General features: G+C 40.3%; 1 protein-coding gene across 2 annotated transcripts; it reads right to left on the reverse strand.

Moving 5' to 3' along the window:
- Positions 1-20,178: 20,178 nt before the first annotated feature.
- CEP120 (centrosomal protein 120) lies at positions 20,179-97,372 on the reverse strand. Of its 2 annotated transcripts, XM_077817376.1 has the most exons (20): positions 96,979-97,372; positions 93,266-93,422; positions 91,117-91,231; positions 88,416-88,557; positions 82,021-82,169; positions 77,657-77,854; positions 75,705-75,932; positions 75,236-75,449; positions 69,654-69,831; positions 68,231-68,380; positions 67,097-67,279; positions 58,242-58,338; positions 58,004-58,153; positions 55,855-55,944; positions 55,356-55,448; positions 50,554-50,715; positions 41,832-41,954; positions 38,193-38,291; positions 23,335-23,480; positions 20,179-22,673 (listed from the first exon to the last, which is right to left on the reverse strand). In XM_077817376.1, the coding sequence occupies exons 1-20, from the start codon at positions 97,025-97,027 to the stop codon at positions 22,436-22,438; spliced, it is 2,961 nt and encodes a 986-aa protein (XP_077673502.1). In that variant the 5' UTR covers positions 97,028-97,372; the 3' UTR covers positions 20,179-22,435. The 2 variants fall into 2 exon arrangements, with proteins under 2 accessions (XP_077673502.1, XP_077673504.1); XM_077817378.1 differs by lacking the exon at positions 55,855-55,944.
- Positions 97,373-121,896: the final 24,524 nt, after the last annotated feature.

Here is a 121,896-nt window from a genome sequence, read left to right on the forward strand (position 1 = left end):
AAGTTATTGGGCTCAATACAGGGTAACCTGGTGAAATTTAATGGCTTGAGATATACAGGAAGTCATACTATAGATGATCCAATGGTCCCTTCTGGTTTTAAACTCTATGAATCCATGACTGTATTGTTTTAAAATGTTTTCTTTTTCTTTTTGCCTCAGCATCAGCCTTAGCATGAGCTGGTACAGCACAGGTCCTGCAGTGAAATGTAAACAGAAGTAAACTTGCTTCTATGGGAGAATGAGCAGTGAATTTCACTCGGAGCAGGTTTTTATTCAATTTCTCAGCTTTGTTCTGCAACTGATTTAATTTAAACAGATTTCACAGGGCCCCACAGGACCTGTGCAAATCAACAGGCAGTAGTAGATTTATGCTCTTAAACAGCCTTGTTGTGCCCTTGCCCCGGGCAGTTTACACCAGGACTCACAGAGGGGAGACACTGGTTATGGCAGTGCCTCTGTTTTAGGAAAGTTCTGAAAATGGGCTGCTACTGCTGAATGTATGGTTCCTGTTTGCTTCAGAGGAGAATAAAAAAGACGTGCAGTAGATAAACCAGATGATCTCATAACGTTCTTGGTTAAACACTGGTTTAGATAGAATTCCCTCTACTGAAAACCTCATTCATGAAGAGAGGCAACTACACTAGCCTTGTGTGGCTCATAGTAGTTTCTGTTCTGCAGTCATTGCAGATATTTTGTCCATCTAGTCAGAGCTGGAATCACTTCCCTCTCTCATTTTCTGTTTTTGTTATCTACTTCTAGTCATTAAACTCATGTGCTATTTTAAACAGGGGGTGTATGCTCTGTGTTACCTAACCCTCCCCTTCAACATGAACCCTGAGTTTTGTGCTATAACTAGAGCATACGTGGAATGCCAAAGGTGGGGGATGGGACACACAACAGATCTTGTAAGTAGCAAAGCACCCTTCTGAGGCATGGATATAGTAAGAGTCCCAAATACTTGTGACAGAGATTCATAGGTCATATCCAGGATCTTGCTGTAGAGAAAATAAGCTTTCTAACAGGGATCATTCAAATAATTGTTGGGTCTCCTGTAAAGTCATTCAGTTAAGGCCCTTCAGTTGGAATACTCAAGATACAATGGATGTAGGGTTGCCAACTGTCTAATCATACAAACCCAAAAACCTTTGCCCCACGGCCTCCCTAAGGCCCTGCCCCACTCACTCCATCGCCCCTCCCTCCATTGCTCACTCTTCCCCACCCTCACTCACTTTCACCAGGTTGGGGCAGGGAGTTGGGGTGTGGGAGAGGGTGCGGGCTCTGGACTGAGGGCCAAGGGGTTTGGAGTGTGGGAGGGGGCTCTGGGATGAGTCTGGGGCAGTGGGTGGGGGCTATGTGAGGGAGCTTGGGTGCGGGAGGGGGCTCAGGATTGGGACAGGGGACTAGGGTGCAGGAGGGGGTCAGGGGTGCGGGCTCCTGCTGGGTGGTGCTTACCTCGGGTGGCAGCATAGTGGGACTAAGAAAGGCTGCCTGCCTGCCCTGGCCCCGTGCCATTCCCAGAAGAGGCTGGCACATCCTTGCAGCCCCTCTGTGCACAGTCCCTGCCTGCAGGCACTGCCCCCACACCTCCCATTGGCTGCAGTTTCTGGCCCATGGGAGCTGAGGAGTCGGTGCTTGGGGTGGGGACAGTGCGCGGAGACCCCCTCCTTTCCTGGGGCCTCTGGGATGTGCCAGCCGCTTCCAGGAGCAGCACGGGGCCAGGGCAGGCAGGAAGCCTGCCTTAGCCCTGCTGCTCTGCCTGACTTTTAGCAGGCTAAAATCTCCCGGTTTAACTTCAGTAGCCTCCGAGGGATAGAACATGATTTTGAGAGACTCCAAGCAAAACTGGAAGGATTGGCAACCCTAAATGGATGTCCTACCCCAAACTGCTTGGCCACAGCCTGTTTCAGTGGGAGGGGACAATGTGTGTTTATGGAGGGAGTTAAATGAATGGCATGTGTTAGACTGAAGGGGGTATGTCCTGTGACATGCTTCAATCAGAAGCTCTCTGCCAGCATGAAGCTGCTCATACTCCAAGCTATGTAGCACAGGATATGAGCAATAAATATCACATGCTACTAGGTTCTCACCACAACCCAGGCTCCCCGTAGCTGCAGTGCTAGGAGCACCACTGGAATGGGGTTTGCCTTCTAGTGATAGGAGTTGAAGAGCAGGAAACCTAATAATCTCGGAAAAGTTTGGGTCTGCCTATTGAAACATATATTCAAAATCCTACAAGAACACAAAAGATTCTGCATAACTGCAGGATATCCTGCTTATTTATGCAGTTATTCAGAAAAATTATGAAAACAGAGGCAGATACTCAGCTGGTGTAAATTATCAGAGCTTCCCTAGCTGAAGTCAGTGGAGCTATGCCTATTGATATCATCTGAAGATCTGGCCTCAGGAATTTTGAATTCTAAATTACTCTTGAACATCTTGAACACACCTACTACAGATTGGCAGGAAGGAATTAACAGCAAGAGTTATTTCCTATGACTTCGCAAAAAGAAAAGGAGTACTTGTGGCACCTTAGAGACTAGCCAATTTATTTGAGCATGAGCTTTCGTGAGCTACAGCCGAGCTGTAGCTCACGAAAGCTCATGCTCAAATAAATTGGTTAGTCTCTAAGGTGCCACAAGTACTCCTTTTCTTTTTGCGAATACAGACTAACACGGCTGTTCCTATAACTTGCTTTTCTTCTCTATTTTTCAGTCTGCTATTCCTACTCATCACTTTTTAAAACACACATGCATTTCCCATAATTTGAGGTCCTAGGCAACAATTTCTCATGAGGATTAAAACCAGGGGACCTAGCAGAGCTAACTGTAATGTCATACGATTTCTAATTTTTCCTGTTTTAAAATTTAATTTAGTGCTTGTGAAAGGTGCCAGATGGTTAGCCATGAAAACTGAAGTCATCTATTAATTCTCAGAATAGGGTGAGTATAGTAAGAGGCAGTACACGCACATCCCTGCCAGTTGACTTAACAGGCATTAAAGGAACAGTCTCTAGAGGGTGAGAAGTTAGCTTCCATGTATATTCAGTCCCAGGCCACTGTGTTGCAATTGTCAGACTAACAGCCAAACAGAGAGGAGGTTTTGTGATATGGATATATGCCTACTTGGAGCTAGATTTAAAGAATCAACTCATTACATATAAGCCACTGAACACCTGGCATAGGACTCACCACTACCAATCTTGACTGAGTTAAAGACCTGGACTGGTGTGAAAGACACTGAATATTATATTTCATGCCCAATTTTTTTGAGCAATGTAGTCCTCCCATCTGATGTGGTTTTCATTCAGAAATAGATACAAAAAGTATTTACCTCTTCTCACCACTTCTCTGAAATATTACAGAAAGCATGTTCTAGCAGTCCTAGCAGAAGACTGGGAGCCAGGATTGGGAGCTTGGTCATACCTCAGTGCAGCGGGCTGGACTAGATGGCCTTCCAAGTTACTTTCCAGCCCTCACTTTCTACCATTCTAGAATACCAATGTTCCAGTCTTAGTACTGACTGATTCCTTTTGTAGCCTTTAACAAGTCATTTAGCTTATTTACTTCTACTTCTTCGTGATAAAATACTTACTACCTCAGAGGGGTGTGGTGAAAACATAACGAAGATTGAAAGTACTATATAAGTCTAAACAATAGTAGCATACTCTTGAAACCCAAAATTAAGCATACTAGAAATGTTAAATGGCCCCAGAATACCAGCGATCATTCAATGTCATTCAAAGGAGGCTCACTCCAGGAAAATTTTGGTACTGCTAAAGCAGACCACTGGCCTTCTTGTTAGTATACTGTACGTGAACCTAGCAATAAGAATGATCTCTCTCTCTGGCTTTGAGATGTGCAAGTTTTATTAAAAGGAATATACAAAGCAGTCACAACAGTTTGCTCTTTTTTGCCAAACTGTTTCTTGCCAAAGGGGGACCCTGAAAGATCAGAGCAAAATTTCAAGTGAATAATAAACACCAAGTGCCAGACAGCCTACTGAAGCCTAAACCTTTTAACCTGCTGAAGAATTAATGGGACATCCCCCACTAACACTACACATGCTTAAAGCTAAGTATGCACATAACTGCTTTCCTGAATGGGGGGGTGGGTCTTAAAGATGACTGAGGTAGTGAGAAGCGGAAAAAGAACTACTGGACTATACTCTGCAAGTACATCTATTTTCTCCTTGAGCAAAAGACATCTGATATTAAACTGATATTATGCTTGAGCTTAAACAGGCCAATCTGCTGTCCTCTGTTTTGCTTTGAAAACATGGTGTGTATTTACCTGCAACAACCAGTTTTTAATTGATTTTTTTCTAAAGGTATTTCTCTCTCCCCCACCCCCTTCTTTCACTCTGATTAACAATCATATCATGACCTCATCAGGCCCAGACAAGTATTGATGGGTTATAGTATCATGAGGCTAATAAAGAGTGTTATCCAGTATTTTCTCCTGACACATAAAAACTCCCTTATGAAAGATACAGGAGACAGAGTATAACATAAATGCCATTCCAGTAACAGTGGTATTACAGAGTACATATAGCCAGACATTAGTGCATTCATTAATGGACTTAAACAGGGTTAGAAGTGTATGTGTGTGTTTGGGGAAGGGGGGACTAAGGGGAGGTAGAGGAATGGAGTAGTCTCCAACACAGTGAGCTTTCCAAAAGTGCAGCTGTTATGATTGGGGTGAAGTCAGACAGGTCCTGGTGCACTTCAGAGGAAAATAAATCCTCTGTGTGCTCAGTCTGAAACACTAGCTTAGGACCTGATCCAAAACCCTTCCAGTCAGTGGAAAGACTTCCATTGACTTCAATGGGCTAAAAAACTGGCCTATGGAATACTACAAGAATGCTTTGTCTTTTGTGTTCATGTCTTTCTTTCATTATTTACATATTGCTATATTAATATAAAGCCAGTACCCTGGCTATATTCCTGTAGCCCTGGCTGTGTTAGACCTCTGCCTGTTTAAAAATAAATAAAATGTTCACTGGAATAGAGTTCTGTTTCACACCATTTGGGGAGGTAAATGTAAACAGGAGGGATTTTGATTCAACAAATACCTCTACACCTCTTAATAAACCTGAAAACAGTACCCAAAATAATAATAAACAATCAAATATCTTACATTTATGTAACACTTTCAATCACAGAGCATTTTAAAAGTAAAAGCCCAAAATACAATTCATGGATTTTGTCATCTCCCACTCCTCTGGGGTGAAAGGCGGCAAATGGAGCATCCAGCAACAATGAACAGTAGTTTAGGACAGGACAGTTTAGGTAGCCAGAAAAATCAGATCTTAAGCTCAATTTTTTTTACAGCTTTCCATTGGCATAAACCAGGAACAGATGTTTTTGAGCAAGGTTAGATGACATTGTGATAAAAATGCTTGTGTTTGGTCTACACTAGAACTTGCACTATTGATAGCACCAATGCAACTGCACTCGTGCTTGAAAATTGGTACAAATTTGGCTTAAGTTTTCAGAAGTATTTGGTGATTTGGGATGCCTCAATTTAGACACATAAGAGGGGCCTGATATTCAGGAAATGCTAGAAATCAGCCCTCTGTAAAGTATCTAAAGTTTGGCACAGAAAAATGGAGGCACCCATTTCCTAGTGTAGATGGACACTGCATGTTTACACAAATACCACGATTCAGCACCACAGCTAATATTTGCTCAATATCCTAGGGCAGGACTGCAAGTTTGAGGTGCTTTGGCACAAATATGTGGTATTGTATATTGTCTGCCCACTGTATACCTGGTCCAGACCAAAGTTATTAAGCCTTCACTCTAAAAAAGGAATTATGTTCATGATATATTAAAAAACAAACAAAAAAACCTGGATTCCCACATTGATCCAGACATATCAAAACAATATATGTACCCCCACCTGCAGCATGTTCGCATGCGTTACATCCTTCACCACAGCATATGTGTACGTAGCCTATGTTGTCACTCAACACAGTACACATGCACAGATTATTGCTTGTAGGACACACAAAAAGCTAGGGCTGTTTTTCTTAAGCTATTTTACTGCTGCACTTATTAGTTTTTATAAAGAAAAGAGGGAAATTCTGACATCTGTGAGGGAGAAAAAAAATCTTTCTTGAATTAAGTAATTTTAGAGGCTTGATGAGGATGGGGCCAGTCACTTCATGAAAACCCAACAACAAAAGAAAATCCCTCTTTTGTGTGTCATCCCCCACCCCCAACCTTTGGAAATAACTCCACTCCCACCAAGTTGAATATAAACTTTGCTCAGCACACTCAGGGTAATCTTTTCACATCATAAAACGTATAATCCTCCTAAAGTGGTTTCTTAGGGTTTGAGGTATGATGCACTTATCAAATAACTGGAACAAATAAATCAGCTTATTTAGGCTGTGGTGTGAGTGTGTGTGTGACCGTGTGTGTGTGTGGAGGGAGGGAGGAGGCCATGCCATACCAACATTTGTATACATTAGCAACAAAGCTGTCTGTGACAAGCTGTCCTGTACATAACTAAACATTTAGTTGTATATTATAAGTAACTTCTGAAGCGATTAAAATGAGTTAGAGTGTGCTTTTCGTTTATACTGCACTGGACGCAATGTGGGAAACCTCACTAGTATGTAATTATAGGCAGCATGGCAGTGGTGATTACATGTGTATGGGGGATAACTTTTAGCACAGTAACTTCAAGCTGAAATACAAAAAGAGAGGTTACTTACTATTCTCTGCTGCTGTTGCCACTGCATATTCGTGCTGTTGGGAAAAGCAGCCATTGAGTTCCAGAACCTTCTAGCAAAGTTGTGCCTATTGGAGACCACTTCAACACTGCCTAGTAGTGCTGAATGTTCAGTTACTGAAGTTATATGAGGGAGAAGCGGTCCCAGTCACTTCAGTTCTTTCGCCCCGGCTACACAGGAAGACAGGCAAGGTGCAGTGGATGTGGTTTAATTAAGCAGCAACTTTATTCACTTAACATATCTGGGAATACCTGGCAATGAATTGTACAGTGCAGGTCATTGTTCTTTCCTTCATCATTTCCACCCATTTTGGAAGGCTGCCATCAGCCCTCCCCATTCCCAACCTGGTCCCAGCCATGAGTTGGCTGTGACCCCGCTTTCCTCCCTGTGTTGTATGAGCGTTAATGGGGATTGGGGGTTTCCCCGCTGTAGCGAATGGCAGAAGTCCCAATTCCTTTTTTCCAGTTTCCTTAGAGGATTCCTCCCCCAGATCCATTTTCAGATCCTGCTACAGGCTCCCTGATAAACAAGTACCTACACTGGACGCCTTGGCAAGGAGGCACCAGCAATTACGTGGGATGCCTCCTCCACAGCCAGTTTTCACGTACTTTACAGTTCTTTCCCTAACATCAGCCAAAAATGACTGATTAGAGCGCCTTCTGGACTGCAGGGGGTATAAACACCTCATTCTCTCCCCTCCTCCGCCTGCTGTGCACATGGTGGGTCAATGCCCCCATCTGATCCGGTCACTTCCTGTTCTCCTTTATTCTGCTCAGATAAGCCTACCCTCCTTTCCCCTCCCTCATACCCCAAATGCAACAGGGACCTTTAAACGAGCCTCATCCACTTTTTAATGCCAATCAAAGACCCACCACATTCAGCTGAGGTGAGCACTTCTCTTTACAGTCACCAGTAGGTGGAACCACCTTTTCTCTGCATGGAGTCTGTTTTCAACAAGACCAGTCTCTCTCTCTTTTTTTTTTTTTTGGCATGGGTGAAATTTAAAATGAATCTAGTTAATTGTGTTTTTTAAAAAATCATATCTACATATTTTGCACTGACTTGTAAAGATTACTGTAACCCTGTAGTTCTGTTGTGATGGTATGGGGACCCTGAGGAGAGAATGTTTGGTACTTACAGAGAAGGATGCAAAGAACTGATGTTATTCTTTGGTACAAACTTTACTAAAATAAAGTGCTTGGGTGTTTTTGTTTTGAAAGAAAAACTTAAATTTGAAATTTTATTCAGGCAAAAAATGCTAACAGTATCAGTAACAGTCATTATGGCAACTTGGGGGCGCAGGAGTTCAGTCATGTGGATCCTCTTCTAGTATCTGACCCAGCGTTTGTGGTGTTCTACTGCGAGAAAAAGGTTTCAGCCACAATTTGCCTACTTTGAACAAGGACACTGAACAGACAAGTTGAACAATTTTCAAGAATCTGAATCTCTTTTCCCGAAAGATTCATACCATGGAACAAGACAGGATCTCACACAGCTTTGAATCCCACTGTTACTGGCCATGTTTTAGCATTCATTGAAGCCTCCCAGACACTATTGTAAGTGCTCTGATAACCATGTGCCTACACTAACCTTGTCTCCACCAGCAGATGCCACCTCTAAGACTCTATATGTTCTCCATTCCTATTTTAAACTGTGGTTCTTGCCTCTAGTCCCTACTGGGAAATGATTAAAGCCGTGCTGGTCACACAACTGTCATTGTGTTAGTTAAGGGACCGTATCAGTTTTTCCACAGACCATGCCATATCCCAGTACATTACAGTTACTGTATTCTGCAGTCTAACAAGGTATATACCAATACCAGCAATGTGGAGTATTTCTCCATTTTAAAGATGTAAATACAAACAAAAAACAGCCAACATCAAAATGGTTTCAGTTACAAAAATAAAATGAGTTCTATCATCTAGTTTACTGCATGCTCTGTTTTAACAGCTTGGACAAACATTTTAAAGATTGTACCAACACCCATTGTTGTGTAAGAGATTTTGTTATATACATTGGGAGTTCTGTGGATGGAGGCATAGGATTTTTTTTAAAATGTTTGTATGTTACTGGGGGTAAATAATAAAATTTAAATGAATAAACAGTTGCTAGAAAGTAATTTCAGTCTGCCAAGGAAATAATCTACATTTTAATTATCTAAAGTAAATATGTATACACATGCTAGTTCATAACAGCTCTGGAAATATTGAATAATGGATATATATTTTAATTATTGACATAGTAAATATATTTCCTTGAAAATATATGTAGTTGCATAGTCAGAACTATTTATGCATTCATGTAGTTTAGAGCACTAATACTTCTGTTTTAAAGGGACATTGTCAAAATGGTAATACAGGGGAAAATACGATTTACCTGTTGTGTTTTTGAACATGGGTTTACAATATTTCCCTAACCCCACCTGTTTTGTGGCAGTAAAGCAAAACTGAAATCAAGAGACAATTACTGTGGTTGGATTTTAAAAGAATAGGCTAACTTTATGATCATTGAGAACATCTGCAGGTCTGCAAGCAACAATGATGATTCTGCTTATATAAAAGTACCTTATGCTTTAAGTCTTCAGTTGATCAGCTGTGCAGGTCATAAAAGAATTAACTACCACAGGGTCTAAACCAGTTGTCACTGAAGAGACTAGGAGACTTGCCATGGCTTCAGTGAGTCCACATACATACAGCATTCCACAATGGGCTAGGTGTGATAGTAGGACGGGGTTCATGTGCCACTGCCAAACACTTAATTTCAAGGACATAGAAAAGTCCTACATTTCTATATAACAGGACTCCCATCAATTTCATTTTACTGCCAGGATAAAATAAAATGGGGGAAACATTACATGTGAGTGTATGCCCACACGCGTGGAAGAAGAACCCTTGAACTACTCTGGCAACACAGAGCTGAAAGTTTGAAACCAATAGATCAAATTAAAAAAAAATAAAAAGTCAAGTCAACATTGCAGCCCTCTTTTAATACCACCATCACTACCCCACCACCCAAACACGGAGTTTCTGAACAGCATACAAGGCCTAGTGCTGCAATGTACTAAGAACCCTTCCCGGACAACATAGGAGTGAATGTCTCTCTCAGACACTTGCGGGATCTGGACCATCGTGGGCCAGTTTCTGCCATGTCATATTAAATGGTACCTTATTCCTCAAGCAGGCCCACTGTGTTCTGCTTGGGACTATCCATGCAGTAAAGTGCTACTCAGTGTGAGTAGCAGTCACAGAATCCGGTCCTGTGAACAGATGAAAGCTTCACTTGTTGGTTTGCGATAAAAGCTACATTACATTTATTGTAGTAGGTCATATTTTTAGTCTCAAGTGTAAATACATAATTGCTGGCTTCCTAATCTCCCATGAATAACACATTTTTAAAAGTTAATAATTACTGGTGACATTTTCATGATAATCTCTATAGTTTGTAAGTATTGTTACAGATGAGAGTAAACAGCAGCACAATGGAATGAGTTTCCCCCCCTGGAATGCATGTTATCATGAAGTCCTGCCCTGTGTTTTTTTTTTAAATCTTAATTTTTATGGAGAAACTTCATACTTCAGACAATGACAACAAATCAGCTCTTATTCAAGTGTGAAAATTAAGGTATAACTTGATTTCTCTTAGCTGTCCCATTACAAGAAATGTGATATTTTGAAGAGAAACAGGAAAAAAATCTATCAAAGTTTTTGTTATTATTGCACTATTCTCCTGCTTGATCTACCAGCTATAGATACTCCAGGCCTGCTTAAGTGCTTTTCATTTTTCCCATAAGCAAATTCTGGCTGACGACCATATATCTTTTTTCTCTTGTTCACTGCTAGCCTCAGAGCCTCATTACAGCAGAGCACTTTTTGAGACTGAGCTACAGCCCAGATAAATGATTGCATAAAGTTTTAAATAAACATACAACATTTATGTTATGTTGTTGCACTGGGATGATTTATAGTCATTTTCTTCTTCCAGTTCTGAGCTCTGGACATAAAAGACACTGAGCTCTCTGCTGTTTATCCAAGCTAAATCCTCTGTTTGTTCTGCATAAGCGTTCTTGATTCTTTAATATATTGCAGGCTTTAGTTTCAGGTTTATTCCCTTCGGGAATGGTGGAATTAGATACATTAACTGACAAAGATAAGGTACCGACGTTGTAGCTTAATAGCCATTAAAACAGATACTATGATAACAAAAATGGAACTAGAAAAAGCAGTTTAGATTGTGATATTTTAAAACATGTATTATGAGGATGCATGTAAATGTAGGATTTTAAATCTTCCATTAAGAAACCTCCAAAAGCTTGTGTTAAAAAAGGTGACGGAAACAAGAACAAAAGTTAGTATTAGCAAGGAATTCCAGCTCATGAAAGCCTCATTCTTGATATTGCCTTTAACCCCCTCCCCAATGATACTTTTAATCCCCAATGGGAGTAATATCAATTTTAATAAGAAAATTACTACAATATTTGATGTTGGTGCCCCCACCTCTGTGATGCTGCCCCATAAAAAGGAGGAAAAAAATACATAGCAATATTTTCTATCTTGAAGATGTCTAACTGTAATGCCTATCAACTCTGCATTCTACCATTCAGGAGCTCATTTTGAAAGAAATCTTGTATAGTGTTGTTCTACACTTATTCCATACTTCCATCCCTTCATAAGTGGATCTTGTTCCTCTTCTCTGAAAAGCAAACATTTGCAAAGGGCTGCAGCAACTTCTATTGCTAATGAAAATGGAATAAATCTCTAGTTAAACCTCTGATTAAAATAGACATCCCTTATTATAATAGAAAAGAAATCAGTTAAGCTAAGACTTCAGGGACCACTAATGGAGGTTTTCTTTTTAATAATAATAATAAAAAAGTAAGTCAGTATTAACTAGTATATAAGTAACAGTCTGGTGCTTTCACTGCCAAAAATTATCTAACTAAAAGTTTGAATCCAGCAATATAAACAGCAGACCTGCCTGTACTCACAAAAGCTTGTTATTTTGTGGTACACAAGTTACTATGTTGTTCATTCTCTGTAACAGATTGCATTCCTTACAGCATGAAATGTGTTTTTATCTGAAACTTGAGTGGTAAAATAAGCAGCAGCAAAATGAAGATATGGACAGCCATTTATTTTTTAATTCTAGATGTGTTTGTTATGGCTAAGGTACATTATTTCCATTTTTAGCAGAATATTTCCATTAAAACTGGAATTTTGTGAATAATTTATTTGATGACTGGTGGGAATAAAAGACTGCCAAATTATTTTCCAACCACTATTTGTGCATCTATACATGCAAGTTAAAAAATTAAACACTCAAAAAGAATTTTTTGGGAAAACACTTTTCAGATTATTATTATTATTATTTTGGCAACAGATACTCTGATCTAGTCTAATTTTGAGGTAAACACTTAAAAACATGCAGCTTCTATTTGCATTTACCCACCATGTGTTCATTCACACCTTTCATTAGTAACAATTTTACTAACATCAATTTCTGTTTGTAAGAGGAACCTGCCTCTCCCCCAGTGTGTACACTCCAAAAAGAAAAGGAAAAAAAAGCTCCCTTGTGGAGTGCGATCTATCAGTTTTTTATCACCAGTTTAGAATGAATAGACTCTTCACTCTAATCTAAGCTCTACAGCACTAGCCAAGGAGTAAGTGGCAAAACAAAGAGCTGACTGCCACAGGGACTCTGCAGCAGCCCTTAGTCCTGGCCTACACAAAGTGTCTCTCTCTCTCCCCCATCCCCCTACTACCTCCCCCTTAGAGGTCGGATATTTTTCACCATCACAAGAATGCTGGTAACTAGTTGATATATAGGGAGATTTTTAGGTTTTGTGATTCAGCAGCTGATAGTGAGCATTCTCTGCAATAGACAATCAGCCAGAGCTAAGCAACTGCTTTCTCTGCCTCTCGCTCTCTCTCTGTGGTCCAGCATCCCCTCAGAGTGTTTATGCTAAACTCCAGGCCAGTTTAGAGAATTTATAGCTTTATCATTGGAATTAAATTCACTGGTGAGGTATATGTGTGGCTTTGTGAGGGAGACATTTGGCTTCACACGGGCTGAGGGTTATTGTATTAATGCTTCCCTGCAGCCCCTTTAAGTTTCACTTTGAACATTATCTGTCATGTTTCTTAGGATAATAAGGATTCACTTTTATTAGTACTCCAATACTAATAAGTCAGGAAATGATTTTCCTATAAAAGAATTTGCTAAAACTCTCTCAATTACATATTCACTCAACATAAAGGATATGATAATAAACAATACCATGCCTTAAATGTTTTCAAAGCACCATACAAACATTAACTAGTTGATCCTCAACACTCTTGTTGGGATGCATCATCCGCATTTTACAGATTGGGAAACAAAGGCAGAGAGGAACTGCCTAGAGGCCACACAGTAAATCAGTAGCAGAGCCACAACTCGACTCAGAAGACTATAGCAGACCGGGCGCTGTGCTACACATCCATTTCTTTTTCTGTAGGAAAAGAGCAGCCTGCCCAAGGTTCTCCTGAGACGTTATGGTACTGGAAAAACCACATTCAATTTTAGAAATTAAAAATAAAAAAAAATCATGTGAAAGGATTAAAATCCTCTCTTTAAGAGGCTCTTTACACTTAATTAAATTGCTAACCAAGCTAGGAAGTAATAGTTAGTAGATTTTCCTGTATCAAAAGGAACTGTAACCTAGGCAACTTCTATTGACTTGCTCGAGAAAGAGTTCCAGTAGGGGCTAATCGCTCTCTCCTTCATTCATTTTTGTGTATTAATAATGAGATAATAACTCAGCTCTGATGTATTGCTTTTCATCTGCAGGCCTCCAACTGCTTTACAAAAGGAGGTCAGTCATTAGTTCCATTTTACATATGGGAAAACTCAGACACAAGAAGATGAAATGACTTGCTCAAAGTCACTCAGCAGATCCAGTCCTGTGCGCTATCTACTACATTCCCTTAGTAAGTAATCTTAGGAAACATTACCTCACATTGTACGTACCACTGTAATATTAGGAGTATTAGAAGAGGTCAGCTTTGTTAACTGAAGCAATTAAAATGGTCATTCCACATTTTGATTGTTGTATGGATGTCCCTTTTGTTGATTTCTCCTACTAACCCTATCTGTCTGTATTCTGTTATGCTTCACCCATACCTCTGGTAACCTGTGAAAATTAAATAAATTTTTAAAAAGATCAACCTTACAAGAATCTTTACTCTTTTTAAAGGTTTAGAACCCTTTTATTTTTGTGTAGAACTGTACCTGAACCAGATGCTGAAACTTTAGGTTTAGATGCCTGAAATCATTGTCTTGACTAGACTTTCAGACAGCATGAACAACCACTAAAGCTCCTTGGCAATAGAGGTAGCAGTTGAAGATGTAATTCTTTAGACTCACTAAATCCTTGGCATGGTAAACCAGAGACTCCACTGCTAATGGAATATTTTAGCATTGATTTAAATAATTTGAAGGCTGGTTCTAATCTAAAAAGGGACTCTAAAAACTACCCCTTTATTAGATAATTGAGCCAATCTGATCTGGAGTCATTTGAAACAGTGTGTATGGAACCCCACAATGCTATTTTAAAGCTACCATTCTGTACAACCTCAATCTGGCATCTAAAAATAGAGATGTATTCATTCTGGCACATGTATCACTAACTGGGGGAGGGGTGGGGAAAAAAAAAAAAGATTCTGCACTCCAAATTCTCCCATCAGTTACACAAATGCAACCTCATTGACTTCAAATGAGAACCAATGGTGGCCCTGCACTTAAAGAGTTTCATTTTTGCTGATGATGCCTAGTCCAGAATATAACCCAGCCCACTCTACTAGTTATGTTGGTTCAGAACAGCTAAAACAGGAATAAATGGTAACAGGCTACTTATTTCTAAAATCAGCAGATGTGACTCTGAATACAAGTATAATTCTGATCTGCTGAGTAAGAAGGATTTTTTCATTTCTGAGCTATTCTGACATCACCTCCTCTCTGAGGGGACAAAAGCTGTGACTGTGAGCTAATCACCATTACTACGATCCTTTGGATTTAGAAAGGAGCACACCACCAAGAGTAGCTCTTCACCAGCCCTGTCCCCAATCTCTCATCTCCTACCCCTTAAACCTGAAAAGGAGCTTCTGCAGGCTTCTAAGGGGAGAAGAGTGCAGCTTCCATTCCTATCTGTACCAACCTACCCACCTCAGCACATGGTTTGCTACTTTAGTCAGATAATCAGATTCCTTTTTATCCACTCTACATTGCATATACACACACACTTTTAGCCCTACAACGTGGGCTTAATATTGTGGTTGGGGGAGACTCTAAACACTCTCCAAATTCGACTAACTTTAGATAATTTTAGAAATATTATGGGGGACCAACGATTTCTTTTGTATGCAGTCGAAAGATACAATCCTGGAGCCATAAAATTTCACTTGTCCTCAAGGGACTGTGTGTGCGTTTCCCGCCCAAGGATCACAATGTTATTCAATGGCATTCACAGAGCAGGAGGACAAGTGTATATATTTGGATATAGTCTCAGGACTCACATGATGCAAGATGACTTTTCATGATAAGGCGGTACAATGAAATCTACAAGTGGGTCAAAAGCAGATGGAAAAATGGTGGTGGAACTGGTATGAAACAAAGCAAAGTCATTCAGGAAAGAAGGATGGGTAAAAACTCCCCCCTTTAGAGACTGGATGTATAGGGTGACATACATGCAAGCTTTCCTAAGTGGTAGCTTCCCCTCACTTGTAGGGAGGCACAGCTTTGGTACAGATAGATTATGGTGTGTGTGGTAAGCCATCCTGTGCTCTTGCTGACATCCTGTGAATTTGCTTCAGATTATTCTGGGTTACTAACTCACCATTTCTTCAGAGGAAATGTTTGGGTTATGGTTATCCCATAAACATCTCCAGAGAGAGATGAAATAAAAAAATAGATGTTTCAAGCAATATCATAATCAGCTATGCTTCGGAAAACCATAAATAAGAAAAGAAAAGTATGTTAGCTAAGTGAATACATTATAGAAGTTATACAACCTGATTAAAAACAAAGTTCATGTTTATGTCAAGGTATGTTAACCCTTTTCTCCACACAAAGTTTAAAAGGGTTCTCAGAGAAGTAGCCCAAACCCAGCTCTCTACACTCACAGGTGTGTGACTGCTCATAAAAATAAGGGATTAAAAGCATTAATTTAAATCACTGTACATAAAAAATAAAGCTAATAAGCTGTATAAACTTTAAGCTCCTTGGGGGTGAGAACTGTTTTCTTATGTGTATACAGTGCCTAACACAATGGGACACTGCTCTTTGATAGGGGCCTCTAGGTATTACTGTAATATAAATAAATATGATGCCTGTTTCCAGTCACAGCCCTGCCAATACACCTCAGTCCTGATCTGTAACACGTGGTCTGCTCAAGTCCTGGGCTTCTCTTTCACAAACACAGCCAATTGCATTGAACACATTAAAAGGTTCTCTGTGTTGAGTAAACTTCCACTAGAATTTAAGGTGTGACCAACAAGCTCATTTTCCCATTGGTGACCTACAGAATTATGTCCTGAATTAAAATACTAGTGCATCAGCCATCTGTACCACCTAGCATCAAATCAGCAACTTGGTATAAAATACGTGTTAAACTATTTACCAACTAAATGCTTTGCTCAGCTGCAGTGTCATTATGACTTGATGTACTTTATTTAGCGTTTTATGCAATAAAAAACATTCTTAAACATATGACTTTTAGTGATGACACTTCTGTGAAAATAATTTTAACAGTTTCCTCTTACAGTAAAACCAAACTCCAGACTGGTTAGAAACAGGATGGAGCACCCCAGTGTGATCATTTGACTTATCAGATCTTGTTCTTCTAGAATCCTAAAACATGAACCTAACTTAAAGTCTTCATATATGTTCTGAATGTTTATCATGAATTATTTTGTCAGTGCAAATGTGCCTTCATCAATATACCCACACATGCACTAAAACCATCTAATCAAACATTCAGCATACCTCTGTACTACTACACTGGTATATTGTGTGTACAATTGTGAGGCAAAACTTTTCTCCATAACACACAAGATTCTCAAAATGCTGTCAAACTGCAAGTATTTTTCTTAAAAAAAACCCAAAAACAAAAAACCAACCCACCACAAAACTGGCCTACAAATTAGTAGGTGCAACTTTTCCAAGAGCATTATTAATGAGCACTAATTTAGTCTGCTATGATGAAGAATGTTAGATGTGGGAGGATTTTAAATTAAGAATAGAAAACAATTTCTGTACTTGCGAGAATTCAATTCCTCTATCTTAAAGCCTCCATGGGGTTACTGTACATTTATACTTGGAAAGTCAGTAAATTATTTTTCCATAAAATTAGTCTTTCAGAACTGACTTCCCCCCACCCCTTTCTTTCTATCCTGGATGCCAAACTCCTGACTGCTTCTCCACCACAGAGACTTCATATCTGGAGAGCCAACATCTGTAAAAACATTTCTAATGAAAACACTACTAATACAACCCCCCGGAGAAGCAAATGAAATGAGATCTAAGTATACAGCCGCCTTTCTGCAGTTCTGTCTTTAACAATAGCAGAACTAGTGCTTCCTCTTTGAGATTTGACACAGGTCATGATCATTTAAGCACAGTAGTAGCAAAATAAATAATTGAGTAAATATGTATTAACTAGTATAGACATAATTCAGTAGCACTTAACAGATGTGATAGAGAACTTCCATCCTTGATCATTGCGTCATGGGCTTGGGGTATCTCAGTGGATGGAAAGGAGAAGCATCTTAATTCCAGTGAAGAAGGGTAAGGGTGGAATACATGAAACTTTGGTGTCAGACATAAAATTACCATTGTAGAAAAGGTGCAGATCTTGAAAGTGGATTACAAATTGTCAAACAACTTAAACAATTATTGAAATGAAGTACAATTGCCGTAACTCCACACAAAAAGCCATATACAGGAAAATAAACTATGCAACTCTATTTTAAAAATCTAGTTCCAAAGCACAACACTGCTGTTTTCTTTTATATAATTCATCTGGCAAATTTCTTTATCTATTGAATTCCATTGCACTGCAGTTATGAACTTTTTTAAAGCCAAGATTTTTCAGATAAGCATTCTAGTAATTAATAAAGAAACGTGTTCAATTTGTTTGTACAAGTCTCAAAACCTTTATCAAAGTTCCACTGTCAGTTGTGAAGGTATAAAAACGTTACAGGCCTACCCTTCTATCTTTAACCAATAGCGCTATATAGTTATTTCAGGTAACACTTCTAGTAGTGAAGTTGTGTCGTGCCAAGCAAGTCAGCATTGCTGACATATAAATATTCAATAATTAATGCACCTAAGAGAGAAGAGAAAATGGCTATCACATATAAGTAATGCGTTTACAGATGCCCTTATTTTTGGAGGTACCAATGACCCATCTCCAGTTAAACAACTGAATTTGGACAAAAATGGGCCCAGGTCCTGCAACTGATTCCATGCAGGAGTCTGCCCATGCAGAGTCAGTTGCAGGGTCTGGGCCGGTTATCCCGTAGATTAAGGCAAATTTAATTAATCTACAACAGACTACAAAATAAGAACACAACAAACAACTCTCTGAAGATCTATGATTCTTTGTAGCTTTCCCTGAAACTATGGGTCAAGACCCTAGGGTGGGAGTAGAGGGTTGTGAAAGGGTACCTAGGGAGTTGAGACATGTTGGGGGGAAAAAAGTGGGTGGGGGAGAATTACAAATGCAAGAAAGCATTTGCTAAGCGAGAAAAAGATAAACCCCAACTGTGGCACATTACAACCAACTGTAAGCTGGCACCCACACACATATAGGTGCAGCGCAGCAATCAGCACGTCACACAAGCGCTGGGAACACCTTCAGAGTGGCACCTGGGTCCTCAATCTGCCGACACGGCAGCTGAAGCTCCTGCTTCTCAGGTGCTGAGAGCCAGAGGCTTGCTAGGGAACAAAAGTGGGGACTCTCTCAAGGGGGTCAGACATGGATGTAGGGGCTCATGGGAAGGAGGCAGGGGCTCTTGTGTCCACATGGTGTCAGAAGGGCTCCCCCTCCCTTGAGGGAGGGGAGGGGTAATGGGACAGGTGGATGCCTGAGAGGAGGTTAGGAGGGTGAGGGGGGCATGCTCCATGGCCAGTGGCCAGTTTTTCTGCCTCTCAGAGGTGCCAGGCCTATTTATAAATTATTATAAAATTGGGATCATACTATTGCCATTTTTTGGAGGAACTAGATGGTCTAGAAATGTTTTTTCATGCTTTTAAATTTTCAACCCCTGAACCTCTCAGACCCCTGAGGGTCACGTTAACAGAGGTGAGCTCAAACGGGGTTGCAACATGAAGAATGTTGGGAACCACTTAAAGCTATTTCAATCTAAGGACCTAACACTGTAAACACTTGCAGATATGAATCCCATTTACTTCACTGGTGAAATCCTGAGCTATTGAAATTAACAGGATTTTTGCTACTGACTCCGATAGGACCAGGATTTTAACCATGTGCATAAGTAAGTGTTTGCTGGAGCTGGTGCATATGAATTTCTTACGAACCTGACTGTTTCAGTTATTGGATAAACTCAAATAAACCCAAGTATCTTGTGTTTGTGTGTGTATCGGGGGGGGGGGTGCTCTTTCTCCTGCCTCACTGAAACATTTTAGGGGTGAATTAAAGTGAGATTTGGTCTCACTGGATTACTAGTGTGCTGGAACAAGACCAGATCTTGAGTTAATTCAATGCATTTAAAAGTAGCTCTGGAACACAACGCGCACACACACAAATACATAACAAATCTCTAGAAAAATTTATTTGTACCAGATATAATATAAACAGCTATTTTAGCTAGAAAAGCCTTCGGGCAAGTTATGTTTGAAAAAAATTAAATCTACTCTGCATATAAGTAGAGCGCCTAAAATTCCATCCACATCCTTTTCAATCATGATCAAAATACAAATACAATCTATTGTCAATAGGTACGAACAAAAATATACAGAAAAGCTTTTATCTAGAGGGTCACAGAATATATGTTTCCCATTCTTGTAATGCTGTTTTTAAATGTAAATGGACATGAACATCTAGGTAGCATGCCTAGAAACAGGTTTAAAAAAATGAAGTGTCCTTATCTTGTGTATTACTAAAAATGTTTTAGTTGATTAAAATGAAAAATGTTCACGGTAATGAATGCTTAAAAAAAAAAAATCTTGCACCACCGCCACCTTTATTTTTGTTGTAAAAGTAGCCAATGAATTAGAAACAAATGAGTTTTCAAATTAAACTTGCCAGCATTTTCATGGATTGAGTATACAATTATGTGCAAAGCACCTCACACACTAATAGATTTTTTTGTAACAATAAATTGAAGTAAAATGTTTTCCCCAAATATACAATTTGAAAATAAAAATCACCCAGCCCTCTGCAAAATGTGAAGTTGTTTAAATTCAGATTTTATTTGTTAAATAACAAAAACATGAAAATCACAAAATTTAAAATATAATAATTTTAAAGATGAGAATCTTTACATTCACCTAAAGCCAAAGTAAACCACACTTCAGTATTTTAAGATTGCCTTAAAGTTGCCTTTTTTTAGTCTAAGGCCCCCTCTAGTGTTTGAAAAAATTATAATCCTGGCAAAGGAATAAACTTTGAGAAAGATGACTCAAAGAACTCTGAATGGGTCTTCCATTTTAGATAATAAAACATCCCATATTTTACTATATTTGCATATAATCATATCAGTGATACAGAATATGTAGCCATAGTTAAATATCTACAATTCTCCATGGATTTATAATGGTTCCCTAAGCATTCATTATTCCCATTGCCAGTGGAGGTTTTTTTTGCTGTTTTTTTTCTTTTAAACTACCATCTTTAAACCTATTAACATATTACAATAAACATTTTTTTAAACTGACAAGTTTACTACGTATTACTTGTTTTTGTTATGAAATGTATTTATTGATAAATGACCATTCCTCATGAAAAAAATGTTATGTTCACTTTTGCCCCCACAAAGTAAGTATTTTAAAAAGTTTGTTTTCTTCCAAAAAAGTGATCTAAACAAACCGTCCATTAAATAAATTACTGACCTGTGGTAGAATAAAGAAATACTGTCCTCTTTATCAACAATATATCAGAAGTAAACGCAGAACCAATACAAAATCTGTATTCCATGAAAGCAAAGCTCCAAAAGAAGAATATGGCACTTATATGGCCCGGGCACCATAAAAGTCCAGTGATTACTTTAAATAAAAAAAATAAAGTTTTCTGCATTGTCTTCATTCATGTTTGAAGTGAAACTGAACTGTTGGGGTTTGTTTTCAGTACTATGAGATTTGCATCAGTCACTAACATTTTTGCTAACAGGCGGTATATCAAAACCCCAGCATTCATTGATGGGAAAAGAGATTAAGTCTAAACTTTCAGCCCTGCCCATACTACAAATTTTAACTGCTGAAACAGAGCAAAGGGCTTATAATGCAGAATGGCCCTTACTCAACTCTGGCAGTCACAAAAACAAAAAAACCACCACCCTATTCTTCGTGCTCTTCTCTTATGGCAATTAACAAATATAACATTTTATTTTTTTAACTTCTTTATATCTCAATTTCACACAAAAATTTAAAGCTGAAAGCCACAGATGGTTGAAAAAACTTTGTAACCACTGCCATTAGACTTTCATTCAGGAAAACATCTCTGTTTACAAAAGCACTAATTGTAATTGTATTGGCATTAAGCACATACTTACATTTAAGATGTGCTTACATTCCATTGAACCAGTGTTTTCCTGAATAAGGATGGACTTAAGCACATGCCTAAGTGTTTTTCTGAATTAGGACCTTAACCTCCTCATGAGCAACTAATACCTGTAGTCCCTTTGCATGCAAAACTCCCATTGATAGCAAAGAGATTTCCATGCTAAGAATGGTTACAAGATCAGACGTGGAGTTACTTAATTTGTGCAGTTTCAGTTTGGTAAAATATTCCTCTGGTTTTATCTTCAAAAGTGTGTCATCTGCAACTGTTACATGTTTAAAAAAGGTGTTTTGCTAAAAGAATACTCAGCTACAGAATTGATGATTAAATTATTTTAACTGTGGTCACAGAAATAGTTTAAAAATTAAAAAACTAAACATATTTGCAAATGTAACAGGATATGACATTTGTAGAAGTGCAGCACTTGTTTTGCCTAAGAATTTACAAAACTCATATCACTGGGAATTACTGCACTCGCATTTTACTCATACAATTTTATTGAAAAACCTATTTTGAAAGAAATCCATAAAACAAGTTATGAAAAATACTGAAGAGAAGCTTAGAATAGATATTTTTAAAAATGCTATTATAAATAAATCCAGCCAGGGTAATGGGGAGAGGTAGAAGATATTTAAACAGAAAATACAAAAAATATGTAAGTATATTTACATATAAATATATTTGAACATAAAAAATTGTCAAAAAAAACAACACCTAATGCTCTGATCCTGCATAAACATACACACCTGTTTAACTTCACGTCCTGTGAACATTTACATTGACTTCAAAAGGTCTACTAAGTGTGTAAAATATATCATGTGTCTAAGCCTCTTCAGAATCAGGGCCTTAGTTTGTAAAATTAAACATCCTATTATGCTAAAACGTAAGATATCTGACTTAAATTTACAAAAATATTTTCCAAATATACTATTTACTGCTGCTTCTTTTTGCGAGCGCCTCTCTGATTTGGCGATCCAATTCACTTACTATATGGTCTTCATGGTTATACACACCTGTTCTCAACAATGTATCTCTCTCTTCTATCAGGCGAGTCAGATAATCATCCAAGCTTTCATTTAATTGTCTAGTATGAACACTACCCGCTCGCTCAACTGAAATTTCTCTGGAATCTTGTGATTGTTTTTTGTCTTCTTGTTGCTTTAGCCTGACAATAAAAAAAGCACATCATACAAGTAGAGGACACATGGAAATTCTGTCTTGTTAAATACGTTCTAAATGGATTTTTACTGAAATTTCTTACTGAAGTAGTGGAAATCAAGGAATTTTTTTTTTTTTTAAGTAACACAAACTAACCCTTGGCTTGATTAAATTTAAAGGAAGCCTTTTGAATCTAAGAATACCTTAGATCACATGGTACATATTACCATGATTTCATCAAAGTTTTTGCACTGATAATACAGTTTAAAAACCCACATAAGTGACCAAGCTCAGGTTTCAAAATTACTGGAAGCATAATAATAATGGAGGATAACATTAGATATACTTAAAATATAGAGATGTGGGCCAAGAGGAGAGTTGAAAGAATCACCGTTAGTGTAGCTTTTTATGAAGCAGTCCTGCTTAGAGTTGAGAGTAAAAAAGACTTGCTGCAGTATAAGCACAGTCATGACAAAAACTGGTGATAGTGGCCTTTGGCATAGATTTTCTATAATACAAGACTGTTACATTTTATAAATGAGCGATTTTTTACCTCAGGGACACTAAACTGTGTTCTTTTACTGGATTGACAACCAATTAAAATTTGATTCAACTGAACCTTCCCCTATTTTGAGGCAGAGTGAAAAATCCTACAAATGCTATAATACCTGTTCAGTTCATTTCTGATATCCTCCAGCTCTTTTCGCTCTGTTTTCCCCACTTCTTTCTCCTCTGCTGCCAAATAGCGCAGTCTCATGTGCTCCAGCTCTTGCTGCTGCTTTTTAAGGCGGGCCATAGCATTCTCTTGCTCACGCTAAGGGGAAAAAAATAATTTGACATTAAATATTACTGATTAAAAGTGCTAATTGTAACAAAGCTTACAGTGTTTCAGAATCCACAAGTAATAATATAGAAACAGTAACTAAGTAGCACAATGAGTCAATACAAAATATTTAGTGTATATATGAGATTAATTCTGATGTCAGTCATTGATGAAATAAGATTGAGGCAAAAGACTGCCTCAGTGAAGATCACACTAACCATTTGTCCGGAACAGACTGCAACCAAATCGGAGGCCAAAAGTACTAGCTCAAATAGTAGTAGAATATCCAAGGGGTATATTTTAGAGCTGATGTGCACGGGTCTGAAGTTTTTGCTTAAACTGAAAAACACAGACTACAGTCTTGAATACTGCTCAAGTAACTACAATAACGGGGGTTATATAAATACCTAGAAAGATAATTATAAGCACAAAAATTCAATACAGTGAGAAGTAAAATTTGAAAACTCTAAGTAGCTGTATGCGACTCTCTCTCCCTACTAGCTCTGCTATTCATAGCACCACAAAGTTTTGTTTGGCAGAGGTAATTTTATAGTGTGAAAAGATCTACTTTCTAAACTGGTGTCCAGTCTTAGGGCATGTCTACACGAACGTTTAGTTCGCTGCAAGCTGGGATGTGAATCTACCCCGCAACAGCCTGTCATACACTGTCATTATGGACCCTGTTGATGCACAAACAGATAGTGTGCTTTAATCTACTCCCATTTCAAAGCGGGTAGATCAAACCACATGAACGAACTGGACAGTTAAGGTGCTGGAGGCTAGTGTGGGATAGATTCACATGCCAGTTTGCCGCAAATTAAAGGTGCATGCAGACAAGCACTTAGAAAGTCAGGCGTGAAAATCTAAAAATAGACCTAGATTTCTTCTTACATTTATTTAATTTTCAAACCCTGAATAAAAGCCCAGAGGGTCCAAAACAGAACAAAATTTAAACCTATACAGTTTGTAAAAACTTGGTTCAATTCCTAAATGCATTTTTCAAATTCCCATAATGTAAAACATAGTGACTTGCCGAGCATCAAAGATTACATTTTATAGCAGAACCAGGGACAAAACCCAGTTCTTCTTGGTGATATTCAATTGCCTTAACAAGGACTATCCTTTCTTTTCCTGTTGTCTTCTGACTAATGCTCTGCATAACCCTGCTTCATTCACTGCACACAGTCCATTCAGTGCACTGAAAGAGGCAGGGGTCCTGTAGGAAAAAACAGCATATGATCAGGTCATTAAATACTACATGTCATACTGCATGGTCCCCCTTAATTCTGGAATATCTTAACTTGTGCTTGCTTGACTTTGCAACATTTTACGTTTTTTTGCATCCGTTTTACTCTCCACTGTCTGACTTCATTAATAAAATCTATTTGCGCAGTATATGTAATTTACCAGTCCTGGCACCACTAGCAAACAGAAAAGAAGAGAAGAATTAGGAAAGGACAGGAACCTGTAGGAGCCAGCCACTGAAGAGAGTGTCCAACAAGGAAAGAACAGATTTTGTAATGATTAGTAAATGAAGGAAGCAGCTACCGCAAATTTCCTCATGAAAGGGCTATGGCTTTCTTCCCATGAGCCAGCCGCTGACTTACAGGCTAGATGAATGTGAGCTTACTAAAGCAGAAGTAGTTTCCCTATTGACTTGCAGACTGGAGCAAAGAACAGTAAGTCTATTTTACTATATGGGCTTTGGACACAGTGAAAAATCCTGCCCCTACTGAAGTCAATGGGGCATTTATTAAATTCAATGGGGCAAAGACATCAGCCTATGGCCTTTTTTAAAATATCACACTACGAAACAGAGCACACGATCTGTAGAAGGGTACAGTACTTATAAGTCTCAGCATCCACATAATAAAGGCAAACTTCAGTAGAACAGAATAGGCAAAAAGGAGGAAGAGTAACGTCCTAATTAATGTGAAAGGCTCAGTTCAGTTGGGACAAAACTTCCAGAGTTGTTCAAAATCCTACTTTTGTCCAGAAGAACTGTAGGAAAGGTTCTCCTTAATGGTTAACGCTCCAAACTCATTTAATCTGCAGAAAGAGGTAAATGCATAAGAAAAAGTTACTTCAGTGGTAAGAACAAACAATGAGCATATCATCATGGGCTCAAATGGAGACTGGTACAAAGTCAGAAAGACCAGATTAAATTTGCATCTACGTAAGAAGGCAAAAGGCCAGTCTGATCATGCTTGATTGCATAGAAGTTTAGAAATACAGAGAGGAGGATCCAGTGTTTCTCCATATATCCTCAAATTCCTGGTGCTCCCACTTGAACCTGCAAGCAGCTTAGCTTTTGTGAAAAGAAGATATAAAGAGAAAATAAAGTCAGTCTCCAATTAAGGCAGCGTTAAGATTAATACTCAAAGGAGGAAATAAGGCTGCATACAGAGACAGTGTTAAACCTTGGTTGTACAGTTTTGATTGGATTTCAGGAGATTATCCACCATCTGAATAGAATAAATCCAGAAGTTTCAGCCTCTCAGTCTCTAGAGTCAAGGGAAGTTCAAATAGCTGACCAGGTAGTCTTTCAGAAGACCCTCAACAACAGGAAATCTGAAGAGGTTTGATAGACAACTCCTTGAAACAGGTGTCTGGAATGCCCAACCACCTGATTTTCCTGTTGACACTACCTTAACAATGATAAAAGAGGGATAGAAGAACCTCACTTGACCATGGCAGTGAGAAGATTTGAGCTGCTAAACTATCTTTACTCAGTGTCTGGGAACAGGACTATTTTTGAGACTGCAGGGTACAGCCGTGTCTACCTTTGGAGTCTCCTCGAAGGCCAAGATCCTGGAGAGAACCTGTTGGTTTAAATCCTATTCCTTTGGCTTGAGAACTAGCCCAGATGTTGAAAGTTTCTTGTATACAGGAGATGACATTATGATGTTCTTTCAGCCCAGATCAGAATTCTGAACATCTCTGAAGAAGAAAAGAGCTCTAAGGGCCTCTCTCTTCTCTTTCAACCTGTATCGCAATACAAGTTGCCCCGTTGTTCTGTTCCAAAGGATTGTTATGGATTCTGGGGAAGGAGTAAATTTCTATAAGAAATATCCTATGGTCCTCAGGTCCAGCTATCTGATGCTTCAACTAACCTCCTTCTTTACTGCTGCTCCTGTCACATAAAAGGAACTCAGGTGGGTACTCCAGCCCCTCAATCTTGTTTCTCTCAAGATTCAGATTGTGCATGATTCTGGGGGAAACTTCACTTGAAGTAGATTATTGGGAAAAGTCCACCATCTCAGTAAACAAACAAGCTGGAAAGGTGGTATATAGAGTTAAGGTCTCTTCTTGGTAGTCCCCTCACAAGAGCAAAAAGGTCTGAAGGAGTTAGGAGTGAAGCCTGTCCATGCACAATATTATCTGTATTACCACAGAATATCATGAGGCACAGACGGTGAAGAAAGCATCAGATGGCTGTGAATGGAGTGAACAGAAGTATTCTGATTGTGTCCTTCAGTTTATGGAATGTGTCACCGAGGAGAATCACCTGCTTGAGGAGAGAACAAGATCTGGCATTTAGGTGGTCCAGGCTCCTCAAAAGGCAAGTATGAGCTTTTGCTGAGGTTTGGCATAAAGCTACGGTTTTGGAGAATTGAAAGAATCATGCTGGGGCCCTGGGAAGCACCCTGAAAAGAAGAAACATTATACTGAGATTATCTAAATAATGCAATACACTGATATCTTACCATTTAAGGCTGGCGAATACAATGACCAGGAGTTTCAGTGTCTTTGGAACAAAGACAGGATAAAAGGCAAGACAACATGCTAGCAGTATCATTTTGACAGCAAACAAAGAAAACTCAAGTGAGCTAGAAAGTGAAAGTACACATTTTTGATGTTGATGAACCAGAGACATCTTTGGCTGGGTGGAGACAAACTAGGGACAGGCTAGAAACCTCTAGATTCTTTTTTAGTCGAAAGTCTGGAGGTCCTCTTTTATGCTGGAATGCGCTAACAGCCCCCATGTCTAGAAGTTTCTTGATATAGAAAATCATTACTGCCAGTTTATAAGGGCCACAAATGAGGGACAAACAGAACAGCAGTCACAAATGGGGTCTGTGGAGGCCACTGTGAGGGAGACCTTGTGGAGAAATAAGGCCTACATGACACTATCTTTGTCCTGCATTGGTCATTTCATACTGGCAGAGCAGGTTGCATCAGGCCTTCCAGCCTTGCAAGGAGGCTGAAGCAAAGCTTCACTGGAAGTGGAAGCAGGGCTGATATACATAGTGGTGATTGTACAAAGCAATTTTCTCTGATTGGGCAGAGAACTGAGAGAGTGAGCTGCTACAATGTGGCTCTGGAGAGAGTTTAGTTTGAGTGTGCTGAAGTGCCTCCTTCATATAAACTGAGAATTGGTCTCCAAGAATCTTTTCTCCAATGACAGCTGTGGACAGTACTTCCCAGCAATGTCAAGATTAGTAAATTGGGTACAGTATAATTTCTGTGTAACACATTTCTGATCTAAGCAGATAAGCAAATTTTAACTAAACGTATTGCAATACAATCGTTCCGCTCAGTAGAAGACCAAGTCTGGTATATTTACTGCAAAGTCATTCTATATTTCATTACTTTTGTGGTTTTATATTAGATACTTATCATAAAAACCATAAAAAATAAGCATCTTCATACCTTAAGAGGGTCAAACAAAACAATAATGTGAATTACCTGACTAGATATGTGACTGGAAGATGTACTTACGTTTTTAGCATTGTCCTTTTCTCCTTTTTCAACACTACTTTATCACAAATATCTAAGACCAACTTCCCCTAAAAAAATCCATAAAAGTACATGGGAAGTGATCCCATAGACTACAATGACAATTTATGGTGCATAATATAATTATGTAGTTTAAAATGCAAACCCACATTCTAAACTACATAATATTATTTAAAAAAGGGAAGAAGGAGGATTCTGGGAACTACAGGCCAGTCAGCCTCACCTCAGTCCCTGGAAAAATCATGGAGCAGGTCCTCAAAGAATCAATCTTGAAGTACTTGCATGAGAGGAAAGTGATCAGGAACAGCCAGCATGGATTCACCAAGGGAAGGTCATGCCTGACTAATCTAATCGCCTTTTATCATGAGATTACTGGTTCTGTGGATGAAGGGAAAGCAGTGGATGTATTGTTTCTTGACTTTAGCAAAGCTTTTGACACGGTCTCCCACAGTATTCTTGTCAGCAAGTTAAGGAAGTATGGGCTGGATGAATGCACTATAGGGTGGGTAGAAAGCTGGCTAGATTGTCGGGCTCAACGGGTAGTGATCAATGGCTCCATGTCTAGTTGGCAGCCGGTGTCAAGTGGAGTGCCCCAGGGGTCGGTCCTGGGGCCGGTTTTGTTCAATATCTTCATAAATGATCTGGAGGATGGTGTGGATTGCACTCTCAGCAAATTTGCGGACGATACTAAACTGGGAGGAGTGGTAGATACGCTGGAGGGGAGGGATAGGATACAGAAGGACCTAGACAAATTGGAGGATTGGGCCAAAAGAAATCTGATGAGGTTCAATAAGGATAAGTGCAGGGTCCTGCACTTAGGACGGAAGAATCCAATGCACCGCTACAGACTAGGGACCGAATGGCTAGGCAGCAGTTCTGCGGAAAAGGACCTAGGGGTGACAGTGGACGAGAAGCTGGATATGAGTCAGCAGTGTGCCCTTGTTGCCAAGAAGGCCAATGGCATTTTGGGATGTATAAGTAGGGGCATAGCGAGCAGATCGAGGGACGTGATCGTCCCCCTCTATTCGACATTGGTGAGGCCTCATCTGGAGTACTGTGTCCAGTTTTGGGCCCCACACTACAAGAAGGATGTGGATAAATTGGAGAGAGTCCAGCGAAGGGCAACAAAAATGATTAGGGGTCTAGAACACATGACTTATGAGGAGAGGCTGAGGGAGCTGGGATTGTTTAGCCTGCAGAAGAGAAGAATGAGGGGGGATTTGATAGCTGCTTTCAACTACCTGAAAGGGGGTTCCAAAGAGGATGGCTCTAGACTGTTCTCAATGGTAGCAGATGACAGAACGAGGAGTAATGGCTTCAAGTTGCAGTGGGGGAGGTTTAGATTGGATATTAGGAAAAACTTTTTCACTAAGAGGGTGGTGAAACACTGGAATGCGTTGCCTAGGGAGGTGGTGGAATCTCCTTCCTTGGAAGTTTTTAAGGTCAGGCTTGACAAAGCCCTGGCTGGGATGATTTAACTGGGAACTGGTCCTGCTTCGAGCAGGGGGTTGGACTAGATGACCTTCAGGGGTCCCTTCCAACCCTGATATTCTATGATTCTATGATTCTATTTACCCAACATAGCTATTTTTAATCCTTTGCAGTCTGTCATAATCTGTATGCTGAACATTATTATATGGAGATATACCTAACTCATAGAACTGGAAGGGACCTTGAAAGGTCATTGAGTCCAGTCCCCTGCCTTCACAGCAGGACCAAGTACCATCCCTTATTTTTGCCCTAGATCCCTAAATGGCCCCCTCAAGGATTGAACTCACAACCCTGGGTTTAGCAGGCTGGTGCTCAAACCCCTGAGCTATCCCTCCCCCCAAAAAAACATTCATAAACAAACGTGATTTATGTAACATTCTGAACAAACAAAGTAGCTCCCCATATAATCCTTCAATAAAGGAAAAAGATGTCAAAGAACATAGATTATTTGTTTGATATGGATAGGAGAATTAGTATACAGTATGTGAAAATCATACTATGTATGATGCAATTCAAAGCTAAGACTTAGTATTAGATCAGATCAGAGGTCACAAAAATAATGGATCCTTTGTAAAACTCAGATTTTGGGGAGAGAGGGTGAAGGAAAGATTCTTTATCCATATTTGGTAATGAAAATTGCTGACCTTTATCAAAGGCTCTTTCAGATATCAAAACCACTTCTTCCAAATCACACTTTCCAATACCACATTATGCAGCAAGCTCCCTAATCATTGGTGCTAAAAGTAGTCTATTGTGTAGGCTCAATTTTAATGGAGTTTAGTGAAAAACATCTTCTGAAACCGGAAGATATTTAAATGATTCAGCATTCTCACCTTCATTTTCAGTATCTATATTATGTACTATTCACACTTAATTGACAAAACAATATCAAAGTTAAATTTTTGCAGTTTCTATAACGTTAAATATTTTCAGTATAAATCTTCTACATATTAATATGAAATAGGAAAAAAGGTCTCAATTTTACATTGCTGAAATCATGACACTTGAACTGCCGCTGCAAAAATATATACTGCCACTGATACTTTGAGGTAACACACTACTGCAAAGATTAATCCAAATATTAAATATCCTCTACCAGGGCTGCTGAACAATTTATATAGTGGGGGTGCTGAAAGCCATTGTAAACTCTGTATATAATGGAAATCTGAAGCCAGGGGGCTTCCAGCACCCATAGTTCCAGCACCTATGTTCTCGACCAATTTATCTTAATTGGTAAAGCATGGTTAATACATTTAAAAAATGTATTTGATCTGAGCATTTCATTTGTAATACTCCTAACCTGAGGACAAATGGAAGAGTATTTTCAGGTCTGAAACTGCACTCATTGCTTACTGAGCTGTTGCTCACCTCATGTGGCAAGATGTATGCTTTAGACAGATACTTTGCCTGGATGGGTAATTTTTATATTACATAATCAAATTTTGAAGTTTAAAATCTGAAGATTGTTACTGAGCACTGGAGCAGTCTAACTGGTTTCACTAAATGGTTGGAAAAAATGTGAAACATTCCTGAAACATATTTCCTCAGATGAATATCTGCTCCTCAGAGCAGAGAGCTACAGCTGCTGCAGGAACTGCAGAAAAGCCAGAGGAGCAGTAGTGTGGTAGGAGACAAAGGCTGATAGTGCCTCTGAACTGAAGGTACTCCTGGTCAGGTACGCCAGGCCACCAAATATCAACAGTCCCCAGTGCAACAGTGTGATAAGGTAACCTCAAAAAACCCAGATGCCCATGATATCAGCAAACTACTTTTTTATGTTCACTGGTTATCTGGTCCAGCACCGTTCTATCACTCTCTTCACATCGACAGTCTCACTCTCCCTGCCTTTCATGCTGTTCTCTGTCCTTCCCTTCATTTTTCCTTCCACTCCATCAATATTTATTTATTCCTTTTTCATGTTCCTATTCTCAGGTTAAACTCTGCACTCTTGGTATTCCTCCTTTCCCTACCAATGACCCCATATCACCACCAAGAAACCTCCCACCCTCCCAAATATGTATAGTTAACAAGAGATGTGCCAATTGTCTGCGATTATTTACGCCTAGTATATTCTTCCCCCCGCATCCTTCATTTCTTTGTGTGTCTTGAGATTGCAAGCTCTTTGGGGCAGGAATGATATCTTCTTAATATTTGCACAGTACCTTTCACAATGGGGCTCTAAATAATGATTTTGGGCCTTTGGTACTACAGTAATTTAAACATTAATTAAATAATCAGTAATAAAGAAAAATAATCAGATCGTAAAAGACTCCCTTCATGCCGCCAGGTGCTCTAGTTAAGAGGCTCTTCAATCAAAAGAGTACAATCTTTATTTTGCCATAGCTGCCTATAAATCCAAAGGGGAGATGTAAACATACATACACTAGACTAAACAATGGCTAAATAGCAGCCACTATTCACTCTCCCACTCACACATACCATGCAAGTCTGTGGGAAAAAAATTACGATTGAAGCTAAGGAACTCAAGTAAAGTTTTCTGAAAATAACCCAGAGCTGACATGTCAGTAGGAGGGCCTGGATGGTTTCAAGACACAGTTTTTAACCAAGACTTGGACCTCCAACTGTTTTTTTTTTTTTTTAAACAAAGATTTACATCCCATCTTTGGCTAAATTACTTATAAATTAATCAAATTAATTACTCTGAGTGGATAAGCAGGAGGCTGGACAAGATAGAGTCGATGTCAGCCAATAAGGTCTGTGTTGTTTTAAACAAATCCATCAGTTCTGCTTTGAACAAATCCATAGAGTACAAATATGGTAAGAGACTTACATTGTACAATAAAACCTCTTATCACAAAATGTACATAATTCTAATTTAAACATAAACATTGTTTTTGTTAATTTTCCAGATCAGAAAAGGGAGATTATCAGTCTTCAAAACTGACATAACACCGTTGTTAGTTACAGCTCCAATGGTAATATGTTGCATTATTTTTAAAGAGTGATTTCTTGCATCACTCAAACATTTGTTAAATTTTACATCTCGAGCCTGCAAAGTCTTAAGCATGTGTGTAACTCAACACATGAATAGTTCCACTGACCTTAATGGCTCTACTTCCATGAGTAAAATTACACATGCCTAAATCTTTGCAGGATCTGGGTCTTAGTTGGTAAATTTTAAAGGCCAAGATTTTAAAACTTTGAGTTATAGAGAAAAAATGCAAATGTGCACATTTTTGAATTTTTGGTCTTATTTGAGAGTAAAACATTTTGTTAAACAGTATAAATAAAAACTTACAGTACATATCTTCAAGGAAAAAAGGGAATGGGCATGAGGGAGAAAGATCTGGGTGTCCTAGTGATAGAGTCTGTGGATTTTCAGACTTATTTTTTTATAAACTTTACACACCATGATCAAATCCATTAAAATGTATAATTTTGTAGTTTTCACACTTAGAGATGAGCCCATGTCACCAACGTCAGGGTGTGCTTCAGGTCTTTCTCTAGTTATAACTGGTATTATGTTTTATTATCCAAAAATTCCAGATAGAGAGAAATTAACAATTTCTTCCTTTTAATGTTCACACAAAATTTTCAAAGTTACGATTCACAAACTTCATTTTCTACAGAATATAAAGCCATCACAGCACTGCTCTAACATGACTAGTTCCCAAAGAAAAAGAAAATGCTATAATTAAGGAAACATTGACTTTTAAAATTGAAAATCAGAAGAAAAGAACATTTTGCTAAATACTCAGCTAGTTAATTTATGAAATAAAGAAGCATAATCGACTGTACTAGGTCACCTTTGAGTAATGGAAAGCTCTGTTTAAACAGTTCTTTGGCAATGGGCACAAAGCATTAGATCTCATTTCCAAGACTTACCAGCTGGGTTTTGTCATTAACATTTATTAACAATCTAAGATATGGCTTTCAACGTCTAATCCTCACTACACAAATGTTTTGTATAGTCCTCCAGAGGGCTTTGGTGTGACAAATTACTGGCACAGATTACAACCCTGTGGCTATTCACCCAAGGCAACACAAAATTAATATGGTACTAATCCAATTTAAACAAGAAATTGGATGAACTATTGCAATTGCACAAATCATCTGAACTAAAGCTGATGTGGAATTCCTGAAGCAACTAAATTTGCAAATTTATATTCAGGCACAGTACATGGGTTCCTGATCAGTTTTGCTTTTTTAATTTTTAACTGAATTTAAAGTGCCAGATTGACTAAGTACAGCATTAACAATAGTAGCATAAGCCTTACCACATTATTTCCCACAAAAAAGCCTCCATCTAATTTTAAGTGGACTACTTTCAGGGATAAAGTTTTAGGGGAGTATAATTTGGTCTTGCTGTCCACTCATTTAAATGGTTCAGATGTCTAACCAGGGTTTCTGTTGGTCCTGGATTGGAAATATTACTATAAAGTTACCAAACTTATCAGCTAGTGATGGTTTTTGTCACTACCCATCTGGCATGACTTGAACCAGGGAACTAAAGGTGAAATGCATCTAACAGGAATCTAAAAAGCCTTTAAGGGAAAACAAACAAAAAGGCAGGACATTTTGGTGCTTCCTTTGGGAAAATCCAGTTTCTGGTGTGAAAAGATTAGAGAGGCGAATGATCACCCTTTTGTGCATAGGTATTTCAGAAATATTATGGGCCAAGTTCTGACACCTACAATAATTAGATGAAAAGGAACAATCTGAGGATAGCACATAAAACTGAACCTTTGATTTTCTAGCAATCATCAAATATACATGGTGCTAATTTATTTGATTTTTCTGTAAGTTATAAATAAAGAGCATTGAGAATTTGGGTTCTCAAATTCATTGAGTTCATATTTCGGCACTGCTTATCCAAAGGTTTTGATGATGACCCTGCCTTAGGCTCCATATACCTCCTTGATTAGCACACAAACGTCTCCTCTCCTCCCAACAAGACCATGTGATTCTCCCTGAAGCTTCAATTATCCATTAGATTGTGTTTTTTCTTCATGGGGGAAAGGAGAGAGAGAGAAGTAGCAGCATCCTGCTTATCCAGAAACAGGGTTTCCTTTTGAGCACATATCCAGATAGCTCGCTCCTCCTCCCCAGTCCCGTAGACTTTCCTTTCCCATCCACAGACGTAATTTGCTAAGAGCAACTGGTTGGCCTATTCTTCAGCAATGTCTCCGCTAGATCCTGCTAAGTTACCCCTTTATGCACCAAAAATGCACCAGAGAGATCTTTAGTCTTGCAGGAAAGAGTGAATTAGCCCTGCATTCTTGCTTTTCCTCATAACTGGGTTAGAGCTCCTTTCATTCCACTGCAAATCTTACAGAAATACAGTGAAGGCAGTTTTTATGCTGCAACCTGGAGCACACACTTTAAAACCTTGAAATGGAAAAGCAGGGGAACATAATCCAAAGAGTTATTGGGTCCTGCTGAATCAGATTTGGATTCAGGGAGCTGAGGTGCTCACTTACCCGAATGCTTGAGTGAATTAGAAGCGCCTCTCCTTGAAAAGTAGCCCTTCCATAAAGCAAAAAAAAGATGGGAAACAGGGGTGAAGATGGAGTATGAAAACATGAATTCCCTTGTCTTTACCCTCAATCTTTAAATGTGTTAGGCTTTGTTTTGATCTACGGATTGGTAAAATTCTTGCTTTTTCTAGTGCGTTTGACCGTACCGAATGGAAGTGCTTACGGAATCTTAAATTATTGCAAGCACAAATCATACCATATTTATAGAAGGCAGTAGGTAAAGGAAAAAACAATATACTGGCATGTATATGCATTACTGAGTGTAGTGGGGTAGTCACCCTGCTCTTGCTGTGAAGGGGTTAAAACAGCCCTGGGAGAGGGCTGCCCTGGGGAGCCAACTCAAAGCAGCCCTGGAGAGGGCTGTGGCTGGAAAAAGGAGTGAAAGCAGCTGAGGGAATAGCTGACCACAAGTGTGGCCAGCTCAGTCAGGACCCAGCTGGCCCTTATAAAAGGGCTGTAAGCCAGGAGTCTCTCTGTAGCGAGAAGGGTACCTGAGGTAGAGTAGTGCTGGAGAAAGGCAAGAGGAGCTGGGGAGCTCCAGCCTGATAACTCCCCATGCTGAAGGCCTATCAAAAGTATGAGGGCTGTAGAAGGGCAGCCTGGGAATAGGCAGAGGCAGCTGGTCCTAACCCCTTGCCAATGATGAGTGGCTATTACACTGCAGTCTTCCGCAGTGAGCGGGGTCTAGATGATGACTGGCCATAGCCACTGAGGCAAGGTGGGTTTAGAGGGTTGGGGGTTCCCGTGGGACGGGAGACCCAGAGTAAGTGGGTTACTGCTGGGGCAGAACCCTGAGGAAAATGGGCACCGGGGTCCAGGAGCGTCACAGGTCCAGTGGCAGGCAAGACACCGGCCTACAGAGGGCGCTCCAAAGGCTGGAAAGAGCTAATTCCCGAGATGACCAGCAGGAGGCTCCACACTGGTGAGTCATCGCCTCGCTACACTGAGGATGAAGGAACTGCTGCTACATGCTGGCCTCAGAGAGATTTTAAATGCCTCACTGACATACACAAAGAAAAATCCACAAAAACAAACCAACCAAAAATCCTTTATTGGCATCACAGATGGGAAAATTCAGAGACAGGAAAAAATTGTGTAACCTGTAACCTTCAGGGGGTTGGACTAGATGACCTTCTGGGGTCCCTTCCAACCCTGATATTCTATGATTTCCAGATCTCTCTAAGTTTGCTGTATTCCGCAATATTCTACAAATTCTATCATTTTTTAAAAGCTAAGACCCAGATTTTTAAAGGTATATAGGTGTTGCAGTACACTGCACTGAAATACCTAACTGATTTAGGAACATTAATTTCATTTTGTAAAGGCGATTTAGTCATTTAGGAGCCAAAATACTGTTGACAGTGGGATTTTTGGCTCTGAAGTGCCTAAATCCCTTCTGCAAATGAAATTTAGGCTCCTAGATACCTTTAAAAATGGGGGCCTAAGTATACTTTATGACCATATTGCTATCATAGTATAAACTGACGTACTGATGCCTGTTAAATCAGTTTTGCAAAAAACAAAATAAACAAAAACAAACTTGTCTCTTAACCAACAGCAGCAAAGATGGGCACTTACCCGTACCCTTTCCTCAAGAAATCACAGTCAGGATGTAGACTTTGTAAGATTAAAGTTTTTTAAAAAGTATTTAAACATACAAGCAATTTTTACCCTCAGTCACTTTTCTCTTGGAAAACACAGAAAATTAAGACACTAAAACCAGAGACTAACGCAACAGGTTTAATTCAGTTAATACTGCCAAACATGAATCTACAGTGGATCCTCAGACACCCGGGTGCCTCATCCCCACCAGGAACAGATTAAAATGCAAATGTGTTTATTGCTCATGTTCCAGTGCTACAGGATATGCTGTACAGACTTTATACTGACAGTGCTATGCCATCATAACCTGAGACACCTGGAAAATAAGATATTCAACTGAAATAGAATTCTAGCTAAGATATGTTGTAGGTAGCCACTTCCTGTTTAGCAGGAAATCTCCACCCACGATTACAAAAGTCTACTTCCCAACGACATGGTACTTCTGGACACATGATTTATACCTCTACCCTTCCATTTGACATTATAAAGGAATTTGGGGCAAATTCCATAAGAGGTTGGGCAGCAGAGAAGTTTTCTGAGTAATTCTTTTGATTTTGCAGCTAGTGGCGATGGTGCAGGTTCAGAATGAATGCTCTGTTTCTCCCTATTTCTCACTATTGAATGACTTTGCATAGGACATGCTAGATTTTCTTCAAGTAGTCCTGAATGCAACGTTAAGGTTGCACAATTAAAGTTAGGGTGTAAAAGAGAAGAAATGCCAGTTTAGATTCTAACAGCGACTTTAACTCACCTGCATTGTTCATGCACAGCATTTTTGATTCTTGTTTTTCTGGTTCAGTGTTGAATATGGTTAAATGTTAAATATTGAAGTTTCTGGCGTAAAATATAAAACAACAGGATGTGCACCATGGCCAAGATAAACCACTGTAACTTATTTTTTGACTTTTTCTAGCAGATGCTTACTGAGCATCCCCAGAAGTGACCTTTTTTTAAATCACCCCAGTTCCAAGCCAAGCAAAGGCCCTGGTCTATAATGAGAATTATGTCCAAGTTTAAGTTTCAAGCTTTAGCCAGTTGTTCTGTATCCTTGTTATTTTAAAAATAAGTGTAGCCAGAATTTTTTTTAACTTTGGGAAATAGATATTTTTCCATTTTTCCAAACTAAAAAATAGATAGAGATTTTGCCAAAAGTCACTATCAGACAAAGCCCAGTTGCAAAAAATTCCAGCCCAAAGCTGACTGTTTAGGAAAGTTTTGACCATTTTAAATGTATACTGGCAGTTATAATAGAAATCAATAGCAACAATAGAAGGCATGACTAGCCCATAATATTAACAGACTTGATCATAGGAACAAAAAGAAAAAGACTATTACATCCTTATTGTGCATGTGCTCTATCCTATTTACATACCTGTTTTAGTCTTGCAAGTTCTTTCAAAGCCCTGGCCCACTGTTGCTTGTAGTGCAGCTTTGATTTGGTAGCTGATTCCAACTTTCTTTCAAGTTCAACCTGATGGTGATTAAAATCATATCAGCTGAAACACTATACTGGTGGTAACAATCATTGAAAGATTATATATACACAGTGTCCGTTTAAGAAAAGTGCTTATGCAGTATAACATACAACATCATCTAAAGCTGTTATGTAATTTAATGTAAATATTATGGCACATGAACATTTTCTTGTTTAAAATATAGCCTTATTTTTATTGTCTAGCAGTCTATACAAAAAGGAACTAGATTAGTCTTAGCCCCAAGACAGCTAATGTAAACTTTTTTAAAGAGCCTCCAAGCGGTGAAAAACGCATTTGTTGTTCTATAAGCAGCTCTAATTGTTAGCATTCCAGTTTAAGGGGCACTCTAAACTCTTAGGCCCAAGTCCTGCCTTTAGAGGTCTAGGCAGCTCTTACTAAAGCAAATATGTGTCTCAGAGGGCAGAATTTGGACCTTTGATTGGGGGAGAGGGAGAAAATCTACAAAGATGGCCTAGGTTTCATGGTTGTCCTCTATACACAGGCAAATTTGCTCTAGAACGCTGCAAGATATTTTGTTGCTTAACTTACCATTGATAAAGATATAAAACCAACTAAACAAACATTTGAAGATTACATTAGAATGGTAAAACATGGTAAGAGGGAACTACAATTATAGGCAATACTTTCTCAGGCTATATTTAAAATATATGAAGGCAACTAGGCACCAGTGGTCATATATCAAAAATATTTATTTTTACATGCACTAAGCAATCTGTTTTACCTGCATTAAAGCCAGCTTGGCTAATTTTCAGGAATGCACTGTCTCAATGTCTCAAATTAAGAACCAAGTTAATTATTGTGGCCAATACAGAGTTTGGAGTTTTATTAAGTGATAATGGAAAATCTGTCCATGTTTCAATATAAATTCTTCAATTCTCATCTTATCTGACAAGCTGTGATACAAACAGAATGGCTGAGTTTATCATTTCTGAATTGTGGATGATTTCGTAAAATTGTATCATAATTATTGGGTCATGGAAAGCCTACGTATGTGATTCCACCATGGGTTAGCACAGTTGTGTAATCTCTCTGCTAGGCCAGAACCAATCGTGAGTAATGCGCACCCAATCATCTGTTCAACGTAAAACATCTTGGAACAATGGGTTAGCTCTAGCTGAGAGAGATATGTCCTCCTCTTCTCTGAAAAGGGAGATGTTGGTGGTGTTTGAGAGAAATGCAAAGTTGCCTGGAGAACTAAAAGAAGCAGATAAACACCATCAGCAACCCATAAAGGGACTCTGCTGGTGGAACTGGAGAGAAAGCCTTTTTGCACCAGATTAAGATGAGGAAGGCTGGTGCTGGGTCAGCATAGGCAAGGGGAGCGGGGGGCGGGGGCAGGGGAGGAGGCCCTTGCCAGTCTGCTTGCCTGACAGAACACAGATGGATCCCCCAAAGACTCCCAAGAGAATAGTGTGCTAGTGAGGGACACTGTGTTTAAAATTTTTTTATTGTTTTGTATGAGCTGTACTCTCCTGTGCTTTATCTGCTAAGTAAAAAGAGCATAAAGACATAAGATGAGGCAATGGGTGTGTGTGTTGACAGCTTCACAACTACTGCATGCCCTGACAGAGTTAAACTGTAAGCCAGAAGCTTCACATCTGTTGGGGTGGAGTCCCGGGAGGGGTTGTGTTTAAGTACTAGGAAGTCTGGGGCCAGTGCTGAATGCAAAGGGGCTTGGCGCTTGGACAGCAGATTCCAACACTCAGAGGGAGGTGTCAGACAGAAGGTCTGAACCTTGAGAACGTGCATAAGAACCTCAAGATTGCGGCAGTGCTGCACTGTGTTCAGGCTCCAGGAGCTTGAAACACCCCAGGGATCCATAGCAGTAGAGGTCTGGATTCCCCTCAGAGAAGTCCTAGTGGGTGGCCAGGAAGGAGTGCTCTCTACAATCTGTGATGAGACATGGTTCAAATATAAAATAGTTCAATCTTTTTCCTGACTATTCCTATTCTAGGTATGGAATACAACTCAAAACAAAGAAAATGAAAGGTAAATGTGATATGCCACTGCTTTGGAATTATGAATCATCTACATTATCACAGAAGTTTATCATGATATACAGAAGTATTAAAGGTTTCAGAGTAGCAGCCGTGTTAGTCTGTATCCGCAAAAAGAACAGGAGTACTTGTGGCACCTTAGAGACTAACACATTTATTAGAGCACAAGCTTTTGTGGGCTACAGCCCACTTCATTGGATGCATAGAATGGAACATATAGTAAGATATATCTATATACACAAACAGAGAAGGTGGAAGCTTCCATGCAAACTGTAAGAGGCTAATTAATTAAGATGAGCTCTTATCAGCAGAAGAAAAACTTTTGCAGTGATAATCAAGATGGCCCTTAGACAGTTGACAAGAAGATGTGTGGATACTTAACATAAGGAAATAGATTCAATATGTCTAATGACCCAGCCACTCCCAGTCTCTATTCAAACCCAAGTTAATGGTACCTAGTTTGCATATTAATTCAAGCTCAGCAGTTTCTTGTTGGAGTCTGTTTTTAAGCTTTTCTATTGCAAAATTGCCACCTTAAATCTTTTACTGAGTGGCCAGAGAGGTTGAAATGTTCTCCTACCGGTTTTTGAATGTTCTGATTCCTGATGTCAGATTTGTGTCCATTTATTCTTTTGCGTAGAGACTGTCCGGTTTGGCCAATGTACATGCCCCTCTGCCATGAGTTGATAACAGAATATCTGGGGCTGGATGGTTCAGTGGATTAGCAAGGATATGGTCACTGCTTCTTAGAAACCAGCTCAAGTCAGTAGTAAAATAAAGTAGTCACTACATGACCGCTGTTCAGTGACCCATTTAAAATAAGTTGATGGCTTCAGTTAAAATCTCTGTAAACAAGTGTCCAGATGGGAAATGAACACTCTCACTGGTAGTCAAGCAAGAATGCAAAGAACCAAACAAACACAGACTAAACTACCCTCTCACTCCTAGTTCTGGTGCCATTCTATCTAGTGTTGAAACTCAATGAAGGAGTTGAATGGGGTAGTTTTCATTGCTAATACAAATGTGGTTTCTGTTCTGTAAACAAACAAAGGGACTTCTTTCTGGAGCACTCTTTAAAAAGTAGTAGTGGAATGTCCATCTTAACCTTACCTTAAAAAAAGCTAGGAAATTCAAAACCCTCAATTCTTTCTCTCCCCAGGTTTTGCTCTTCAGAGTCCCCCAATTCTAACTACAGTGGTAGCCATTAAAACATAAGCATTTTCCAAGTGGTATATAAGTTTCTAGTTTCCCCTGTACTTAGAAGTGGATGTAAATGTGTTAATTGTTGTCAAATGTTGACTAATAGTCAAAAACTGTCCAAAAAAGTTATATAAAACTATTCCACAAGATCATTTTCATCTACAAATAGGTTCTAAATATTTATTTAGTGGCTGAAGAAATTGTTGGAAGAGAGAAAAAAATGGAGATTAACCCACTTCATCTTGGAAGCAGATTATTCTTTCTTCTTCATCAATAATGAAAACATAGTTATGGAAGATCAGTAAAGTCTAAAGGTACCTTTTCTAAAGTGAGCAGATTTATTTCTGATTGTAACCGGATTTCTGGTTTGCTGCATTGCTGTTCCTTGTACTGCTGGAACTCCTTTTCCAAAATCTTATACTTGTTTTCTGCTTCATAAAACTACATTAAAAAACACCCAGATATAAAATCCATTAGAATACATTAATTTAACAATAAGACACATTCACAGGGGACGGAATGAGTCTCAGAACCTAAATTTGCCTCTGGACCTAACATTTTATTTCAGTCAAGTAACTGATATAAAACAGACACTGAAAGCTTCACATTCATAAATAATGAATTCTTGATTATGGGATATACAGAGAGCATAACAGAAATAATGTTTAAGGAAAGTTTTGGTTACACAGGAAAGAAAGTTCTATTTCCCTCTGATATAAAGACTAACATGTAATATAGCTGTTCACCAAATTTTTCAAGTGAAACTTTGTAATTCTATGGAATTACAACCAACAGTGCAGTTTTATCAAGTTTGTACTCATGGCGGCTTTTTTTAAGTCGAATATATTCGTATTGTCTATATGAAGTTTTTACTATTGACTCAACCTCACCAGTATAGCTTGTCCAGGAATGTCTGGAAGAGGAAATAAATAATATTTTGGTTAGCCAAATAATGATTTAAAAGGCTGAAGCAGCAAGACTTCAGTGACAAATGACTGAAATGTTAGGCACCTTTGCCCTCACAATATACTTGCAGAGTTGCAGGAAGACAGGATTTTTGCTGTCTAGATAAAAATGGATAATTTCAAAGATGCTGTTTTAACCAACGTATGACCATATCATGCTATCAAAAGAACTATGCAAGTCATATCTTTAAGTAACTAGCACTTTCAATATACCGGAGTGGCAATGTTAAAAAAAATGCCTGGCAAAAGAGTTTTAATTACCTACTGGGAATAGGAGTACATAAAGTAATGATATAAGTTATTATAAGTCAGTGAACTAAGAAAATTATTCAATTAGATTACTTCAAAAACACAGTTCACTTCGTTAATGGAAATGAAGCATTTCTAACTGTCAGATTTTGATTCACTTTTAACATGTAAATATAACTCTCTCCATGGGTTCTCTTTTTAGCTTAGCAGTTTAGGACCAAATATTGGGGAAATTATTCATTTTGGTTAAAAGCATAAAATTGTTGCATTAATACATCTATTTATGTGGGTCCACTTGCTCAACACGTTTTGGTATCCAACATTTAAAATTTTGTCTATTGTTTTTTATAGAAATATTATAAGAAGACAGTAGTGCTTCAAAAAAAAAAAAAAAAAAAAAAACCACCACACACCTACGAGGAGACAGCTAGCTTCCAGTCATTTTCATTTACATCATTTGATAACAATTCATCATACTTGTATTGTAAAAGTTCTTTATAGCAAAGCCCACCTCATGCAATCGGAGTTCAACTATAGATTTTTCCCTTCCAGAAATAGGTGTATCCTCCTTTCCCCTCCCTCACCTGTCCTTCATTAGCTCTTCTAGTTTCAGAAAAGCAGCTAATGAATTGAGTCGATGTTAAACCGACTCAATTTCACGAGCAATAATGGCTGTACGTCGCTCTGGTCAGTTGCTGTTTGTGTTGTCTATCAGGGTACGTATGTTCCAAGTTCCAAAGTTGAAGAATTTCTTACATTTTCGACCACTGAGGTGGTTATCCTGCTGGATGTGGCTATCCCACCAGGAAAAACAGAGGCAAGACTATTTTTAGGGTACTTTTTTAACCCCCTCCCCATGTGGGGTGAGCAGAGTGGATCCTAAAAAGGACTGCTCAGTCGTGGGTGCAGCTGCTGAGATGTTCGACCTGCTTCAATCCTCGAGCAAGACGACTGTATCACACCCACCGTCTGTGTGTCGGTCTGTAACTAGGAACTTCTGGATTTCACTGTCCTGTTCCCGTTACCACTCGCCAATCGCCACCAGACTTTTGACTTGTGCAATGTTGTTTTTCCCAAAACCCGGAAAATGCCTGTGTGGAACTTCTTTTAAAGGGGGGAAACTGGTGCACAACAGTCACCACGCTATCCTTGACACACAGAGGACTTGAAACCAGTGGCATGGGCACCATGATGATTGGAGATCCTCTATTTGCTGCAGCCGACATCCACGTTCACAGCCATTCACTGAATCAGAATCATAGAATACCAGCGTTGGAAGGGACCTCAGGAGGTCATCTAGTCCAATCCCCTGCTCAAAGCAGGACCAATCTCCAATTTTTGCCCCCGATCCCTAAATGGCCCCCTCAAGGATTGAACTCACAACCCTGGCTTTAGCAGGCCAAACTACTAAGCTATCTTTCCCCCCTTCGCCCCCGTTGTAACATTACAGAACAGTTTCACCTCCACTGCACAATTATCCTCTGTCTGTTCTACTATTAAGTCTCTGAGGTACCAATTGGCATCAATGGATGGTTTATGACACTCCGATTGAGACACACCAACAATGGATGCAGATAAGAATGTAAAGGAAGATTTTTATTCTCAGTTGGCAACCATTTTATCGGAGACTCCTTCAGAAGACAAGATCATCCTTCTTGGGGATTTCAATGCATGTGTGGGATGAGACTCAGATCTGTGGAAGGGAATAATCGGGAAAGAAGGAGTTGGCAAAAGCAATTCAAATGGAATTCTGCTCCTGACCAAGTGTGCTGAACATGAAATTATTACGAATACTCTCTTCGGTCAAAAAGAAAAGTTCAAAACATCTTGGAGGCACCCACGGTCAAAGCACTGGCATCTCCTCGACTATGTTATAGTTTGTGCCCAAGACCATAGTGACGTACTTCCCACAAGAGAAATGACAAGTGCTGATGACTGTTGGACTGATCATTGCCTTATTCGATCCACAATGAAAATTAAGATCGCTCCCAAATGGACGCTGCAAAAGAAGCAGGTCAGGCACAAGCTGAAGATTCAAGATTTGAAAGACCCTATTCGCGTGACCACTTCCAAGCAGTCTTAGAAGAAAAGCTCCCATCAGAGTTTCCAGAAGAAATTGAGGAACACTGGAGCCAGTTGAAAGCAGTAATAATCAATGCCTATGAGGAAACCATAGGCTACCAAACCAGAAATCATCAGAACTGGTTGATGAGAATGATGCTGAAATTGGGCAGCTCATTAATGAGAAGAGAATGGCATTTCGTGCTTATCAGAATGACAAATTGTAATATAAAGAGAGAAGCCCATGCCAACATGAGGGCAGAAGTCCAACTTAAAATCAGAGAACTCAAGAAGAAATGGTGGACTGAGAAAGCACAAGAACTCCAACATCTCTCACATATCCACAATACATGCGGTTTCTTTTAGTGCCACCAAGACTGTTTATGGGCCTATTTGTCATGGTATGAATCCTCTTTGCTCTAAGGATGGAACCACACTTCTGAAGGACAACAAAGCCATCAATTCTCACTGGAAAGAACATTTTGAAGATCACCTTAACCATAATTCTATGGTTTCAGATGAAATCCTTGAGCAAATCCCTCAACGACCATTGAGGGATGAGCTCCGAGACCCTCCTAATTTGTATGAGGTACACAATGCCAACAAAGCAGATGAACAACAACAAGTCAGCAGGTCTAGATGGGATCCCTGCTGAAATCTTTGAAGACGGTGGACCAGAGCTAATTCAGCAGCTTTACCTGCTTATCCTTAAAATCTGGAGATACCCTGATTGTTACCCTCTTCAAGAAAGGGGATAAAGCGGATTGTGGAAATTATCGTGGTATCTCCCTCCTAGCCATTGCAGGCAAAGTTCTGGCACGGATCCTTGCAACTCGCCTTCTGCCCCGTCAGAAGAAATTTTACCGGAGTCACAGAGTGGTTTCTGACCATGTCGTGGAACTGTAGATATGATCTTCACAGCACGGCAGCTGCAAGAAAAGTGTTGGGAGCAAAACCAACCACTGTACGTGGCTTTTATTGATTTAACTAAAGCCTTTGATTCAGTGAATCGCCATGCCCTCTGGCTTGGACTCTCTAAGATTGGATGTCCTGATGAAGCAATTTTAGGACACTGATGTATTTATAACTTGAAAGTGACGGGAGCAGTACTGGCTCCCAAAGTGAAACTTTCAAAGTACAAAGAGGAGTAAAACAGGGCTGTATCATCATTCCAACCATGTTTGCGGTTTTGATCGCCGTCATTCTTTACCTAGTTGCTGGGAAGTTTACAGCTGGCATTGAAATAATTTACAGAATGGATGGAAAGCTGTTCAGGCTTAGCAGGCTGAAAGCCAAGAGTAAGATCTCCACATCATCTATTGGCGAACTTCAGTATGCTGAGGACAACACAATCTTTGCCCACTCTAAGATCTTCAAACGATCTTGAATGTGTTTTGCCGATGCTTACACGTCTTGATCTCACTTTTAATATCAAGACGACTAACGTGCTCTATCAGCCCTCTCCAAATGAGGTACCAGATGCCCCATCTATCAAAATCGATGGAGTGGCACTGGAGAATGTCGATCATTTCCTCAACCTTGGAAGTCATCTTTCATCCAAGGCAGATATTGATGCAGAAACTCAACATCGCCTGAGCTGTGCCAGTGTAGCTTTTTCTCGTTTACAGCACAGGGTTTTTGAAGATCACGACATTCAAACAGACACCAAGCTGCTTGTTTATCAAACCATTATTCTCCCAACTTGGGTCCAAAACTTGGACAACCTATAGACACCACTTGAAAGTCCTTGAGAGGCACCATCAATGCTGCCTTCGTAAGATTCTGAAGATAAAATGGGAAGACAGGTGCATCAATATTAGTGTCCTGGAAGAGGCAAAGACCCACTATCAAGGCAATGATCATCCGTCAGCAATTCCACTGGACTGGTCACGTTGTCCGAATGCCAGACCATTGCCTCCCAAAACAGGTCCTGTTCTCTCAGCTGAAAGAAGGGTACCATAATGTGGGTGGACAACGGAACAACCTAAAAAAGTGTAATATTGACACTTGCCCAGGATCGCTTAAAATGGAGTTAAGTCCTACATGATGATCCTCTGCATTTTGAACTTGCTTGCTGACAAGCTGAAAAGGACAAAAGGCATAGAAGGAAGGAGAGACTGGCTTCTAGTCATGGTCAACAGCCTCCTGCTGAGTCTGAAAACATCTGCCCTCGCTGCAATAGAACTTACGGTTCTAGGATTGGCCTTATTATCCACCTGAGGACCCATAATTCCCATGGAAGATCATCATACTCAGTAACGAGTGATCGCCCATCATCATAAGAGTAAGACAGCTAACATACCATCTCTGTTTTTATTCCTACTAATTCCTTTGTAAATATGGCATATATACGTTGACCATCCACAAGGCAACTAACTGGCTCGGTTGTGAGGAAATGCCTGTAATGCTAAAAACATTTGCACCAAATGTCTAATTCCTTGCTTGTTTTTGAAGACCTGAGAACCACTTCCAGGAGAACTGTGGACATCTCTTGTAACCAAACTCAGAATAGATGCCTATGCTGTGCAAACAGTCAACGAGACTCTGCCATGTGTTACAAAACAATATACTTAGGTGTCAAACAGGATTCCGTTATTCAGTAGGTCTCAAATAGAACAGTTCAAAGACGACAACCCAAATATCCATTCTTGAAAATGATTGGGCTCACCTTCATCCACAATACACTGCATGACAGTCATTTAAAATGGCATTTTGAAAGAATTCTTCAAGCATGAAAAATCAAGAATTTGAACAACTATCTTAAATGGGCACATGTAGGACGACACAAAGAAAGGCCTTTTAATAGGTCAGAAAAATGAAGCAGCCCACCCTAGTGGATATGAAGATCCTGCATGGGGTTACAGCTGTCCAGATTCAGTTAGCTAGCACTAAACAAAGACACTATGGGCCAGACCTCTCATCTCCTATTCGCTGCAACATTATCATAGAATCACAGAATATCAGGGTTGGAAGGGACCTCAGGAGGTCATCTAGTCCAACCCCCTGCTCAAAGCAGGACCAATCCCCAATTTTTGCCCCCCGATCCCAAATGGCCCCCTCAAGGATTGAACTCACAACCCTGGGTTTAGCAGGCCAATGCTCGTACCACTGAGCTATCCCTCCCCCCAAGCCCCAACTTTTGCCACAAATGGCCCCCTTGAGGATTGAACTCACAACCCTTGATTTAGCAGGTCAATGCTCCAACCACTGAGCTATCCTATTAGGCAAAGAAAAGGCAAAAGCTTTCTTAGTTTTTCATGCTTTAGGTTACATTTATTAGAAGAGCCATAAAAATATCTGGGAAGCACAGAAGGTCTACCCTGAATGTAGCGAAGCATTTCTTGGGGTGTCATTCTTTAATTACTAAAATCAGTGATACTTATCTGAAGGAAACTGAGTAGCATGTTCCTTTATACCAACACTAGGCCACTGGCAGTGTCACTGGGGCAAGACAGCACTTGGTCCTCAAGCAATCAATGTATCCAGGCAAATTTGCACCAGCACAACTTGAAAGCAATGCACTAGGTTGAGCAAATTTGGGGACACACTGCTGTAACAAAACCAGAATTTCAAGATCCAGCAAGTGGGGTGGAAGAGGAATCCAGCTGGTGTAAACGTGCGTGAGTGCCAGCAGGATGCAATAAGCTTGTCCACTGTGAATTTCAGGGGGACTGATAGGTATGATGTATGTGGTATAAGGACAATGGCAGGTGGTCAGCACTATGCTACTCTGCTGAGGAAAAAATACACAGGACATTCAGAGTGGCAACTAATATTTTACTAATTATTGTGTCTTCTGGTTCATCACTGTGGCAGGGCAGGGGTAAAACCCCTTGAATACCCTGCTAAAATGCTGGCTAAGCCCTGCTTTCCGGCAGAGGGGCCAGACGCAGTGGCTCAAAGCAGTCAGCAGGGAGCCCAGCTGCGGGCCCTGATGAGTGCTGGCTCACTGCAATAGGCTGAGCTAAGCAGCAACGGCTAGGCTGAAGACTGGGAGGGCTATAAAAGTCCTGAATAAAACTCAGTTGGGAGGCTAGCCTGGGAGGGGACAGGAGGCTACAGCTCTGCCTCCTCACCACAGAAAGGGAGCCTCACAGGCCAGGAGACCCTGGAACGGATTAGAAAGGGGATAACTGTTGAGGGATAAAGGGGACTACACTGTGGCACTGCAAATAAAAGCACAAGGGTAAAACATCTGAAGGCGGCGTTATTTTGCCAGCCTAAGCACAGGGGAGAGAAGGAGGAAACCTGTGCAGACCCTGTGACACTCATATTTACTAATATTAATGAATTTTAGGGCTAAATTTAAGGATCATCAGATCTTAGCTTTGTACACTAACGGACAGATTCAGATGTGGTATCAGTGGAGTTGAACTTGCTCATATCATGTCTGAATATGGCCCTCAGTGTCCCAAACTATGGCTTGATTTGGCCTCTGATTGTGAACTAATATATTAACTTAGGATATGAACAAGTTAACTTAGGATATGAACAGAGGTGTGGCATGACCAGGTCCCATAACTGTACAAAAGTATTTCATGCTCTGAATATTGCAAAAATAGTTTAAATAGTCTAAATAAAAATAGTTAATATGATTTATGGGAAAATTGAAACGTATGCTCATGAGATATATCCATAATTTAAAATGCTGGCTGAATGCAACAGAATGAGTTTTGAATGTGGGCTTAATTTTTAAATGATCAAATATGAATGCAACAGATGTCATACCTGTAATCAAAAGTCAATGATTTGACTCAACAGCTGGGCTATTTCTAGGTTGTCAACATCTCTTCAACACCACAATGGAAAATTTACATTAAAGCTTGATACAGTGGATACTACTTTTCACATTAATTTCATATGAAAAAAATCTTAAAACCAAGATAATGCTAAATGAAAATTAAAGACATACTGAAAAGGTCAAAATTGTAAAAAATCCAGCTGTTTCTTATACAAAGGATTCCTCTAGCAAGATACAGAGAGATCTCTTCATTAGTTAGTGCTACTGTGGGATTACCAATGCATAAACTCTAATGTTAAGAGATGAAAAACACTAAAGAAAAAAAAACAACATTCAAATGAGCTAAACACACTGAAAAATATTTAAGCAATATTCGGCAGTGTATTTCCAGTGACAATAATTAAGAGAGAGCTGTAAAATGGCTAAACATGAACTGTTAGGAATAATGCTACTAAAATTAAAAAGAAAACATGCTTTATTTTTCTGTTACCAACATCCTTTGGAACAGTCAACAAGTTTGCTACCCTATTCACATGATAGATAATTATGCTGAGTGAAAAGAATAATGTATTCTCAAAATTTTATTTTCCATTTTCAAATATTTAACACTGAAGTAGCATTGCTTTACAATTGGGCTGTAAAATGAAGTGAACAGTCAAGATAGTTAGAGATGTCATTAATAAATTCTAATTGCTTCAGCAAAATTTTGGAAATATACACTACACTTCAGCAGCATCACTCCCAAATACAATACGCCTTCATAATTTCAATTTGGTTTTCAGCCTCAAAAAGCACATAATGCTAAAACACCTAAATGATAAAACAAAGGCCCTGCTCCTGCAATAAGCTTCTTATAGGTGGACCTCTATGCTTGAGTCAAGCTCATTGAATGATTGGGACCAAAGTGTTGACTTCCAAGTTGCCAGAACGTGCTTGTGCCTAAATACACAACTTTTTAATGTTATTGTATATTTATTTCCATTCAACACAGCAGGAAGGAAGGTAATTTAATTTCTTTACTTACATGCTGTTGCAGGCGGACCTTGTCCTCTTCCAGCTGTTTGATCTTTGACCTCTCCAGTTCAACTTGATGTGCACATTCTTCTTTGACTCGCCGCAGAGAATCCTGCAGTTCTTGAAAGTTTCGTTCGTGCTGTGCTTGCAACTCCCTCTTTACTCTTTGGAGCTTAAAATTAAAACATCTTTGAATGCAGTAATAGATAGGTTTATGATCTTTAGTTGGAAGTCTTCATTACAACCGTTAGTACTAGTTTTAATAAATTCTCATTACATTTGGATCCACTCTTTATGGCTCATATCTATGAAGTATTACTTTCACTTCCTTGATTTCTATATTTCCAATATGGACTTTCGTCATCCACCACTTTAAATAATGACTTTCACATTACTACATACTGGCCACAGATCTAACTCTTCTCTAATTCACCTGCCTGTTATGGACCAGAGATATCAACATCTTACTGTCCAAGCATAGTCCACAGATAATGCACTTCCTCAATCCATCATAAGCTGAAGAACTGAGTTTATCCCATCTAACCTATTATGGTGGAGCAATAACAGTGAGATGAGATTTAAGGTGGAATCGAGATGTTTAGTTCAACAGGTCTCAATCTTCACATCCAGAACTAAACATGGAATATGATCTTTCTTGGATACTTGAATTTTCCAAAAAGGTATGAAGAGCAGTATCAGAGTATCAGGGGTGGAAGCGACCTCAGGAGGTCATCTAGTCCAACCCCCTGCTCAAAGTAGGGTCAATCCCCATTTTTTGCCTTAGATACCTAAATGGCCCCCTCAAGAACTGAACTCCCAACCCTGGGTTTAGCAGGCCAATGCTCAAATCACTTAGCTATCCCTCCCCCCAAGTTGCTACAGGCGGAATAAAACTCTCTCAAAAAACCTCTTTCTGAAATTATGTATGTGCTAAAGACTTTTTTTAAAAAACCATGTTGCATAGATACTGTTGAACACAACAGCTTCATAGGTTTCAGAGTAGCAGCCGTGTTAATCTGTATCCGCAAAAAAAACAGGAGTACTTGTGGCACCTTAGAGACTAACACGTTTATTAGAGCATAACCTTTCGGGGGCTACAGCTCACTTCATCGGATGCATAGAATGGAACATATAGTAAGAAGATTTTGTGTGTACACACACACACACACACACACACACACACACACACACAAAAAGAGAGAGAGAGAAGGTGGAAGTTGCCATACAAACTGTAAGAGGCTAATTAATTAAGATGAGTTACTATCAGCAGGAGAAAAAAAACTTTTGTAGTGATAATCAAGATGGCCCGGTTAGACAGTTGACAAGAAGGTGCGAGGATACTTAACATAGGGAAATAGATTCAATATGTCTAATGACCCAGCCACTCCCAGTCTCTTCAAACCCAAGTTAATTGTATCTAGTTTGTATATTAATTCAAGCTCAGCAGTTTCTCGTTGGAGTCTGTTTTTGAAGCTTTTCTGTTGCAAAATTGCCACCGTTAAATCTTGTACTGAGTGACCAGAGAGGTTGAAATGTTCTCCTACCGGTTTTTGAATGTTCTGATTCCCGATGTCAGATTTGTGTCCATTTATTCTTTTGCGTAGAGACTGTCCGGTTTGGCCAATGTACATGGCAGAGGGGCACTGCTGGCACATGATGGCATATACAACATTGGTAAGTGTGCAGGTGAACGAGCCCCTGATGGCGTGGCTAATGTGATTAGGTCCTATGATGGTGTCACTTGAATAAATATGTGGACAGAGTTGGCAACTGGCTTTGTTGCAAGGCTAGGCTCTTGGGTTAGTGTTCTTGTTGTGTGGTGTGTGGTTGCTGGAGAGTGTTTGCTTCAGGTTGGGGGGCTGTCCGTAAGCGAGGACTGGCCTGTCTCCCAAGATCTGTGAGAGTGAGGGATCATTTTTCAGGATAGGCCGTAAATCTTTGATGCGCTGGTTTTAGTTGGGGGCTGAAGGGGACAGCTAGTGGTTTTCTGTTATTTTCTTTGTTGGGCCTGTCCTGTAGTAGGGGACTTCTGGGTATTCTTCTAGCTCTGTCAATCTGTTTCTTCACTTCAGCAGGTGGGTACTGTAGTTTTAAGAATGCGTGATATAGATCTTGGAGGTGTTTGTCTCTACCTGAAGGATTGGCACAAATGCGGTTGTATCTTAGAGCTTGGGTGTGGACAATGGATCGTGTGATGTGTCCTGGATGGAAGCTGGAGGCATGTAGGTAAGTATAGCGGTCAGAAGGTTACTGGTATAAGGTGGTGTTTATGTGACCATCGCTTATTAGCACAGTAGTGTCCAGGAAATGGACCGCTTGTGTGGACTGGTCTAGACTGAGGTTGATGGTGGGATGGAAATTGTTGAAATCATGCTGGAATTCCACAAGGGCTTCTTTTCCATGGGTCCAGATGATGAAGATGTCATCAATGTAGCGCAAGTAGAGTAGGGGTGTTAGGGGACGAGAGCTAAGGCAGTGTTGTTCTAAGTCAGCCATAAAAATGTTGGCATGCTGTGGGGCCATGCGGGTACCCATAGCAGTGCCGCTGGTTTGAAGGTATACATTGTCCCCAAATGTGAAATAGTTATGGGTGAGGACAAAGTCACAAAGGTCAGCCACCACGTTTGTTATGACATTATTGGGGATACTGTTCCTGATAGCTTGTAGTCCATCTTTGTGTGAAACGTTGGTGTAGAGGGCTTCTACATCCATAGTGGCCAGGATGGTGTTTTCAGGAAGATCACCAATAGATTGTAGTTTCCTCAGGAAGTCAGTGGTGTCTCAAAGATAGCTGGGAGTGCTGGTAGCGTAGGGCCTGAGGAGAGAGTCCACATAGCCAGACAATCCTGCTGTTAGGGTGCCAATGTCTGAGATGATGGGGCGTGCAGGATTTCCAGGTTTATGGATTTTGGGTAGCAAACAGAATACCCCTGGTCAGGGTTCTAGGCATGTATCTGCACAGATCTGTTCCTGTGCTTTTTCAGGGAGTTTCTTGAGCAGATGGTGTAATTTCTTTTGGTAATCCTCAGAGGGATCAGAAGATAATGGCCTGAGCTAAAAATATTTGTAATTCAAAATTAATAAAAATACCTTCCTCAAGACTGAAATGACCATGGCCAAACTGTAGTCACTGGGTATTTGAATGAAAGCAGAAGGAAATTTGTCAGATATATGACTATTTACACAGCAAGTTACATCTTGTATGCAGGGAATCCCAACGCAAGGCAGGGCGTGGACAGAGCCAGGATAACTCCTGCTTGGAGCCCTCTTATCTCTGTCCACAAACCTCAAAAGAAGTTGATGAAATGGAATGATATTCATATTGGGGGTGATAAATCCCCATATCCACCTACACTGCTAAGAAAATGTCCAGAAAGGGGGCAATAGGGAAGCCTTCCCCACCCCCATATCCACAGTTAGCTTTCTCCTCCCCTGATGTAGAAGATCCACCTGGACCCAGCAGCATTGTTATGTGCTGCTACTCCTCTTTCTCCCTTGTTCTTGGGGCTGCCACCCTAGAAAATATACAGCACACACATTTTAACTGGTTGCCAGAATTTGGACAATTCAGCCCATCCAGTCCCTGCTTAGCACTCTTGTATGTTGGAGTGGGAACAGGGAGGAGGCGGGGGAGTCTCTTTCTGAAGCTGTTAGAATAGGGGAGTAGGGTTCCTCTCTAAGCAACTTCTCCACCCAGCAACCTTCTGCTCACTTGCCAGCAGGCAAACACATCTGGTGGCCCTGATGAGGCTGCTCAGACAACAAAAGGAGCTCTGAGGCGGAAGCAGGAATCTCTGTAAAAGGGGCAAGAATTAGAGCTGGGGGAAGGCAGAATGCCCTTGCGTGCAGATTAATGCCCTCGTCCCCAACTCAGAACCACTTGTACTAGGAAGGGATGGTAACACTTTGGGGTGGTGCCAGTACTGGGTAATGATGATGATGCATACAAAAATGCAGCCCTTATAAGGGGAGGCTGACAAGGGGAGCTATTTGTGGATGTGAGGTCTTGGAGAACTCCTCCCCACATTAGACCACTACTACAGCCACTGCACAAAAGACACTTAATACCTGTCTCTTTCTGCCTTTTGTCAAGTCTACCCCACATCCATATTCCACACACAACCTCCTTCCCAACTGTTGGGTCCTTAAACAAACAAACAAAAAAAGGCCACCCAGGAAAACAGCAAACAGAGACTTTGTTAAAGTCAGTTTAGGCACATCTAGGGCATAACCCGCCCACTCACAAAACCCAAAAAGCAAGAAAATTGAAAATCAATAGAGAAACTTTTTCCTGTACCTTTTCACCCATGCATCAAATCACACAGTCAATGAGAGTGTGGTCCCCCACAGAAAAGTGATATCCTTTTCTAACAGATGCAGGTATGTAATACACTCACCAAATTCATTTGACTTGCACTGTAATGCAAAACATTAACTATGACCTCAATCTTTCCCCAAGAATATTTCCAGTGTCATCTACAGCCTAGCCAGATATCTTCTCTGCACACATACTACTGTTGCGGATGTCACACAATTCAGATTTCCCATCACCGCAAATGAACAAGTGAATTAGGTGAAAGCAGAGTGTTGCCAAACAGATACCAGAAATAAAACTGCACTCTTATCTCTGTCCACAAACTTCAAAAGAAGCTGATGAAATGGAATGATATTCATGTTGGGGGTGATAAGTCCTCATAACCACCCATACTGCTAGGAGAGTCCAGAATGGGGGCCAGAGGAAAGCTCAAGAAAAAGTACATATACATGCAGGATTTAAACATTCTCTTTGACATATTGATAAGTATTTTTTACCTCTGATTCTGCACTGACAAGCTGTCGTTCACGCTTCTCTAAATCTGTCAAGGTTTTCTGAAGTTGTTCTTCCAAATTCGTATATTCTGAGACCTAAAAAACAAGCACCAATTTCTTGATTTTTTTCTTGTAATAAAATCCCAATTTTAGATAAGCCCAGAGCTCCAGATATATATCCTCCAATATTTATATAACAGAACAGTAATGAAACTTAAAACATGCATGTATTAGGATCAGAAATTAGAGATGAACTTCTATACTATACACAAGGCAAGTCAAATCTCCACATATTAAAGCTAGCTAATACAGAAATTACATGGCATGGCAGAGATCCTTTTTCTCTTTCTAATACACTACCTCAGTACCGTGATTGGTAGCACAGTGGCCTTTGTTCTAGATGTAGTTTGAAAGAAGGACTTTGTCTGCCGCACATCCCCAGCTATGGTCTTGTTTGCAGTTATCATATTGCAAAAGCATTTGTACGGGTCACTTTCCTTACCTTTTTCTTTACTAATGCTTCTCTTTCTTTATCCCTTTTTTTCCACTCCTCTGCAAGTGCCTGCATGTGAGCCAACTCCTTCTTTTTTAGCTAACAAAAACAAAAAACCACAAACAAAAATACACTTCACCTTTGAAAGTCAATAACAAAGGCTACAGAAAAAATTAAAATGCACAGCTAGCCAGCTGTGAAGTAATTATTTAGGAGAGTCTTCCTGAAGAATGAGAACAAAATTCTGTTCTCAGATCCACATAGCAGATTTTAGTTAAAATATTCTGATTTTACACAAGCAGAATTCCTAGGGAAATCTGACCTGTAGAGAGAGCAGGATACTGAACATGCAGGGCTTTTAGTAGAAAGATGCCATGAACAATACTTTTTAAAACTATTTAATACGTTGAGCCACTCTGCATCTGCTTTAATAGTGTAACACAGAGTGATATTGAAATATCTTTGTACTTTAATAGCATTTAGCAGTACAACATACACACAGCATGATATGCAATAATTATCTTTTTATATATTTAGTAGGATAAAAAAATTCCTACTTAAATGTAGGGTCCTTTTTTTTTTTTTAATTCTTTTAAAAGCAACATGTCATCATTTATAAGAATGATTACCACTATTCTTGAAACAATGCCTATGATATAAATATAATGACTTCATGAACTGAAGGACAGCAATGGACAAGAAATCCTAAGCAGTAGATTTTAACAGAGAATAAAAAATACGCAGGTTGAATAACGGGAGAAAGTTAGACGATAATACCTAACAGTGGTCATCTTTTCAACTCGAGGGCTTACAGTATTTCATAAAGTTTAAAAACTCAAGAATCTATACGTTTTAGTATATCTTTTAGAAATATTCTCAGGGATATATTTGAGGTCAGTGGTTCCCAAACTTTTTCCTCCAATGACCTCCTCGGGGATCACCTCTATTAACATGGCCCCCAGGAATCTACAAGGTAGGCAGTTTGAAAATTAGAAGCACAAAAAATCATGTTTAGACCACCAAAGTGATAGGAGGGGGAGCAAGCAGAGCTACTGAGACTCAGCAGTCGGAGCGGGTGCTGGGTGCCCAATGCCCTTTCCTCCGCCCCTCCGCAGCTAGCACCCAGTACACCTACCTCCTCAGTGGCTGGCACCAGTGTCCCCTGCCCAGCTGCCTGTGCCCTGTCCTTCCTGCCCCCAGTGGCTAGTCACATGCTCTGAATCTTCCCTGAGCCAGGTGTCTCCACCAGGTGCTACCTACCCAACCCAGGTAGAGAGCCCAATCTTATGCACCATATCAGCCACTCCCCCCACCCATGTTGAGAAATGGTCTGAAGTAAATATGATGAAATTCAGTAAGGGCAAATGCAAAGTACTCCACTTAGGAATGAACAATCAGTTGCACACATGCAAAATGGGGAATGACTGCCTAGGAAGAAATGCTGTGGAAAGGGATCTGGGGGTCATAGTGGACCACAAGCTAAAATGAGTCAACAGAGTAACATTATGGCCAAAAAAAAAGAACCAAACAAACCTGGAATAAATTGCCTAGGGAGGTTGTGGAATCTCCATCACTGAAGATTTTTAAGAGCAGGTTAGACAAACGCCTGTCAGGGATGGTCTAGAGAATACTTAGTCTGCCATGAATGCAGGGGACTGGACCAGATGATCTCTCGAGGTCCCTTCCAGTCCTATGATTCTATGTGCATGGGAGAGGAAACAAAGCCAGGGCCCACTCTCGCCTCCAGAGATATTGTAGCAGAAAAAAACATTGGAGGGTGGAAACATACATCAGCCCCCTCTCTCCAATACCTTCCTTCTCCCTCCCCCAACATCCCACAAACCCTCTGGTACTCTTTTTGGGGGGGGGGGGGTGTCGTGACCCATAGTTTGTGAAACGCTGTTTTAGCTCATAGGATCATAAAAACCTACTTCAGTCTATTGCTAGGTGATCAAGAAGTAACCTACTACTGACCAGTAAGAAAAGCTCTGTCACATGATCCTGTATCAGCCAACTGAATTGTTTGGGTTTTTTTTTAAACTACGAGTAAAGTAAAATAAAAAAAGTATGTGTTTAATGATTTTTCCCCATTTTGTTAAATGTCGACTAAAGCAGAGATGCAGTCTGAATTTTGTTATAAAAATATAGGTAAAGGAACCTGGTTCTCAAAAATGTCCTCTTGCATTTCCTTCCACATTTCTAACTCAAGTGCTGCTTTGTATTCAAGAGTTTCTCGTGGCTCTGGCTCCGTTTCTGGGACATGATGAGGCTGAGGCGGAGGGACCTGCTGCTGCCCAGCACCTAAACACTGATTATGAAAATAATGCAATTTTACTTATTTCATTAACTTTAATTGAAACTTTAAAGAAAAAGGATTAGGTTAATGTATAATTTACCTGAGAAGAATCCGATACCAGAACTTCATGCATTTTCACAAGCCCATAATCTTCCAGAGTCACAGTGTAAGAAAGTTCTGCTATCCTATTGTTTGTCCTAAAAATTACATAAGAATGATTATTTTTTAATTTTTGTTGGAAGTTGCCAAAAAAACTTATTGTAGTTCATTTACGGCAAAGTGGTGTAGAACAGCAAGGCTAAAAGGTTGAACGTTCAAGTTTACAGTGTAGTCTGTTTGAATCTCTTCCAAAGCATAGCATGCTGTATGTGAGTGCTAAAACACTATTAATTTACAGAACTTACAGTAATAAGTACACAATCTATCACTGTTTCAAGAACAGTTAAGACTGTTTGTTGCTCCTTAGAAAAAAATCACGGAAAAAAAGAAAACTTATTATACATAACACTACAAAAAGACTTAATCCTTCAACTGGGGCTACAATCTTAAATCTCCAAACTGAAAAAATATACTTGATCGAAGTATTCTGCAACTGAATTTACTACATGAACCCTATATTCAATTGTATGCCTAACTTTTTAAAAATCAATTATAAAAAGTTAACATAACCGGTATACTACTTAGCACAGGGGTGAGCAAACTTTTTGGCCTGAGGGCCACATCGGGTTTCTGAAATTGTATGGAGGGCTGGTTAGGGGAGGCTGTGCCCCCTATCCGACCCCCCTGCTCCTTGCCCCTTGATGGTCCCCTGGGAACCCTTGCCCATCCAACCCCCTTGTCCCCTGATGGCCCCCTAGGAACCCCTGCTCCATCCATCCATCCTCCCCCGCTTCCTGTCCCCTGATGGCCCCCGGGAACCCCACCCCTGACTTCCCCCTGTCACCCCATCCAACCTCCCCCTCCTTCCTGACTGCCCCCCTGGACCTCTGACTGCCCCAACCCCTATCCACACCCCAAACTCACCTGCCCACCACCACCCCAAACTCCGCTGCCCTCTATCCACCCCCCACCCCTGTTCCCGGCTGGCGGCATTACAGCCGTGCCACTCAGAGCACCAGGACAGGCAGCTGTGCTGCCCAGTGGGAGCCAGCCATGCCACTGCGCAGCACAGAGCACCAGATCAGGCTGCGGCTCTGCAGCTGCGCTGCTGCCCAGAGCATTGTGCTGGCAGCGTAGTGAGCGAAGGCTGCGGGGAAGGTGGAACAGCAGGGGAGGGGCCGGAGGCTATTCTCCCGGGCCAGGAGCTCAGGGACCAGGCAGGAGGGTCCCGCGGCCCAAATGTGGTCTGCGGGACGCAGTTTGCCCACCTCTGACTTAGCAACATGCCTGAATACTATTCTTTTAATCAATACACCTGCCCATTGAATTTAACAATCTTTTCTACTTTCAACTCTTGACATTTTAACTCAACCATTTTCTCACTAACTGTCCTCTTGTTTCATCAGAGCAGCTACCTCCTCTGAGATAGTGAGAGCTATTCCTTCCAAAGCCCCAGTCTCAAATATGTTTTATACAGAATGTATTCACAAGTGAGAAGTTTGCAGGTTCCTAATGCTCACTTTAGAATGGGGAATTATTTCTTCCCACATCCTATAAAGAAAATCTAAACCCCATCTAGGGAGTCTCATGACAATGCATATCAGTTTCAGTACAATAACAAAGTGTCTTCAATAAGAGATTTACTATTCTAGAAATAAAAAAAGGCACTTTTTACAATTTGTGAGTACACAGAGAATAAATGATGCCCACTAAACCAAGGAGAAAATTTTGCCTGCTCCATCCCTCTGGGTGTGGAAGGCAGTGGAACCAGTGTTTTTTTTACATGAGAAGAGGATGTTTAGATAAGAAAAGCATGCATATAGACACCGTGGACATGAAGGCAACAACCATTAACATCAAGGGCTGTTTTAGTACAGTGTGTGTTTGTGGCCAACAATGCTGATTTACCATTTGAATCCTGCAGGAAAAGGTGGCATATAAAAAAGTTATAGAGTCTGCTGAAGGCCTGAATATGTAGTAGTGGTCATGGAGTAACTTGCAAGGGAAGGTTAGAAGAATTTTCCTGACCCTGCATCCTCACAGAATCTCTCTGCTCCCCCACCATGTACAAATGGATCAAATGTTCTGATCCAAGTCCTTCTTTATTCAGCATTGTTTAAAAAGAGAGATACTGAAATATTTTTAAAAGGTTTTAAACAGCTATATTCCAGAGGCGTAGTTTGGGGAGGGCAGGGGGCATGTTGCCCCTCTCCCATCCCACCTCTGGCAAACTGCAAGCCTTGGGTAGGTGCAGAATTCCCCCTCGCGCCCCACTGACCTTATCTGGAGCTGCCCCCGAAAATATAAAGGTCAAACTACACCTATGTTATATTCTATTTTCCAAGGGAAAAAGTTAACTACATTTGAGAGTGGAGTAAGCAAGCATATATTAAATTAATTTCTCAGAATTGTCTAAACTTCTGATTTTCTGAAAACAAATTCAAAAATATTTTTATTTTGCTAGGTTATATTAAATGTAAGTAGTTTACATAAAAAGATGAGATGTTAAGGTAAATTCTCTCTTTGAACATGATCAAATTAACATGTAGTACTAATAATGAACACTTTATGTCAAATGAGAGTGTATCTAAAATTCACTGCACAGTAAAAATATATGCTAATTACACTTTTGAAAGTGTCATCTATTAGTGATTAAGTTTTGTACAATATTGCCATGTGTTTCATTTTGAACAGAAATTTTCGCTCTTGTGGAAAAGTCCATTTGATTCTATAAAGGAAGTCATAATTTAGACCATGATCCTGCAAAGAGCTACACATACGGTTACATTTACAAACTAGGGGTGAAATCCTTGCCTTACTGAAGTTAATGGCAAAACTCCCATTGATTTCACTGAGACTTTATATAATGTGTAAAGGTTGAGGCCCCTAAATGTGAGAATTTCTAATAAGTTATTGTACTATTAGAAAGTCCTCTAAAGGACACTGTCTAACAAACTCCTGCTGAGTTTCTTATAGATCACAATACTGATTTAGGACACCTAAATGAAACCTCGTGCACTCTGATTCAGGAAAGCACTCAAGCATACAGCTAATTTGCATTGAAGTCAATGGGATTTAAGCACATATTTAAAGTTAAGCATAGGCTTAAGTGCTTTCCTGAATGAAGGCCTCAATGAATGGATTTTACTTTACTACTCCTTCTCTGTAGTCACCCAAGATTACAAACATATAAAGGTTTGTAAGCTTTGATCATAATAACTCTGAAGTTTCATACTGAGGAAGTGACATTCATTTTAGGCAGGCAGCCTCAAGCTGGGAAGTTTTAAAAGAATAATATGTTCCAAAATGAAAAGAGCAATCCAAGATGTATTTATCCTAATTTAAAAACAAACAAACAAACAAACAAAGTAGGGAAAGAGAAAAAAGCCAACAACAATTACAGCCTATGTTTTGTCAGCTAAGAACAGACCCAGACCTAATAACTTGCATGGAAGGAGGATGCAGCTGTGTTTACAGCTGGATCTGAAAAAACTACATCCAGCTATAGGCTACGTTATTTCCAGGAGGTAAAAGCCACAACATTTTTAAAACATAACTTGTCCAAACAAATAAATTAGTGGGAATTTTCAGCTCTGTCACTCTCTTAATGGTGCCTGAAGTTACTGTTGTCCAACTGCCTGTTTCCCAGGCAAAAGAAAAATGTGACTTAATGCAATACTGAGAAACTGTCCATGATTCTCAATATATTTATAGTCTACAGATATTAATAGGGACACGGTCCTAAAATATTTTTATTTTTCAAAATATCCTCACGTTACTAACACCACTTCAGATTATTAAAAAAAGATAAATCTAAATTTACTTTTCACTATTTGTTCTGATTATCTTTGCATTTCTTAACTTGGAAAACGACAGTCAGTCAATTTAAGTTTCAGTTTCTCATACTCTAGTACTATCATTTGTACAGCACCAGAAGGGAACGTTTATTTATATACAAATTACAAGAAATATTTATATTGGCTTTCCAATCAGTTTTGTGAAATCTTGGGGTATGTGAAATCTTGGGGTATGAAATTAGGTTGAATTTATAGAAGTTGATTTTTAGAAAGCAATTTTATACAGTCGATTGTGTGGGTTCCCACTAAGCGCATTAAGTCGGCGGAGTGCATCCACAGTACCGAGGCTAGCGTCTACTTTTGGAGCGTTGCACTGTGGATAGTTATCCCATAGTTCCCGCAGTCTCCACTGCCCATTGGAATTCTGGGTTAAGCTCCAATGCCTGCTGGGGCAAAAACATTGTTGCAGGTGATTTTGGGTACATGTCGTCAGTCGCCCTCCCTCTGTGAAAAGAACAGCAGACAATCGTTTTGCGCCTTTTTTTCATGTGGGCACCAAACTGCTTTCAGCAGACAGTGCAGTAGCACTGTTAACTGTTGTCATTGAACCACCGCTTCTGCTACCACTCTACTCTCCTGCTCTTGTCTCAATTACGAATTTCTCCATATTGTCTCTCATAGGCTCCCGCTTCAACTCTGCTCTTCTACGCTCATGAATCCACCTCGCAGGTCGTCAGCCACTCTGCTCTCCTGCTGGTCTCGCAGGGCCGCTTCCGCTGCAACACTGCTCGGCTGCTCTTGTCTCCCCAGAACACGGCAAGCATGCAGCCCACTCAACTGTTGGGTCCTGGCAGCAGACGGTGCAGTAGATCTGCAAACCATTGTCACTGAACGACTGCTTATGCTGCCACTCTGCACTCCTGCAGATGCCATACCACGGCAAGGATGGAGCCCGATCAGATCACCACGGCAGTTATGAGCATTGTAAACACCTCGCACATTATCATGCAGTATATGCAGAATCAGAACCTGCAAAAGCAGGAGGCGGCGGCGATGGCAGCGCAGTGACGAGAGTGATGAAGACAATGGACACATACTTCTCTCAAAGCACGGGCCCCAACAATTTGGACATCCTGGTGGCAATGGGACAGGCTCGTGCCATGGAACGCAGATTCTGGACCCGTGAAACAAGCACAGACTGGTGTGACCACATAGTGTTGCGGGTCTGGGATGATTCCCAGTGGCTGCGAAACTTTCGCATGCATAAAGGCACTTTCATGGAACTTTGTGACTCGCTTTCCCCTGCCCTGAAGCGCAATACCACCAAGCTGAGAGCAGCCCTCACAGTTGACAAGCGAGTGGTGATAGCCTTCTGGAAGCTTGCAATGCCAGACAGCTACCGGTCAGCCGGGAATCAATTTGGAGTGGGCAAATCTACTGTGGGGGTTCCCGTGATCCAAGTAGCCAATACAATCACTGAGCTGCTGCTATCATGGGTAGTGATTCTGGAAAATGTGCAGTTCATAGTGGATGGCTTTGCCGCAATGGGATTCCCTAACTGTGGTGGGGCCATAGATGGAACCCATATCCCCATCTTGGGACCGGACCACCAAGTCAGCCAGTACATAAAGCAAAAGGGTGCTTTTCAACGGTGCTGCAAGCACTGGTGGATCACAAGGGACTTTTCACCAACATCAACGTGGGATGGCTGGGAAAGGTACATGACGTTTGCATCTTCAGGAACTCTGGTCTGTATGAACAGCTGCAGCAATGGACTTACTTTCCAGACCAGAAAATAACTAACTGTTGGGGATGTTGAAATGCCTATAGTTATCCTTGGGGAACCAACCTACCCCTTAATGCCATGGCTCATGAAGCCATACACAGGCAGCCTGGACAGTAGTCACGAGCTGTTCAACTATAGGCTGAGCAAGTGCAGAATGGTGGTAGAATGTGCATTTGGACGTTTAAAAGCTGGCGCAGTTTACTGACCCGGTTAGACCTCAGCGAAACCAATATTCCCATTGTTATTACTACTTGCTGTGTGCTCCACAATATCTGTGAGAGTAAGGGGAGACGTTTATGGCAGGGTGGGAAGTTGAGGCAAATCTCCTGGCAGCAGATTACATGCAGCCAGACACCAGCGCGGTTACAAGAGCACAGCAGGGCACATGCTGCACATCAGAGAAGCTTTGAAAACCAGTTTCATTGCTGACCAGGCTACGGTGTGACAGTTCTGTTTCTTTCTCCTTGATGAAAACCCGCTCCCCTGGTTCACTCTACTTCCCTGTAAGCTAACCGCCCGCCCCTGCTTTGATCACCACTTGCAGAGGCAATTAAGTCATTGTTGTTTCAAATTCATGCATTCTTCATTAATTCGTCACACAAATAGGGGGATAACTGCCAAGGTAGCCTGGGAGGGGTGGTGGAGGAGGGAAGGACAAGGCCACTCTGCACTTCAAAACTTATTGAATGCCAGCCTTCTGTTGCTTGGGCAGTCCTCTGGGGTGGAGTGATTGGGTGCCCAGAGACTCTCCCGCCCCCCGCATTCTTGGGCATCTGGGTGAGGAGACTATGGAACTTGGGGAGGAGGGCGGTTGATTACACAGAGGCTGCAGTGGCAGTCCGTGCCTTTCCTGCAGCTCCACCATACACTGGAGCATATCAGTTTGATCCTCCAGTAGCCTCAGCATTGCATCCTGCCTCCTTTCATCACGCTGCCGCCACCTCTCCTGTTGCTCCAGCCATCTGCCCTCGCGTTCATTTTGTGCTTTCCTGGACTCTGCCATTGTCTGCCTCCACACATTCTGCTGGGCTCTGTCAGTTTGGGTGGACTGCATGAGCTCAAAGAACATTTCATCGCGAGTGTGTTTTTTCGTCTTCTTATCTGCGCTAGCCTCTGGGACGGAGATGCTAGTCACAGCGCTGAAACATTTGCAGCTGTGGGAGGGAAAAAAAGGGAGAGTAAAATTGAAAATTGACACATTGGCCATTTAAAAAAGGAGGGGCTGATGTTTTTGGGTTAACATGCAGCACAAACCCAACTAACCCCCCTCCCGCGCGCGTACACTCACACACACTTACACTTCTCTGGGATGATCGCTTCACCCCTCCCCCCACCACATGGCTAACACTGGGGATAATTTCTTTTCAGCCACAGGCAAACAGCCCAGCAGGAACAGCCACCTCTGATGTCCCCTGAATAAAATTCCCCTATTTCAACCAGGTGACCATGAGGGATATCACTCTCCTGACGATAACAAAGAGAGATAAAGAACAGATGTTGCTTGAATGCCAGCAAACACCTGGACCACATGCTGCCATGCTTTCTTATGCAATGATTCCAGACTACAAGCTACTGGCCTGCTGTGGTAAAAAGTGTCCTACCATTGAGGACGCAATAAGGCTGCCCTCCCCAGAAACCTTTTGCAAAAGCTTTGGGAGTACCTCAAGGACAGCTTCATTGAGATGTCCCTGGAGAAATTCCGCCCCGTCCCCAGACATGCTAACAGATTTTTCCAGTAGCTGTACTGGCCGCGAATGCATCCCAAGTCTTCAGGGCAAAGTAATCATTAAACACGCTTGCTTTTAAACGGTGTATTATATTTACAAAGGTACACTCACCAGAGCTGCCTTCTCAGTCTTCAAGGTCCGGGAGCCCGGCTTGGGAGGGTATTGGATCCAGGGTGATAAACAGTTCCTGGCCGTTGGGGAGAACGGTTTCTCCACTTGCCTGGTGTGCGCTATCATCTTCCTCATCCCCAAAATCCTCATCCCTGTTGGCATTAGACTTCCCCCCTTGCAGGAGTCCACATACAGGGGTGGGGCAGTGGTAGGGGCACCCCCTGGAATTGCAGGCAGCTCATCACAGAAGCGGCATGACTGGGGCTCTGACCCCGAGCGGGCGTTTGCCTCTTGGGTTTTTTGGTAGGCATGCCAAAGCTCCTTAAGTTTCATGGGGCACTGCTGCAGGTCCCTGTGATAGCCTCTGTCCTTCATACCCTTGGAGATTTTTTCAAATATCTTGGCATTTCATCTTTTGGAATGGAGTTCTGATAGCACAGATTCATCTCCCCATACAGCGATCAGATCCAGGAGCTCCCATTCGGTCCATGCTGGAGCTCTTTTGCAATTCTGGGTCTCCATGGTCACCTCTGCTGATGATGTCTGCACGGTCACTTGTGCAGATCAGCTTGCCACACTGGCCAAACAGGAAATGAAATTCAAAAGTTTGCAGGGCTTTTCCTGTCTATCTGGCCCGTGCAGCCAAGTTGAGAGCGCTGTCCACAGTGGTCACAATGGAGCACTCTGAGATAGCTCCCAGAGGCCAATACCGTTGAATTGCGTTCACACTAACCCAAATTCGACCTGGCGATGTAGATTTCAGTGCTAATCCCCTCATTGGGGAGGAGTACAGATGTGGATTTTAAGAGCCCATTAAGTCGACAAAAATGGCTTCGTTGTGTGGATGGGTGCAGGGTTAAATCTGGTTCAACGCTGCTAAATTCCACCTAAACTTGTAGTGTAGACCAGGGCTTGGTTTTACAAAAATTTAAGTTGGGGGCCCAATCTGACCTACAAGGATGATAGAATCCCTTCAAAGAGCAGCTCAACTGAATATTTCTTTGGACAGTCATACATTTCTTACCTATTTTCAAATTTTACCAGAAATTTCAGCAATACTTTAAGTTTCTACAGCACTTTGAATATCAAGTTATAATAGGTACATTTTTCTATATAGAAATTCTGTAAAGTTGTTAAAACATGGAAAAAAAAATCAACCCAATACCATGACAGTATGTATCACAGTTATTCATAAAATTCAATGAATGTAAAGTTCTATCTCTTTCAAGCATCTGACCTAATGATTTAAATGTAAGTTAAGAGTAAAAGGTTTTCAAAGTAGGATAAGGGGTAAATAGAGGGAGGAAGGAAATCTTTTATCAGAAGAAAATATTAAACAAATAAAATTAAAAAGGTAAGACATGCTGTAATGCAAACTATATATATATATATATATATATATATATATATTTTTTTTTTTTAAAAAAGGTTTTACCCTTGTGCTGCCATAACACCAACTGTTTCACTACAGGTCTGACGCCAACACTGTTCACCATTAGTACCCAAGAATCGGGTTTTTTCCAAGCCCAAAACATTTGAAAGCTGCAGCCTGGCAACTCCTAGAAGTATGTCTTTAGTCATTTTATCTTTGTGCCACAATTCAACCAGCAGTGGTAACCTGAAATACAGAAGAGTATTTTAGTATCAGTAGGCCAGACAAAAAGATAACATTCACCTACATGGAAAAGCAAGAAATAACTTACAGAAATAACTTCCCAAACCAATCTAGCTCATTCTTACTACAGCATAAATATACCCTTGATACCTTTCATTCCCACAGGAAAAAGGCTGACTCACAACTCTGCATCTTCTCCTTCATTCCGTCACTTTGGCTAGATCGCTACCCTGTCCCAGTTTCTATACAGAGAACAATCCTGCACTGACATGGTGATGGATTGGATGATCTTATAGGCCTTTTCCATTTCTGAAAATGCCAATCATGATTTATTTACTGCATCTACAAAACCTCTCTCCTCTACCCTTCTTTCCAAAATGCCACTTTGTTTTAGGCTTTATGGTGGTAGTATGTATGAAAGCTATTCTCCACCTTATTCACATGCCTACAGAAAAGGAGCAATGTAGTGGGGAAACATTCCACTACAAACAATTTCATTTTTCTAATCCTTACAGCAACTATGTTTCACAGGTTATGGCTAGTTTGATTGCCAGACTCCAAGTCCAGCTAGCGTAGGTTACACACCTAGAAAACTTACTATGATTCTGCAAAAGCAAAACTGTTTTTTTTCCAGGCTACATCATGTAGCCTTTACTTTGATAAGAATTTACCCAAACAGATGCTCCAATTGATATCACCACATTTCCTGTTTAAGTAAATGTTCACAAATATGAGTAAAGTTTGCACAATCTGATCCTTATATGCTAGACTATACAGCCTCAAATGGCAAGAAAAATATCATCTTAGGTATTCTTGGTTACTAACTGCTGGATTTCTCTTTTACACAAATTATTCTAAGACACTAAATTAAAAAGCTTAGGATTTACAAATATTTTCTATATTAAAAACAGTTAAATAATGCTTCGTGTAATAAAATAAAAATACAAGTGCTACCTGAAGAAGGTGTCCTGAAGCTGATGAGGCATAGTTGCAAAATCAAATGCACAATAGGACTGGGGTAGAAAAACTTCCATGTTTTTTCTCACTTCTACAGGAGGGTTTGTCATAATAGGTGCTGCACTACCAAAAAATGGATACGAGTACCTAATGAGAAAATAGAAAAGGCAAAATTGAACTCGTCATATTCTTATAGGCAAGAAAGTCAAGGAAAATCATCATCAGTTGATGACGCGAGAAGGTTAGGACCAAACTCTACTTTTGGAATATACATGTGCAGATGTCAGTTGTACAAGCATATCCAACATCAGAATTTGGCCCTTGATGTTCAGCAGCTCCCATTTATGTTAACAGCAGAGTCAGAGCCAAAGTTTATTGTCATTTGAACACAAGTGCCCTTTATAGTTATTGCTAATCTTCAGGACTATGAAAGTTATATTTAACATTTTAGCCTTCTATAGCATCTAGTTTCTGTAAGGATGTGGGGGAAAAGGAATTTTCATATCTGACTTAGATTGCAGATATCAACAAGTATTTAAATTGGATGTTACCTACAAACAATTACATTCAAACCCTGAAAACAATAAGCCCTTAAACAAACAAAAAAAACCCCACAAGCCACTAAGAAATTTAGATTTCTACTCCATTCCAGATCTGTATTTGAAAAAGCTGCTTAAGCTCCTGCTGCTGATGAAAGTCCAACTTTCTCTGGTTGTGTATGTAAATACTGCTGTTTAAAAAGTTAGTTTAGACCTTCACTGAAAATGTAACTGATGATGCATATCAACTTGTTAGTTAGAATATTTGTTTGCTCTTTGGGTCTTTGAGGAAAAATCATCTCTGTCATCAGCACAATTATTTTGGAATATACTAAATAGGCAAAAAATATTCTTTGTCTTAACTACTAAAAGAAATGCTCACATGTGATGCACGATGACAATTTGAGATCTGCTGTACTGGAGTGCATTTTCTCTACCTCTTCTTCCATTTAGAAATTAGGTGGGAAGGTGTGTTCCCTTACAATCCAGAAGATCCCACTCGAGCCTAAAAATGACTTGAACCTAAGAAACAAACAATCTTCCTTTCTTTTCTTAGGGTTGAGTGACAGTCTATATCACATGGTCTGAAATTTTCAAGTGATAGGCACAATCGGAAAATCCAATATAAGTACATACTATGTTTTATACACTACTAGAACTCTCTCAACTTTCATTTGTTATGAGCAACCCTAACTCTTCAAAGTGTTTTGCCCACCACTGAAAGGCTGCTACTTGAGAAGGCATCAGGTTGCCTGTGCTACCAATATTCCAAACCGTGTGTAGTTTTTTAAAATGGGGGTGGAAGAGGGACAAAAACAAAAAACAAAACAAAACCCAATACCCTTTCTTACAGTAAGGTCATCAGCTAAAATATATCATACCTTAAAATGCAATTGACTGGAAACCCAGCCTCTAGATTGTGAATACTCTGTAAATCTATTGAAAAGCAAAAATGATGCGATGCTGCTGGAACTGCAATTTTTTGCCCCGAAGCAGACTCAGAAGCATTGGACGCAGCTCCGGGGTGGGACTGAGAAACAGGTGCTAGAGCATTCAAGGCTGAAAATACAAAATACAAGGTGTTTTATCCTCCATTTTTTCCAAAATAACATTATTTATACATGATACAATGACATGCCTGGCACTTTAAATGGGAACAGACAGGTTGCCACTCTGAAACACTCTACAATCTAAATTACATTAGATGTGAGAAATGGCATTCCAATTTTTAAGTTACTACTTTTCAAGTAGAGAAAACCATTTGGAAAGATAAAATCCCATATGATCATAGCTTTACAGTGTGTATGAGAAGATATATCAAATGGGAGGCTACTTTACCATCCACTTTAAAATGGGCATTCATTACTTATAGCACTGGTAAGTATATTCAATTTGACAAAACAGGTAAAGAAGAGGGTCTTTTGGCACTAATTTTAGATTTTAGGGAGCATCAAAACTTGTAAAAAACCACCTATTAAGAGTTTAGTAAGTATGTACAATAAAATAGCATGTTAGCCACATGCAAATTACCAAGGAAAATAGATGGACAGATTGTAAAAGCTTTCCTTGAAGGGATGAAGTATCAGATAAATAGTCTGGGTAGATCCTTTGCTTGGAAAGAAGCAAACTCTCAGGCTTGCCCTGGGTGTGAAATGAAAGTTCTTAGATTAAGTAATAATGCCTCTCTCTTATATAGAACTTTTCATCCTCAGATCTCAAAGCACTTCAGAGAAGTTTTATTTCCATTTTACAGGTGGGAAAACTGAGGCACAGAAAGATTGTGTGTCTTGCCCAAGATCCAGCAGCCGGCCAGCCAGGCCTCCTGAGTTCCAGTCCATGCCCTACCATCTACATGCTACCTTTCCAAATGCTTCTCCAGGGAGCTGACAGCAGGTCAAGTTGTGGGTTTGATGAATGAGACTACCAAGGCATGGCTTCTTCAAATCTCAAAAGATATGTTTATTCACTCCTCAACCTATTTTATGATCTAAGATAGTGACAGGGTTATCTTTTATAATTGAAACTAATTTTGTTACTACAGCATATCCTTAAACACTGGTTCTTCTGCTTTTGGTCTTTCAAATCTGGTGCAATTTTCTGTCATATTTTTGAAGATGGGTCTCATACTAATAAAGAGGTAAAATAAAGAAAAACTCATCCATCTTCTGCTAGCTGGTGTTTTGTAGCATTAAAAGTAGCAATATAAAAAAGGTACAGGAGAAAGCTAAATATGATGGCTTTCAAAATACGCTATTCAATATATAGAGGGATCCACTGAAAACAGTTTGAGGGCAGTTAAAAAAATCTAGTATTTTACCCTTTATTGAAAAGATTCATTAATTGCACTATGTAGCCAAAATGACCGGACAGGAATCAGAGGTCATGACACACATTACAAATCTGTAACAACTTACAATTTTAAAGAATGAATCTAAGCAAAAAAGTTGACATTTTCAGGGGTATATGGAAACAAATACATCTATTTTCAGTTTTTAAACAGAGTTGCATTGATTAGAGTTCTCTATGACTGAACATTAGTGAGCATTACATGAATTTTGCAGCTCTGACTGTAAAGATGACTTTGCTCTGCTCTGAGATTTGAAAACTGCTAGCCCTTCACTCTTGTTTGTTAACTTCTTTGCAAGATTCAACCATCAGCTCTGAAAGATAATTGTGAAATGACTTAGGAATAAACTACTTCCACCCTTGCAAAAATGTCTATTATAAAAAACAAAAAAAAACCACCAGCCAGCAAATACAACCCTGCAGTTTCCCTCATAACTATAGATTGACTCCTGTGCTCATGATTTTTTCCCTTTTTATGTTTCACATTAAGGGCCCAATCCTGCTGACTTTTCTTACAGAAACTCTATTAACGATTAAAGGGCTATTGCCTGAATAAAGGGAGCAGAATCGAGACCCAGAGTTTCCCCCCTGTAGTATGGTATAGGACCATTCCCAGAAAGCCAAGAAACAAGAAGCCATTTAGCAAATAAACTTGAGTCCTTGTTAATTCCACTGTCTTGGGATGTTTCGCCAATCATATTGCTTGACTAATATGCCTCTTTGGACTCTTTGAGAACTCTTGAGTAATAGTCAACAGACAGTGTCACTGTCTCTTCTGGGCTTTGTTCTTTGATTTTTATTTTATTAAATACAAATATCCCTGTTGGATCACCCCACCCACACCCTTGTTGGGACTCCTTTGTCTGTTTTTATGCTATCGCTGAATGTTTGGGCAATATCAAAAATGCTTTATGTTTGCGGTACTTGGTATTGTCCAGGTAATCTACAGACGAATTAATGTACATTTATAGTCATAGATGTGTTCTCAGACACCAAGTGGCGTACAATTGGGAAAGTAATTACTCACTGAGCTGGTCAAAAAAAGTCATGAACATTGTGTTTCCATTTTTGTCCAAATTGCAAAGAACTCCAGCCAGCTTTAGAACACGTATAAAAGCAAATGTTCATATTGTTTTGTTACAATAAGGTCTTATTATTTTGCACCAGGGACTGGGGAAAAGTGATGTGAGTTAGTGAGTGAGAAAATAAAAATCAAGAACCGTACCTATTAAAAAAATGTATTTTTCCCCCCTTCATTTGTTTTGTCCGAAGTAGTTTAGGTTATTTTATTTAGTAAAATAACTCAATTCATTCTGGTTGATTCCCTGACAAAAACTATGTAAACCCAGAGTTAAGGATGAGTACACATCAGTAACTTAAGAGTAAAACAAATTGCAGAGATGTTGAATTACCTCAAAATCAAGCATTGCAAACCCAGGTAATTCAGAGTTAAGATTAACTCAAAAGAAATCTAGATATATTCAAGTATAGAAATGCATAATTAAGGCACCAAATCCACCTTCATTCTACCCTGCAGTGACTGGATGCAATAACCACACAGTTATGATTAGTGTACAATAATGACTGTAGTTACTGATGACAAGAAAACTGATTTTTAAAAGGCAATAGGTTTTTCTTCTTCTTCCTACTCCCTCCACACACAGTAGAAAATGGGAAAATTCAACTCAACCTTAGCCAAGTAACCAAGACTGGGGCTTCCATAATGGTCAATATTTAGTAAAAATCAATTAAATCTAATCCCTCTTAATAGAACTTCAGGGTTAAATATCCTACGCTCCTCCTCTCTTTCCCCATTTAAAGTATTTTTTCACGTCAGACCTTTTCACCTACTCTTCAAACAAATTCAAGAAAGTATCTTAAAAGATTTTTATCTAAAATCTCTAACCCACCAATTCCCAAATTCAGAGAAAGGTCTTTAGACATTCGTGGCATTGCTGGTCTAACTGCTGTCCATGGACCACTAGTGGTCTACAGTGCACTGGTCACTTGGGGCTGGCTCTTCTACTTATTTTCAGCTGCTAACACACATTAAAAAGGCAGCTAGAATACATTAACTACTCTAATATTTTTTTCCACATAAACAATTCTTATTTGCCACAAGGATATAGAATCATAGAATATTAGGGTTGGAAGAGACCTCAGAAGGTCATCTCGTCTAATTCCCTGCTCAAAGCAGAGCCAACACTAACTAAATCATCCCAGCCAGGGGTTTGTCAAGCCAGACCTTAAAAACCTCTAAGGATGGAGATTCCACCACTTCCTTAGGTAACCCATTCCAGTGCTTCACCACCCTCCTAGTAAAACAGTGTTTCTTAATATCCAACCTAGACCTCCCCCACTGCAACTTGAGACCATTGCTTCTTGTTCTGTCATCTGCCACCACTGAGAAAAAGCCTAGCTCCATTCTCTTTGGAATCCCCGTTCAGTTAGTTGAAGGCTGCTATCAAATCCCCCCTCACTCTTCTCTTCTACAGACTAAATAACCCCAGTTCCCTCAGCCTCTCCTTGTAAGTCATGTGCCCCAGCCCACTAATCATTTTCATTGCCCTCCACTGGGCTCTCTCCAATTTGTCCACATCCCTTCTGTAGTGGGGGGCCCAAAACTGGACACAATACTCCAGGTGTGGCCTCACCAGTGCCGAATACAGGGGAATAGTCATTTCCCTTGATCTGCTAGCAATGCTCCTATTAATACAGCCCAATATGCCGTTGGCCTTCTTGGCAACAAGAGCACACTGTTGACTCATATCCAGCTTCTCGTCCACTGTACTCCCCAGGTCCTTTTCTGCAGAACTGCTGCTTAACCACTCGGTCCCTAGTCTGTAGCAGTGCATTGGATTCTTCCTTCCTAAGTGAAGGACTCTGCACTTGTCCTTGTTGAACCTCATCAGATTTCTTTTGGCCCAATCCTCTACTTTGTTTAGGTCCCTCTGGACCCTATCCCTACCCTCCAGCATATCTACCTCTCCCCCATCTCCCCAGCTTAGTGTCATCTGCAAACTTGCTGAGGGTGCAATTCATCCCATCATCCAGATCATTAACAAAGATGTTGAACAAAACCTGCCCCAGGACCAACCCCTGGGGCACTCAGCTTGATACCGGCTGCCAACTAGACATCAAGCCATTGATCACTACCCATTGAGCCTGACAATCTAGCCAGCTTTCTATCCACCTTACAGTCCATTCATCCAATCCATACTTCTTTAACTTGCTGGCAAGAATACTGTGGGAGACCGTACTAAAAGCTTTGCTAAAGTCAAGATGTATCACATCTACCACTTCTCCCATATCCACAGAGCCAGTTATCTCATCATAGAAGGCAATCAGGTTGGGCAGGCATGACTTGCCCTTGGTGAATCCATGTTGACTGTTCCTGATCCACCTTCCTCTCCTCCAGAATTGATTCCTTGAGGACCTGCTCCATGATTTTTCCAGGGACTGACGTGAGGTTCACTGGTCTGCAGTTCCCTGGGTTCTCTTTCTTCAATATGGGCACTATATTTGCCTTTTTCCAATTGTCTGGGACCTCCCCTGATCACCACGAATTTTCAAAGATAATGGCCAATGGCTCTGCAATCACATCAGCCAACTCCCTAAGCACCCTTGGATGCTTTAGATCTGGACCCATGGACTTGTGCATGTCCAGCTTTTCTAAACAGTCCTTAACCTGTTCTTTCACCACCGAGGGCTGCTCACCGCCTCCTCATACTGTGTTGCCCAGTGCAGAAGTCTGGGAGCTGACCTTGTCTGTGAAGGCCGAGGCAAAAAAAAGCTTTGAGTACTTCCACTTTTTCTACATCATCTGTCACTATGTTGCCTCCCTCATTCAGTAAGGGTCCCACACTTCCCCTGACCTTCTTCTTGTTGCTAACATACCTGTAGAAACCCTTCTTGTTACCCTTCACATCCCTTGCTAGCTGCAACTCCAATCGTGCCTTGGCCTTCCTGATTACACCCCGGTATGCTCTAACAATATTTTTATACGATCACAAATGGGAGAGGATGAGTCCAGGAGGTAATCTGCGTGTTGTGCTATGAAAACATTTAAGAATAGTTGGTTTATGCCGATCAATATTCATAATTATAAATCACCTACCTTTGTTTAGTTTTGTGCCCCTGTCATATTGAAGACTTTCTACTTCGCTCTCTGTTGCTTCATCTTTTGTGGGAGGAGAATGGCCATTCTGAAGTGGGGCAGAAGGGGCGCTCTGAGATCTTTGCTCTGAGCTCTTTGTTTTATCCCGTGTGGGAGACAAAACTCTTTTATGCGAGTGTTCTGGCTCAGTCTGAAGGTCTAAGTGGATCAATGACTGAACAAAATACAAATTTTCTTATTAATCATAGTTCGCACTGAAAAACTCTGTACTATATTTACAGAATTTAAGATTACTCTTATGGCATGGAAAACAGAGATAGAGCTGTAAAAAGAGTAACAAATATACTGTAGCTTGTTCTTTCAGGCTTTTCTTTTCATGATTTAAAATGTAAAATCTGATTCAACAAAGTCACTTATTTTTTATCTTTAGAACAGTAGCTGAATCACAATCTAAATGAGTGGATTGTACCTGGGTATTTATGCCTTCCTTTTGTAGGGTTACTGATACCCCAACAGTAGGAGCCATATCTAAGGCCAATGGTGGCAATTTTTGCTTGGCTCTATTTGGTGGGACAAGGTTGAATGCCCCTTCAACTGCCACAGGGTGCTGATCAATCTCCACATTTCCTTTCTTCAGCAATCCAGTTAGTGGTATTTCAGTGCTTCCAAGAGACTGGTCCCCACAGCAAAGATGGATCTATTGTAAAAAGAAGTGCTCAGAAAATAACTTTGAGATATAAATACGTATCTCCCACTGCCAATGTCTGAAACTGAACCTCTTTCTAAAAAGGAGTGAAGAAAATAAAAGATTAAGAGTGAGATCCAGCCCCCTCCAGTCTCTTTATGCTGAGTAAAGGGCTGGAGTGGTGTAAATAGACCCTAAAATCTCTGTATCAACCTAGGCAAGGGTTCTCTCAGAGCAGGTACTGTAGTAGATAGCCAAGATACACAATTATCTACACCACAGTGCCATAGCCTATGTCTACACTGGCAAGTGAAAGATAAAAAAAAAATAAATAAAACCCCACACCCCCGAAAGACAAAAGGTTTGCCGATGACAAGCGCCAGCGTGAACAGCCTTTTGTCGGCAGAAGTTGGAGGTGGAAGTTTTTTGTTGGCAGGAGAGCCAACGAACAGTGGCTACAGTGTGCGCCTTTTAGCGGCACGGCTGTAGCAGCACAGCTGCGTCACTAAAAGCTGCGTTGCGTAGACAGCCATATACAAAGGCAAAAAGGTATGTTGAAGTATGTGGATGCATCCACATACTTCAAGTATTATCCTAACAATAAAGACTTTATGAACTACCAGGGGAAGTCTAGAGCTCTTTAATTCCTGGCGTAGGGTTACTATTCTGTGCTCAAATATGTGCACACAACTCTTGTTGATTTCAAGAAGAATTTGCTGCTTTGCACACCCGGAGTAAAGTCTGGTCCTAAGAAGTGCACATAAGCATATCTAGTCTCACAACATGAGCTCCTTTTTAATGTATATACCAAACAAAAGTTTCCCTGGAGAAAAACAGCAGCTATTCTTTCTTGTCTTTGTTAAACCCTATCAATAAATCTGATCTTCCTTAACAATAAATATGCCTTTGTAGTAAATGATGAAGGCCTTGAATGGTGCAAAGCACTCTGACATCCATTCAGCAAAGCACGCAAGTATGTGCTTAACTTTAAGCAGATGAATTGTTCCATTCATACCAATGGAGTGACACCAGTACAGACCAGATGAGGATCCAGGCCTCTATGCTTATTTCAAAGTTTTTACAATAAGCATTAGTTCTTTTAAAATGATAAAGAAAAAAGAAAAAAAAGCCAGACATACAAAATACTCTGTATCAAGGCAGGACGTCATCAAGGTTAAATTCTAATATGCCAGCTCAGCACAGTCTTATCTACAGAAATATAAATTTAAAGACTCTTTGTAAACAAATACTATTCAATTGTGAAATGCAACAATCCGAAATAATTTTAGGTACAGAGTAATATTATTTAAAACCAATTAAAATGGTTTAAAATATAAAATTAAAAAAAAAATACTGTATAGTCCAGTAGAGAAGATGTACAACAGGAAAAAACCTATAAAATCAGCTCTATGCTTCACATTTAAAGAACAGACTAATAAAAAGGACAAAATGTATTATGTCTGCTATGTGACTCTCTAATCAATTGTCTCACTTAGGACCACTCCTACTTCCATTTGCCAATTTTTCTATTGACTTTGACAGGAGCAGAATCAAGCTCTAAGAGGGGTTTTTAAATATTACGCAATAAGCTTAAACATGACAAGACAAAAGATTAGCAATCTATATAACATTATTGATTTTGAAGTCTACTTCATTTAAGTTCTAGACTGGCAAGTTTAGATCTGAATAGAATTATACGTAATATAGGTTACCGTAGGCGAGAAGAAACTATTTACCTGTATTTTTGGCTGTGCAGAAAAATAAACTTGAAGGACTTCAACAGTACTGCGTATTCGAACGGATGCTCTCTCTGGCTCAAAGTTTGGATTGATTAAATCAGTGAAGGGTTCATTTGTTACATCATTTCCCAGTAACGAATAATAAAAGAAAAACTCAGGCTGTCGTTCTGGAAGTTTCATTGTACTAGGAATTAACTAAGCGTGGGGAAGAAAAGTCAATTAATATATATATATTTTTTAAACACAAATAATTACAGCTGCCTTCAAGCATCTGGTTAGAGTTATAAATACTGTAGCTAAAACTGTCTCAAACTCCAGAAGACCAAACTAACCTAAATCTCAGATTGCAAAAATGTTTTAAAATATATGTATACATGGAGAGTCAGTATTTCCATATTAATGGCCAGATTCTGCCACTCTTCCTCATGCTACGTGGTACTTTACTCCAGATGCAATCTGAAAGACTTCAATGGGACTACTTGTGGGGTAGCTTTAATTTGTATTGGGGCTGTCAATTAATCACAGTTAACTCACGCGATTAGCTCAAAAAAATAGTGATTAACTGCATAAGTAAATCACACTGTTAGGAGAATATCAATTGAAATTTTTAAAATATTTTTGGATATTTTTCTACATTTTAAAATATATTTATTTCAATACAGAATACAAAGTGTACAGTGCTCACTTTATATTTTTTACAAATATTTGCATTGTAAAAACAATTAACAAAAGAAACAGTATTTTTCAGTTCACCTCATACAAGTACTGTAATGCAATCTCTTCATTGTGAAAGAGAAACTTACAAACGTAGATTTTTTGTTACATAACTGCACTCAAACATAAAACAATACAAAACTATAAATCCACTCAGTCCTACTTCTCATTCAGCCAATCGCTAAGACAAAGACGTTTGTTTACATTTACAAGAGATAATGCTGCCCTCTCCTTATTTACAATGTCACCAGAAAGTGAAAACAGGAGTTTGCATAGAACTTTTGTAGCCGACATTGCAAGGTATTTACGTGCCACACGCGCTAAAGATTTATATGCTCCTTCATGCTTCAGCCACCATTCCAAACGACATGGTTCCATGCTGATGAAGCTTATTAAAAAAAAAAAAAAAAAAATGCATTCATTAAAATTTGTGACTGAACTCCTTGGGGGAGAATTGCGTTTCTCCCATATATTTCATGTTATAGTAGTCTCGAATGATGATTCAGCACACGTTCATTTTAAGAACACTACAGATTTGACAAAACGTAAAGAAGGTGCGTAAGATTTCTACAGATCGCTACAACACTCGACCCAAGAGTTAAGAATCTGAAGTGCCTTCCAATATCTGAGAGGGATGAGGTGTGGAGCATGCTTTCAGAAGTCTTAAAAGAGCAACACTCTGATGTGGAAACTACCAAAAAAGAAAAATCAACCTTCTCTGGTGGCATCTGACTCAGATGATGAAAATGAACATGCATCAGTCTGCACTGCTTTGGATTGCTATCGAGCAGAACCTGTCGTAAGTATGGATGCACGTCCTCTAGAATGGTGGTTGAAGCATTAACATACAAATCTTTAGCACATCTGGCACGTAAATATCTTGCGATGCTGGCTACAGTAGTGCTGTGTGAACACCTGTTCTCACTGGAGGTGACATTGTGAACAAGAAGCTGGCAGCATTATCTCCTGCAATTGTAAACAAACTTGTTTGTCTGAGTGACTGGCTGAAGAAATAGGACTGAGTGGATTTGTAGGCTCTAAAGTTCTACATTGTTTTAGTTTTGAATGCAGGTTTTTTTTACATAATTCTACATTTGTAAGTTCAACTTTTATGATAAAGAGAATCCACTACAGTACTTGCATATTAGGTGAATTGAGAAATGCTATTTCTTTTGTTTTTTTACAATGCAAATATTTGTAATAGAAAATATAAAATGAACACTGTACACTTTGTATTCTGTGTTATAACTGAAATTAGTATATTTGAAAATGTAGAAAACATCAAAAAATACTTAAACAAATGGTATTCTATTATTTTTTAACAGAGCAATGAATCGTGATTAATTTTTTTAATCACTTGACAGTCCTAATTTGTATTACACATTCGTGCCAAGAGGACCCAACTTAAATCAAGGCCCCAAACACAATAGAAACTGTACAAACACACAGTAAGAGAGTCTAGATTCTCAGCACTTTGGAAACAATCAAACAAGGGAGGTCAGAAAGACAGATGTGTAATGACTTGCACAAAGTCACACAAGTCAATGGTAGAGATGGAAATAGAACCTAGGTCTCCTGATTCCCATTTCAGTGCCCCAGCGACTAGATCATACTGTAGTACTAGGATTTTATGGTTGTATTTTGTATCATTTAGAATGAAAGATAAAGAATAATAATGTAGCATGTATTAAATGTATTGATGTAGGATACGATTTGATGGTATTCTGCCAGCCATCCTTTCTGAAAGCAGAAAGGAATGGCCTCATGTGCCACTGGTAAAGATGCATCTGCCAGAACCTTGTGTCTGAAGCAGATTTCAAGGCAGTAATGGACCTTTAGAGTTACCACTTTGTTGTAGGTTTAAAATTAGTATTTTGAAATAAGTAAAAGAATGCAATGATTGTTTTCTCCTGCATTGCAATTTGATGTTCCTGTTCAAATGTTCTCTGTAAATCAATCCTGCTTTGTGTGTGAATGAGGAACATGTGTATTAGAAGGTAAGTGTGATGACCATCACCAGACCAGATGTTCTGGGGAGGACAGACGTAAAGGCGCCAGAAGATTGCAACATGCCCCTATTGAGATGTCAAAGGAGGGCAGATTGGGGACTCTAAAAATGAGGCAAGCACTTATCAGGACAAGATAGCTGTGATCAAAACCAGCATGGGGTATCTCCCCAAGAGACTAAAGAAGTAATAAAGAAAGAAGAAGAACAATTTAAGAAAACAAGCACTCATCAAACGGCAATTGATTGCAGCATGACTGTGCAAAACTCATTTGTCCCAATGAAGGAAGATCACTATATAAACAGGGTGCTTTGCCATGAAATTTTGGGTTCGTCCTGCCAAGACTTCCCTGGAGCATCATGTCGCAACCAACAGAACCTGGCTCCTCCCTACCAGCGATCAACCTAACTGGCCACTTGGTTGCTCCAGACTGGTAACTATAACATCGACTGGTGGGACAGAGAGACAGAGTGTGTGTGCGCGTGCACGCTAATTGTTGCGTCTCCAATAAACAGCGTGTTGCCTTTTCCCCTGAAATAGATCCCGTATGCTTCTTATAAAGTGTAACGATACCACCTTCAAATAAGGTACTCAATGTAAAAGTAGCAAAATCTGGTCCTATGATTGCAACTAGTTTCCACTATAAAGCTCTAATTTTGTTTCCCTATGATTTTGGCATGGAAAATTGCCAAATTTACTTAAGGAAAGAAGAATATTTCTGTAAGGTTTGAAGAAAGTTCAAATAATGTGAGTTACAGGTGATTTAAAAAACTATGCTGACTTTGAAAGTATTACTTATGTTTAGCAATTATTTGTATCCTTGTAATTCAAAAAGCAGCTTGTTGTGAACCCTCCACATTTTCCATTTGTTAAATCTCTCTAAATTTATTTATGTCTATATTTGAAGAAATAGGTTGCATTTAAAGTTATTGTTTGGATAGTTTTGAGCCCATTTACTGTGTTAAAGAGAGCATGTTATCCTTTCTGGGCTGGTTGCATCTTAGAAAGAACTCAGGGGTATTTCTACAGAAAACAGAGCTTCCTTAAGCTCAAATGGCAGAGATCTGCGTTTTTGAAGATGAAGGACCAAAAGTTTTCAAGCTTCAGCTAAGTAAGTGTGTAACATTTTATTAGTGAGAAGGGAGAAATCTCCACATTTAAACTTGCAACTACAGTTCCATGATTAGGTTGATTTGATTGCTTGTAATTCTAAATTTAATTACACAAAGAAAAAAAATTTAAAAACCCAACAACTTGGCAATTTCCAAATAAAAAACCAAAACCCACTATTTTAGAAATCAGTTAAGGTTGCTGAGTGACGACAATGTACTTTTAATCTACCTATCTCACCACTAACAAACCCAAATGCTTGAAGACAATAAGTGAATGGTTTGACATCCTAAAATCTTACACTGTCCACATAATAAAATTGTTACCAAGTATAAAGTAATGCATAATTTTTCAAAATAAACTTTAAATCTAGCCCAAAATGAATACTATTCTTTCACCAGAAGAAGATAAAGATTTAAAAGATAAACACAGGAAATACAAGAAATGGGAAAACAATAGCAAAACCATTACTTTTTCACATACTATAAAAGCTTTATTGGCATAATGGTCTTAAAGGTGAATAATCATTACCTGTTCCAGCTGCGTGGCAAATGCTATAGTCACAGACAAAACAAAGTATTCTCTGCAATATTCTGCTGGTCCAATTTGATGATAGCCTTCTTCCTCATTCAGGACTGCTAAAATATTTTTAGGATCTAGCCCAGAAAGCAGAGCAGGCACTTTAAGAGAAGAGAATTGAATTTATATTGTTATGTTCTTCTAGATTTCCAGATTTGTGTATTTCATCTGTTCTTAAAAAAAAACCAAACCAAACCAAAAAAACCCCACACAACTGAAAAACACCCCTCCCCAAAATTACATCATGGAGCATCAGACTGCTATCCACCTGGGCCACCAACAGAGTTGGAACCTTTAGATCCATCACACAGACACCGATTGCTTGAGCTAACAACGTAACTAATCGTGTATCAGACTGGCATCTTCTATGCTGACCAGAATATTTTACCAGTGGGTAAAGCAATTGAGAGACTCGGATGACTTGGGAATCCCAGGCTCTGGAGGGGAGTGTGCTCTAGCAGACACCTATTCACATGCCCATTCCCCACTCCCAAGCATGACTCCTTCTGCCATCTCCTCCAAATTGTCCCTGTCTCCGCCCCATCTCCTTCCTGTTCCTGGCTCTTCCAGACCACTCCCATTCCCTCATCTAGCTAGTCTGTCTCCACTCCAAGTTCCTCATTTGAATTCTAGTCTTCTTCTCCAAGCAAACCCTAGTCTCACCCCTCTACATACACAGCCTCCAGTTGCCCCTCCCCCCCCCCACACCCACTATATTCTCCATCTTCATTGATATCCAGTGCCCACTTCCCTCCTGGCTCCTAGTCGGAGTCTCCTTCCCCAGCTACTCCAGGTTCTCCTCCTGCACCACAGTTCCTCTTTAGATCCGTAGCCCTTCACCCCACTGTGGTCTTGAGAGGAGAGAGAAGGATTGGGCCCTTCTATTGTTTCCCAGTGCCTCCACCCAGAACACAAGTGGAGGTCATGCCTGGACAGGGTGGTGCGGGGAAGAGGAATAAAACAGGGTTTCTCCATCTCTCCTTGCTGCCCAACTGGCTTTGAAGGAAAAGAGAAATGATTCTTTCATTGTGTCACCTCTTTTCTATATTTAAAGATCTCAAGGACAAGAAGCAGCCATTCTGCTGAGGTAAATGCCCCATCCTCCCAATTTGACTGGTGATTCCAAGATCTGCAGTCTGATCAGATCACTGTTTTTTGGGGTCAGGAAGGAAAATTTTCCTTTGGGGAAATAAGAGCAGGATGTCCGGTAGTTTTTCCATCTTCCTCACAGCACCATGGAGGCCCGATTTTAAGTTAATAAGGAGTGAAGAATTAAAAGATGAAATTTTCATCTTAAGTAAAGCCCATAATTTGTCACAATTTGTGGGTGAGAGCTCAATATCCCAGAGACAAACTTGAGTAGGAGACGTAGGAGATACCTGGTGGTGCCTATTAGCCTACAGGAAACAGGGAAGACCTTGAGTCTTCACAAACTTAGGTAACCTTTCACATATGCCCTTATTCCTCCTTCCAGGGAAGGGTGAAAGAATTTAGAGCAGTGAGTTAGGCTGAAGGGAGCCAACCCTGAATATAGGTTATTTAACGTGATGCCATTTAACACTGCATTGAACTGTCTTGTTGTGACAGTTCTCAGGGAACCCAGGACTGACAGTCACCTTGTTACCCCTGCCTTCAGAAGAGGGAGTCTCATGTGGTAGCTGGGGGTCAGCTCCCTAACACCACATTTCAGCCACTCAGGCACTCTGGTCTGGGCTATGCCAGCCCTAGCTTCGCCTTTCAGATTAACAATAGGTGTATCCCAATTCCTGAATCATTCCCCTGTGATATCCAGCCCCTGGCTACTCACAGATATCCCAGACCCTCTGCACCCAAAGACGCACCCCAGTTTTATCTTAAACCACTGCTCCTGTAAACCACACAGAGCTTGTGAGCACTTATAATAAAACAAAAGTAGTTTTCAAACAATAAAGATCGAACTAGAAATAAAAAAAAAGTGGTGAAAAAAATGGTTACAATTTAAAAAAAAAAAAAAAAAAAATGAAGCATGAACCTGGATCTACACTTATCAATAAATACCTTTCTTATCTAAGAAAGTCGATTTTCCTCCCCTCCCACCAAAACTCAGTCTGTTGTAGAACTGGCTGGTTTCTCTAGAACCAGGATCCAAATGTTTATGAGGGGTTTCCTCAGTGAATGGATGCAGTGTCCTTCCCCACACTATATTATCCTGAAAAGTATGTTTGGTTTCTATTCACAGACAGGGCGAAACCCTGCCTAGCTGTAAAGTTTCTTTTTTACCTTTAAGTGGTTTTGATTGTTTCTTGTTGCCTCTCCTGGTTTCCCATTCAAAAGTTTTAGGCTATGTCTACACTGGCAATTGAACGACAAAAAAACACCCAAACAAAAAAAAAAAAAAAAAAAACCCTGAAAGACAAATGTTTTGCTGCAACAAGTGCCAGGGTGAACAGCATTGTCAGCAGGAGCGCTCGCCTGCCAACAACGTGAACACCACTCATTGGGGGCAGAAGTCTTTTGTCGTCGGCAGGAGAGCCGACAAACAGCAGCTACACTGCACAACTTTTAGTGGCATGGCTGTGGCGATACAGCCATGTTGCTAAAAACTGTGTAGTGCAGAGGTAGCCTTCATATTATGCAGGGCTAAACAACCTAGCCCTTCTACTGCATCATTGGCCAATCAAGGCAGAGTGACAACTCCCCTTTGCCCATATGGGCCATCACCAAGACATTGTCTTCTTGTGACCAATTTCTACTCCAAGTCCATCAAGCATACTTTCAGTATATTATTCCCTAAACATTACCCATGCATATATTTCACAATGATTATGACTCTTGACAAGTTATAAGCGTTTGGAGATACATTACATGTTACTCTCTATAGATAACTAGTGAGTTTGTCAGATCTGGTGCAAGAGATATTTACAAATCAAGAGGATCCTTTGCCAAGGGGTCTGTGTGTCACACTGGTTTTGGAGCAGGAGAACAGCTCTCTCCCGTCAAACTAAACATTATTAAAGTTTGCACCTTCTGCTTTAAAAATCCATCCCTGTATCTGTATTTTATTTTCCTGCGTGCCCCGATCAACTCTTACCCCTGTTTTTACTACCTCTTTTCCGGACTACTCGATTTCAGTAGAATCATAGAATATCAGGGTTGGAAGGGACCCCTGAAGGTCATCTAGTCCAACCCCCTGCTCGAAGCAGGACCAATTCCCAGTTAAATCATCCCAGCCAGGGCTTTGTCAAGCCTGACCTTAAAAACTTCCAAGGAAGGAGATTCCACCACCTCCCTAGGCAACGCATTCCAGTGTTTCACCACCCTCTTAGTGAAAAAGTTTTTCCTAATATCCAATCTAAACCTCCCCCACTGCAACTTGAGGCCATTACTCCTCGTTCTGTCATCTGCTACCATTGAGAACAGTCTAGAGCCACCCTCTTTGGAACCCCCTTTCAGGTAGTTGAAAGCAGCTATCAAATCCCCCCTCATTCTTCTCTTCTGCAGGCTAAACAATCCCAGCTCCCTCAGCCTCTCCTCATAAGTCATGTGTTCTAGACCCCTAATCATTTTTGTTGCCCTTCGCTGGACTCTCTCCAATTTATCCACATCCTTCTTGTAGTGTGGGGCCCAAAACTGGACACAGTACTCCAGATGAGGCCTCACCAATGTCGAATAGAGGGGGACAATCACGTCCCTCGATCTGCTCGCTATGCCCCTACTTATACATCCCAAAATGCCATTGGCCTTCTTGGCAACAAGGGCACACTGCTGACTCATATCCAGCTTCTCGTCCACTGTCACCCCTAGGTCCTTTTCCGCAGAACTGCTGCCTAGCCATTCGGTCCCTAGTCTGTAGCGGTGCATTGGATTCTTCCGTCCTAAGTGCAGGACCCTGCACTTATCCTTATTGAACCTCATCAGATTTCTTTTGGCCCAATCCTCCAATTTGTCTAGGTCCTTCTGTATCCTATCCCTCCCCTCCAGCGTATCTACCACTCCTCCCAGTTTAGTATCGTCCGCAAATTTGCTGAGAGTGCAATCCACACCATCCTCCAGATCATTTATGAAGATATTGAACAAAACCGGCCCCAGGACTGACCCCTGGGGCACTCCACTTGACACCGGCTGCCAACTAGACATGGAGCCATTGATCACTACCCGTTGAGCCCGACAATCTAGCCAGCTTTCTACCCACCCTATAGTGCATTCATCCAGCCCATACTTCCTTAACTTGCTGACAAGAATACTGTGGGAGACCGTGTCAAAAGCTTTGCTAAAGTCAAGAAACAATACATCCACTGCTTTCCCTTCATCCACAGAACCAGTAATCTCATGATAAAAGGCGATTAGATTAGTCAGGCATGACCTTCCCTTGGTGAATCCATGCTGGCTGTTCCTGATCACTTTCCTCTCATGTAAGTGCTTCAGGATTGATTCTTTGAGGACCTGCTCCATGATTTTTCCAGGGACTGAGGTGAGGCTGACTGGCCTGTAGTTCCCAGGATCCTCCTTCTTCCCTTTTTTAAAGATTGGCACTACATTAGCCTTTTTCCAGTCATCCGGGACTTCCCCGGTTCGCCACGAGTTTTCAAAGATAATGGCCAATGGCTCTGCAATCACAGCCGCCAATTCCTTCAGCACTCTCGGATGCAACTCGTCTGGCCCCATGGACTTGTGCACGTCCAGCTTTTCTAAATAGTCCCTAACCACCTCTATCTCCACAGAGGGCTGGCCATCTCTTCCCCATTTTGTGATGCCCAGCGTAGCAGTCTGGGAGCTGACCTTGTTAGTGAAGACGGAGGCAAAAAAAGCATTGAGTACATTAGCTTTTTCCACATCCTCTGTCACTAGGTTGCCTCCCTCATTCAGTAAGGGGCCCACACTTTCCTTGGCTTTCTTCTTGTTGCCAACATACCTGAAGAAACCCTTCTTGTTACTCTTGACATCTCTCGCTAGCTGCAGCTCCAGGTGCGATTTGGCCCTCCTGATTTCATTCCTACATGCCCGAGCAATATTTTTATACTTTTCCCTGGTCATATGTCCAACCTTCCACTTCTTGTAAGCTTCTTTTTTATGTTTAAGATCCGCTAGGATTTCACCGTTAAGCCAAGCTGGTCGCCTGCCATATTTACTATTCTTTCGACTCATTGGGATGGTTTGTCCCTGTAACCTCAACAGGGATTCCTTGAAATACAGCCAGCTCTCCTGGACTCCTTTCCCCTTCAAGTTAGTCCCCCAGGGGATCCTGGCCATCCGTTCCCTGAGGGAGTCAAAGTCTGCTTTCCTGAAGTCCAGGGTCCGTATCCTGCTGCTTACCTTTCTTCCCTGCGTCAGGATCCTGAACTCAACCAACTCATGGTCACTGCCTCCCAGATTCCCATCCACTTTTGCTTCCCCACTAATTCTACCCGGTTTGTGAGCAGCAGGTCAAGAAAAGCGCCCCCCCAGTTGGCTCCTCTAGCACTTGCACCAGGAAATTGTCCCCTACGCTTTCCAAAAACTTCCTGGATTGTCTATGCACCGCAGTATTGCTTTCCCAGCAGATATCAGGAAAATTAAAGTCACCCATGAGAACCAGGGCATGCGATCTAGTAGCTTCCGTGAGCTGCCGGAAGAAAGCCTCATCTACCTCATCCCCCTGGTCCGGTGGTCTATAGCAGACTCCCACCACTACATCACTCTTGTTGCACACACTTCTAAACTTAATCCAGAGACACTCAGGTTTTTCTACAGTTTCGTACCGGAGCTCTGAGCAGTCATACTGCTCCCTTACATACAGTGCTACTCCCCCACCTTTTCTGCCCTGCCTGTCCTTCCTGAACAGTTTATAACCATCCATGACAGTACTCCAGTCATGTGAGTTATCCCACCAAGTCTCTGTGATTCCAATCACATCATAGTTCCTTGACATCACCAGGACCTCCAGTTCTCCCTGCTTGTTTCCAAGGCTTTGTGCATTTGTATATAAGCACTTGAGATAACCTGTTGATCACCCCTCATTCCCAGTACTTTATGATCTTAAGTACAAACTATCAAAACTACATTCTGTCAAGGAAATAAGCAGCTTGTTTGTTTTTAAATGACAGAAACCTCACACCCATCCTATTACAATAAGCCAACAAGCACACCCGCTTTATTGGATCCTGATATGATTGGATAGCCATTATAAAATAATCCTTGCACTCAATGCTTACATTTATATGTACTATATGCACTGTAATAGGTTGTAAATATTTTGTATAAAAATGCTATTAAAGTAAAATGCACTTGTGTCCCAAAACAATCATTTGCAATCAACTGTATGCTCTTCAGACAGAAAAACACAACTTTTCTGAATAAAATGTAACTAAAATGTTTATTATGCTACTAACCTTTCCCTTCTCTAGGAGGTGCTTCTTTTGCTTTAAAGCCATCCACTGGTGCTTTTGTATCAGTTTCCAACACTAGACTTATCTGTATCTCAGATTTAAATTTAGTATATTTGTTGCTGAGCAAAGGATACCATTTTGGTGCCTGCAGAATTGAAAAAAAAAAAAAGAAAGAAAAAAATTATATATATAAAGTATGTTCCAAAAAGAAGAAAGAAGAGAATGGCAAAGGCATATAATGTGGTTACAGGATGAAATAACTCTGCTACAGTCTGCCAAAAGATGTAAGATGTGTTTCAGTGCTTATTTTCAAAATATCAGACTGATTCTCTGTCACTTTCTACCGTAATAGCAGAAATTTTGTTATACCAAATTTCTTAGGTAGATTGACGTGGACCAAACCTTTCTGCCTAACAATCAAGATGTCTAACAACAACGCCCTGATAGCCTTTGGAAGTGCATGGGAAGCAGCCTAAGATGGAGCGAAACCACAAATTACAGCAAGATCACAGAGTTTTAGGGGACCCCGGGCAAAATCTGAAACTGAACCTCTCCCTCACCACCTGAGATCTGGGGTAGGATGGCAGGGAGCTAGCTTGCCCCACTCACTCTGCAGAGGCGCCCCCTGTCCCACAAGGGTGGGCATGGTTCCCTGCTCTATATGTTGTGACCTGGCACATGGGATCACTGCTCACTCAAATTTTCCCCAACGACCCTTCCATCATGACAGAGGAGTAGCCAGGCCAAACCTAAGTGGTACTATGACCCTGTGCGCCAGATCACAATGCTATGTGCTCAAATTCCACTGGTTTGGGAGCCCTCTCAAGCAGGGCGCCTGGGGTGAACTGCCCCTTTTGCACATGCCCCATCCCAAGCATTTTTGAGCAAGGTTTACTCAGAAGTGCCTGCCATTCACCAATAAAATAGCTCTCTAAAAACTGCCATACATCAGCCTTTTGCTTTATTTTTTCCTTTTTAACATTTTTCTCTTGGTCTCCTCTGAAGTAGGCAACTGTGGCTTAATGACTGCAGCAGAGGGAGAAGGAGTCAAGATATCTGCAGTCTATTACCAGTTTTTCCCTAGTTACCTGCATAACCTTGTGCAAATCATTACCTCTCTTTGTATAATAGATGGCACCCTAACTCACAGGTGTTTTGTGAGACTCATAAGTCCTGTCTTGATACACAAAGAAGGTGTGTTTTTTCCAATCCAATTAGCTTAATATAACTAAAAAACTGGATCAAGACATAGACTGACATATTTGAAGACATATTAATTAGCTGGCCTATTTTAGGCTAGACTCCTAGAGGAAAAAACTGCACATATTCCTTCCAATGCCTGGGCATATTCAACAAGATAACAGGCTAAAACCACCATAGAATCTTTAATCAGAATAGAGAAAAATCTTATTTTTCTAAGATCTCATCTAACAGATCCTCACATGGTAAAACTGTATGGAACACAAGCTATCTTGAGAAGAGTGAGTTTTTTCAACCCTGCGAAAATGGCTCTAGGGAATCCAGGCTATTGTATGACCAGCCATGGTGTAGTTTATACATAGAGTTTAAGGCCAGTAAGGACCATTAGATCATCTAGCCTGACCACCTGTATATCATGGACATTAAAATTTCATTGTATTGAGCACTGTATTTTACACATTTGGCTAAAGCATAATTTCCAAAAATGCATCCAGGACTGACTTGAAGATATCAAGAGATAGAGAATCTGCTACTTCACTTGGTAGTTTGTTCCAATTCTACACTGTTAAAAATGTACTTATTTCTGTCAGAGTTATTGTATTGGTCCCAGGATAGTAGAGAGACCAGCTGGGTGACATAACATCTTTTGTTGGATCAACTTCTGTTGCTGAGAGAGACATGCTTTTACAGAGCTCTTCAAGGCAACCCTGAAGCTGTCTCTCTCAGCAACAGAAGTTGGGCCAACAAAAGATATTACCTCACCCACTTTGTGTATCTTATGTCTAGTTAAAACTTACTGGCTAGCCATTGGTTCTTGTTACACGTTTGTCCTTTAATACCCAATATTTTCTCCCTGAGAAGGTACTTTAACACTGTAATCACGTCACCTCTCACTCATCATTTTGATAAACTAAAACAGATTCAGCTCTCAGTCTCTCACTCATTTTATTCATTCTTTGAGAGTTTCACCCTGTACTATTACTTCATCGCCATAATCTGAGGGATTTTTATTTTTTTAAATAAAGAATGCAAATTTGGTTGTTTCAGCAAAGAACTACTCAATTACAGACAGAAATAAAAATCCAAAATTAGTCTGATTATTAAAGACAGCTTACAGAGAATTATTTCATATGAAATACAAATACATCAATGTCAATATTGCAATTCTCAAAATCTTTAAAATTCAGGAAGACAAAAGAACCTTCACACATGCTTGGCCATATCACAGTAATCTCCAATGAGCAATTTAAAAATAAGTCAGATGCATTTTACATTTCATCATGTTAATAAAATGTATACAAAATATTTGTGCTTCACACATGCTACTAAAATCTCTTTTGAAAAGGTTTTGAACTACATGTTCTGATGAGTCAACATTCCTTCAAATAGGATTGGAGAGCTCTGCAAGTTCCTTTTGAGAACTACTTCAGAACCTACAAAAATGGAAAATATAAGTACTATCCAACTGTCAGTTATTAACATCTCCTCATAACAAATAACATACCTGTTTCTTTTCTTGAGCAGCTCTTAAATCAAGTACAATATAGCCTATATTCTCCTTAGTTGAAGATACAGGATCAAAAGCAAAACACTGGAGTTTGATAGGTGTACGCTGTAGCCTGGAAGAATACCACAGTGAAATCCAATTTGTACCAACAATCCCTGTAATCAGACTTAACTGATGAAAAATGTCACAGCACGGAAAGATGACAGTATAAACATAAATCTGAAAATATAGCAACTTGTTAACTGGTTCACATCAGTACAAACTGAATATACTGTTAAACGTCTACAATCAAACACTGTTATAAATGATAAGGAGGTAAGTAAACCCATTTTTAAAAAATTCGTTCACTAGACCCTCCTAAAGTCCAAGCAATCATGGAAAAGATATTGTGGTATTACATGAAACTGTTCCTCACCAGAAAGAGAGGCAGGTTCAGATTCTACTCTCAGACATGTAACATTCAGCACCATGTATTTTTAAATTTTATGCTAACAGTTGGACGTATAGTATTAAACTGACACACAAAATAAGCAGCACCACTTATTTCAATCGGAATTTCACTTCAGTGTTAATTCAGTGATTAAAAAGGTATAAATAAAAACAGACTGTTGCATTCACTACTTGATTACATCCTTTGAACTATTTTCAAGAACGTCTTCAGAATGTAAATTTAGCTACATCATTAAAAACAATGGCCTCAAAACATTTGAAATTATTCCCCACATATACAACCATCAAAATAAAGATGGCTATGTCTGCATAGATAATGCCCCCTAGTGGTTTGTGCATCAATATATTTGGGCAGGGATGGTCATGCACTTGTCAGTAGCAAGCATGAAAAAATTTCTCTGATGATGGTGGTTCCACTATTGAAAATGCAAAGTAACTAAGTGTGGTGAGTCTGTTACATTGAGCATTAATATTAAGGCATAAAGTTGACGCCAGATACGATATTATATATGCTAAATTAGGCTAAGTGATAGTTGCTGCAGAAACCATAACTCAGAACTGTAATAGGGGTTTTTTTGCATTTAATATGGTGTAGGATTAAGTTTTCTAGTAATATATTCCACTGTATACAGGATAATTTGAGTCCACTGTAGGTATTGTAGCATAATGCTCTTCTACTGTAAGATTTTTTTTAAAATAAAACTCATACATGAGTTTTAGACTCCTTCAGTGTCACTCACACTACCATTTATCATTTGTGCTGTAGCAGCAAAGCCATGGTGGAAAACTTTCAATATATACTGTAATTATATATAGCAGATTGCACTACAAAGGGTGGATAAAAATCAATTATTTTTAAAAAAGTAAAATAAACCAGATTTTTTGATAAACTGCTTTTTAAGGGAAAAGAATCTATCTAAAGATAAAGATATCTTTGTGCTATAATGTATCTCATCATAGAATAGGGATTATAAATTCTAATTCTATAGTATAAGACAATATATTCACGTAATGTTTAAGAAAAGTTTTGTAAATGAGTTTCAAGAGTTCATGGATTAGGGACCCAATCTTATAGGGTTTCAGGGGCTTCTGTGTAGATTATTTAGGCTAATCTTTCTATCTACCCACCCAATGGGACTCAGTGCTCAGTCTAGAAGATACCATCGGAGTTGCTTAGTTTTGCAGATCTCAAACTGTGGATATGTGTCTCCAGAGATAACACGCTTGTTAATAGCAAAAATGTTTTAAAATAAATATATAGAGGTGAGAAATAACAGACCTCAACCCTATTGTCCCTGTGTACGCAATTTTGCACACAGAGTCAATCCCTTACCTCTCTCTAAAAGTGCAAAGTTTCAAAAAGTTCAATGAACAGAAGATTTTGGAGGGTGGAATAGATCTGGACAAAGAGAAGTCTGGATATAAATGTGAGAAGGGATGGACAGGTAGTAGAAACAAAAGCGAAACTGTTGGAGCAGCATATTCCTGAAGTCTTGAGGTCTTTCTGAGTGTAGCCTTCATTGATTTGAGATCTACCATACCTTTCTCTCACTAGCAGGGAAAATCTATAATGGGAGCAGGCCATAAAAGAGACCCAGTACTACTGTCATCTAAAATTTTTAGAAGCCAAAACACACAGCTTTCACTGGGTGTAAAGATAAAAATAATGACAACATTGACAATTTTATAATGTAACCTGTGCTGGTGAAGGGCTTTCCTATCAAGCTCCCAAGCCAATTCGGTGGCAAACCCTGGCTGGTCTGAATGATCCACAGGATCCGTAGCTAGCTGTTCACCATCAAACTTCGCTTCTACCACAAGCATATGCTTTGCACGTTTGGGAAAATGGCGTCCTGGAAAAAATACAAAGGCATAACTATCAGGCAGCTCTGCTAAAAACACAGAAGAACTTGTGTTTTTGTCAAAAAACAGAAACTGTACAAATAAATTTCCTTATCATTCTTCTTGAAGTTGTTCTAAAACATATTAATATACTTTCCACATCTTAATTTTAAAAAAGTATCATTCCTTTCAAAGAAGTGGAGGGTGGACTTCAACACATAAAAGGTAGGAAAGTGTCCTCAGTAAATATACATGATAAATAATTTTCTATTAGGTCCCAATCTTGCAAACATGTATGTCAGTAACTTTACTAGTGAGTAGTTTTATTGAATATAATGGAACTACTCACATGAGTAACTTTACTCTCCCATGTGTATGGGATCAGGCACTTACTATGATATTTTGATTTTTTTCCTTTAGTTCTGGAAGTTCATTGGGTTGTTTAAATGAGTATAATATTCAATAAGAAAAGGAGTACTTGTGGCACCTTAGAGACTAACCAATTTATTTGAGCATGAGCTTTCGTGAGCTACAGCTCACTTCATCGGATGCATACCGTGGAAACTGCAGCAGACTTTATATATACACAGAGAATATGAAACAATACCTCCTCCCACCCCACTGTCCTGTTTCCTAACTTTATCTCAAGAGCCAGGGCTGAATTTTTATATTATTTGTTGTACACCAGTGTCCTAGTACTGTCGTAAGCAAGGATAATTCACTGCCTGCCATAAAGAGCTTGCAATCAAAGCTGGACAGACAGTCAGATACATAGCAGGTATATTGCTGGTGCAGATTTTTAAGTGGTTCATTACAAGCTGTCATTAAGCTTTTCACTAACCTGGTGTGAGGTTATTATTTTTTTAAAACAATGAGGGGTAGAGGAAATGAAGATAGAGTCCTGTGATAGTTTGTTAATTTTGTGATTTAGGTGCTCATAACAGCACGGTATTAAAAACACTCAGCCAGACAGGCATTGTGCAATCCGCCCACCCCCAAAAAAATTTTCACAATACTTTATTTAGGAATTTGACTAGCATCTATCTGAATTTGGTATGCCAATTTTCAGCCCAGAAGCATTACCTCTAAAAAACGTTTGAGTTGTATTTTTGGAATGTAAAAATCTAGAAGAACCTCCAAAAGTACGTATAAGCTGAATTTTGAAAGCTATTGGTCCATAAAGAGTAATCAGTCTAACCAAATTTTAATATATACCTGGAGAAGGAACATTATTAATATCTCAAATATTTATACACATCCTAAAATTCTGAACACTTCATAAAAAGCAGCCTACATTTTCAAATGTGACAAGTTATTTTGAAAGTACTACTTGGGACTCTTAAACAGGTGGATACTCAGCACTTTATGGAAAGTAGGCTTCCTGAAGGTGTCTCAAATTGGGTACCACCAATCATCCTTCTTTGAAAATTTAGACCAGCATGCCTCTCTTGCCTCCCTTAATTAGTTACTACATAGCATGACTCCTGAGACAAGAGAGATAAGAAAGCAGTCTGAATCAACATTCTTCTGGCCTAATGGATTTCTCATTTTAAAGAAACAATACAGAGTTTTTCTCCTTATGACTGTGAATGTAAAACAACATGTATTTTGTATTTACTGTAGTTATGTCTCAAAAATTTGAGATCAATTCTTTCAAATTATAATCTGTAGTGCTGGGCACTCTAGAAATAACATTCAGAACTATTTCTGGAAAAAGATCTTCCCAAAGTCATTCATTGAGAATCTAATGCTGAAAACACCGAAAGACACATAGAAGTGCCTGGAAATACAGAAATAATCAGATATTTTCAGATACAGCACAGAAACATTCATTTAGGACAATCTGCAACTGAAGCATGAAAAACCCCAAGATATTTATTTAACCATCCTTTCCCCACCTACCAAAATTTCTGAAAGTTAACAGAAGACTGTAAATTACATTTACAAAGTGTATGTCCAAACTAAGAAAGCTCTCTCCCGAGTAAAGTCATTTTGTGTAGATAAATGAGGTGTGGATTCAACTGTAAGGAACATGAGTGCAACAGGGTGGTGTACTAGGCCCCAAACCTGTAATGAGGTCTGCACAGAATTTATTACAACACCTAAACTTTGCAGCTTCTTTCACATGGTTAAGAAGAAATACAACCCCTTCAATAAGAGGGGTATAACTGCTGATAGCTTTTGTCTTTATATTTTTAAGAAATTGTGTTTCTATAGGCTTTGGTCAGTCCAGATATCAAACCTTATTTGATTATGATTGTGTTAAAAAAATTAAGATATAGATCATTAGGCTATGGCAAATAAAGGGGCATAGAAACTTTTTAAAAAGCTGACTAGAGTTGAGTGCCACGAGTATATCAAGCGTTTCAGGAATTATACCTGTCTGAGTCACATCTGTAAAATACACAAAACTTTGCAGTCACCCTGTCTGGGTTTCTCTCCCCGCTCCTTCTTTTGTTTTAAAAAGTCCCCTTCTCCATTCCCTGTTTATATATATGTGCAAGCATTGTGCAAACAGAACCGTTAAACTGATCATACACAAACTGCTATCAAATGTTATAACAACATTGAAAATGACTTCCTCCTCACCCAATTTCTGTTAAAGTAATCATACAAACGGTAGCTACAACACTGAAAATGTTATTTCCCTTTTACTGTTTCAATTCTAACTTATACGTAGCCAAAAACTCACTTTCCCTCAAGTAAACCAGAATCAGGGATTAATCTAACACCCTAGAATTGATTTTTACACCGTCTATTCTCATGGTATTACATGAATGAATGTTTTCTTTCAATATTTTCTGCCATTTAAAATTGGAGAAAGAAAGACCACCACCATAAAACAAATGAGACACACAAAAGTTGAATACTTCTACTCTCCGATACCTTAGAAGGAGTACCGTTATTTGCATATACCCTGAATTAGATACAACATCCAGGACAAGCAAGCAGAAAAAAAAAAAGGGGAGGGGGGAGAAGACTGCACAGTTGTTACCCCAGCCCCTACTTCACCTTCCCAGTGGAAGGTAGTGGCTCGGGGACTCCTTAAGATATATAGGCCCTACATCTTGCCAATAATGTCAGTCAGCTGCTCACTCAATGCTCACTTAAATCAGAGCTGAATTTGGTCCACAGAGCTTTCAACAAAACTAATCAAAGTTTGCTCATTCATTTAGATTTTAAGTGATTCTGATTTTAGTAAGATGGAGACTGTGCCTTTAAGGAGTAATGCAACTTCAGTTCTCAAACTCTTCTTGTATATTCCTTATGAAGTACTCTGCTGCTGGCAATAACGAGAAAAAAAACAGACGAAAAAATACATCAGTTGTAAGGCAAGCCCACAGACGTTACTTAAAGGTAATTCTGTCCCACATCCTGGCATGTTCTTTGCAGGGATTACTAAATCCATCATCATGGTATTTTAGCAAAATTTACATAGTCCAAAAAAAAAAAAAAAACAGAAAGGGGAAATGAAAAAGTGCAAAGATGTTAATGCCAGGAGACCATCGTGCACGGAGCAAGAGCCAGCTCTGCGCTCAGAGGACAGTGGCGGGCTCAATACTTTACCTTCCAGGATGGAGACAACGATCAGAAGCTGGTCGGATCTGGAGACCATTTCTGCTTTGGGGCTGTATGGGAAATCGGGGATCCGGGCTAAGGCTGGCAGCCTGGGGGGTCCCTGGCCCTGCTGGGGGAACGGAATCTGAGGCAGGGGCGAGCGGTGTCCCGGTCCGGGCTGACAGGGGGTTACGGGGAGTGGAGTTTCGGGCCCTGGAGGGGGGGAGGGGTCCCCATATGCAGCGTCTCAACCTCCGCAGGGACAGAGCAGAAAGCCGCCGCTGGAGAGCAGGATCTGCCGCGCCCAGCTCCGCTCGCGGTGCCGCCACCCGCAGCCCTTTGCCGCCACGGACGCTCTTTAAACCAAACCGCTGCCTCCGCCGCTCCACTTCCGCCTAGCAACCAAGCGGCACCGGGCAGCCTGGCGGACAAAGAAACACAGAGACTAGGGTGGAAGAGGAGAGAGCGCCGCTTCCGGTCTGGGATCACTGCCGGCCAACCTGCAGCGCAGCGTTCGCAGCGGCGTTTGGGGTGGGAGGAAGTGGAGTGTGTGGAGCAGCGCCACCTGTGGCTGAGGCGGGAGAACGACACCCCAGCGCTCTAGATGGGGGCGTGCAAAAGCAAGAAAAATCAGGGATCGTGCTGTTATGTTCTCCATCCTCCCAGCGGTGCCACAGGGCTGGGGTGCGAGGGAAATGTCCAGAGAGGGGGTTTGCAGGCAGTGTTATCGGCAGCCTCATTTGTACACAAATCTAACCCAGCTATCACAATCCTGGGCCTGTTACGTTGCACTGAAGGTGGTGTAAACTGAAGCAGGGAAAGGGATTGCTACGTTAGAATGTGTGATCCACAATTGCAATTAAAGTTGACATAACTACTGCACTCAGGAGTGCTGAGTGCCATAGCTAAATTGACCTAACTCCCACTGTAGCGAGAAGGTCAGCAGAAAAATGTTTCTATCAGCCTAGCCGCTGCTGCTCCGGGAGAAGGAATTCCTACAGCAATGGGAAAACCCCTTCTGTCTCTACAGGGTACACTCAGCTTATGCTGCCATAGTTATGGCAACATAGGTATAGTCCCAGTAGTGTAGACATAACCTCAGAGTGGCCACGCATGGTGCTATACCAGTATAATGAGAGCGGTACCTTTATATCCTGGAGCAGTGGTTGCCAAATTGGGGTTCGCAGAACATTACAGGGGATTCGCCAGAAAAATTTCACTAATGGAGGCCAGAGGAGCCTGGGCATTGGAGGCAGCAGGTGGGAACTGGTTGCAGGGCAGACAGCCTGAGGCTCAGGGAGAGTGGGCCTGGGCAGTTGGGGCTGGCAGCCTGAGCCCTGCCCCTGTCAGCGGGGGAGTCGGCCGCCCAAACCCCAGTGATCCACGTGGGGCTGGCAGCTCGAGCCCCAGGGAGAGCGGGGCCGGGCAGTTAGGACTGGCAGCCCAAGCCCTGGCAGTCAGCAGGACCTGCAGCCCAAGCTCAGTGGAGCTCAGTTGACCGGAGAGGTCAACGGGGTCCAGCAGCAGGGGTCCCACGGAGTGTGGAGGAAATTTAAACTTAAATTCCCTGGAAATATTCATTTTTAGGAGGGGGTTCACAAGATTTCACAATTTAGTGAAAGGCGTTCGCGGGCTGTTAAAGTTTGGGAACCACTGCTCTATAGTTATGCTGGTAAATGTCCACATGTAGATAAGCTCTTACTGTGAAGGAACAAAACGTGGTTTTAGAGTCTCCAGACTGTTGAAGACTTCCTTAAGAAAAGTAACTTAAATTTCAAAAGTAATTACATTTCTATTTGTAAAATTCCATGTATATCCTTTTATTTATATTTGTTAATAAAATATTATGGATGTAATAACTGAAAAATATAAACAGAACAGGTGAAAAACTTTTTTTCTTTATCTAATAACTTATTCCTAGTATTTACTGACTTGGCATTGAAGTGCTATGAGCAACTATTTAAAAAACATACAAATAATGCTAGTGCTACACAAGCTGTGAGCTACAATATAGTGTAAAATTGTTTTTGCCAGGAACAAAACTGAAATATCTTGAGTCTCAAAATTAAATAGCCTCAGTTCACTATTTTTCACCCTTTTGCTCCAAATAGCATAGATGATACTCCTGAGACCCAATCTGTATACCAAAATGCAGAAATATGTCCAAAGACCATAGAAGTTCTTCAAATAACTTAAATAGCAAGTGGATCCAGCCTTTAATTTTCTGCAAGTTTTTATGTGCTTGACATTTTTGTTAATTTGTTAATTTTTAATCCTGATTTTAAGTAACTATACAGTTGGATCAAAAATGCAGAATAATATCTCAAAAATGAAAATTGACTGCAAAATAGTTGTGTATGCAGATCTCTGACATACACTCCATACCATCTGAACACATCAGGTCAAGAAAAAATAGCCAAAAGCTTTTTTTTAAAAATGTACGTATAGACAAGTCACCATTAAAAAAGTGTTGTCCAGCCAACAGTTGCCACACAGTGGTATCTGAAATATCACAGTTTTCCCTTTAAACGTAGAATAGAAGATATCTGTGAAAACAGTTGACAAACATTGACTATGTAAAAGCAACTGCTGTAGGTATTATATTGTGCCCCACTGAAGTCAGAGCTGAAACAAAGTTGTGGGTTCAGTGAATTTTTTCACTACGATAATGAAGACCAGCTATCTGCACACATATAGTTGGTCCAATAAAAGACTTTACCTCACCCACCTTGTCTCTCTAATATCCTGGGACCAACAAAGCTACAACAAACACTGCATTCATATATAGTTGTATCATGCATGCGGCATGGCTGTGGTTGATAAGAAAAAAAAGCATGATGGACCTCTAACATAAATGTAGAATAAATAATGGAGAGCAAGACATAAGTGATAATCCTAAAGAAGGATTATTTTTACAGCATCCAAAGTATGCTAGATTTAATAGATTTTAAGACCAGAAGGGACTCTTAGATCATCTAGTCTGACTTTCATTATAGCACTGAACCTAATAACATGTTTGACTAAAGCATATCTTTCAGAAAGACATGCAGTCTTAATCTGAAGAAATCAAGACATGGAGAACACACAATTTCCCTTGGTAGCTTGTTCCAATGCTTCCAGTCACCATCACTGTTAAAAAATGGTGCCTAATTTCAATTTGTCTCGCTTTATCTTCCAGCCATTGCTTCTTGTTATACCTTTCTCTCCTGAATAAGCCACATTCCACATCACACTAAGTCACCTTCACATCCACCACTTTAGTCATTCTCAGTTTTCTGTCATTGGAAACCACTGGAAACCAGGCTATGGGCACATGCTTTGCCTGCAGCTTTGATAGCGCCTGGAGGCAGCCAATTGAAAAGTTGATGGCTACAGAAAGAACATGGCCACAGTGCCTAGGAGATGTGCTTATTCAGCATATCTTCACAACATCCTCCTCTGGACCTTAGCTATAGTTGAAAGCTGATTCCCCTTAGAGCAATTGCTGGGGAAGAATGCCTTCTCAAGGGCAATTACCCCAAATCAGTTGGGTCCAGCCATCTGTAAGGCTATACAGAATTAAAAATAAGGATTGCAATAGCATTTATTCTAGAAATCAAAGTGAATAGGTTGTTTGGCCCAAAAATGTAATTAGATTTAGTCCCATTGTGACCCAAGGACTTCTTGTGTCAACTGGCAGAGGGTACAGGGACCCCATGTATCTGGTACTGTATTTACATGCAGGTTACACCAGACAGGAGGCACTGGCTGGCCACTGTGTATTTTGTGTCTTACAATGGAAGTCTATTTGCATACTTAGTCAATTGCTAATGAAGATGTTGTGGAGACTTCACGAGAAGAAATTAACAGGAAGAGATGAGGCGTGGGGGAGGAAACCTGCTTAAAAGTGAAGAATAGACTACTAGTCTAGTACATGTAGAGGGGCAGAGAGACACCCTGGCATCTTTCATCTGGGGAGACAAGCAGCCAATGGGCTTGGGCACATGAAAGGAGGGTCTCAGCAATGTTGGTGGGAAAATGCTGTAAGAAGGACTTTGGGTAAGCAAATATTTCTATTTTGGTTTCCAGTATTTCTGTTGGTTTCCAATATTTCTACTTGCTATCACTAGTATGTCTAAGCTTTGTTCAATAAACATATTCTTGTTTTTGCTATAAACAAATGTAAGTGCTGTGCTTTAAGTGAAGCAGTGATCAAGGGTGTAACAGTAAAAGCTGGGGTGTACTGCTCTTTTGGGAGCACAGGGTATGATAATTCTGTGAATGTCCAGTGGATCAGTGGCTGGGCACTCCAGGGGGATGCCTGGAGCACTCAGGGGTGGACTGTATCTATTGTAACCTGCAAAGGGATGGCAGAGCCTTCATATGCTGAGAGGAGAATACTTACGTTGCCTGTGGCTTGTGGAGTTAGGAATCTGATCTTGGCATATGCAGACAAAGCAGGGAGATGGTAGCAAGATGCTTTACAACTCTGGGAAGCATCACACAGATTTAGGTTTCAGAGTCGTAGCCATGTTAGTCTGTATCAGCAAAAAACAACAAGGAGTCCTTGTGGCACCTTAGAGACTAACAATAAGTGTGTTAATGAGGTGTCCTTGTGGCACCTTAGAGACTAACACACTTATTGTTAGTCTCTAAGGTGCCACAAGGACTCCTTGTTGTTTTTATACACATTTAGGTTTCCCTCTTCCTCAACAGTGTTCAACTTCTGTATTTCATCATGTTTCCCCCTTCAACTTCTAACCTTGTTCCTGCCAATCATATTCTTCCATGGTCTTCTCTCTCTAATATTCACAACCTCTCGCTTTCTCTTATTCTTACATTGACCCCTTTTTACTTTCTTCCATCGTGACAGAGTGTATAAACCCCCACCAGTGACAAAGGGGTTAAAGAGCTACTGTGGACAAGGCTGATTCCCTCCTGCCTTCCCTCCCCCTCCCATCATGTCAAGGATGGAATAAGGGTTTAAAAGCAGGAAGTTCCAGACATCTGGACAGCTCTGGGGGGACAGTAGACTGTAGCTCTACAGCTCCCAGTCCCAGAAAAGCCCCCAGAGAGCTTCAGGGAAGCTGCCCTCCCCACCACAAGGCTACTCACTGATTCCCATGTTTACTGATCTACCGACAGTGGAACAGGCTTGACTGGCCCCATGGTGGTGAATCTGAGACTATGCCAAGAAGGACTTTGCCCTCCTCCGCCTTTAAATGAAGGCAGATTGTTTAGCTTAATTTAGTATAGGGAGTCTTATTTGTGTGCATTGGAGTGCCCCCTTATGGGTTTAACCAGAGACCAGACACCAGGAGTTTCCAGTCAGTAACCTGAGAGTTGTGACACCTACCCCACTTCACCCACATTGATCTGGTCTGATTTTCTTCTTTGGCCAGTCTTTATAATAGTTTCCCCTCCACACCCCAAGCAAGTGTTTTGGTAAAGGAAATCATTTACTTTAGGAATGAAAATTTATATGGTTAACTTTTTGCACATTTTTCATCTTTGTGGCTGAAAGGTTACCAGGATGGAACAATCTAATGGCCTTAAGACTTTAACAGGAACAGGAGAGCTGAAAGGAGACTAAATTAACACAATGTAAAGCAAATGACAGTATGATTCATATTTTAAGTGTTTCAGTGCAGCATATTTGTTTTCGTTGACTGAGTGAAATAAATAAACAAAACCTCAAATTCTAAATAAACTGAGATATAATGCAGACTGAACCAAATGTAGGTCATTACAATCACTAAGAACAGCCACAGTGTTTTCTTCAATAAGTAGTCAACCTCTACTCCATTACAATCATTGGTTTGTGTGTGTGACTACTGAAGTCACCACATAACCACCTAGGCATTGAAATCTTTCCACTTCATTGATTTAATTCTTGTTAATGCACATGCTCTACAAATTAAACACAAAATCCCTCATTTAGTAATGGGATTAGAATTACACAAGATTCAATATCCATCTATCATTTTATAGTGAAATTTGCATGTAGTAAATAGCCCATCCACTACCCCAGGTCTTACTTCTACCTTAACTCATCAAGGAGTCTAGGGGAAAAATATATATTATAAATAGTAAACAATTATACTTAATTTTCTGTCGATTACTTAATGTACTTCATACATTCTATTGCTAGACTAATTATGGCATAAATATGGAAATTATGACTGACTGGTATTGTTAAAGACTAGTCCAAATTCACTCGTTTTTCCTTCCAATCCTAGAAACTGTTCAGCTACAGTAGCTCTCTCTAACCATTAACATTCCCCTGCAATTTCTGTTTTCACTGATCTCTCACATTCTAATTTTGCACCTGTGCCCTAATTTATCCCTCATTTTACAAGGTTCATTACTTAATTCACCATCTCTTCTTCCTTCACTTCAATAAACATTTTCAGTTGCTTCTCCACTAGTGGTGTCATTGCATCATGTTTCTCCCTTATGCACTCCTGTAACCTAACTTAACCTCTAAAGGAACACTGCAGTTCCTTCTATAATTACATTTTAGTTCATTCTGTTCCTCTGTTCTTTTCTATCTAGGTTCTTGTACCAGGCCTATCACTGTAGTATCTAAGCACCTTCCCATAGTGCACTAAGCAATGTGACTAACATCTAACACATATTTGTTCTCTCATTCTCTCCTCAGGAAAAGAAGTGTGTTCAGTGGAGTGGGGAGTTTGGGATTTTTATTTTTTTAATAATAGAGGCGATGGTCCTTCTATCATCCCCAAGTTCATTCATCTCTGCTATAGTTAAGGTTGAGAAGCCTTTTCTGTTTGTAGCTTGACTCTTCAAAGTGCTGTAAAAACTGCACTGTTACTTGGATTATATTGAAATTGTGTGTGATTCAGCTGGACATGGGGTATGGTTGGTGATCCAAATTTGGGGCCATTTGACCCAGGGGTTCCAAAGATACCGCCCCCCTCCAAAACACAACTTTTCTTAGAGTTAACACATTCTAGCAATGGTTTTTTGCTCACAGATAGAGACTAAACCGGGGCTCAGATCATTGCGCCAGGTCATCAGATGCTGCAGGGCTACCCCACCACAGTGTATGGCACCCAGCAGCCCTTTGCGGGAAATTAAAGTAAAACACTATTTGAAAAAGAGTTTGCTTCTCCGGTTAGGTGTGCACCAAGCAACTCTGATCCCTGGTCTACATTACAAACTTACATTGGTATAACTATGTCACTCAGAAGTGTGTTATACAGACGCAGTTATACCAGCCTAACTCCTGGTGTAGACATTGCTATGTTGACGGCAATGATTCTCCTATCAACATTGCTACCACCTCCCGTTGGTGTAAGTATCCTCTTCACTAAGCGCTGCAGCAGGGCTTGTCTACACTTACATCTGCACTGATGTAGTGCTGTAAGTGTGCACAAACCCTATGGCTCATATGCCTAATCATGCACCTAATGGATTACACTGCACATGTGTGTAGAGAAAGGGTAACTATTTGGAAAACTACCTCTAGATCACAAGATGGCTCTAAGAGTATACAGACGGACACTGGAAAAAAAGACATGGGTGAAATTGGCAGTGGGACTGGGGGAGAATAGGGGCAGGGATGCTGGTCAGCCCCACATTCTCCCCTTCTGTGCACGCGCCAGAGTCTAGCAGACCTCTCCCCATCTGTGGGGATCTGACCCCCATCCAGGCCCTGCTCATGTGAGCCAGGTTCTAGGGGGCTTGTCTTTCTAGGGGTGTCTGAGCCCCTCTCCAAACTGGGATCTTGGGTGCTATGTCCCTCTAAGGGGGTCTGAGATCATCTGTGCACCCACTTCCCACATGTGAGTCAATATCAGGGGAAGCTGTATCTTTTAGGATTGGGAGCTTAGGATGGTGCATGCTCAGAGCATAGGCCAAGAACACACTGATGACGCTAGAGTGAGGAGCTGAGAATTGGCATGCTTAACACATATCACAGCCTCTCCAGCAGTGGGTAGGGAGGATGGGAACACCCACTGACATGAATAGAGCATTAACGTATCTCAGAGCTGCTGTTTCAGGTTTTATGCGTTGCTGTGGGGTATTCTCTTCCATCTGAGAATATCTCATTAAGATGAATGGACCACCTCACACCTCTCTGAGCCTGCTATGCTACTGCTGGATGCATAGAGCCCCTCCTCCTTCTAATTTCATACAATATTATAGACAAGCAGGAACTCTGACTAACTAAGGTTGGAAAGTCCATCCTGTTTAAAGGATGACATCTACACATGCACTAAAATCCATTTGCTTGCACACATTGTCTTGAAATTTCCTATGCCTCACGGGAGCGTAGGATAGGGTTAGCAATAGAGTGTGGGGGTGATTTGAGCAATGGGTTCCTGAGATACAGCCCCAAGAAGAAAAACAGCATTTCATTAAGTTTACACATTCTTTAAAGTTGGAAACCAACCCTGAGCAGAAATCTGAGAATGAACTGTACACTTTAGGGAAAATCTGCCTGTGTCAAGGATTTTTTGTTAGTTGATTGTAGGTTGTGGGTTTTATTTTTTTGGTGTATTTATTTATTTGTGAGAAATGTAATCTGGGTACAGCAGAATATTCAGATGGCACTGAAACTATTTTTGAAAAGAAGATAAATTATACATACAAGTGCTTGCTGGGAGGCATGGTGTGATTGGGGGGTGCAAGAGTAGGTGGAATTATGGAGAGAAGGGTTTGGACTCTGAGCACAGAGCAAGGGATGGGGGTATTATGGCGAAGAGGATTAATAGGAATGGGTAGTAGGAAGGGAAGAGGGGTTGGAGGCTCAGGTAAGGGGGAAGGAGCAGGGATTAGAGAGAGTGGGAGGAAAGAGGATGGAAGGTGTTGGAAAATGTGAAGTGTAGCAAAGGAAGTTGGGGATTTTGGAGAGGGGGGTGTCAATTATTCTTCCCTGTAGTGTGCACTTTGGGATATGCAGGAGCCCTACCCTTTTGCAGCAGTCTGATCCCCTCTCCCTGCCATTTGTTCTGGGGGCCCCTGCTCCTCTTGGGGTGTCTGTGCCCCCGTCCCTCTATGAGAGCTTGGATTGGGGGTGGGAAGTGGACTGAAGGTAACACAAATATAAACATCTGAAAGCCAGAAAATAAATATTTAAGATACACATTGCCCCTGGTGGGGTGGGGGAAACTACCAGAGAGTGTGTGGGAGGGACCCAGTTTTGAGGAGCAGCGGACTGGGTAGACCTCGGGCATGGCTAGGGAACCTGGCTGAAGCAGAAGCAGGAGCAGGAGTCCCAGCTGGGGATGGGCAGTGGGAGTGAGGGGCCCAGCTCAGACTACATAACCATAACCCAGTTAGTGTGTGCCCCTCCTGTAAACTGCTGCCTGTGATATGTATACACAGCAGCACAGGGCAAAAGGCAGCAAGGAGCTGCCTCTTAATTATTAAAGCTGCAGTGCCAACAAATGGCTTTATGGGACAGGAAGGAGAGGAGAACTGGCAGGAGGGCTGCATATTTGAGGGAATAGTGGGGAGAGAGGTAGAGGAGATAATACACACCAGTCTTACTGTACACATCATGGAATAGAACTGTCAAGGTTTGGGGACCTAGAGCATGGATGAGATTTCTCTCACCGGCCCTGTTAGTAGCTGCATATTGCAAACACTTCAAAGCACGACCATTGTCCCCATTCCAATATAACAAAATGTACAAGGGGAGCGGGAGGGAGGAGCAACCATATGACCTACGGAAAGACCATTGGAGTGGGACTAATTCTAGCTATGCCACTGGCCTGCTGGGTGACCTTGGGCAAGTCACCTCACTGCTCTGTGGCTGATGAAAAGCAGTGTGTGAATGCCATGTCTTTTCATTATTACCTAGCTACAGTAGCATATCAACTGCAAACCTAGGTGAGAACTGTCTAAATGGCTACTAACTCCTACCAACAAACATTTCTCTGTTTAAAACAAACCCATAAAACACTAGTAAATCAAATAGCAAAAATCCCTGAATAAGCTCTTTATTAACGCAGAGTTAAGGTTGTCATGAAGACAGTGATAGCAAGTTCAGTGCAACCACACTTCTGATAGCCAGGAAATAGAGTTAAGGTAAAACAGCCATATAATTTTAAAACCCATATACCTGTCCTCTTTGAGTGATGCCCCATAACACTCATACTCTCACACTGCCTTTTCACTGTAACAGATAGGTGCTTCCTGTATCTGTCCCACACTTAAACACTGAGCACAATCCTTCTACAGCTTACCACACCTATAAGATTTAACAACCACTTCATACCCTTATATAATACTTCACACTTGCACACAGGATACCACCTAAACCTACACTTTCCCTTAGCCATCATTAAATCCCCAACACAACCTCACTACTGAGAATATCTGTGGCAAGAAGAATCCTTGCCCTGCTACTGACAACCTACCTAAATCTGTATTGAAATGATGCAGATTAGAACCTCTTTATTCTGAAAACACTCTTTCTTTTGATTAACTTCTTTCCATTGATCACATACCTGGGAGGACTCCTACCCAGATCTCCTCATATCACAAACACAACTTTTCAAAACTGCTTCAACTTGTTTCTCCACCATTCAACACAGCTACACATAACACGCTGAATGCACCTGGAGTACATAAAGATAATTCCAAGTGGCTATTGCCAGCTCTAGGGGTTTGTGGGCATGTGCAGAGTTAAGGTTGCATGGGCATTTACCTTAGCTTTGTATTTTCTGTTTCAGAAATTTGAGTTTTGTTGAATTTGATGTTCTGGAAGGGCACAAGCAACCTTAACTTGGCAACAAAAATTGTTAATGCTATTTAATTCTATAGGAAACTTACCCTTTCCTTACAGACCACACTTACTAGTTTGCACAAATTAGGAATATTGCTTTTGTCATAGCAGATGAGATAATTGATCCACCAGCTGCAGCGTTGTGCCCCTGCAGTGGCCAATAGCTGATGCCTCAAAAAATGGTGAATTAGCTATGTGGATACCCTGTTGACAACTTTAATTTACAATTAGGAATGGAATGTAGGAGTTGAAACAGGATAGAAGATAATAATCTTCATGATCTTACTTGATAATAGGTAACTTTGTTACGATTTTAAACAGGGCTGAATTAGTCTGTCTCCACTCACATCTCATTTCTTTGTAGTTAGCCTTATATCCCTTTCTGCTTTGAAAGCATACACAGTTTAATTCAGAATACAAGCCATTGATATTAGCATTTAAAAATCTACATTGAATGCTGATACTTTTAATTTTACATTGTGCCCCACTATTTTCAGCTCCAAGATTGACTTTATTTGTTTCAGAATGACCTAGTAAATCACCACTGCATAGCTATTAACTGACTATTGTCTGCTTCGCTCTTATTTAAACCTGCCTCAGGTCCCTTTAATTTTTACACATCACTTTGCCTAGTAAGATTGGTCTCTCCTAAACTTAAATAGCCTTGCACAGATCATTGTAAATTGCTCTGTCCTCTGGTGCTTATGAATAGAGCTGCTGATAAAAAAAATTGGAGGACAACTTTAGTTCCTTTGATCAGCCATGGGTTGTTTACAGTTATATGAAGTAATCAGATGTTTTGTTCTATTTCTTCATAAAATATAGAGAACTTCAATAACATATTAAACTGTACTTTATATACAGTTTGTATGTGACAGGGTGTAAATACTATTCTTGAGCAAAGAACTGAAAATAAGGGTCTGTCCTGACTGCATGACCTGCTAATGCTCAGGAAGAGCAAACTGATCATTTGAGGAAGGGAAAAACTGAAATAGGAGAAAGATAGTTTGAGAGTATATTTTTGCAGGGTTTGGACCAGCAGAGAAATAAACATTTTCCTGGGAAAAAGAGACCTGAACTGTAGGATATGCTCCTTCAAATGGATTTGATCCAGCTGTTCCTGTCTCTAAACTAGATGCACTGAGCAATAGGCCTGTTGAAAAGTTTGTACTTAAGGGAGCTGGTATTCACGTTGGAAGCGGCAACAAGGGAAGTTTACTAAAATAGACAGTGATAGCTGGTAGGATTCCACCCCTTTGACTTGCTACTAAGACACTGTAGGTCACATATGGCAAATTTCACAGCATGGACACGGCTGCGAGGGGATGGGGGACCAATGGAAAATTGGTTGTTTATTTTTATCTGAATATAGTATTTGAATAAATTCAAAATACCTAAGGATGAGATTCCTTTCTCACTATCCTGGTTGTATTTAATCAGGGTTGTGCCTGAGATAGAAACTACCTATCTCCATGGTATGCAGATGTCTCCTTACCCTATGACTAGGGCCCTACCAAATTCACTGTCCATTTTGGTCAATTTCATGGTCATAGGATTTTAAAAATCATAAATTTCATGATTTCAACAATTTAAATCTGAAATTTCATGGTGGTGTAACTGTAGGGGTCCTGACCCAAAAAGGAGTTGCAGGGGGGTCACAAGGTTATTGTAGAAGGGGTTGCGGTACTGCTACCCTTACTTCTGCACCACTGCGGGCGGCCACGCTGCCTTCAGAGCTGACAGCTACAGAGTGGCAGCTGCTGGCCGGGTGCCCAGCTCTGACACCAGCAGCAGCACAGAAGTAAGGGTGGCATGGTCTGACATTGCTGCCCTTACTTCTGCGCTGCTGCTGGCGGGGCGCTGACTTCAAAGCTAAATGCCCGGCCAACAGCCGCTACTCTCCGTCCGCCCAGCTCTGAAGTCAGTGCAGAAGTAAGGGTGGCAATACCGCTAGCCCCTTAAAATAACCTTGTGACCCCCCCCCCCGAAACTTCCTTGTGGGTCAGGACCCCCAATTTGAGAAATGCTGGTCTCCCCCGTCAAATCTGTATGGTATAGGGTAAAAGCACACAAAAGACCAGATTTCACAGTCCGTGACACATTTTTCATGGCCGTGAATTCCGTAGGGCCCTAGCTGTGACACTAGAATCTCTGTGTTAATACATAATTTACAAGAGTTTTATTAGTGAACTGAACTGTCAGTGGTATTTAAGAAACCTGTTAGAAAAAGTGGAAAGAGAATAAAATGGAAAACTACACATAAGAAGCAACTGCAATTTACTGGAGATTCAGGTCCCACTTCTCATTTACTGTGTTTCTGCACTGGTTGCAAGAATGATGTCTTTGTGCTTCCATTTTTCTGAGCCTTTCTAGGGGTCTGTTCACCACACAATATAAAATAAAGTAGCCTGAGGACTTGTAATATACTCTTGGACTGCTCATAAATCCCCTTGTGCTGGGGCTCTTCCCCAGAGGCTGTTTCTGTCTGCTTTAAGACCTTTTCAGGAAGGGGAGATTTGGGCCCTCACTGTTAGATGTCCTAAAAATTGTGGAAGGGATAGCCACCTCATTGGTAAAGAGAAACCTAGGCCTGAGTTCACCTCCCTTCTGCCCCAGCCCCAATTCCCTATAACCATCCTATTAACTTTTTAAAAATATCTATGCCAATAAAGTGCCCAGTTAGCACAAAAGGGGAGAGAAAAGAATAGCAGCGATTAAAAAAAAAAGTACAACTCCTGTCTCTAGTGCAACCTCAATGCAGGAAAAACACAGGTCTAGCATATGGTCTTATCAGCCACTCCAAACCCTGGCAAACTTGTACTAGCATTGGGCTCTTTATGACATTGCTTTTACTTACCTTTCTGCTCCCAGCAGCATTACAAAATATGCACTATTGACTGGCTAAGCCAGAGTTTTAATAGACAAAAATGTAAGAAAGTAGTAGTAAGGTAGGGAAGGAAAAGGACACAAGGATTGCGGGGAGACAAAGTCTCACATCCCAGGTGGTGTTTGGGATTCAGCTAGAGCTGTTGGAGGTGGCAATTTCATCTGTCTCCCGCTCCGGCCCGATCTAGTTCAGGATGGAGATGAAGAAGATCTGGTGTCCCACGAAACAGCAAGGGTGGCAGCCATGAAGGTGAAGTTCATTTGTCTCCCAAATGACAATTTGTCTCCCAAAATCTATTTTTAAGGACCCCCAAAAAGAAATGATGGTTAGTTTTGCCCATCCCCTTATTATTTTGTCCACCAATTAGACCTAATTTCTGATACCAATTTTGGTTTATTGATTTCCACTTTTCTCAGGAAATGTAGAAGTGAAAATCAATATATAAGTAGAGCTTTTTGCTTGGATTAATTTAGTCTGTCTCCTTTTTGCACCTTTTCCCAATCAACATTTGTTGTTACAGTTTGCTATGACATCTTTTGAACTTATACACTCACTTTTTACAGCTGAGCTCACAATTAGGGTACATTTGTAGGCCTGACAACATACTGTGACATTGCACTCCATATGATTTTATGAAAATATGCTAATGAGTGTGAATATAATGTAAATGAAATATGCTTCAGGCAAAAGGTCTCTTGTAAGGTATAATTACAAAGTTTATAATCTACTGCATGTGGTCATCCTATTTGTATAAATGTATCATTCTTGTATCTGAAACTAGAAATATGAAATATAACTTTGAGGTCCTATTGTAATTATGCAAAGTGTGGGGCATTAATGGTGGTTTGGAATCTTGATGACTCCCATCAACTAGGACAATTGATTGTAAAAGGCTCTGTTTACTTGCAAGCCTTCCTGTGAGTCAGGCCAGGAAGAATGAAGGCTTCGGGTCTCCCAGGACATGCGACCATGTCACCTAGTACTGAAATCCATCTTCAACCTGAGGCTTTTCCATTTAGAAGGAGGAGTGGGGACCCAGAGAGACAAAAGATTCTGACCTTATACCTTACAAGAGACCTTTTGTTCTGTCTGTTATTTGGAACCACTTAGATCCTACTTTTTATACTTAATAAAATCAGTTTTGCTTATTAATTAAGCCACAGTAAGTAATTAAAATACTTGGGGGAAGCAAACAGCTGGGTATATTTCTCTATCTGTAAAAAGAAAAGGAGTACTTGTGGCACCTTAGAGACTAACCAATTTATTTGAGCATAAGCTTTCGTGAGCTACAGCTCACTTCATCGGATGCTCACGAAAGCTTTTGCTCAAATAAATTGGTTAGTCTCTAAGGTGCCACAAGCACTCCTTTTCTTTTTGCGAATACAGACTAACATGGCTGTTACTCTGAAACCTTTCTCTATCAGTGTTATAGAGGGTGGGCAATTTATGAGTTTATCCTGTATAAGATTTATACAGAGTAAAACAGATTCATTTGGGGTTTGGATCCCATTGGGAGCTGGGTATCTGGGTGCTGGAGACAGGAGCACTTCTTAAGCTGTTTTTAGTTAAGTCTGCAGCTTTGAGGTGTGTGGTTCAGAGCCCGGGTCAGTGTTTGAGCAGACAGGCATATAGTCTCAGCACATCAGGTGACAGTCCCAAGGGAATTTCTGTGATCGAACCCATCACACATACCCTTCTAGAACTAGAGCTATAGAATGGGGGTGGGGAGGGGGGGAGAGAAAGGGAAGGAAGGAAGGAAGCAGAAAGGGTATAAACTGATATACTTTTATATAGTGTTTTTCATTAGCGGAACTCAGAGCACATTACAAAGAAGGGCAGTATTTGTAATACAGTGGCAGCCACCTAAGCCACCCCCTTGTGGCCAGGGGTGCCTCAACAGTGCCCTGCTCCTGTTTTTCCTCCTCTTCTTAAATAAAACTTCACAGTTCAATCACAGCCCTTCTCAGGGTATGGGTATTTTATTAGATTAGTACTGTTGCCTAAAGACCCCCCCAAAAAAATGCATTTTCCATCCAGCCTTAAACTTGTACTGTGCCCTCCTCAAGGACCCTGCAGGAGACTCTCTTGCTACAGCTTTATCTTCAATTCCCTTCTAGCTCTGCTTCCTTTGACTTCTCTTTATTTTCATTCACTTGCTCCTTGTATCTGCTTCCCCCATCAATCCCAGCTATACAGTCTCTCAAACTTGCCCAGCCTGCCCTCTGGCCTTGCTGCCTTTTATTTTAGAATCACTTGATTCCTTTCACGTGGGGCTCATCTTGTAATCCGGGCTGACCTAAGCCCAGGCATTGCAGCCCAGGGGCAAGCCACCCTGTTACACTATCATCATCATCTCCCTGTTACAGATAAAGAAACTGAGATGTAAAGTGACTTGCCCAGGATCACCCAGCAGGCCAGTGGCAGAGCCAGGAATATTGGTGTCCTGAGTCCCAGCACAATGCTCTATCTATTAGGCCAGTTCTAGGTATAAGGTGTTAAGTTGTCATGCTTTAAAAAAAGAATCCTGGGCAGGAAGGGGAATATGATTTAAAAGTTTTTAAATTACAAGATGTATATTACTTACAGGGTCCAAAAGGTTTCAGAGTAACAGCCGTGTTAGTCTGTATTCGCAAAAAGAAAAGGAGTACTTGTGGCACCTTAGAGACTAACCAGTTTATTTGAGCATGAGCTTTCGTGAGCTACAGCTCACTTCATCAGGTTTCCCAACTTCTAAATCAGAGTGTAAAGTGCATGGTAACTACTGTTTGACCTTCTACGTAAAGTTGCCAAAATAATGCACCAACTTGTAATTACTGTCACAACTGGGTGTGTTCCCAGTGGTTGGATCAGGAGCCAAGAACCAGAGTCAAGGGTCAGAGACAATACTCAACTGCAAGAAGGGCCAGAGCAAAGCTAAAACAAGGCAGATACAGCTATATATAGGGAGTAACTAGTGAGCTGCTGCTGAGCTTAAAAGCAGGCCTGCTGTCTCCCTTCAGTCAATCAGGAAGGCCAGCCAATCAGGTGGTCCTATCACAGCCCAGCTGAGCTCATTAATGTGCCTGGAGGCTAGGCTGCCTAGTTCTCAGGCTCAGGCGAAAGAGCTCATTCTTGCTAGTTACAATGGTCTTTTCTTTAAAGAGTTATGTAGTTAACATCTAAGTGTGTTCACAAGATATTTGTGTTTAGAATTGCAAAGGGTCACTCCTATTTCACTACTAGGGTAACGCTATTTTGTCTACTCATTTAGGACCCAACTTGATGCTCACTGAAGTTAATGGGTTTCTTTCTATTGACTGGAATGGTCATTAAATCAGGTTTATAATGCAGCACTCCCCTTCTTTCTGTACATTATTATCTGAAAAGGAAGAATTCTGTCATTGTGTTGTCTAGGTTTTCAGTTCTGGTCTATGAATCATTCAGAAGGTAATATGTTTTAGAAATGTTGTTTCAGCATTGATAGCTTAAGGTGAGGTATCAAGGTTACATTAGTAAAAGTATATGACCTCTCCAAAAGAAAGCTGTCAATACAAATGTTTTAATTGACTTCTTTGGTCATTAAAGAGATTTACAATGACATCAATGAAATTTTGAGTCTGGTTTGGTTTCTTAATCCAAGAAACAACACTGTAGATAACTCGCCAAATCCTTAGCTGATATAAATCCATGTGGCTCCATTACCTTCAACTGAGCTATGTTGATTTACACCTGTTGAGAATCTGGCCCAGAATCTTTTTTATTTTAAACAAACCAGATTAGTCTACTTTATATGACAAGGATTTTCAGACTAAAGTATGTAAGAGCGGGATCAAGATCATTAATGTTATGCTGCAAGTGATTGAGCAAACTGTAAATCAGTACTACAGCCCTATTGATTCCTTCAGTTGAGGTGAATTTGGGGTCATAAGTTCCATATGAGTTCATGATAAATGGTTGAGCAATAAGATATTAAACCTGGATTATTTTAAAGGGGACCTCAAAATAATCATACAGTTGTTAAATTATTTGCATAACATGGACAAAAGTTGAAATTCTTACTCTTATTCACATGAAATTATAAAAGGTGTGTTAGGCAGCCAAGTAGCTCAACTAGTTTAGTAGCACTGATTTGCACACGGTACAGTTTTCTTTCATGTCATGATTTTGTGCAGATGATTATTAAACTATCCAAAGTCCATAGAGGTATTTGGCACTGCTACCAACAGTTCACAAATGTATTTCCTTTTCTTCTGTTTTCTCATGAAAGGTTTTCTGTCAATTTATTTAGCAAGAACTCAAAGTCAAATTTCAGCAGGGTTACATGGGTTAAATGTGCGCCCTTCTTTGTTTTAGCTAACTAACACATGGATTTGTTATCCACACAAAATGGGTTATTTTGATAGCTGTGTGCCGTTTGCACCAGGAGAATATTTGGAGTTAGTTCATAATCTCTATACTGTAGATTTAACGGCAGGTCAATGCAGGCACTGAAAAATTAATATAATCCTAGATTTTATCAGATCTAATTACTAGTTTGTATAAACAACCACTTGAAACATGAAGTCCTCATAACAACAGATTCCTGCCAAGACAGTAACAAATACCCTTATAGCAGTTGGAATGTCTAAAGTGCTGTGTTTAGCAAACATGAATTAATCATAAATTATAGAGACTGTATATTGTCTAAAATATTGAAGAATTTTCTTTGTGTCACTACCTGTCTGTCAGAGAATTAAATCCACCTAAGAGTAGGTAGCAAAATGGCTTAGGATACCATGTGCAGGGCTTGCTTAGGCTAGGATATAAGGTAGATATTTAACAAAGACATTTTAGCACAGAAGGGTCAAGTTGTATTTTAACACCTATCTGGTTGAGAAAAACCCAAAGCTCCCCCTTAGAATGAGGTTTATCTCGAAATGACTTTCCATTCCAAAATCCCAAACCATAAATCGATAAGGGGGTTTCTTAAATTGCCCTGTGGTTGTAAACATGTTATTACACTTTCAATGAACAAAAGCATTTATTTATGACTTAATTTGAATTTTGTGCACCTCTGTATATTTACATCTCCTGACTTCACAGTTGTCATAAAAAAATTGGACTCCAAAAGTGGGTTATTTTTCCTCATTGGAAAAGAAATGAGATGACAAATGTGAGATGCTGTATTCCTAACCTAATTTATTTACCAGATGATCCCTTGTTAAACAGGGATATTGTAAGATGTAAGCAAAGTGCAGCTTATCAAATATAGCATCCTGTCTTAGATATTTAACTAAAGCACTACTGTTATTGATTTCATATTTTTACCAGTTTTGCTAAATACCTGGACTGCACATAATGTTTTCCTCTGAAACTAAGACCCATGTACAAATTGCTCTGAAACAGGTCATATATAATGTATCATCTAATCTATTATCTAACGAATTAGTCCCTACTAGTCTAGTTAATTATCTGTCTTTGCAACCTCAAAAATTAGATCAGAATTTAGAAAAGAAATTTACAGACACATTGATAGCAACTAAATGGATTCTGTGATTGGTGGGACCAGGGTGGAATATTGACTGGCCCACTGGGGTTCCTCACCCTCTCTCTGGCCCAATTGGGTCAGGACATCCTTCAGAATTAGGCTGACAAAGGCCCAGGGTCCCAAGAGATGGTGGGGGTGGTAGCCATGATGCTGCAGCTTGCTTCAATAGCCTCCATCTGTTCTTCTGTCTCCTCTGCCTCTGCGTCTCTTTCTTCAAGGAAAATGGAAATGATGGGTGCAATCACCCATCCCCTCATTATGTTGTCCACCAATTAGGCCTAATATCTGACGCACCAATTTAGGTTCATTAATTTCTGGTTTCACATTTTCTGTTGTTACCAAGCATAGTCCTGGAATTATATCAGTAGATCCTTTTTCCTTTAAATTAGTTCAGTCTCCCTGCTCATTTTCTGGCACCTTTTTATAATATTAATTATTAAAAATAACAACTTATTTTTCACCAACATTGGTTATTGTACGTTATTATAGCATTGTGACATGGTGCTGTTTACAGGGACCCAGTTTGGGGACCCAGTTCCCTGGTTGCTGAGAACACAGAGTACCGGGTATAGTTAGAGTAGGAGGGAATGTGGTAGTCTCATTGGGTTAAGAATCTGAGAGGGGATTGTTTGCATCTGTAGGGAGCTAATTCGCTCACTAGCTGGATAGCTCAGAGAAAAAAAGCAAGCTGTGTAAAAGGCTGGGCCAAGGAGCAGGAAGGAGGTCCCATCTATCTGCTGCTCCCTTCTGTTGTACCTGAAGAATAAGGCAAGAAATAACAATAAAGACCCTTGGTTAATGTACCCTGCTAGAGTGTGTGCTGTTAAATCACCATGATGCCTTACCTCCCAGGGCTGAAGGGGGAACCTGTTTACAAACATCTTATGACTTTCACATACTTTTTACATTTGAGCTCACAATTAGAATACATTTGTAGGCCTAATTATCACAACACACCTTAAGGCATTTTGTCAGGCATATAAATACTGTTACTTCAGCAAAATGTTTAGATGGAAGGGTATTTCTGGAAAAGGAAGATTGAGTTGAACCGGGAATTGAGGGGACTTGAAAAGGTTTTGAGCTAAGAATGGATTGGACTGGCAGGATTGAATAAAGGGGGAAACTGAGTCAGTTGGTGAATGATGTGTTGGTGAACTGGTAGCATACATGGTAGGGAGACAGAGAGATGATAGGGTGAAAGCTAGATTGACAAGACAGAGACTAGAAGAGGTAAAGGGGTCACAGAGCAATAAATACGCTTTCCTCCCAAACTGCCCTTTAGTGAGGCATGTCCCAGTTTTTTTTTTTTCATTTGGAGGAGAAAGAAAGAAGCAGCCCTTTTTCTTCCTACTTCACCAATAACCTCCCTTTATCCCCCATCAACATGCTTCCCCATGATACCCCAGCCAGTATGTCAATTTTTCACTTTACAAAATTTTCACAAAAGGGGAGCTCTGGTTCATGCAGCACTGCTACTTATTTTGGGCCAAAGTCCTTCCACCTTTAGATATCATGGGCAGCCAGTTACATTTAAACAAATGTGTTGCTCTTTAATGCTCAATATCCAAGCTTCAGCAATTTCAATTCTTGCTATCTAAAGAATTAAAGCTGACAGGAATTGTATATACTGGCTTGGACTAATCACCTCTTTGAATATTAATGTTGTGTTTACACAAAGATTCCAGTAACCGGCATCCTAACAAGTTTTCCATTGTGGAGTTATTGATCTGATTCTGAAAAATGTCTGTCCTACTCATCTTTGAAATTCATGGCAGAATTCCAGGAAGTATACACTTATTTACATATTACATTTTCATCGTTGCTCCCTAGTCCAGGAAGCAGGGAGCATGCTTTCATCACTAGTACACTGATATTTGTCATTTTTTATTACATTCCCCTTTGCAACCTTTAATGTTGTACCTTCCCTCTTCATTGATTTCTTGTTTATATAATAATAGGGAACCATTCTGAATCGACTAGGACGCACAGATCTGCATGGCAGAGCTGTAGCAGCAATGAATGTAAACATTAAAAAAAGCATCACTGCAGGTGCACTATCTCCTTTAATTAGAGATTTATAATTTTGTGTTTGTGATAATACTATGTCTTCATGGCTTTTTTATTAATAAATTATAAACAATATCTTAATTTGGTTTAGGAATTTTAAAAAAGTTTATTTTTAGCACCCTTAAATGAACAGAGAGGCAGATGAAGTATTTTTTAAATGCAGGTGACCTTGTAGAAATCACCTGTCATATGCAGTTAAACTATAAGGAAAAATTATGATGACTCCAGGCTGATTTTATTGTAGCTCTGTATGCCAGACACATTTGACATGGATATTAGATTTGGAGGGAATAGAACACTCTTAACTCCACTGCTGTCATCTCTTATTTATGATAACTAGTCTGTTAGCTGTAGGAATAAAAGCTTGATGCAGCCTCTTCAAAAATCATTATTCACACGGGTAGGATAGTTGTGGTAACTGGGCACATCCTGGCTCTGTGCCAGCTTTGTCTTATATCCGTGAAAATGGCATTGGTAGATCTTATATCTTCAAAACTGAAACATATCAAATACATTTAGTTCTCTGCATAGTTTATGTTAGAAATCAATAGGACTGTTTTTATAGAAGAATAAAGATATTTTTATCACTTGGGAGGTAAAAATAAGTCATGCAGGAAGGATTTCTGCATTCATAATAGGGCACAACAAGAATAATTATAGTAAATGTAAAGGTGGGCACTCTTGTAAATACAGAATCTCAGTTGGCTATTCAGATTTTTAAATGTCAAGCAATTTTTAACTTCCCTAGTAGTACATTCAAAAAGACTGTTAGAATCCTTCACGTGATCTCTCTGGGATTCAGGAGGAGGACCAGGCAACCCAATACACCTGTTGCTCTGTTCTAAACACCAATTGCCAGCTGGAAGTAGGAAAAATCAGCTGGAAATTTTCAGCTGAATTTTCCACTCAGTTGCTTTTTACAATAATTTATCATAAGAAAAACCCTAGTAAATCAGTGTATAAATATACTACACCGTAGGTGCCTCTCAGTAACTCATAATCTGTACAATAAACCACAGGAATGTATCATTAATATGAAAATGAATGGTATAGTCAAATGTTGTGAAACAGAAGTGTCTGCACTCTAGTCCCCTCTTTGATGCAGATTCCTTCTGTAGTCATGGGTTGCATTGCATACCAACACATTTTCAAAACTTCCTTCTTATTTTGGGGGACCTCATTTTTGGGGCCCCCAATTTCAGACACTTTGTCTTTCATTTTTCAGAGGTGTTGTGCACCCACAGCTTTCACTGAGTTCATCGGAAGTTGTAGGACCTCAGCCTACAAGGCCAAGGTATCTCAAGTTTGGCATCCAAAGACTGAGGCACCCAAAAATTAGAGCCCGCTTGTGAAAAGTGTGCTTTAACCTGTCTGCCTTCGACCAGCTTTAAAATGGAGATAATAAAAATATTTATTTACCTGTCACCTGGGAATGTTAGTGTTTATAAAGCAATTTGAAGATGTGATAAGTATTATTTGTATTGTAGTGGTTTGGAATTGTACTTTTTTGCCTGCATGGGATAGTCCCCAGGCCCCTTTTGGAGCTCTCATGATGATTTTCATATCTTTTGCCATCCTCTGACATGCTGTGACCACCATCTTACTGGATGGATCCCTTTTCAGGTGAAAGAGACTGGTCATCAAGCCTGGGCTGGAATTGGGAGTTGAAGTCACTCCAGCACCTCCCAATGGGTTCTCAGCACCCTGTAGAATTGGCCCCATAGCAAGGACAAGGGACTAAGGACCTGAATCCAGCTCCCACTGAAATCAATAGGAGTCTTTCCCTTGTATTCAATGGGACTTGGATTGGGAAATAATTGTACAAATATTTAACATATATTCTACTTGTTTAAAATATTTACAATACTATGAATTCATAAGGCATTTTGCACACAGTTCTTAACCATGCCTAAATGCTTAATGATAGAAGAACACTCCAAATTTAATCAAATTGGAAAAACAACTAAAAATTTCAAGGAAAAACAGTTAATCATTTTCCATCAGTTTTCAATACATATTATTTTTAAAACAATGTAACATCTGTGTTTGTGCCTGTATTTGCAGCAGGAGCCACAAAGCATTAAAGCACAGGTTGTCCTCAACCCTCTCTGAAAGTGGGCACGGGCATAGAACAGAGCTTAAAATACACACTTCATGTGTGCTAGCCTTTTCTAATAGATTTACACATAGCACTTTTACATCTTTAAGGATCCAAAAGTGCATTATGAACTAATACACAGTTTACATGCAGGATCTGCAGTGCATCTATATCTGGGGTAAAACTTGGCAACTGTTCAACAATACACAGAAACACTATAAAGCAGCTTAGGATGTGAAAGGAATACCTTATCCATTTAAAACCACAGAGATACTTTTAGTTAGGCATAATGTACTTAAGCAAACTTGAATTTAAGTAGCCCACCAGAGTTACAATCCCGTCCTATATCTTTAGAGATGGTTGGGAAAAGGAAAATATTTTAAATACAAGTGTTTGTGAAAAACTTCTCTGACTTTCATCAAAGTGAAACTTTGGTGGAAATTTACTACCAGATCTACCTTTACTGACCACAAGTGAGCTTCACTTGTTTTACATACCATCCAACGAATTGTACCTCCAGCAGCATATTCCCCCCAGTATTTTGCAGGAGCCTTGGTTCAGTACTGACTCGGAGGGAAGAGTGCTATGTCACCAATACCATATCCCAAAGCATCCATGTGGGACCTTCCTACCAGCTGTGGGTTATAGAGATACTATTTTGTACACATTTTCATTACAAATCCTAAACATTTTGTGGCTAAATATATACTTTTCCTCCAGAAGGTCTGAATTTTTGCCAATATAAACTGACCTTGTTCATGTTGGGCCTAATATATGAAATATGCATAGTTTTGTCTTTGTGTTTTGTTTTTTTTAATGCCTGTTACAATGAAATGTATAATTGAAGGAACTAGTCCAGAGGGTGGGTGAATTTTGCTCTTCTAGCCAGGATGTTAATTTCCCTTTTTAAATATCTTGCCTTCCTTGCCACTGTGACTATCTGAGGTTGTCTGCAGACTTGTTGCTGCTAAAAGGTGAACATAGGCCAAAATCCTGTGCCCATTCTAACTTATCGGAGTGCCACTGAAACTCAGTGGGACAAGAGTGGCAGGGGTGAAAAACCTTACCCCTTCCTCCAGGTTGTGGAGTGGGAATAAAGCTGCTCCATGGTCAATATTGTATTCTTTAGGGCTAGAGTAGGCTCAACAGCCTCCGTGCTCCCTCTGTTCAAAGGGAACAAAGCAGATCTGTATAGCGGTGAAGCTTCCTGCCCTGCCTGCTCCAGAGAGCTTCGGTACATGTCTGCACTGAGTGCCCTGGGGAGTTAGAGCCAACTGACCACAGAAGGGTTCAGACCCCTGTTACAGATTCCCAGCATCCTGAATCACTCGTGGGGCAGAACTGAGAGGTTTCAGTCCATTGAAGGCTCTCCACATCCACAGAGAAAAAGGTAGGAAGGTTGGATTTGCCTGAAGGCAGTATGCACTGACCCTCCTCCAGGAGTTCAAAATGCCAGCCTTTGATGGGCTTATTCTCCGTGGCCATGGGAATTCTGATTAGGAAGACAGATCTCAAACTCAAGATTTCCACACGGCAGCTCATTGCACTACCAGTGGAGGAAATCACACCAGCTCAATTATAGCATCACCCAAGAGTGCTGTCCTTTTGTGGGTTTTGTCCCATTTTCCACT

The sequence above is a fragment of the Eretmochelys imbricata genome, chromosome 5 (assembly GCF_965152235.1).
Source record: "Eretmochelys imbricata isolate rEreImb1 chromosome 5, rEreImb1.hap1, whole genome shotgun sequence".
In the NCBI taxonomy this organism is placed as follows: domain Eukaryota; kingdom Metazoa; phylum Chordata; order Testudines; family Cheloniidae; genus Eretmochelys; species Eretmochelys imbricata.

Bases quoted from the DNA above. Each gene is read 5' to 3' on its own strand.
- CEP120 (XM_077817376.1), bottom strand. From the start codon at position 97,027: ATGGTCTCCAGATCCGACCAGCTTCTGATCGTTGTCTCCATCCTGGAA. The intron at 55,449-55,854 runs GTAAGGAAAGTG...CTTGTTTTTTAG, and splicing joins AAGCATTAGTAAAGAAAAAG to GTCTCAGAATATACGAATTT. The intron at 41,955-50,553 runs GTAAGTAAAGAA...TTTTTAATGTAG, and splicing joins AGGTCCGCCTGCAACAGCAT to TTTTATGAAGCAGAAAACAA.